The 144,179-nt window shown below is 45.1% G+C and overlaps 2 protein-coding genes and 1 long non-coding RNA gene across 3 annotated transcripts in view; 1 reads left to right on the forward strand and 2 right to left on the reverse strand.

The window, feature by feature from the left end:
• Positions 1 to 56,939: 56,939 nt before the first annotated feature.
• On the forward strand, positions 56,940 to 58,546 carry LOC101686773. Its single transcript, XR_001178065.1, has 3 exons — positions 56,940 to 56,972; positions 57,155 to 57,361; positions 58,222 to 58,546. It is a non-coding gene; the product is annotated as an uncharacterized LOC101686773 (long non-coding RNA).
• A 6,183-nt stretch (positions 58,547 to 64,729) lies between these two features.
• On the reverse strand, positions 64,730 to 117,313 carry NSG2 (neuronal vesicle trafficking associated 2). Its single transcript, XM_004737578.2, has 5 exons — positions 117,130 to 117,313; positions 116,069 to 116,219; positions 100,598 to 100,681; positions 68,654 to 68,764; positions 64,730 to 66,575 (listed from the first exon to the last, which is right to left on the reverse strand). The coding sequence occupies exons 2-5, from the start codon at positions 116,195 to 116,197 to the stop codon at positions 66,384 to 66,386; spliced, it is 516 nt and encodes a 171-aa protein (XP_004737635.1). The 5' UTR covers positions 116,198 to 116,219; positions 117,130 to 117,313; the 3' UTR covers positions 64,730 to 66,383.
• A 23,989-nt stretch (positions 117,314 to 141,302) lies between these two features.
• CUNH5orf47 (chromosome unknown C5orf47 homolog) overlaps positions 141,303 to 144,179 on the reverse strand; it is a 15,463-nt gene continuing 12,586 nt past the window's right edge. The window contains exon 5 of the mRNA XM_004737579.3: positions 141,303 to 142,289. The gene's annotated coding sequence lies outside the window, so the exon portion shown is untranslated. The remainder of the gene's footprint in view (positions 142,290 to 144,179) is intronic.

The raw sequence follows: 144,179 nt of genomic DNA on the forward strand, positions 1-144,179 counted from the left end.
GATGGGAACAGAGGTGTACAGAACACCCACAGGCAATCACACAGTCCCGGGCTGTGGGAAGGGCCCCTGAAAGCAAAGCAGATGCTGCTACTCATCAGAATGGAACTGGAGTTAGCAGGGAAAGCGGCCAGGCAGGAAGAACCCAAGAAGGAGAGAACCCTGACACAGGGTCTTGTCTGATCAAAAATGAATCTTCCGGCTCCTGGGGGAGCTGGTGGCCTCTCCCCATGGGCAGCCTGAGTGTGAAGACTTCCTAGGGCTTCTAGACAAAAAGGGGAGTCTCTCACTCGGCAGGCAGCAAGAGCTCTCTCGGCAGCCTGAGGTCCCTCAGGGAGACAGGCCTTCCATGACTCCTTGGAGGTGTGGAGGTCTGGCTAAGGGGTGTGTGTCTAATTGCCTCAGGCTGTGTGGGTGTGACGCCAGCAGGCCCTAGCATAGGAGTCCAGCCAGCGCACATTCTGAGATTTTCAGAGACAGGTGGTGATTAGAGTTCAAATAACCTTCCCCTCTCATAAAAACACACATTAAAGCAGGTCAAGCCCGGCCCCATTGCTATATTCGGACAGGTAGATCTGTCTCACTCCCTGAATTCAGCTACTGGAGAAGTCAGCTACTGGAGAAAGAAAGTACCATTTGCTCCAGGGCCGGGGGTGCTAGGCCCCAAAGCAAGGTGTTCCTGAATTCTTGTACCAAGAGGCCCGCCGTGGGAGAGCCCCAGCAATCTCAAAGAGAAAGCCAGGGGCAGGCGGAATCAGGAGAAGCCAGCGGAGGTGGCCAGCTCTGAAGGGCCTGGAGCCCCGAGGAAGATCCTGATCTTTATCTTAAGTTATTGGCTTGAATGAAGGGGTTTCGGGGGAAGGGATATCGTCTGGTGCCTGTTATAAAAAGATGTCTCTGCAGCTCTGGGAGGAAGGACCGGGCAGGGGCCTGTGGGAAGCAGAGTGTGGATGCTGGAGTAGGGTGCTGGGGGTGACGTGGAGGGAGCACGGGAGCAGGGAGGGGACGGCCTCCGGCAGGCGACAAGATTTGGCTCACTTCCTCTCCCAAGCAGGCAGCGGAGAGCCGCATGTTCTCACGGGATCTGAGTATCCAGGCAGATTCATCTGGATTGCTGAGAACAGGACTGAGAGTTTTGTTTGAACGGGGGCACAGACGAGATCAGCTGAGGACCACGAGTGGATTTTGAAATGCAAGCACCTCCAAGACGCGACGCGCAGGAAGCAGGCGCGGGGACCCCGAGAGAGGTCAAAGGTACGTGCACTTCACTCTGGTCATCGTAACCCTCAAAACAGGAAAGTGGAAGTAGGAATGAAATTTCGGTTTCCTAATCACAGTGTCCCCTTCCTTCCTCTCTTATGGGCACGACAGTCCCCCATTCATGCAGTTTGCTATGAACATCCCTTAACCGATCCCAGGACATCACAGCAGAACAGAGAACACATGTATCCAATTCTTGGCTTTTGAACTTCGAAGTAATAAATAAAATAATAAAAATAATAAATAATATATAGAATAAAGAGGAAAGGCCAGGGCCCATTTTCCCACTCCTGTAGTTCCTATGCCCGTAGGAGGGGAGGGCAGGTGACAAGCAAGGACCACAAGGGACACAGGTTTAGAGAGAGCCCAGGGCAGGAAGCCAACCCAGGGGTTGTCAGCAGAAGCTGGGTCAGCCTGGGAGACCACCCGCTTATACCCCCCTGGGGCTTGCTCTGCATGACAGACTGTCCAGTTTTCATAGCAGTGGACGCCATTGGTTGCCACCAGCAAGAAGCTGGATCTGCTGTCCATGCGACTGAAAAGGGCCCATCGCCTGCAGCCTTCACAGCACCCATGAGCATCTGAGCCAACCCCCATCCAGTGCATCTGGGAGACCCACCACCTCCACAACCTCCTGGGACCTCCATGAACACCAGCCCCTCCCACCCCAGACACAGGTCAAGCTGTGGAAGATGAGGGAGGGTGTGCTGGAGATCAAAAAGGCCCTCCATTGATGCACGGGAATGATCAGAAGCCTTCTCTTCACACACCAGCAACGGAACTGACTTCCAAACTGGTCCGGTTTGGGGGCTTTGGGGTTTTTTCATCATGAAGTCAAATTACATATATTGACCTGAGACCAGCTTTTCCCAGTTCATAATACATTTCAGAGCTATTTCCTCATCAGAACACAGAAGACGACTTTGTTCTTCTTAACAGCTGCAAAGTAATTCGTAACAGGGAAACACCACCATTTGTAAGCACCCTGTACAGCGTACATGGCATTGTTTCTGTTCCCCACTGTGACACAGCAATGAGCGAGCTTACGCCTTCATGCACGTGCGTGTGTGTGTGTGTGTGTGTGTGTGTGTATCTTTGAGGTTTTGGAGTGTGCAATTTCTGCATCAGATTTTGATAGCTTCTGGCCTTTTGCCTTATAGAAAGGCATCATTATTAGATCTGCTTGTTGCTGGTGATTTGACCAGGACTTGGAGGGAGAGACACTTGGCCATGATCCCTGACGGCTAGAGTGGAAGAGAGAGGACGGGAGTGCAGCTGTGCAGCTCCCAGCCCTGGCAAGCAGGTACACAGCAGCCTAGGCTGGGGGATCTCCCCTGCATCACACGGAGGGGGCTGTGATGAATTTGGAGGTACCAGGCATCTTATGGGCCCAGCTAGATGTGTCCCTGTCCCTACAGGCTCACCCAGTGCTGTCTCTGCCGTGGCTCCAGTGCCCACCACCAGCTTCCTGAGGGCAGCCCCCGCCCCAGAGGCAGGAACAGCCAGATCGAGCCATCCGCCTGGAGTCAAGGTTACCAAACAAAACTAACATGCCGCTTGGGCCTCCCTGACAAGCAGAAGCCTGAGACCATCTTTGTCCTCCAAGCCCCACTACAGATCTATCTGGGCTACGGACATACTGAGGGCAAAGTGACTTCTGCAGCGCTCAGCAAATTCTATGACCCAGCCCCAAAGAAGCCCCATCAGTGAGGTCTAATGAATGCCCTGTTCAGGGTTACTTGGAAGCCTCGGTTAGTAAAGAAAAAGCTAAGACAGATCTCGGGGTTCTATTCAATTTCTCCCTCTGAAGTTGGGAAAAGGACTCTTTCTTTCTCAGAATATATTATTTAAGGGCAGTATTTCAAGGGAGAGGGTCAGGGACCAAGAGGAGTTCAGTGCTAATTGGCAAGCGGTCTGAGTAATTTCATTAATCTCCCGTTTCCTCGGCAGGCCAGGCCTGTAGCCCATTCCCTGGACCGTTGGTTAATTCACTGTAGTCCACACAGACTTCCTTCCCGCCTCCTTATTTATCAAAGCCAGGAGCAAGAGCAAGTGTCTACTTGCCTTTCTTTCCTAGAACACGAACTCCTGACTGTTCTTGGATAGGAGGCACCCTGCCGCATTCCTCTCTGCCTTACACAAGGTCAAATACAAGTGGGTGTTCCCTACATGTCTGGTGCCTTGAGGCTGGCTTCATTCATCCGTTTGAGAACTATTCCGCAGTTGTGCTGTGCTCAGCTCTGCTTTGCGCTCAGATAAACCTGATTGGGGGGCAAACACATGCACGAACCACAACACTTGGTAGTACAAGCCAGAATTCTGGACTAAGAGTCAGAGATATGCGGGGTGCCTGGGTGGCTCAGTGGGTTAAAGCCTCTGCCTTCAGCTCAGGTCATGATCCGAGGGTCCTGGGATCGAGCCCCCATTGGGCTCTCTGCTCAGCGGGGAGCTTACTTCCCCCTCTCTCTCTGCCTATTTCTCTGCCTACTTGCAATCTCTGTCTGTCAAATAAATAAATAAAAATTTAAAAAAAAAAAGATACAGAGATATGGGTTCTGGCTTGACCAACGCCCTTTCTGGGTGTCAGCTTCTTCCGCTCCAATAGGAGGGGCCCTGGAGGGCCACCATGTCTCCACCACCAGCCAGCTTTGAGGAAGAACCAATAACCTTTATCGGAGAGCATAGCTCTTCAAAGAGACAGCTGTGTTGCTCCCTGAGTACCAGATGTTAGACAAAAGCCATCAGACCTGGGGAAAGTAATTGTCGATGCTGTTCACAGATGGGAGAGCAGATGTGGACCAATATTGTTGCAGAAGCCTGTTGCCATTGGTAGGCAAATTACAGAGGCTGAGGTCAAGGCAGGGTGGACTGGGGAAGGGTTGTGGCCTTGGACCCAGGTGGACCTGAAGCCTTGTCCTGCTCCTTCCTAGCTACTCTCCTACTCAGCAAGAATCTTCTGGCACCCTTAGGATAAGAGAAGACAGTTGGGATTCAGGTGGGGTTCAAGAACCCCAGGTTCACCAACTTTTGGTGAAGTGACAAAGACACTGCCCTCTTTAGGGAAGTGCCGCAAGGGTAGCCACTGTGACCCACAAGTTTTGGAATGTGGTTTATGATGCTTTGGGATTTGTTTTGGTTCTGTGCCTGCGTGTGTGTGTGTGTGTGTGTGTGTTATGTGTGTGTGTGTGTTATGTGTGTGTGTGTAAGGAAAACTAATTACTAGCATGCCAACTTGGGACCCTGCGGTTCCTCACACCCATTTGCTTCCCTGGTGGTGAATATTGTCCTGGGTGGGAGAAGGGAGTCTCTTGTCCTCTTTAGATTAATCCCACCTGAGGATATATTTGTTCTGGCTTCGGCTTTCCCTCAGGAATACATGGAGGACATTGCCCTCTGGGCAGGCAGGAAGCCTGTTGTCCAGGCTCACCCCGGGGCTGTTGCAAACTCAACAAGAAGTAAGAGGGGGGCGGGAGGAGCTGGGAGCCCCCCAGGCAGCTTCCGTCTCCACCAGTGACGCTGGGATGCATCCTAGCCACAGCGGTGTCTCGGGACAACCCGCATGCCAGCTGCCTCCAGCCCTCCCACCATGGTTCTAAAACTCCAGATTCATTCTGTCTGGAAACATGCACACCCCAGCTTGGTCTTACCAAGTGGATCCCTCCAGGTACCCACTGGAGGGAGCAGCTCCCGCTCGCCCACCACCTTCCCCCCATCCTGCGCTTGCGGATCTCTCAAAAATAATAGGGGCCCTCATGGATCTCTGTCGCTTAACCAAGAAAGATTATGTTACTTTAAATAACAGAGCAGCAGAGATAGAGATGAAGGAAGAGACGGCCGTGCCCCCAAGCAGGCTTTGGCCAACTAAGAGGGTCTCGCAGACCTCACCTTTACCTTGCCGTCATCACAGTGTCCTCCGGGGTCCTGGCCTCTAGGCTTGGAGGCCAGCTGGGAAGGGTCCCCATCAGTGCTCTGACAATGACCAAGGACATTCAGAGCTGCTGCTCAGGCTCCTGGGGCTGTCATAGGTCATCTGATTCCATGGTTTGGTTTCGGGGAAGTAGAAGACAACCACCCCGCCCAGTCCAAGCGGGTGATGGAATTGTCCCTCCGATCACTAGCCCATCACTGCAGTGGGGATGCTGGCTAGTCCGGGTCGGCCACTGCTGCTGCTCTGACATGGGGCTGGGAAGGCAAAGCATCAGGGTTCACAGAAAGACAGATGTTTGAAAAGAACCATATTGCTGTGATCTTGAACTTTTGGTGAAGCGACAAAGACACTATCCATTCTCCTTGTCATAAAAAGCCCACTTCTGGGGCACCTGCATGTCTCAGTCGTTGGGCGTCTGCCTTTGGCTCAGGTCCTGATCCCAGGGTCCTGGGATCAAGCTCCACAGGACTTGGTGGAGCCCACGGCATGGTGTACCTGGGGGCTTCAGGAAGCCAATGAGCTTCCCCACCCAGTCTTCAGGGTGCGTGAAGCTAAGATGGGTGGCATAAGAAAAACATTTCACGAACTTCAAGGCCCTGCTCACCGGGAGGCCTACTTCTCCCTCTGCCTCCTGCCCCTGCTTGTGTTCCCTCTCTCACTGTCTTTTTCTCTGTCAAATAAATCAATAGAAATCTTAAAAAAAAAAAAAAAAGCCAACTTCTAAGACAAAAGGCATGATTGGTACACTCGTTACTTATGGCTGCTGTAACAGATTACTATCGACATGGCTGCTTACAACTCAAATTTATTCTCTTCGCGTTCTGGAGGTCAGAAGTTCACAGTCAATGTCACCGGGCTAAAATCAAGGTGTTGGCTGGGCTGGCTTATCTAAAGGCTCTAGGGGAGAATCAGCTCTCTTCCCCTCAAGCTTCTGGAAACCACCCTCATTCCTCAGCTTGTGACCACACGGGCCCAGTCTGTTCCTGTCACCACATCTCCCTGTGTCTTCCTAGGAATTACACTGGGCCCACTGGGATGACTCCAGGTCACCTGGGGAGATGGAAGTGAGACCACCCCATTGTATATGGTGGGGCTCAGGACATGTTACCCCAAAATATGACACCTTGGAATACTGAATATCTTGAGCTGAAGGAGTTTGAGGAAACATCAGAAACAGGAAGGTCACTCTGATGCCCCCAACCTCCTGCCCTTCTTCCTTGAAACGGGTCATAAAACTCCCACGGGAAAGGTAGCTTCCCAGAACCAGGGAGGAGGAAGACATGCTTACCCCCAGATGGGGAACTTGGGGCTGAGAAATCTTAGCTCTTATCTTCCCAGTTCCTTCTTCACCATTCGTGCCTCTAGACCGAATCCCTTCACCTCGTCAACTGTTCAGTTGTTTTTGTGTCGAAAAGGCATAAAAGCTTCCTGTTTCTCGTCACTTCCTCAAGTCTTCATCCTCTCCTGAAGGCTCCCCCGTCCCTGGGCAAATTCAGCACAACTAGTCTGCGTTTCTCCTGCTGATCCCTCTTTACCATCGTACTTTTCAGGCCCAGCCGGGGACTCTGTGAGGGTCAAGGAGAAGGGTTCCCTCCCCTACGTGTTCTGAGAAGGTAGCATCACGCCAGGTCAAGCTGGTGGATGAAGGCCTGTCTGACAGCAGGGATCTGGGGCTCTGAGAGTGAATCATGGGCACACGGGACAGAGGCTTGGTGGAGCCCACGGCATGGTGTACCTGGGGGCTTCAGGAAGCCAATGAGCTTCCCCACCCAGTCTTCAGGGTGCGTGAAGCTAAGATGGGTGGCATAAGAAAAACATTTCACGAACTTCAAGGCCCTGTGCGAACATCGGACCTGAGGCGGCGGGGGCCTCTGCCGCCACCCATGGGTCCGCAGCTCCTCTTCTCTGCTCAGAGCCAACAGTCCTGATGTGACCTCAGAGAGTGTAGGAGGGACAGATGAAACAAAGCTGTGAAAAAAAATTCGTTAAATGCCAACACATAATGTCATGGTCACTCTCTCTGTTAAAAACCTCCTGGAGCTGCCCTCCCTCTACACGGAAGCTAAAATCTCTTCTGCAGGGGCCCCAGAACCCAGCTCTGGCCCACGCTACTCAACTGGGCCCATGTGATTCCTCCACTCTCCCCTCACCGGGGCCACAACTCCTTCCACCCCCAACCACACACTGACCTTCCCTCTATTCCTTGAACACCCCCGAACACATGCTGCCTGAGGATTCTGATCCTTGCTGTGTCCTCGGTGTGTGGGGCCCGGCTGCCCAATCCCCCAGGCCTGCTTTCTCCTTGTTGTCCCTCTTCAGAGGCCTCCTCTGTGGTCCCCGTTGCTCCCTACCACTTCGCACCCCCGCCACCCTCAGATTCTCTCTTCTTTACCTCATGTAACATTTATCATTGTCTGGAATTACTTTCTCCCAGGACTTACTTGTCTCCTGGTGGGATTAGAAGCTTCAGGAGGACAGGCAGCACGCCATGTTTGCTCACCCCTGCCTCCCTGGCGCTTGTATGACACATGTTTGAAAGAATAAAATCCCAAGGGAAGAGATGAATGAGTGTAACAATGCTTGCAGCCCTTACTGGACAAACCAAAATGGCTATTTGTTAGCCTGAGAGACTTTTTCTATCAAACAGTTAGTTTGGTTCTCCCTTCAGCTGGAACTAATGCCCAGGCATCCTGGAGGGGGAAAAAAATGAGAATATCGCTCGGGAATTTATGAAGAATTTCAGCACACATTATCTCATTCTTCTTTCCATGGTAACCCATGCGTGTTAGCTGGTGTTTCAACAGATGAGGAAACTGAGGCACAGAAAGGCTGTGTAACTTGCCTGAAGTCACACAGCTCAATCATGGTGGACCTAGGATCGTAGGAAAAACTGTGTTTGAAAATACCCTATACCAGGCCCCTCTCTAAAAACATTGGTATCTGTCTTTTGTTCTGCGGAAATTTCCTCACTAATGCACTCCTTTGGTCATTGTGGTTGTTACTGGCATTGTATTCTAGTAGCATCCACCCCTCCTTCCTTTGGTCACTGCCCTTGAATTTCTCTTGGGAAAACTCCCCAAGGTGAGCGTATGTCCTTTTCCTGGTCAGTTGAAGGCGCAGTGACTGAGTCAGCTTAGGTCCCTGACCCAAACCAGGCCAGCAAACACCAGTGCTGGGAATTTTCTGGAAGTTTTTCTTTTTCCAAAGGTATTGCTTTGGGGAAATATGAGTTTAAAGTTATGATGGCTATTTGAGAATGAGCCCAATACAATGAAGCAATTTCTCCTTTATTTTATATTAGTACCTGGATCAAGCCATGCCTGAAGATACAACTCTCTTGTTAAGGCCAGTCAGAGCTGGGCTTCTGATACTTACAACGGAAAAGAGTCCTGGTGAACATGAGATGTTTGAGTCATCACTATCGCATGCCCTAGGAACACACAGTATGAAGGTTTGCCATTTGGAGGCCAAGGAAATTCTCACAGAGGTGGGGACATTTGAGGTGGAACTCAAAGGGTAGGAATTCTTGGGCATATCTCTGGATGTTGGGACTAGTATACAGAGCCACACGCCATGGGATTCGGCAGGTCCAGTGTTGCTGGACTGCAGCATGAGAGTAGAGCATGAGGAAGGGCCGAAAGGGGCTCTGGAGCCCCTCACCAAGGCCTTTGAAGGCCATGCCAGGGTTTGAACTTTATTCTGTGGGCAGTAAGTTCTCATCTAAGAACATTCAAAAGGGAGGGCTGGGTCTCTGAATCTGCCAACCGTTCAGAAACCCCACTGGAGCAGGTGACCCCGGCCTTCTCCCTCCTGGAACCCTGTCAACCCTGTCATCCCCTCCACGGGCAGGTCCACCACCCCCAGGCCCACCACACTTCAGCAGCTGAATGGTACTGGTGTAATTAAGCCATGCTAGGCCTATTTCCAGAAGAGACCCAGCCGAGGCCAATGAAAACTGTGATTCTATTAGAGTCTCAGATTTCTTTAGACTCAGAAATTCTACTTTTCCTCACTTTCACCTCAGAAACAAAACCCAGTCCCCCCGGATTTAGGCTCTGCCTGAGGTGGGGTGTGGGGCTTTCAGGGACGATGATGAGATCATCTCTCTGGCAGCACCAGTGGGGCCTCCTCTCAGGGTACCTGAAGTCTCTAAATAGAGAGTGTGGGTGCCCCTACAGCTGCCCCCCTTTTGACAAAGGAAGCCTCTGGACAGGGAGTGGGCAGATGGGGAAGATGACCAGGCCACACTGCCCTCCAGGGGAAGAGGGTCTTCATTAGCCTTTTACTGGTGGGCACCCGGCTGAGGGGTTGAAGACACAGCACCCTGATCTGCCCTGGGGACAAAGGCCTGCTCTCACTGTGGCTTCTGTGGGTGGAGGAGGCTATCTGTAGTAAGAGCCCGAGGAGGCTGTCAAGATAACCCAGACTCTTTGAGCCTGGGAATTACCTGGGAAGCGTCCTGACGGAAGCCAGTAGTCGGGTGATAAAGCATCATTACCCTAGTCCCCCAAGCCTCCCCCACAGCCGCTCTCCTCTACCCCTGCTCCCACCCACATGGGTCCACTGCCCTTCCTGCAGCTTACTGCGCTGCACCTGCCCCAAGCCCGCCATGGATCTGGGATCCCATGCGGATCTGGGGGCCCATGTGGCTGCTGAGCCTGAGAAGAAAACGACCCACAATGCTGGGGCCGGGGGCAGCCCTGGGGGCTTGGAGATGGTGCAGGTGGGCTGAAGATGGAGAAGGTTCCAATCCAAACTGACAAAGCCAGTTGCCCTCGTGTTTGCTCAGCTTACCGTTCCCTCTGCTCCAAACCATTCCTGCCGCAGAAATGCATACGTTCCCTCCTCCTCCTCCTTCTCATTCCTCCTGCATCGCTTCCTCTTCCCTCCTCCTCTCTCAGATCATGACTCAGATGTTCCCTTCTCAGTAAACCACTCCCTGACCACCCTATTAAAAAATGCACACCACCCCCTCCCCACAAAGTGAACACCCCCTTCATTCCCCCCACCGCCCCCCTCCACACACACAGCATGCACACGCTCCCAAGAACTCCTTCCCTGCCCTGCCTGCTTTATTTGTCTTCCTAGCACTTACTGGCAATATAGAAACCCACTTGGATCATGTACATACATATGTTTCTCATGACAACCACTGTCCTTCATGAGTCACTCGTGGTATTCTGGTCCCTTCCCAGAGCCCCGTGTGCACAGCACGTGCCCTCTGATGGCCTCAGGAGAGAGCAGGCATCGCTGCAGGAACTGTCCATGGCAACGTCCCCAAGGATCTACAAGTCCACAGGGTCTCAGAGGTCGGGCCCCAGCCTAGTTGGAGTTTCTGCTCAAGGACTCCGGCGGCTGAGCTCAAGAATGTCACCTGGGGGGCACCTGGGTGGCTCAGTGGGTTAAGCCTCTGACTTCAGCTCAGGTCATGATCCCAGGGTCCTGGGATCGAGCCCCACATCGGGCTCTCTGCTCAGCAGGGAGCCTGCTTCCTTTCCCCTCTCTCTTCCTGCCTCTCTGCCTACTTCTGATCTCTGTCAAAAAAAAAAAAAAAAAAATCTAAGAAAAAAAAAAAAGAATGTCACCTGGGGTCTTATCAGAGGGCTGTGTCTATTCATAGAATCCATTTCCTGTGACAGTAGGTAGGACTGAGGTCCCCATTTGTTTGCTGGCTATTGCCTGGGAGCTGCTCTCTGCAACTAGGGGCTGTTCTCCGGTCCTGGTCACAACCCCTTGGCAGATGCACCCACCACAGGTACAGAGACATCCGCAAGCTCACTTATTAATGCTCTCTTCCTACCCCCGCGTTCCCCTAGAACAGAGATTCTGTGTGGGTGAGGATTTGTGTTGGTTTTGTTCGCTGCCACATCCCCCAGCACCTAAAAGATCACCTGATACACAGTAGTTGTTCAACACGTGTTGTTGGGATCAGTGGCCATGTTGCTGAAGGATGGGGACTCTAGAGGCAGATGGGGCTCAAATTCTAGCATTAGCATTGACTGGTTGCATGGTGGGGGCTTAGCCTCTCTGGGCTCAGCTCCCTCATCTATGAAACAGGGGTGGTTGGAATAATAATCCCTTCCCTCTAGAGTAGTTGAGAGGCTTCATGAGATCCTGCATGGGAGGCATGTGACAGGTGTGCGGCGCCATGAGCATGGGGTACTTTTACCTACTGGTGTCATGACTTACATCCGTCATGTTGAGTAACTGGCCATTTTCTTACAAGCTTTCCGCCTGTAGATAAAGAAAGTAGCATGTGAGAAAGGTCTAGTAGTTTCCTCAAGGTCACAGGCTGAGTAAGTGGCCAACAGAACTAGAACCCGGAACCATGTTCCTCTAGGACAGACACCAGGAAGTGGGGACAGGACATAGGGAGGAGTGTGGGAGGGACACGGAAGTGGGGAGGCTGTCATAAGAGACAGGAGAAGAGACGTGACCTCCTGTTCCACAGGCGCACTTCAGCCTATCCTGTGGGGCACACTCTTGGAAGGTGGGCTCTTCCCTCAGAGACCCAGTGGAAGAAAGACCATACCACCATGTTCTTGTACAATGGTCTACACATGTAACTAACTGCATATTGATTCTGCTTCCATCCACTGTGTGTATGTCTTCCTCTGTCTGCCCAGCATCCATGCCCTACTCCTCTGGTCCCAGGGTCCCGATTTTCTTTGTTAACCAGGGTTTGCCCCATCCTCAGCCCATGTTGATCTAGTGAGACTGATCACACTTCTCTGCTTCAACAGTGCACCTTGGGTCAAGGATAGGCATGTGACCCAGCCTGTGTAGTGAAAGACAGTGTCAGGGTAATTGGTCAGAAGTTTGGAAAAACAGGCTCCGTCAGGGTTGCTAAGCTAGTAGGATATAAGCAGGAGCTATGCAGGATCCCCATATGGAAAGAGTATAATTAGGAAACCAAAAAAGCTCAAACGGAAGAAAAACAATGGGGAAACATGAAGAGAAAGGACAAGTAAGAGAAAGAAAACAACTTGGTGACATCATTTGAGTCCCTGGATCCAGCTGTGCCTGAAGCTAACACTGTCTCTGTGCTTTTCATTTGCGTGAGTCAATACATTTCTTCTTTGCCACGTCAGTTGATAATTGAGTTGCTGTCACCTACCACCAAGAAACTTCTGGTTAATGTACCAACTCCCAACATGACTTAGCTATTAAGCAGTCTGTAATGTGGTCAGAGGTTTAAGAACACTTGAGAGAAGGAAACTACCAACTACTGAGGGCTTATCATGTCCCAAGGCTTTACCAAATCATTGAATCCTTCTCAAACCCTAGTAGCTAGAAGTTGTTACCCCAGCATTACTGACGGAAGAACTGTAGCTCGGGAAAATGATTTCCAGAGCCCAGTTGCAAATCAGAGGTTCAAATCCTGTTCCTTCCTCTTTCTAATGCAGGCTTCCAGGGAGTAGGGAGGAAGGTCCTTTAAAAGATGGGTCTTTACAGGCTGGTCAAGAAGAAAGAATATTGTCCTTTTAGGCCAAGAGTGGGTAGGAAAGGAGTTCTGAGCAGAGGGAACCACACAAGCCAAGATCAGAAGCAGGACCACTGAGAGTTGTTTAAGAAAACAGCATGGAATCTGAATGGACTGAAAGCTAGAGCTCACAGAGGGACCAGAAGGTCACCAGATGGCAGAGGAAGGCCTGGAGTATCCCCCTAAAGAACTTGGGCTGTAACCTCTGTTTTAGCGATTTCGTAAGAGCCTTATAAAGCCACCGGGTGGGGTGAGATAGGGTGTGGGTGCTCGTACATGGCCCTGGTGAGACATCAGGAGGCCTGGACCAGGAAGGGTAAGGAGGATACAGGCGAGGAGGCATATGGAGAAAAGATGTAAAGAAAACAATACCAATATATCCTAACAACAAATGGATTGGAAAGAGGAATCAGAGACACCTCAAGTTTGGGGTTATTTATGGGAAACACAGTGAGGTTTTTCAGACGTCAGGAAGTCAGGCAAGGTAAGATCAAGCAGCAAAGATGATGATTTCCTCCAGCTGTACTAAACGACTGGGAGGCAGACTGTCAGGTAAGCCGTGGGATGGGCAGGTAGTAAACAGCTGGACTGGGGAAGGAATATCACGGCCGTGGAGTCAGTCTTGGAAGGCCAATGACTTGAAAGCACACTCATGATCCCTGCGCCCTTCCACATTGCTGGCAGACTGAAGACCACATGGAGAAAGGAACCAGGGGGTACCCTGTTCTCAGGGCTGGGTAGCAGGAAAGGGCTCCTGCCCTCCCACTAATGAGCGTGTTTCCATTCCAGCCCTGCTGTGTGGGTCCCCAGCTGTATGATCTTGGACAAGTCACTTCCCCTCCGTGAGTCTCGGTTTCCTCCCCTGCAAAATGGGGATCAGAACCCCCACCTCCAACGGTGGCTGTAAAAAGAGATAAGCACAGAGTATAATCACAGCCCTTTGAAGACAGTTTCTCTTTCAGCATTGCTCCGGGCGAAAGAAGGGCTGTTTATTCAGGGACTGAAACTTACCTGCCGACTTGGTCTGGTCAGAACAACATTTTTATGGCCTCATTCCTCTTGCTGCCAGGACAGGAAAGGCATTTTATAGTGCAAGAACATTTTTGCTCAGTTCTTTTAAATCTTCCTTGCAAGGCTCTGCACAAAATCACTCAGACCATAAACAGAATTGAACAAAGAGCTGAGGCAATTTCCCCCGACACTGCGAGCCTCCCACTCACCTTTGCACAATGTTCACATTTCTCCAGCAGCCCATGGAGGACTGTTCCTGGAAGCCCGAGGGCCTGGATGATACAGCCCATGAGGATTGATACATATCTGGTAAAATAATAATAATAATAATAAAATTAAAAAATAAATCACCAGTTATCTGTACATGGTTTGGTCCTGACCAAATAGTTATTAGTGAATGTGGCTTTGACCTCCCAAGGAGCTGCTGTACTTGGCCAGCTATGCCCCTTTAATATGCCAATTTCAAAATACATTTCTTGTTGTTGCAATTTAAGCCCTAAAGCAAGGAGCACCAATTCCTATTTCCACAGGGACCAAATGGAGAAATAAATAGTGCTTGCTGGGTGTGGGACAATAGGGCACAGTGGGGCCTCGGGTCAATTACCCAGCTCAGGCTTCTCAAAGGATGCAGCTGCCCCTTGACCCCCACTCGCTCCTCTCCAATCACCCTGTATAAATGTGATTCTAGCACTGCCAGAGCATTCCAGTCTTCTAGAGAAACTGGAAATCAATATTTTCCCTTGACTGTGTGCTGCTGGGTAGGTACTGTGTTAAGTTAAATTAATGTTTATAACAGCCCTTTGAAGTAATTGCTATTATTTTAGGCCCATTTGATAGATAAAGAAATTGAGGCTTATAAGAGGTCAAGTCAGTCACCCACCAGGAAGCAGAGGGACCAGGATTCAAACCAAAGAGGTCTGATTCAACGGGACGCTCTCAGCCACCACATTTGACAGGTTCCCGGGACCCAAGCCCAAGGCAAAGGAGACCCCTGAAGAACAGAGGCAATGTGGCTTTGCTTTCCCCGGGTCTGTGTTTGAATCCGGGCTGTGTGACCTTCAGCAAGTCACTGTACTTCTCTGATGTTCCAGTTTCTCACTTAGGAAAAGAGAAAATAGTGGCAATGTTCTTTTTTTTTCTTTTTTTCTTTTTTGGTAGGATTTTGTTGAGTCTTTTTTTTAAATTAACATATAATGTATTATTTGTTTCAGGGGTACAGGCCTGTGAATCATCAGTCTTACACAGCTCATAGCAATCACCACAGCACAAACCCTCCCCAATATCCATCACCCAGCCACCCCATCCCTCCCACACCCCTCCACTCCAGCAATGCTCTTTCAGAAATTCAGCCAATCTGTGCACACATCGTCCAGTTCCTGGAACATACGCAGTGCTCAGAGAAACAGCAGCCCTTGTCACACATTATGAGAATGTGGCCATTTGGCTGGACATTGGAGGGTCCCCAAGGTCATCAGCATTGCCTGTGTGACTTAAATAAAGGCTTACCAGATAGGAAGGTCAGCCCCCAGATATTTCATTAATAGCTGTTCAGATCTTTTATAACGTTGGAAGACTATCAGACAGGTTCATCCTCTGCCAATGGGTGGTCCCTCAACCATGAAAGGACTTGCTTTCCTCCACACTTTGTGCTTGCACAGTGGAGAGCTGGTAAGGAGCTGGGTCTGTTAGATGTAAGAAATTGAAGGGAGAGGCTCATCTACCCTCAACCCAAATCCCTTGTCTTATCTGGGAATGCCTTAGCAAGGGAGATACCGAAAGTAAATTCCCAAAACACATTTTCTTTGCATCCTCTAGCTGTTTCCTTTTGGCTGCAGTCAGAGTTGGCAGAATTGCTTTGGGTTTCCAGCCAGAATCATAAAGAAGTTATCACACATGAGCATACACACATACGGTTTTAGTAGTTAGATCTTTTTAACCACTCAGCTTATAAATGCCCCCTCCTCTAACTTTGTACCCCCTGCTCCCTTCTTACCCACGAGTAAACTCTGAATCCAGCTGAGTTCAACAGACACTCATGGCACATCTGTCCAAACTCTGGCCTCTGGTTGGTACAGGGCATCTCAGGGACAGTTCTGAGTTCTTGCCTCAAGCCCCACCCTTGAGGAGTGCATGGGCTTGGGCAGATCAGATCTGGTCACTCCTCTGCTTAAGACCTACCAAGGTGTCATGGAGGCAACTGACTGTTCACCAAGTCAGTTTCCTCATCTCGCTGGTACATCATTGAACTACATTTCCCAGCCTCCTTTGCAATTAGCTATTACTATGTGCTAAATGTTGAACTGCATCCCATAAAAATTCATATGTTGAAGACTTGGGACTTAACCCCCAATACCTCAGAGTGTGACCTTATCTGGAAATAGGGTCATTGTAGATGGAGTCAGACTGAAGAAGGGTGAATCCCTAACTGAATAGGACAGGTGTCCTTACGGAAGGGGGAAATTTGGACACAGACACATATGCAGGGAGAACACCACAAGAAGATGAAGGCAGGTAGTGCTTCCATGAGGGAAAGCAATGCCAAAGATTGCCAGCAAACCACTGGAAGCTGGGAGACAGGAGACACGACCCACAGATCCCAGAACGTGGCCAGGAGCATGGAGCACATTCTACATCACAGCCCTGAGAAAGAGCCAACACACCAGCACCTTGGTCTTGGACTTCCAGGCTTCCGACAACGAGACAGTCCATTTCTGCTGCATAAGCCACCCAGTCTGTGGCACTGGGTCCTGGTGGCCCAGCAAACTGACCACATCACTGAGCTGGAGCCCATGAAACGTGAGGGCAAGCACTGTGTGCCCAGGCCAGCCCATGCCAAAAACACATCTGAAAGGGCCCCTCCCTGCTCTGTCCTTCTCCCGGAAGTGGTCACGCAGACGACTTGGAAGCCGCATGTTGGAAGGTGTCAGGGCCGCTGTCCACCTGGGTCTCTGTGTGACGACCACCACCCAGTGACTGGAACTGATGGAATAGAGAAACGAACTCTGATTTATTAAAGCCCCGAGATTTAGGGGTTTGTCTGACAGCCCTATTTAAAGCCGCCACTCTCACTTCCCTTTGGAGCACGAAGCACAATTTCGGCGATGCATCTAGTTTGCCAACGTGCCCATTTTCCACCTCTGCTACCAGATCCTCAGCTTCACGAGGGCAGAGGGTCTGCCTGCTAACTGCTCCCAGGCCAGGCACGGCCAGGCACGGCCCCCCTTTCGTTTTCCCGGACAGGATTCAGTCTGGCGGGAGAAAAGGGCAGGTCAGACACACAAGCGCTGCTTGCAATGATATAAAATGACCGGCGTGTGAACAGCTGTGGGGAGCAGTTTCTTTAGGGGAAAGGAGAAAGAAAAACTTCAGAGTGGATTCTATAGGAGAGAGTGGTGGGTGGTGGGGGGAGACATGTGTGGCTGGGGGTGGATGAGAGGCTCTGCAGGCTGAGGCATGGGGACCCCAAATGTTCTGCAGCGAAGCAAATGGTACAGTGGCCACCCGCTGGGAGCAGTTAATTCCGGGGGCGGGGGTGCAGCTGGACAAGCCTGTGGGAGCAGGACCAGGAAGGCTTGGATGAATTTTCACTTAATCCACCGACCTTCAAACCTCTCAGACCATACTCCAGAGAAGGAAAACACATCTCACATTACGATCCAGGACCGATCCATTCATGTCTGAATACAATAGAAATAACAGTCTCAATAAGTAATACTGGCCCTTATAATTTAAAAAAAAAAAAAGTCTTTTATTTCCTTTCCTGTCCCATACTACTTTAAAATGCTAATCTCTGATGCTAAAAGAATTTCATATTGACTATAGGGTTGTGACCCAGAATTTGAACATCTCTGCGGCCAGTGCCTGGTATTCCTTTAAGTGGGTTCAGAGCCAGGGAGGGGGCAGATGAGAGGCTGGAGGGGTGGGAAAAGGGGAGGGAAGGGCAGGGTGGCCAGTCCCCCAGCAGAGGGACAGCAGCCCAGGCCAGGGGGACTCTGCACAGGGCAGGGGTGTTAGCAGGCAGGATGAGGGATGGGACTCTGTGAGCAAATGCATGCCTGAGGGTGGGGAGGAACCCAAATACAGGAAACAGCTCTAGCTCTTTCTGAGGGGGAGGAACCCAAATACAGGAAGGAGCTCTAGCTCTTTCTGAGGGCTTGGCTGAGCACTGTGGCCTGACTCCCAAGCCAGGGTGGGGGCCGTTGGTTGGTTGATGCTTGGATGGCTTCTTTGGAGACAAGGGTCTACAAAGGGGCTGGGAGCCGGAGCCAGAGGTACAGGGAGAAGGGAGGGTCTCCAGGGGTTCTGGGCACGTTTGTGCCTCAAGAGTGGCCGGGAGGCTTCAGTGCCTACTGTCAGCATGAGTAGCAAACCGTCCACACAATACAGGGCTAGGTGTGGGGGCAGGTGTGCGTGTGGGAGTGTGTGAGAGAGTTGTGCATGAGCACCAGTAAGCATGTGCAAGAGCGCTGTGAGAGTTGCTGGTGCGCGTGCGTGAGAGTGTGTATGTATGAACATGTGAATGTGTGTGTGTGCACGTGCATGTATGAGCGTGTGCGAGTGAGCATGTATACATAGGTGTAGGACCCCCTCTGTATACTCAGGGGTCCTCCTGTGGCCATGGGGTATGAGTCACACCTCTGGTGGTGGTCTAACCTGGGGGTAGAGTCAGACAGAATCCTTAGTCAGATACTGACTGGCCCGTGCTCACATGTGACTTGAGCATGATGCTTCTCTCTGGGCCCCAGTTCCCACACCTGTGAAGTGGGTATAGAAATCCCATTCCAGAAAGGTGGCTTGGCAAGGCTTTTCGAGGTAAGGTGTGGCACAGGCTGGCATCCTTGAAGCAGATGGAGGAAGGTTCTGGTCTTTACCTCATTTCCACTGGGACCTCAATTTGCCTCTTTTCTAAACCCCTCTCACTGTGGAGGCTGCTGGTTTAACTGTTTGCTGTCTTGGTGCCTTTCCCCACTCTCACTGGCGGCTCCCTCTCTGTCCTGGAGACCGATGAATCCTTGAGTGGCAGACATCAGGACTCAGGGTTCACCTCTGCTTTCCTGAGCAAAGCTTCTTGAAGCCTTCTCATCTGCATCTGTGCGATGGGTGCAAGACTCAACCCTCCCTTTGCAGCGCTGTTTTGAAGAGCTGATGAATTACACATTTGGAAAGGTTTGCCAACTGTGAAAGCAGCTTGGGTGGTGACGAGATAATCAGAGATCATGGGGATGTTGGCACCTCAGAGAAGCCCCTGGCAAAGTCCCTGGGGAGAACTGGGAGCCCAGAACAACTCGGGTCTGCTCAGGGTGCTGGATGTGGGTGCAGGCTACTTGAGGCTGCAGAGAGATTTCCCTCCTTCCTGCTCCTCCCCCATCTCCTGGTTATATTTGGGGTTGGATGTGATTCAAAGGAAGGGGAACAGAGATCGCTCCAAAGAGGGCCCTGAGTCCTCCCCGACATCAGCTTGGACCCGATAGTACCCTCCTTTCCCTGGGGGGAGGCTGTGGAAAGACCTAGAACAGCATCTCCATCGCCCCCACCCCCAATCTTTGCAGCCAGCTCTGCTTCCTGAGCAACAAGGGGAATAAATCTGCAGCCTTCGAAGGGCTAGAATTCTCCGGTTCTGCTGGCACCCGGTTCCCATGGCAACCCAAAGCTCTCCTTTGCCACCCTCGGGAATGTCATTAGGGCTGTGATGGGGAGCAGGAAACAAAGGGAGACATGTCGATCTGTGCAGTGTCTGCTGGGAGCAGAAGCCTTGCATGTAGCAGGGGCTTTTTCCTCGTAAAGAAAATACACAAACCATTTCATTACATCAGACCAACTAAGGCATTTCTTTCCTAAGGGGGAAAAAAACAACAGAACTAATAAAATGCGCCTCAGAGCCCAGTCTGAGAACTGGAAAATACATGCTGATGTGTGAACCACGACAACGCTGAAAAAACAATAAGGATTTTACATTGAACCCTCCCAAACGCATCCTCGCAGAAGAGGAAACTGAGCTCAGGAATGGCCAACACCCCCTTAAGGGTAGGGGGGTGGGGGCGGAGGATGCAAGCCCGGCTCGCCAACACGCCCTCCTGGGAACCCATGATTATGGCATCAGTGCCTAATTTAGGAGCCAGGTGCCTGTGGAGGAAGGGGAGGGATGCTGGATGTCGTCTTGGCCCTCTACCCCCCAGGTGAGCTTGATACAAACCGGGATGTAGTCCAGATTCCAGACATCTCTGGAATCCATGTTGATGCCATCTTCCAACTGGACGCCTTGAGCTTTCTCTGCTTTATTCTCCGTAACTTCCATTTCTTCATCCCAAGCCCCTATTCATTGAGGCCACAGAATCTGTGCCATGTCCTCCCCAACTCTGCCTAGACGGCACAAGATGCAGTCCAACCCCCTTACCATCAGCCTCTGGGGCCCCCGCTACTGGGTTCACCGTAGACCTTCCAGTCTCCAGGACAGAGACGAGCCCATTGCTCCAGCCAGACTGAGCTCTGTGCAGCTAACCAAACTGTTCCTGTTCCTTTTGACCTCTTGTCCTTTTATTTAAGTTGATTCCTCGCCTGAACAGTAACCTTCTTCCCTAGAAGCCACGTAAACTCCTAGTTAAATACCCAATTTCAGCCCGTGCCACCTCCTTTGGGAGATCTTCCCTACTTTCTGATCTCCTCCACCTCCACGCTGATTTAGTCCAACTCTCCTCTCCGCCCTTAGAATATTTCGACTCCAAGCACTTTCTTCATTTACTGAGATTACCTACTTAGATCTCTACCCCCATCTCCACCCCCAACTGTGAACACTTGGAGCACAAGGACCACCACTGGTGCATGACTGTGATTTCAGCCTGCTGTAGATGCTGAGGAATTTTTAAATGGGCGACTGGCACTTTTCCATATACAAACACACAGATGGACAGTGGAAAAAGGAGAGCATGCAAATGTGAGTAAAACTTGTTTTAAGCTAAACCAACAAGAAGTGATGCTGGAATGAGCTGCTTTCTGATTTGAAAATCTCTTTGGAGTTGTGTGGGAATGTGATTTGCATGAGATAAACCAGTCTGATCTGACGCTGGACTCATGACCCGGCTCATGGCATATGGTTATCCAGGCAAGTTGGAGAATTAGCAGGATTAGTCCTATCTTGTTCAGCACCGTTAAGATCTCCGGCCAGTCCACTCACTTAGACGAAAATCTATGGCCGTAAATGCATTTATTAAGAACCACAAAGGTTGACAAGAAAAAGACTTAGCTTGCATCTAAAAAAAAAGCAGAAAAGAACAAAATAGCACTCTCTAACCTGAAGGAAAAAATTAAGAAAGATGACAGTAGAAATTAATAAAATAGAATGCAAACCAAACAAAATCCGTAGATTTGATCAGTACAACCTGATATGGTCTTTTGAAAGGACCAATATAATAGACAAATCTCCGACAACTCTTATCAAGAAAATCGGAGAGAAGATATTAAAAAATAACTTTGGAAATGAAAGAAGTCAAAGAACTATAGATAAGAGTGATAATAAAAATGCATTTAAGAATGCTAGGAACTAGTTCTCATCAATGAATGTAAGCATCTCCATGAAATGAATGACTTTTTAGGAAAATATGAATTATTAAAATTGATTCAAGAAGAGGTAGAGAACTTAAGTAGAGGGGCACCTGGGTGGCTCAGTGAGTTAAATGTCTGCCTTTGGCTCAGGTCATGATCCCAGGATTCTGGGCTGGAGCCCAGTGTTGTCAGGCTCCCTGCTCAGTGGAGAATCTTCTTCTCCCTCTGCCCCTCTCCTTGTTCATGCTCTCCCTCACTCCCTCTCTCACAAACAAATAAATAAAATATTTAAAAGAAGAAAAAGAAAACCTGAATAGATCAGCAAACAGAAGAAAAGTTTTAAGTAACTAAAGGCCTGTCCCTTAAAAAGAAAAACTCAAGCGGTTTATGATAAGTTCCACCAAATCTTCAAACAAACAAACAAACAAAAAGGCTATCTATGATATATAAACTGTTTCAGAGCATAGATTAAGTTGGAGATTATTTCTCCTTAGCCTCTGAGCGAATCCTGATATTAATATTAAAACAAGGAAATAGTAGGCCCTACTCACTCAGAAACATACATATAGATGTGCTGAATAAAATGTTAGCAAATAAAATCTAGTATATTAATATTAAAATTCCAAGGATATTTTACTATTCAGTATCTATTCAATGCTACAAAAATCTGTTTATATATTTTACCAGCTCAACAGATAAGGGAAGAAAATCATACAATTGTTTTAATAGATGCTACAAAAGCACAATAAAATTAAACACCTGTTTCTGCTGAAATAAAGTAATGATGTAATAGCTGATGTTTCACAAGCATCAAAACTCTAAACAAAGAAAATTGTCATTATTTGTAGGCAATATTATTATCTCCCTAGAGAATTAGCTAATAACAGAACTAACAAGAGACATCAATGAAGGGGCAGTAGATAGATATTACACAGCATTTTAAAAATTAACAATTTCCTTTACTACATAATAATCAACTTGAAAATGTAACTGAAGTTCCCATTCATAATAAGAAAAAACAAAAAAATACATACAACATCTAGGAATAGATTGATAAGAACCATGCAAAACCCACATAAAGAAATTTATTAAACCTAATGAAATGAATGTTAACAACAATGAAAAGTCCTATGTAATGAAGATTCACGCTGCAATCCTTGATAAAAGACAAATTACAAAGGTGTCAATTCTCTCCATATAACCTTCATATTTAATGTAATCCCAATCATAATTTCAGTGTGATGTTTAATGAAACTTGGTAAGTAGATTCTGACCTTGACAAAGAAAATGCATAAAGATTATAAGGAAACTTTTCAAAAAGAAGAATGATAAAGAACTTGCTCTACCATATATTAAAACATGCTATAAAGCTATAGTTATTAAAACAGTGTGTTTAGTGGCTCTGAAATAGACAATAAATAGAACAAAATGGAAAATATGAAAACCAAACTATATACACTTAAGAATTTTATTTCATGATAATACATGGACTACTCAGTAAACAGGGTGTCTTTCTCAGTAGGAAAAAGTGAAGATGATATTTAAAAATTTATGGAATGTAACCATTGAAAAATAATGAAAAAGATACTTGTGGACATGAACAATTTCCAGTGCCTATTGTAAAGTGAGACGAGGTAAGTCATGGAACAATAGGACCTACTGTAATTCTATTTCTGATTTAAGAGGCAGGTCATGTTGGAACGTAAAAGCACAGAAGAGTCTAGAACATGGATTCTTTCACAGCAGATACTTTGTGGGAAAGAACTGGAATGGGGAGGGGGTGTGAAAAAATATCCCATTTTGTTCTGTATTTTAGATTATTTTCATCTTTCATGCTGAAAATGTATTCATGCATTTCTTATTTTATGCATTCAATAATAAGTGTTCAGGAAAAAAAAATTCCATCATACACCACAGAAAAGACCCTGAATATCAGCAAAATAGATTTGGAAGCTCTCCCCCTGAGCCTGACTGCTGTCCCCAGGCACAGTCCAGACCTTCTGGAGACAGTTCAAGTCTCAGCCTGGCCTTCACGCAGAAGACCACCCCATTTCTGGGACTGTCTTTACTGCTTGGCTCCATTCTTCTGACATTCCTAAGCATTATTCCCCACTCCTAAGCTAGGCCCACCTCATCCAGCCCAACGGGGGAAATTCAGAGACTCCCAAACAAAGTGCGTGTCAAGTGGATGTCAAGGCCACTGAGCCTCAGACACGTTCCCCCGAGGAGAAGCAAGAAGCCATATGGCAACCTCTGAGCTTCCATTTACCGCGTGCTTCCCATTCCTTGACTTTTATGGCATCATGATTTTATAAACCAAACTCTGTTTCCCGCTGGAATGAGGAACTGCAGGGACTTCATGTTGTTCATGGTCTGTCCTCTCTCCAGCACCTAGAAGGGTTCCCGGCCTCGAAGGCACTCAATGAATACTCACTGGATGACTATTCCTGTTAAGATGCCCGTTGGGGACACTTCCCTCTGACTTGTGACCTCCCAGGGTCAGGGGCAGTCTCCCTTCTCCCTCCTGCAAGACAAGGCTCATTTCTTCTTCCAGAAGTTTTCAACAATTCTTGAGCCACCAAGATTGTAGGCCTGGGGCCATTTTTCTCCTCTGCGTCTTAGTTTCTGCTTCCCAAATAATGTAATTCCCAAATCTCCATGTCAAGGACAAGTCAGGACTTCCGCAGCTGGCACCATCCGTGGCTTCTGGGACAGCAATCATAGAATATGCATTTTTCAGCAAGTTTGATCTCATAAATTCTCCCCGTACACCCTGGCTGAAGATTCATCGGACTAAAGATTTTCTCTATCTCCTTGCCACCACCAAACTCAGGGAGAATTTCTAATTTTCCATGGAGTTCCTGCACTCAGTGGGTTTCTTCCCCAGGGTTTGGGCTCACCAAAAACATTGATTTTGATAAAGGTGCTAATGAGAAGTGCTTCAACCAACCTGAGCCGCTGTCGTTCTGGGTCATGGTTAACTGTCCCCTTTTGCACCAAAGTGGCAGTTCGGGACAAGGCACGGAGAATAGAGGACAGAATAAGGAAACTGAGGCACACAACCACACCCCCCCAGGCAAGGAGGCACTGATGACTGTAATTCTCAGAGGGATTTGCAAGAACCTGTATGCGTTTAACTTCACAGTTTAAAGAATAGGACTGTAATTTCATAAACCATAATCACGATCACAGCTAACATTTCTGAGCATTTGCCACATGCAGGGCACAGATGGGTTTTATCATTTTTAACCCTCCCCGTTCTGTTAATCCCTTTGCCCACTGTCCAGAATTGGAAACCGAGGTCAGCTCACTTGTCCAGATCACATGCTACATCCCTGGTTCCACTCTTCACACCCAAAGGACTTCGAGTGGAGGAGGGGTGTACAACCACACAAAGCTCTGTCACCTGAAGAAGAAAGAGTACCTGCCAGGGAGACCAGGACCCTGGCCCGTAGCCCAGTGTCACCCGCAGACACACTGGAATCAAATGCTTGCCTTTAGCACTGAGTGTATTCAGTGAAATCCAATCCAAAATTTTGCCTTAACTAAGACTTTTTGTGTTTTAGTTATAGTCACTAAAAGTTAAAAAAAAAAAAAAAACACATACACACACAAAACAAAAACCTAGTTGCAAAGCCACTGGCCCACGCTCCATGTACCCAGCCCCTGAAGGCATGTTTTCACATTTTGCATTTCCCCCAGTTCGGTTAAAATTGTTCTTTGTGAAAATTGGTAAAGCACTTTCCCTCAACCTAAGAAATCTACTTTTTCTTCCCCTTTGTATCTCCTTGAAAACAGGGTGGGTAATTATAAGAAGCTAATTATCAGCTCTTTCAAAAGAGTTGGGCCATTCAGGCTGTGTTTGTGGTGTTGGACTTAACTGCTTGAAAACTCTACTGCACAATATTATACTTACCATAGTCAATCATGTTACCCTCGAAGCACGAAGTGCGGACCTTTCTCTAGAAGAAGACAGAGCAAACCCTTTCTCAGTGTTAAATTAAGTAGCAGAAAAAGAGGCAGATAGCTTAGTGGTCTGAGTTACACAGATGATGGTTCCAGTCCTGATCCTGTCCCGATCAGCTCTGTGACCTTGGGCAAGTCACGTGACTTCTGAGTCTCAGTTTCCTCATCTGTAAAATGGGGATGAAATGGCTTCCTTCACACCATCCTGGAAGGTTAACAAAATAATGCATGTCAAACATCTCCTAGCGTGTGTGGCACAAGATACAACATTCACTCAATGGTAACATTATTTCTATCTCTCATCTTTGTGTTTGTATTAGGTCATTGAATTAAGAAGATAAACTCTGCATGCTCTGGGTACATTGTCAACTCCTCTCCATATGTTCTCTGCCAGTGTCTATCTAAGAAGGTCACTTCTTAGACCTGGAAGTCACTCCCCTTGCTTGGGAGAAGCAAGGATCCTAAAGCTGAAAGAGACATGGAAAGACCATCAGCCTGGGATCCCAGGATGCAGATTTCCATCTATAAAATTAGCTGGTCATCTCTACCTCACCACTTTGTCATGACTATTGATGAAAATATATGATGTGCCCTCCTCAGTGCCCAGCACACGGTAACTGTACCAGAAAGGAGTTTTCTTCCTTCTGGTACTCACTAAAGCCAGGCACTCTGTACTCGTAGGCAGGAAGCCAGGCAAGGATATGTGTTTCCACTGGATCACATAGAGAAACTGGCCTGCTTGTGGTCACTCAGCCAGATTAGGCTGGAATGTGAACCCGGTCTCTGAGTTCCACTCCTGTGATCTTTCCAATGTTCTGTTCACTCACTCATTAAAAGTCTACAGAGTGCCTCCCCCATGCCAAGCTGTGGGCTGGACTACTGCAATGGTCTAGGCTTGATATAAAGACAGCCTCACCAAGGCCAGTGCAAGAGAAAAGGGCAAGGGGGCAGCTTCTGTGCCTCCTCCTCTCTCTTCCCTGTTTATTCCTCCTCTCTTTTTCTTCTCTCCAGGGCTGCACCACCCACACAGCCAGCCATGTTCTGATGAAGTTAATAATCAGGGTGTCAGCTTTAAATACAAGTTAACTCAGGGGAGAGAACCTACTTGCCAAAAAAAAAAAAAAAAGCTTAACAAGAAGAAAATTCCATCTGAGCTAACCCATTACCACAGCCCATGTACCCAGTCTTTAGTACTGATTATATGCCATTCATTCACTCATTCATTCATTCATTCTTGAAACAAGTATTTACAAGAATCTACTAGGTGGTAACCTTCATCTGGGACAGAAGTGAGCAATTTTTTTTCTGTAAATGGCAAGATAGTGAATATCTAAGGCTTTGTGGATCAGACGGTTTCTGTAACAGCCACTCAGTGTGACTGTTGTAACACAGACAATATGGAAACACATGGGGTGACTGTGTTCCGGTCTGACTCTATTCACAGAAACAGGAGGCAGGCTGGGCTGTGCTCACTCCCGTTCCGCACTCTGGGACACAATGCAGAAGACCCAGGTGCCCCCACGGAGATCAGAATAGAGACGTGAAGACAGACAGTGGTGCACTGTGGTAACAGGGAGCATAAAGGAGGCAGACATGAGGATAAGCAGTAGTTTGCTATATGGAGCACCTACTGTGGGCAGGAAACCTTACCTAAGTTATTTATCTTCCAACAGCCCTGAGAAGGAGGTGTTACATAGGGTCACTTACAGAAAACAGGCTTCAGTGGGTGAGATGCCTTGCCCGGACCATATGACAGGGACCAGGCAAGGGGCCAAGAATTTAAGGCAGGCACATTTGACTCCAGTGTTCACACTCCTGGGTGCAGCCTTTCTGTAGAAGCTTGAAGGAGGGAAGAGTCTGTTGATTTGGGCAGGTCGTGGGAAGCTTAGCCAGAAGGATGATAACTTAACATCTTCAAGGACTTGTTTGATGTCCCCACACAGGAGGGCACAAGGGGTGGAGAGAGTAGACAGGATGTCCAATGATAAGGTTACCTACCATGGACCAGGCACTATTCAAAGAACAATATACCAGAAAGCAAAACAAAGTACCTGCCCTTGTAGAGCTGATATTCTTGCAGGGAGAGACATACAATAAACGAATAAAAATAAAATAGATCAGAGGGTGACAAGTGCTTGGTAGGCAAAGGAAAACTGGTATGGAGGCAGAAAGTAATCAGAGTGGGCCTGTAATCAGAGCTGATACTGGAGAGACACAATGAGAACGAGAAGTCTAATCTAGGTAATGAGAATAGCATGTGCAAATGTCCTGAGGTAGAAACATGCCTGAGTGCTTGAGTGGCCAAGAAGGGTCAGAGATGAGTCTGCCCTTCCACAGCCCAGAGAAACCACACTGCCTCCACCTCACAGACCCAAGAGCATGCTGGCTGAGATGGGCATAGCCAGAAATGGTGAGTGACCCCAACACTTCCCTGGCCACCCCTCCATTACCCATAGGGTGCTGAGAGGGAGCAGCCTCCATGGAAGCCCAAATCAGAGGAGAGGAAGATGAGTATGCCCTGCTTTCAGGACTGAAGACCACATTCGGGGTTCCCATTGAGAGAGGGGGGCCAGGAGCAGGACGTGTAATCTGCAAAGTTCTCTGTAGCCTTAGCAGAGCTGTCAGAAGAAGAAGTTAAGGAAGGAAAGGAGACATACACAAACACAACACACACACACACACACACACACCACACGTCAGAACACTCACTTCCTAGGAAATCCTAACTGGTAAAAGCTAAGTCAGCCAACACTTCCATAAATAAAACATCACATTTGTCTTTTGTGAATCCATTCTGACTTCACTCTTCCCCAGTACTGCAGGCAGATGTGTGTAGAGTAGAAACAACCCTCTGGGTTTGTTTATTCCTTTACTTTTGAAAAATGAGCAGACATAGGGGCGCTGAGTGGCTCAGTAGGTTAAGTGTTTGTTGATTTTGGCTCAGGTCATGATCTCAGGGTCATGGGATCCAACCCCACCTGGAACCCCACCTATAGCCCCTTGCTGGGCTCAAAGCTCAGAAGGGAGTCTGCTTGTCCTTTCCCTCTGCTTCTCCCCATGCCTCCCCCCCCCACTCTCTCTATCTCTAAAATAAATTTTTAAAAATCCTTTTAAAAATGAGCAGGAACAGTGATCAATTTTTTTTTTTTTATCCATCAAACATTTTGCTTTCAAAAAATATTTTCACTAAGGTCAGAAATGCACAAGTCAGGTGAAATTAATTTTTTTTTTATTTCTGTTTTTCACTCTGCAATGGCACATTGGTGAGTTTCCTGGGAATGAAATGTAGTAGTCTCTGGTTACATTTCCAGCCCACAGCATTGATTATGGTGAAGACTGCTTTCCTGAGGCGTGTGCTCTATTATGGTGGGTGGAGAGATGAGCAGAAGGCGGGGGAGTCAAAAGAGGGACACATTTTAAATCACTGACTTCAAGCTTGCTGCCAGTCTGTTTCTGGACAAATTCTTGTATATGTCACAGAAATCTGCAAGGAATTTTAAAGAGATAGAAAGTGATATATTCCTTTTGACAATATCTGGATGCCAGAAATAAGTTTCTGGACCTCGTCTCAAGCGGTGAGCCGGAAATATAGCATTATCCTTCAGGACTCTTAGCAAAAGGACTGTGTGCAAGAGCTTGTGTGTGGTAGGATTTGGTCTGTATTCAGAAAGAAGAATTTAATGCATTCGTTATCACAATTCTTCTCTCTAGGGGAAAAGCAGGCTGTAGGGATGCCAAAAACTAGATCTGTGTCTGCTTACAAACCTTTTCTCTTGTATATTTATCCAAAGAAAGGGATCATAAGGGAGACCTGAGCTTCTCAAATTTTCTCATTCCATTCCTTCCTACATGCAGATCCTTTTCCCTTCAATGCTCTTTCCCTCTATTTGCACGTAAAGAACTTAAGCTTTTCCTTTAAAATCCAGCTCAGAATTCTATTTGGAATATGGTGCCTTAACTCTTAGTGGACATCAGTCCTCGCAGAAATAGTAACTGTAGACTGTGGATGTAATACAGAAGGTATTCTGTGTGGAAGAGGTAGCTGCTCCGAAGATTCTGGAGGATGGTCAAAGCAGTCAGTTTGGGAGGGGACTCAACATGGAGCAGACCCACAGATGTCCTCATTATGGCCTCGCTACAACTCTAGGAGCCGAGTGCTATTCTGATCAACATCTCTGTGCACAGAGGAGACATCTAGGGCTCTGAGAGATATATCTGGCTTCCCACCAAGTGCCCCTTGTGGGTTTGGGGTGTCTGAGATTGTACCAATGCCCTCAGGATTGGCAATAGTCCAAGTCCATGCCCGGGAGCAAACTCATCTGTTCTCTCCAGGTTGACAGTGAATCTGAGCTTTCTCTGTGTGGCCTTGATAGGGGAAATAGTGGGAAGCAGGAGGGCAGTCCGTTCCCCCAAGGTCACTCACTGGGCAGTGGTGGAAGGGATTCAATCACACAGCTGGGCTCCCAGGCACCCCCTCCAGGGCAGGGAACCCCGTTGTGCACAACTCCAGCCCCAGGCTCTCTCCATGCCCACCCAATTCTCCTTGCCCTTGGTAGGACACAGTCAGCCATGACCCCCTCAACCCATCCACAGGCCTGGTGTGGTACATGCAATCCCACCCACTGTGCAGACCAGGAAACTGGGATGAGGGCATTCCCTCTCCCCACACATAGAACCTCATCCTGTGACTTCTCTGTCTATCTGGGACAGGGACTGGAGGGTTGGGTCATTGAGCTTGGTTCTAGAATTCCTGGAGCCTTCAGCCAGAAGCTCCTTTGGGTCAATGACCAGCTCCTCACCCACTCTTCCAGATGTCTCCTCCTTCATTATAGGATTTGAGTTCCCTTAGTGCCCAGGTTCTGGGTCGCACCACTTTGAAGAATGAAGACGTAGACCAGACGAAGAGTGGTGGGCAACAGAGCAAAGTTTATTCAGCAAGAATTCAAAGGTCCCAGAGAGGGAGGGGGATCCAAATGGGCTTCCCTCAGAGTTTCTAAGTTAGGGGTTTTTAGGAGATAGTTTGTGGAACTATCTTAACCAGTCAGGGTGTGCTGAGTCATGCCTATCAAGGCTCTGGTCACGTATCTGTCTACCTATTAGGTTCATGTCACGTGCTGATGGTCTTTTTCTGCTGACATCTGGGAGCTTAGGTCACTGACTGTACATCAGCAGCATCCCCTCCTGGAAGGAACTTTGGACGGAAAGATGGGGGCGTGGGGGAGCCATGCACGGGGCTGGGCTTTATCGGGAGGCAGAATGTATAGAATGTGGAGATGAAACAGATGCAGGATGCTAGAGAGAGGAGGCAGGAATACATTTTAGGTAAATTCCAGGGTGCATGACTCTGCCATTGGCTGTGATCAGGTTGAAAAGGGCAGCTGGGACATCATGGAGGGAAGGGACAATTAGAAGTCCCCGGAATGCGGGAGTCCTGCCATTATGCCTGCCGACAATCTCACAGCAGAGAGATCTCGACAAGTACTTGAAACCTTTGGAGACAGAGTCCCCCATCTTGTCCCAGCTATTACATATCAAGGACCCTTATTTAGGTGGTGGAAGCACCTGAAAAGAAATGGAAACAGGGCTTATGGGAGGCCTCATCAGCGTTCAGATTGCTGGGAAATCACCTGCATTTTTGATCCTGACTATGTCTAATGAGGGCCCAAGAGCGTGGAGAGATGAATATTTAAAACACAAGGGGACCTGGGTGAAGCAAACAGCCAGCAAACAGCCAGACCTCAAAGCCGGGGGTCTGGGTTCTGGTCCACTGCAACCTTTAATCATGGCCACAATCCTGGAGTCAACATCTCCAGGCCCGTCCCCTGGAGTGCCCCAGCCGGCCTGGAAGCTCTGCTCATTCCAAGATGGTTTTCTGTGACCCTCGTCCTGCTCTCAGCAGAGGTAGACATCTTTCTTCTTGCTCTTCATGTCCCGCTCATTCCTCAGTTACAGCAACTACCACGTTTAATGACGGTCACTCCCGTTCAGTGTCACAAAGGAGGGAGACACAGGAGATCAGATGGTTTGGGGCTCCCTTTCCTAACACTACTTCTCACACAACATGACCTTGGGCAAGTCCCCTTTCTTCTTTAGGTCTCCACCTCCAACTGCTGGGAGGTTTCAAACATGAGAAGAAAATGCCCATAAACTGCTCATCATCATGATTGGCACATGTGAACAGCACAATGAAGATTAGTCCCCCACCCCAAGAAGATGTTCTGCTCTATGAGGTCAAGGCTCTATCTTGGGCATCTCGAAGGATTTGGACTATGCCACCAGAATGAAGTATGTTCATGTTCTGACTCTGCCCTTGACAGACACGTGACCTTAAGGCAGACCATTTTACTACTCTGAGCCTCAGTTTCCTAATCTGTAAAAGGGTGGCTTTTGTTAGGAATAATGCAGATTATAAACATGAAGTGTCTGTTAGTGTCTGGCACTTTGTATTATAAAAGTCTCAAGTTGTTGAATTCGGCCCCCTAAATTGTTCTGATCAGTGAATCTGTGAGATCAGGAGCTGTTTCTTTCTTATTTACTAGCATATCCCCAGGACTGCCAAATACAGTTGTGTAAGTTGTGCACTGAGCTATTCCAGAGCATTCTTCATATAGATTTTGATGGGAACCATGCTCCTTGGAGTTGTACAATACATCATCCCTGCCAACATAGTTCCTGGCATTGTTCTAGGTGCTGTAACAACCAATTCCTGCTCTCCTAGAGCTTATATCATAGTAGGGAGGGGGAATATTAAAGACAATACATAAGTTTCCAATAAATAGGATGATGTAATAGTTCCCAGGAGAGTAAAGTCCTCATGGCTACAATGACAGGAGCTGAGGCATGAATGTCAGCTGTGTAAACACTGGATGGGGTGTTGCAGGAAGAACATAAAAGCAAGGGCCCTCGGGCAGGCATGAGTGTGCCAGGAAGCAGTTGGAAGGCAAGCCGTCATGAGCACGCAAGCCCAAATAAGGACAGCATGCTCTTCTAAGTGGTTCTTCTGGTTGCCATGGGAAGATTTCCATCAGTGACGGGACATGATTGGATTTGTGATCTCTAAAGGGGAGGGAAGCAAGCAGGGACCAAGAGGGAGGGAGATGCAGTCACTCTGGCTAAAGATAGGGGCCACCAGGACCAGGGAGCGGGTTTTGAAATCAGAAACAATGAATCCAGGCGAGAGGTACCTGGGACATGGAGGAAACAACAGACACAAATGGGCTGCATGTGGAAGAGAGAACGGAGACGGGCTCTAGTTCCTGGGGTTTAAGATGGAGAGCTACGCATGAGACAGGAAGGCTGGGAGTCTGCCATGCCCAGAAGGCTCCTGAGTGGAGGTGTCCAGTGTTCAACTTGGGTTCAGTACACTTGTCGGACGCGTGAACCGATGAACAACTGAGGCTCCAGGTTCTCTGTAAATGGAGCAAATAGGGCTCCTCGGGTAAAATTGAATGAGCTCTTGGAGATGGTGGGTAGAGGAAGTAGAGGAAGTTGCCTCTGAGGCTACCCTGAAGAGGCACGAAGGGTCCCTGTGATCTGACCTCTCCTCCCCTCCTCCTCCTGCCCCCCTACCTCCCACATAACCCTCTGACTGTCCCAGAGCCCACCCCACCCAAATGCACACACCAGGCTTCGCCAAGCTCCAAACATCTCCTACCCCACTTTGTGAGGAGAAATGCTGCAGCCCAGGGATGGGTGAGGACCCTTCTAAGTCAGGGAGGCCCTGCTGCATTCCTGGGCTGCAGGGTCAGAGGGCCTGAGGGTACAGAAGCAAAAACCGTGATACCAGGCCCCTCGATGTGTCATTGTGCCATGCACTTTGGTTGGGGTCACTCTGAGCATGCTGGGCTGGCGGTAGGGGGAGGTGGGAAGGGTTCTCGCGGTGGCCTGGGGAGGGCCAGCCCCCTGCAGGGCAAACCTGCACTCCGCCACATTTTCCTCCCATAATCCCTCACCCTGCCATTCTCCACACTCCTCTGCTCCCACCCTCAATTGGCCTTTTCATTCTCTGGCAGGTGCTGTCTCTGAATGAAGGTGTCTGCGCATACTATGGATATGTGGAAATGTCAGGGTTCTTATTTCTGCACCGTTTCCTTGCAAATGCTCTCCAGAGACCTGAAAATTCACAGCCGAGGTGTGGGATCCACTAGAGCTCGGATCCTGGCTCTGTTAATTATAAGCCTTGCTGTCTTGGGCAAATGTCTTCCTATCTCCGAGTCTCAGGTTCCTTGTCTGCAAAATGGGCTACTCGAGGTGTGAGTGCTGACCTAGGGATCTACCCAGCATGAAGTCTGCCCCCCAAACAGAGGCAGTTTAACGTGGAGGAAGTACTCCCAAGGTCAAGGTGGGGCATATCACCTGCTTTGAGGCAATAGAGCATGAAACTTAGAGAAAAGGCATGAAGAAAGAGGAAGGAGCAGGAAGCATGAGTTGGGGGGGGGGGAGGAGGCGCTGCCGCAGGAGGGCTGGGCCACACACAGCCATACCATTTAATTTAAGGAGTGTGCTGAGGGCACTGGGCAGCACGGGCGGGCCATAGCAGGAGCACGTGATCTGATTTCTGGTTGCTTTGCAGAGAATGAATTGATGTGGACTATGGATGAAGCAGGGATGGCTCAAACCAAATCAGGAGAGAAATAAAAGCCAAACCCCACTTCCTGTCTTGAGCCCTAGAATCAGAGAGATCCAGGTTCAAATTTCAGCCGCACCACTTGGCACCGGGGTAGACTCGGACATGCCACTTTCCTTCTCTAAGTTTTGGGTTTCTGGTCTGTAAAGTGGAAGTCGTTAGAACATGCATGTTGGGGCAATGCTAAAAATTCAATGAGCTAATTCACGGACAGAGGCCTACATAGAACAAACGCTCAATAAATGGGAAGTGCTACCATTGCAACCTTTTTGTCCCCTACCATGCACGTAAACACACGCTGCCCTAATGTACCCTTGGACTTGCAGAGAAGCCCCTCCCCATTTTTATAGCCAGCTCCAAATCAACCTTTGTCAGCAGCTCCAGGTTGAGGGGTAAGTGGCACAGAGGCCTCAGAGGATTTGGGCTGCAGCTCGGTTGCCTAGCAACAGCATCAGCATCTGCATCTTCGCAGAGCCAGACCACATGTCAGGCACCAGTCAAAACAAAGGCAGTGGGCAATGACTCAGAGCCAGTCCTGGGAACTGGGGGAAAAAGGGTCTTATTTCTGGCAAGGGCCAGGTACACACAGGATCCAGCTCTGGGCAGGGCCCAGCCCCCAGTTCTAGTTCCCTCCTTCTCTCCTATGAAGCCTATTCCCTCACAGTCCCCTGGGCCTTCCAGAACAGGGAGGTGACTCGGGGTTGAAGATGTGCCAACTGCCTGCCAGAACATTCCATGGCATGCTAAGTGTTCACAGTCTTCAGAGCAATGTTTGTCCTCAAGTTACACCTGAGGGTACAGAGGCCGGAGAAGACTAACATCCAAAGTTCATGTCTGTCTCATCAAGACTATGCCCTTTGACTAAGCCACAGAGGGCCTCCCAGCTCGTGCTCCCCTGCCCGCACCTCTTACAGAGCTCTAGAGCCAAAGGGCCAAGCACTCCTGGCCCCCTCACAGCTGAGCTATGGGCCCCTCCCCCAGGATGACCAGAGCTGGTCTCCTCACTCTCCCTTCCCCAGGTCCTGCTCTGCCTGGGCCTTCTTCTCAGGAATGCACCAACACTACCCCTGCGGTGTTGGTAAAGCAGCTGCCATCCTGGGCCATTCCCATCCCGCTAGATCTCAAGGCCAACAGTTCCCAAATCCCAGCAACTGCCCCCTTCCCCTCCTCTTCTCCCAGGACTTCTGTCCGCTTCAGGCATGGCCGTGGCCTCCTAGGCAGTATGCCCACACCCCAGCCTCACCTGCTCTCCTCCATGGGGTATCTTCCAAATGCCCAGTGAGACCTCGGCACGGGACTCCTGCCTTCGACCCCAATGGCTCCACCTGCCGCAACCCAAAGCCCAGACTCTTCCCAGGGCCTGCAAGGCTCCCCACAGTCCAGTCCCCAGGCCAATAGCTCATCACACACACACACACACACACACACACACACACACTCAGACAAACACAGACACACAGTACAGGCTCACCTTCAAAGACACAGGCACACGCACACACGCACATGCATGCTTTACCTCTTGACCGTGGGTGACCGGACTTCCCCTGGCTCCCTGGTGACAGACGAACAAAGCGTAGCTGGGAACCATCATGACGGGCAGCCCAGCAGTCTTCCAGGAAAAACAGGGCCCAGGTTCCACATCAGGGGCAGCTCTTCCTGATGCTGGACCCTCCAGTCACGCTCAGCTTAATCAATACCACTTACCCAGTGAGACCAGCCCCCCCATCTCACGTTAGTCCGGAGGGGGTGGCAGGGAAGAAGAAGGACCCCAGGCTTGTGGACCGGGATGACTTTGCCTTGAGGCCTACTGTCTTCAGGTATGGGCACACATTCTTTAATAGTCCCTCTGAAGGGGGAACCAAAGGCACCTCCCCTTGCACATGGGCTAGACTCAGGGATCTGCTCTAAGACACAGAAGAATAAAAATAAAGAGTAAATGATGAGGTGTGAATTCGGAGACCAGGGGGTAAGGTTGCTCCAGCTTGGCCATGTCCTCGGTCTTGGGTGACTCGTGCTGGAGAAAGACAGCTGCTGTGTCTTGAGCACACGCAAGTGTCCTGAGGAGAGTTCCCGTGAGGAGGCACCAAGGCCTCCTGCCACGCGAGTGAGCCACCCTGGAAGTGGGTCCTGGACACCCTTTGTCCTTCCAATGCCAGCAGCATCTGCCAGCAGCCTCCGGAGAGACCCAACCTGGAACCACCTAGCTCATCCCATCCGGGATCCCTACCCCAAAGGAACCGAGAGATAGCAGACCTCAAGTCAGGGCCAACGAGGGGCAATTTATCTCACAGCAGTGGGTAACTTATAAGGTATCCTAGAGTCGATATCTCACGCTCACGCTGCTTCCATTTCCTCAGCTTTAAGGTGGTTTAGTAAGAACCTGTGTCTAGTGTTGCTGGAAAGGTGAAATGAGTTAAAGATCAGGGAGTGTTTAACACAGTGCCTGGCACGCATTCAACATTTAGTAAGTATCAGCTATCATTATTATTATTATTATTATTATTACTACTTAAGATTACTTCTTTTTTTTTTCAAAGATTTTATTTATTTATTTGACAGAGAGAGAGCACAAGCAGAGGAAGTAGCAGGTAGAGGGAGAGGGAGAAGCAGGCTCCCCGCTGAGCAAGGCGCCCAATGCGGGGCTCGATCCCAGGACCCTGAGATCATGACCAGAGCCGAAGGCAGAGGCTTAACCCACTGAGCCACCAGGCGCCCTCTTATTGTTATTTCTTACAAAGTGTTTCCTTTTCACTTCCAAAAACTTGAAGTCAGACCAAAACATCCCAGGCTGTCCTCGTAGCCAGCTGAGGACACCTACCACAAGAAGCTAGACGCCGTGATCCCTGAAAGTCAGCACCTTGCTTGGTTAGGGAAGAATTCTAGCCGAGTGATTCCCATCCTTTTCCTTCAAAGCGATAGAGTCCAGAATGACAAGAATCACAAATAACAACCGGCAGCCCTCAGCAGGCGCCAAGCTCCTATTCCGCAGAGTGCCTCAACTGCTAAGATGGGGGCTAGCTTTCATCGATGTTCTGGCTCCCAGCAGAAGGTTCCAGTTGCCCCTTTGCTAGAGTGTGGCAAGGGGCAGGCTCACTTTTGGTTTGATCTCCAGAAATCAAGGGAGGGGCAGGGGGCACTTTATGCAATATATTCTTTACACTGCCTTAGGATGAAAAAACCAGCATCAGAGCAGTGACAGAAGAGGCCACCTGTCCCACCTCCTCTGTCTCCTTGCACAGGGACGCTCAACCTGTCTTTGCATACCTCTACAGATGGAGAGATTACCACCTCCCAACACAGCCTTTTCTGAAACCAGATTCTGGAATTACAGCCCTGGATTGGACATTCAGTGCTGCATATGACCCTGGAAAAGTTGCTTCCCTCCTGGGAGTTTCAGCTTCCTTTTCCATAAATAGGCTCATGATCTCACAGGTCTGCAGGGAGGTTCAAATAGGATATTGGCTACGGATGTAATTCTGAGAAGGCAAGCTGCATGCGGAAGGTGAGGGTTATTTTTGTCATAATTGCCATTATTATGAGGATATCACACTAATTCTTCCAGAGCTTTCTCTGAAGCTTAACCCATATTTACTCCCCTCTAGTGCCTATGCACGAGGTCTTCCCACCTGTGGGTTAGTCACAGTAGTTGTGGTGATAAAGAGAAGACTTTGTCAGCTTTATTAAGACTCCAAACCAAACCGAGGATTGTCATTCTGGAAAAATATTGAGCAAGGGTGCACTTAGAACCTATGACTCCCCATTAATGAACTTGCTGCTAGTCACAAGGTTGTGTCATCAAAAAGAGGGACATGCCTCCATCCTCCCTTCTCCTCCTCTGGTTTCTGTGAACAGTCATTCCAGTGCCTTCTATGGAGGATACAGAGAGACTTTACCAGCTCACCCAGCCCACCCCACTGCTCTATTCTGTCTCCTACCAATATATTCTTCCTTTTTCGCTTATCGCGATCAGACAATTTCTTACTCAGTTATTTGTTTACTCTCTGCACTTTCCTGCTAGAACAGGGACCTTGTCCGTGTCTTGGTCCCTACCCGGTTGCTGGCACCAACCAGGTGCCAGGGATATGAGATGTTGAATTCATGTCTGTTGAATGAATTTATAAATAAAGGGTGAACTAAGTACAGCTTCCTCACTCAAAGAACTTCTTCGTGGTAAAGAACAACAAACAAGTAGAAGGACAGTATCCATTCCTTGCAATAGGTGTCATGATAACAGATGAACAGGGACAAAGCAAGAGGAGCTCAGGAAGGCTTCCCTCGGGAGAAACTTGAAATGGGCCTTGAGGGATGCATAGGAGCTAGCCAGGTGGATGAAGAAGCCCTACGTACAAAGAAGCAGAGTGTTGAATGACATGACGCATTTTTGGTAGGACACCTCCTGGAGCACAGAGTTCCCAGGGTTCCACTGGGAGAGGGGAGGGGGGAGGCTTATCTGAAATCAGGTCAGAACCCACGTGTTTCATCGTGAGCATGGAAGGCAGCTCTCAGAACTAGGTAGGAGTGTGATGGGGTCAGATGGCAGAAGACCACTTCCAGAAAGAATTTGTCCAAGTTTTCCCATGTACAGCAAAGCCAGGAATCAAACACGGTTCTTTCTGACTTCAAAACTCAATTTCCTTACTTTATATCACCTACCTCCCTAAAGACGCAAGGGGGACGGGTGTTTAAAGGAGGGCAAGGGAAGAAAGGAGCAAGGGACAAAAACACCCTGCCTGCTATGGTGGGAATGTGTTTCCCCAAATTCATACGTTGAATTCCTAACCCCCCAAAGTGACGATATCAGGAAGTGAGGCTTTTTGCCCAAATCAAGCGAAGGGAGCCCTCAAAAATGAAATGAGCGCATTATAAAAGCGTGCTGTTTGTGGTACCATGAAAGATTTTAAATCCTTCCTCATTCCTGAGTTTAGGCACTGTTTTCCCTTTTGTGCACGCAAAATGAGGAGACACACACTTGGATCCGTTTTGCTCCCTCTCTTCCGGCACCAGTTGTTAGAAAAAGCTCTGGATTTAAAATGAGAATTTCAGAGCAGACAGTCCACACACTTACAAGAAAGGAAAAGCCCAGTAACTGAACACCCAGATGAGAGCTCCTGCTCTAGGTGCCTTCTGTGCGGGATTGCTGAATCGTGGCATGTAATCTCTTCATTTTACAGACGAGAGCTCTGAGAGTCAGAGGTGGACTCTTTCACACCAGCGTCACACTAGGAAGTGAAGATTGAGTATATCAGATCCACCATTTGAGTACACAGCACTATGTGGCAGAGCCTATGGCCATTTCTTCTCACATGGGTATTCAACAAATGTTCACAAAAATGCATGCATTGGTAGGTGGATGAGTGTGATCCTCAGTGATGTTCACTGTGACATCAACTTGCCTACCTGTGTTTGCATTCCAAGTGTAGTGTCTGGTCACCTAACGTTTATGCCATCAACATTTGTAGGGAAGACTGAGCCATCAGTCATGCCCTCCTGGTAGCCTCAGAGAGGCAGGGTCGTCTCCTGCTTGAGCTCTACAATAGACTCAGAAAGGAGTCTATTGTAGAGACCCAGCCCAGAAGGACACAACTGACCACCACAACTGGTGGTCAACGTTGTAAAGTGGGCTGGGTCGGCCCAGTGTGGAGAAGACAGGCCGGATGCTCACCAGAACCTTTTGTCTTGGGGAGACTCTATCTGCACTCAGGAAGGGTCATGTGTCCGGAAGAGGGAGCGATAGGGACAAAGATCTTGAGGCAGGAATTAGCAGGACGAGTGTCTGAGGTACAATAAGAAGGAAAGCGTGGCTTGAGTCTACCATGTAGAGATGACTTTTTTTTTTTTTTTACCTAACAAGTCTTTTGTGAGGGTCATCCAGAGGCAGAAAAGAGAGAAACCTCAGCCAGCAGCCTTCCATTTGCTTCCGGCCTGGGCCATAGGAGGATGGACTGGCTAAAAGGATGGGCAAGAACTTGAGCCTGATGGGAAGGGGAGGTTGAGGAGATGGAAGACAAATCTCAACCCAGGGGGAACTGAGAGGTTTTCAGCTGAAGTGACAGAAAACCCCGCTGGCTGTGGCTCCTGTACTAAGGACACTTATTTCTCTCTCAGGAGAGGAAATCAGGATGTCAGCGGCTCAGGGGTGGGGTATCGGCTCCACAACATGAGTGGGATCCCTCAATATCCCTTTGCAGCCTCAGGCATCATGGCCTCCCTTGACCATATTCACAGACAGAAGGCCGAGACAGTGGTGGCAGGGGACAGAGAGTTCACCCCCACATGCCTCCTTCTTGTTATGGAAAACATACTTTCTAGGAAGGCCCCTGGCAGATTGAACAGACTCAGATCCCTGGTCAGACGCAGGGCCCAGAGGGCGTCTAGCCTGTGGCACACCTGGATTAGTCTGCGCTGTACCCTCGCTTCCTCCAGTCGGGCCAATGGCTTGGCTGACTAAAGAAGAGCTTGCTTCACGCTGCCCAGGGATCTCCCTCAGAAGGAAGGGGAAGGGAAGGGGATCCCCGGCTGCTGATCCCCCACTGTGCTCAGAGAGCAGGTACACAGGGAGCAGAGCCATGTGTCTAAATGGTCATTTGGGGACGAGTTTGAGTTCTGGACTCCACCGACCTTCCCCCAGACAGGGAGACGCTGCCATCTCGCCCTGAGGAGAACTGGGACTGTGGGAGCAGGAATCCCCAGGGAAAGCCACGGCTGATGTACGAGTGATTGACTTCCAAAATAGGCTCTGGAGAACCAACAGGGAGGCCCTGCAGGAGGCTGGGTGCAGAGGTTATGGACTGAGATTTGGGACCGAGAAAGGAGGGACAACTAAGCCTCATCTGTCCCTGCCTGCACCCCAAGCACGGAGGTGGGGGAGCTGCCAGGAGGTGGGAGGTAAGGCGGAGGGCGGCCTTTAAAAGGCTCAAATGCGGGAAGGTCCTGAAGGTCCTGAGACCCGTATGTGAATTTTTCTGCCCTTGAAAAGACTATTGTGAAATCACGGCGTGCTTTTCTCAGACCAACCATTTTATTTATTTATCATTATTTTCATCAATTATGTATCATTACGACTCTATCTTTGAACTTGACAGAGTGTTGGTCTTCCTTCAGGAATAGGATACTCCCAAAAGCAAAGATCTGGAGGAGAATAAAGGAGCTTGCCTTCCTCCAGCCTGGATGGGCTCTCAATCCTCCAGTTTGAGAAGAAAGACCCAGAGGCCTGGGGGCGGGGCCCACCTAGGGCTACAGCAGCCTCCCCGCTGGACTCCTTCCCCTTTGCAGCCTCCCCTCCTGAGGGAATGGCATTAACAATCTACTTCCTTGCACAAAAGAGAAACACAACAGCCTCGTGGCCAAACACTGAAGTGTATTTTATCTGAGAACCAAGTGGATGAGCACGGTCCCTTCATAACGTGTGCTTAGATCCAAAAAACACTCCTCCTCTTGCTCTCCAGGGAGATAATCTTCGGACGCTGGAACTGACACCCACCTGCCCTGCCCTGCCGGGCTCCTTGTCCTCCCGTGCCTGGCTTCAGGTCCTGGTCCACTGTCTCCAGTCTCCGGGACGGAACCAGGTGCCTAAAGTAGAGAAAAGGAGCTTCCTTCTGGTTTGTAGTTTCCAGCTTTCAAAAACCTAAACCCCCAGAGGAAGGAAATCTCCCAGCACAGAAGAATTATTTAAGAGAAAATGCCAGGCCCTCTGAACAAGATCTCCCTTTCTTTGTAGCTGGTTTCTTCAGACTTGGGGGCATCTCCCCCCTGGAGGGAAGATCCTAGAGGAGAAACAAGAAACTTGGAATCCTAAAGAAAGGAGTTCTGATTTCTGTCTAGGCTGAATCCCCCCCGGAGGGTGGCAAAATCCCTAAGGGGTTTGTGGATCCCAGAGTGACGACACCCACCCACTGGCTTCCCACGGGGAGCCCCAGAGAGGTGAGAGAAGCCATACAACAGGATGCAGGCGTGTCCTGGAAACAAGGCTGTGCGCCTCACAGGGATGTGTGTGCAACCCGGAGTTGCAGAAGCAATGAAATGATCTCCAAGCATCGAAAGAAGCAAGACAGGGCCAGGGGCCCAGCAGATTTAGCCCAACGGAAACAAAGCAGACTTAACCATCTCCCCCCAACTCCCTTCTTCCCTCCCTCCCTCCCCGTCTGACTCTCTCTTACACACACACACACACACACCCATCAGAAAATCTTGGACTGATCCTTCAAAACTTAAGTACAGAAGGCATTGTCCCAAGAGTATTATTATTTCTAAGCCTCTTCTCACCATTGTCTCTCCCCAGACCCCACCACTGTCTCTCACCTGACCTGCTACAGTAGTCTCCTAACTTACTTCCACCCTTATTTACCCCACTATAGTTCAGGGTGATCTTCTAAAAACACAGTTTAGATGATGACAGTCTTCTGCTCAGAATCTTACAGCAGTTCTCAGCTCACTTGGTACAAAATGCCGATTCCCTCTATGACCTGCAAGGTCTTACCTGTCTTCTTCTTGAACCTCATCCCCCCCACCCCCGCACCCCGCCCAGGCGTCTCCTTCTAGCTGTTCTCTAGCACACTGAACTTACAGCCCACCTCAGGGCCTTTGCACATGAATGCAAATATTTCCAGCTGATGCAGGGTTTGCTCCTTTAAATCATTCTGGCTCAAACCTTACCTGAGTACCTGATCTGATAGTATGACTTCATCTATATCTTTCATGTCTCTGTCCCTGATACTTAGGACAGCACCTGACACTCCATGTATGATTGTTGGCTCATGATCACATGAATAAATTTCCCATGTCAACAGCTAACCAAGGGCCCGAGTGGAGTCCAGAGTCTTGATGGATGTTATTAAAGACCAGAAGAGCAGCTCCTTCATCTCTGAATAATAGTTGAGTCCTCCCGATTTTAGGTGCCATCCTAGGAAAAAATGGGGGAATATAGGTTGTGTCCACCATTCTAAAGAGAGAGCTAAAAATAAAATTAATAAAAATGATAATAAAGTGAAAAATTTTTGTACTAATTTTGTGGCCTGGGATTCACCATGGGCACTCTTTCCCTGCAACAGAAACCCCCAACTAGTTGGAGGTGGTCCATCACTGTCTTCAATGATGCTGGGCCAGCTTACCTGCTTCCTTCCTCTGTGGGCATTCTTAAATAGCCTTTCTTCCTTTCTCTGTGTTGCACCTGGGCTGGTGGGCACTCGGTTCCTAGCAATAATAACAATTAATTTTTATTGAGCATTTACAGTTCCAGAAACTGAGCTGAAGCCTTCATATGGTTGATCTCCTTAATCTTCCCAACCGTACTGGGAGGTTTGTTAAAAGTTTTGCTCCACCATTAGCCTCATGTTGCAGATGGTCTCTGACCTAGAGGCACTCCAAGGTCCATAGGGGGGACAAAGACATGAGTCAATAATTACCATATGGCACAAACTCAAACAGAGGCAAGCTCAGTGCTGTGGGAACACAGATGGAAAGCTGGCTTTTTCTCTTTAGGGTGGGGGTCCGTGAATTCTGATTCCTGTCGTTACCAGAGCCCTCTCAGATTCTGCCTTGTTGGGGTCTCCAGGCTGTAATTCCTCTCTCTGAGACACCCTGCCCTTGGCTCTTCACATGGCTGGCCCCTCCTCCTTCAGCTCCAGGCACCCTCCAATGTTTTCCCCCAAAGAAGGGCGCCCAACTCCCCGGCTAGAATGTAAGCTCCCTGAGGGTGGGAATCCTGTCTCTCTTGTTCAGCACTGTGTGCCCAAACCTGGAGGAGTGTTTGACCCAGCGGAGGTGCTCAGTAAATACTGATCGACCAAATTCCTCTCTGAGCATGTGAGTGAATGAATTATGAGAGGCTCAGTATGCTGGAAGGGAGGCGGGGAGAGAAAGAGCATTCAGACACATTCGCCATGACACTCGCAAAGCTGGAGAGGATTTGCCAGAACTCGTGGCAGGGGGAGCACAGAGATCATCAGAGATAGCCTCTGCCTCACTCTACTTAGAGAACCTCCTCTCCCAGTCCTTCTCCCCCAGGTCACCCCTCAGCAGAGTTCTTAGAACACACTAGATTCTCCTTGATGTCTAAGGAATGAGTGAATGACCAGACATTATCCCAGTGGAACAACCATGTCACTGAACGGAGCAGCGCTGCCTCCCGCTCACCTGCCGTCGTCCTCAGCAAGTAGCAACCAGTTCACTGTTTATCTCAAAGGCTCGTGTACTGGAGGTGTTCGTGTCAAGTAGACCTGGATTGGAAACTGACCACCACCACAGCCAAGCCACTGAGCCCCTGACTCTGAGCATGTGCGCCTGTCCTGAAAATGACAATGCCTGCAGGCTGGCTGCTGGGATTGCAAGGGGGGAGTGTACAAAGCCCTTTGCATAGTGGCCACTAGAGTATGGGCTCCATAAAGAACCAGTCATTGAATGAGTGAATTAATGGATGAATGAATAAACGACAAAATAAATAAGCATACTGGGTGAGATCTTAGAACTGCATAAATTTAGTGAATTTGAGACAGCAGGATGCAAGAGAGGCTACAAAGTCTCTTCTCCAAACATCTGGAGAATTCACACGTGAGCCCCGCTGGAGCCTTACTTACCCCTGAACCCATCCCAGAGGTGGTTTTGAGGGTGAGGGTCAGGGATGCTTGTGTGGCGGTCCCCACATAGGACCTGTGCTGTCCTGTCCCCACACCCAAGCAGGAATGACCAATACAGGCAGAGGGCTGCCCGCGGCACACAGAGATGGGGACCCTGTAGAGGGGGCTAGGGGCTTAAGGCAGGCCCCGGAGAGCTTGCTGGGCCTTTGCAGACACAGCTTAGTAGCTGCGAGGGAGGGCTCCAGAGCCCAACCGTCTGGGTTCAAAAGTCAACCCTGCTTCTTATTAATTAAGTGACCCTAGACAAGTCCCGTGCACTCTGCATGCCTGGGCTTCCGGGTCTGTAAACTAAAAATGGTAACAGCACCTGCCCCACTGGGTTATGGGGGTTCCAGAATCACTGCTTGGGAAACATGAGAGCAGTCCTTGGGCCACCATGAGTTCCCAAAAGATGTTGGCTGGAAGCGGAAATAAAAACATTCTAGCTTTACATATCTACTGCTTCCTTAGTGTCTGCTCTGTTCTGGGTTCTGGACATGGAGGGACTAGATATAAACAGGAGGGGACCCCAGCCCCCATAGGCCCCCAGTCTGGTGAGGGAGGCTGCCGTGTCAGCAGACGTGGGCTCCCAGTGACATCGTTGCTGTGATAGGAACATAACTGACAGGCTGACTCCCCACAACAAGGGTACCCGAGCCGACCCGGGACGCCTGAGCACCCTTCCTGGAGGACATGATGAACTCCAAGCGGAAAGGGCCACTGAGCCAGCAAGAGGGGAAGGCAAAAGGCTGTGTATGGCATGGCCCAGAGGGAGGTGAGCTGGGGACACCCAGGGCACAGGAGGATGAGAATCCCACGGGCAAGGGGGAGTATGACTCATGTCAGAGATTTGCAGGCACACACTCTCAGGGCCCAGGGCCCAGCACTGAAGACCCAGAAAGCAGACAGAAGCAGCTCCCGAGGGCATATATTCTACTAAGAGAGATGGAAACCTAGCATGGCAATAATCCAGTGATGGCAGTAACGCTGAGGGGGTACCAGGCACGCCCAGAGGCTGGAGGAAGCCCCGGCTAAGCATAGGAGATGTGTTCTGAAAGATTCAATGACTTTGACACAATGATTGCAGAGGACATAATGACAGCAGCAATGTTCCTTCTTCCCGCCTGCCACGAAGAAGCCAACCACCATGATGGGCTAGGAGGACCAGCCATCTGCTCGAATCTCCATTCTGCCACTGATCTGCTGTGAGACCTTCGGCCAAGCCTCTTAACCTCTCTGTGTCCTCAGTGGGTTGTTATGAGGATTGAACAAGTTAACACATTTAAAGAACTCTGAGCCAGGCCCAGCATATAAGTAAATGCTCTATGTGTTAGTCCACTAGACCCATCTGTTCGGTACATGGGTTAAGGGTATGAAGCTCCCCTGGGTCCCAGGCATTGTTCTAGTCCTTAGAGACATCACAGCAGCCTAAATAGACAAGATCCTTGCCTTCGCCCAGCTTCTCAGGTTGTGGGGCTCTCAGGATTAAAACCGGAGCTGTCCTGGGTGAACAGAGGCAGTCCGTCACCCTACTTCCGAGCTGTGTAGCCTCAGGAAAAGATTTCCCCTTTCTGAGTCTTGCCTAAAAAGCCTTTCCTGAGTCCACTGTCTGAGTCACCCCTTCCCGGACACACGCCCCCTTCCTATCCTTATTTTTATTTCTATCATACACGGACCACGAGCTCGCAGCGCATTTCCACGTTCGTGTGTTTGTACACTCGCCACTCTTGTCTGCCCACAGGGGAATGCAAGCTGCACGCCGCACACTTCCTTCACTTAGAAAGTGAGCCATCGCCCTGCACCCACCACCTTATGGATACGTGGTGAGTGTTCCAGGAAGGTCGTGACTGGGAAATTCTTTGTAAAGGACGGCACGCAGGTAAGTCGATTTTGGACACAGTGTCAGCACCCGGAAGGTTGGGGTACGGCAGAAAGGACTGGCCTTGCGTTGGGGAAAATCCCAGACACCTTTGTGTTGAATAAGCTCATCCTGTTCATGAGGAAACAGGAGACTCAGGGACTGCAGGGGGGAAGAGGACTGGCCCCCAGTCCCCCAGGAAGTGTTTTAGCAGGGAGCTCTGTGCCCTTCCCCTGCTTCTCATACAGCTGTCTCTCTGCTACCCGCCCTCTGTCTACTCTGCTAGCAAGACCCGTGTGGAGTCCAGGACATCACGCCGAGAGGAGTCCTCCTTGTTAGGGGCGGGGGGATGGAGATTTCTTGCAAATGGTCACGTTCATGTCCCCAGCCTTCAGCCCTAGCAGTTGCCAACTGCTACATGGATTGAGATTTTGGACAATGAACTTATGATCACTATCAGGAGTATGTCTGTCCTTCAGCCAACGCTGGCATCATATTATGAAGGCTCTAAAATATTGACATTCTTCATGATTTGGAGTCCACAGGGAATAAAAACACTTTGCATTAATCACAAATTCTGAGATTTGAACATGAACGCCAGCATTTCGGTTTACACTTCAACTGAAAATCTCCTCTTCAGCCCAGACCTGCCCAATTTCTAACCAAATGTTATTTGCTTTCTCCTTGAGTCCAGAAATGTGTTGTACCAACGTCACCCTAACCATTTTTTTAGAAGGCTAATTTAACATGGCAGCATGTGTGTTATTAGGCAGGGAATCTGCTCCACCGGGCTGCCCCAAAGTTTGCCCGCAGTAAAACACTTAGCCACTCGCCGTGGACCATTGTGTATTGACAACCAAAAGGGAATTCATCATTTCCATTCCAAACCTGGTCCTCCTCCTGGTTTCCCATCCTAGCCATGCCTGCACAGTATACTTACGTTTCCAGGAACAAAGAATTGTTCTAGACTCTTCCCTCGTCTTCACTGCCCACATCCGGTTTGTCCCCTGTCCCATCATTTCCACCTCCTTCCATATCTCCCCTAAATCATTTGCCATCCCTGCTGCTTTACTACTTAATTTAGTCCGAGTCTTCTCTTTTCTTCACCCAGACCATTATCATGCATGGTGTCACGGGGTCCTCTGTCCCAGCCCGGACCTGTACATGGCCTAATGTATACACCTCCCAGGCAGGTGGTCAGACATGGCTGATTGTCTTCTGTTTCTTCATTTTCCAGTTCTCGCTTTCTCTCTGATTCTTTATTCATATCACTCTTCTTGGCACCCAGCCTGATGTAGCTCATATCTGGCCTTAACTATCCATTGATTCTTATCAGCTAAGTAATGTTGCTTTGTAGGGAATGTGTTTGAACCTAAATAAATGGTATTATGCTGTTAAGGCCATTGGGTTTCCCTTGTCTCCCTCAGTTTTGTTGCATGGAGATCTTTCCATGCCGCTGTATATGCACCTGTACTGTGGTGTCTGGCTCCCAGAGCATATTCTACAGGTGCCTCGCCCCACTTTCTGCTTGTGCTTGCCCCTAATGGGCACCCCAGATCCTCACCTCCCCTTCCTCCCAGAGCTTAGCAAGGATGATCCTAGGACACATTCACTTGCAGACCTTGGAAAGAACTGATCTGAGCTGCACACCCAAGAATGTACTAACTGGGACATGGGACGCATGCGATCCTTAATTTTGCTACGTGCTGCAGATCCCTTTTCAGAACTCTGCCAACGTGCACTCTTGCTTCCAAATGCAAGCGTTCTGGTCTCCCCACATCCTCCCCAGCACGTGGAATTATTCACTGACTAATGCTCACTGCACTCCTACACATACCTTGATTGTCACAGTGTTGTTCTCACTTCCACTCCCCTCATTGCTAGTGCGATCGAGTCTTTCCTCACATATTGCTCAGCCAGTTGGGTTCCCCTTCTAGGAAGGAGATGTTCATCTTTGTCCTACATCTCCTGAGTCCTGTATTTTCTTTTTAATTGGGTTGTGGGAGTTCTTTACAGAGCACAGGTACAAAAATCTGTTGACATATGGGATGTCACAACCATCTTGACTCAGCCTGTCATTTGTCAAGTAACATTTCCGGTGGCACCCTTCGTTGAGAGCGAATGGCCTCCATTTTAATGCCAAACTCATCCATTTTGCTCTCTGGCTTGTCAGGACCCCGTTGAGCCTCCCTGCCCCCACTGCCCCAGCGGACTCTCCGTCCCAGCTGTGTAACTTCAGCCGAGACGGACATTGCCTTCAGCGTCGTCCTACCTTAGGGAATACAAGAGACTAGTGCCCAGATGGGCAGGAACCTGACCCCACGGCTCCACAGATGCCATTCCTAAGGTGCCATTCCTAAGGAAGGTGACAGTGGGACTGAGATCAAATGAATCAGTCTCTGCCTTTAGTGGTGGTCAAACTTGGGAGCTGTTGATGACCATTTTCTGGGGGTGATAAAGCTGGTCCGCAGGCAAAGGCCAACATGGAACAGACAAGAGGGGAGAAGCAGAGAGACGACAGAGCTGGAGGGAGTAAGGATTTCCCTTCCCATCCTCTGGCTCCTGAGGCTCAGCCTCTCCCCGGGGACAGCTCTGCAGCTTCCTGGCCTGTGTTCCCCAGCTGTCTTACAAAAAACAGAATTTAGGGACTCAAACAGTATCTTTATCTCAGCCTCACCCACCAACCCCTTCTATTACTGCTTACTTCATTCCTTCCATTCAGTCGGCCAGATATGTTTGCTTACAACTTTGCATATTCATGAGAAAACTATATATCGAGACTACTAACGGAAAATAAAAACCACTCACTATACCTTAAGGTAATGATGGAAAAAAATATATAATTAGAACAATACCAATGCTAGCTGAAGGCAGTGCACTGTAGGGCGTGTTCTACAGAGTAGACCCAAACTGGGACTTTCCTCTTCATGTAATCAGGATTTATAGAGATGTACAAAAAGAATAACCTTTTCTTGGTGTGATTCAAGGTTATGGAATGTCTCTTCTCCAATCTCTTAAAACACCTCCCAGTCCCAGTCATCTCTTTAAAAGCCGATGTTCTAACGAATCCTCTCTCTGTCCCCTGACAAGAGTCCCCTGACAAGATTTTTATTTTCTTTCTCCTTAATCTACGTCTGATTATCGGTTTCTGATCATTGCAACTGCGAACTGCAAATGTCATTAAAAAATAAGTGTCTTCGATTAAGGGATGACTGTTCCGATTTATCATTAAGAACCCAGCTTAAAGGAAACCAGCATCCATGCCTTCCTCCCATATTCTGTTGTCCAGAACTCAATCCTGTGAACCTCTCCTAGAAGCAAGGGGTTATGGGAAATGTGGTCCAGAGCTCAGCCTGCTTCCTTGCATCATGGAAGGAATGAGTGAATCTTGTGTGGACACTGTCTGCTGTACGTTGTCACCAGAAGCTGGCACAGGGCCAGACATGCTGCGGGAGCTCGGCTGAGGAAGGGAAAGAAGGAAGGAAAAAGGATAGAGGCATAGAACGTGCCCTATGCTTTCTTTGCCTTTAGGTGGGAAGAAAATTACTTTTCACCCTTAAGCCTCATTATTTTAAGTGAGCATGAACTACTTTTTTCCCCCAGACATACTCAGCATAATACAGAGAAAATCTTATGGTTTTATTAAGCAGTTTTGTTTTCATTCCCAGAATCTTTCTGGGAGGACCTCATCTACAGATTAATTCCTGAAAGGTCACCTGGAAAATACATTTCTATAAATTAAATCTTGTCTTCCCCGGGCCCTCATTACACAGTCAGTCAAGCTTCTCTGGGAGCGTATTTCTAAGCCATATTATCTTTAAGAACTCAGCTAAACATACAATATCACACACTGGGGTATGCGTGGGAGATGGGTCTCAAAACAAGCCACAGGATAAAACGCCCAGCTCTGAGAATCACCTGGAGGAGGAATGCGTTTCCTCAGGCTGCCGTAACAAAGCAGCACACAGTGGGGGGCTTACACAGCAGAGATGTATTGTCTTGTAGTTCAGGAGGCCAGAAGGCTGAGACCAAGATGTTTATGGGGCTCGTTCCATTTGTCAGCTCTGAGGAAGAACATATTCCATGGCTCTCTCCTGGCTTCTGGATGGTTTGCTGGTTACCTTTGACATTCCTTGACTTGTAGGTACACCCTTCTGAGCTCTACTTCATGTTCCCATGACACTCTCCCTGTGGACACGCCTGTCTCTGTGTTCAAATGTCCCCGTTCTATTGGGACACCAGTCCTATTGGATTTGACCCCCTCCTTAATGACCTCATTTTAACTTGATCATCCAGAAAGTCCCTATTTGCAAATAAAGTCACATTCTGAGATTCTAGGTGTTAGGAAGTCAACACGTGAACTCGTGGGGGACACAGTTCAACCCATAAGAGTCATTGTCTCAAAATCAGAACGTTCAAAACAGAAACAGCAAGGGGGGGTGCCTGGGTGGCTAAGTGTGTTAAATCCTCTGCCTTCAACTCAGGTCATGATCCCAGGGTCCTGGGATCGAGCCCCGCATTGGGCTCTCTGCTCAGCAGAAAGCCTGCTTCCCCCTCTCTCTGCCTGCCTCTCTGCTTACTTGTGATCTCTCTCTGTCAAATAAATAAATAAAATCTTAAAAAAAAAAAAGAGAGAGAGAGAGAGAAACAGCAGGGGGCACATAAGGCAGAGAGAAGTCAGTCAACCTCTGAGAGGTCCTCATGGCCCATAGCTGGAGCATAGGAAACACTTTGACGTATCCAGCTTTCTTTCCCAGAGCTTAAAATAGCTACTGACCTTGGAGGAGTGGGCTTGGTGAGATGATGGGAATGTGGCTTCCAGAGGCGGAGCCCTGGGCTGTAATCCAGGCTTACATCGAACCAACTGGATGATTTCATACGCGAGCCTCTGTGTTCTTGTCTATAACTTCAGGGGGTGCAGGCTTCATAAGATTGTTACGATGACTCAATGAGCAAAATGTCTGATAAGTAGCTCATAGCAGGCATTGCCCTAAGCCCTGGGTATAGAATAATGTTGAAGACAAGCCTACCTTAAAGGAGTTGTAGGGAACAGCCCTGCACCCAGCCCCTCGAGGTATCTAACTTTGCTCCATTTCCTTTCTCACATCTCTCTCCAGCCAGCCATCCCCACCAGCCCTTCATTAACCCATCTTATTTTGTATGCATTTCAAAAATACTCTTCCTCCTAAACAATTCAGTGTGCCTGTCATTAACCAGTGTTCAGTATCCATGTATAGTTTCTCTTTTTATTGTGAGGTAAACTTTCATATGGCAAAATGCACAAATCTTAAACATTACCTGCTAGTGGGTTTTGACAAATGATACCACGGTGAAGTGTAAGAACTGTCAAGACGCAGAATATGAACCTTCCATTACGTTCCTTCCCAGTCAATCTCCAGACCCACCCACCCTCACAAGCAGCCATTGTCCTCATTTCTAGCATTAGGGACAAGTCTGGGCTGTGGGGAAACTTTATATAAATATATGAGACAGTCTGTCCTCTTTGAGGCAAGCTACTTTTGTGAGACATAATGCTTCTGAGATTCCTCCTTGTTGCTGGATAGACCAGTGTTCCTTCCTTGGCTTTCTAGTACCGTTCCATCGTGTTCTTTTACCCATGGACGCATGCCTGGCTCTCCCCTGTGTTTCGGCTATGGTGAAAAATGCTGCTAGGAAGAATCTTACCTGAGTCTTTATGTGGATTTGTGCCTTCATATTTCTTAAGAGTGTCATTGCTGGCCATAGGGTAGGCTTATGTTTCGTCTCACTTGGAAAGTTCCAGAAATTTTCCTAAAGTAATTCTATCATTCTGTCTTTCCACCAACCATTTCCTAAGCTGCTAAAAAAGGAAGGTCACCCTGGTAGCCTCTGAGGAAGGGGACTAGAAGAAGAAAGAGCCCAGACCAGGCAGGTGACCGAAGGAGAGGAATTTGGAATGTTCTGGAACAAAATGACAGAGGCTGAACAAGTATCTCCCAGGTCACAAAACCTCTGTCTAAAAAAAAAAAAAAAATTATAATGCAGCATGATCTTCATCCTCCGTGTCTGTTCCGAATAAACCCAAATCATGACCAGGACACCCGACAGAGCTCAGAGAGAGAAAGCTCCATTCTTGCTTAAGACAGTAATTTCTTGGGGTGGGGGGGAGGCTAACAAATGTGGAATGTTTCAACATCCATGCCAGTGTATTCTTTTATTAACTCTGAAGATGTTTGACCTATTTAATATTGGGGCAGAACAGTCTGCCTGAGAGATGGAGGTCCTCCCCTGCGGTTTCTCCATCCCTCCCCTGGCCTACAGCGTGTGCAGGGAATGAAGTGAATTGGCCTCCTTATTAGCCACCCCTGGGAGTGCTGTCCAGAAAACTAGACCTGGAGTTGGGGTCTCCAGACCTCTCGATGAATCTGGAAACTTCTTCGCGAATTGTAATCAATCCCTTTTCCGAACTCCTTATACTATCTGGGAGTCTTCAAACTGCGGAAGCAGAGCCCTGGGGGTACACAGAGACGTGGGTGTGTTTTCTTTTATCAATTGCCAGATCTTCAGTTTGCAAGAGCCCGTGTTTCTAAAATGGGCCGTCTGCCAGCAGTCTAGGTTCTCTGCTCTCCCTTCCCCCGACATCTTCCCTTTTCCAAACACCATCCTGCACCTCGCAGAAGAAAGGCTTGCTTCCCCTCCAGCCTCCAGGCTAATTATGACTGTAGCGCTTTGCCCGCGTGGCCAGGCCCAAATAAAGGGAAAGATGTGAGAAGGAGCAGCTGCAGAGGAAGGGAGAGTCCCTTAGCAAAGCAAAGAACTTCAGTGACAAACACTGGAGCAAATTCCTTATAGGGCTTCCCCTTCTGACTTTATTCAACTGCCTATTAATCTGTCCATTTCCATTCATCTATGTCTATCTATCCAACTTAGAACTGGAGTTCAGAAGGGGGATGGTTGTGTCAAGGTCCATTTTTTGAACTAAGTAGTGAAGTCAGGTGCTTTCTGATAGTTTGATTTGGCCGCTAGTTTAAATAAATAGCCTTGCCATTTGAACAGGGTGGCAGACATTTTCAAAACTGAAATAGCTTAAATGTGCGGCTTCAAGGTTCCAAAGAAAATAGATTTAAAGCATATACTTAGCACACAATAAAGAGCAAACTGCCTCTCTTGCAACCATTTAAATTTGTGATTTACATATCAACTTAAAAATGTGCAAGGGAAAACAACACTTTTTAAATAATTATTGTCTTAAGGGGACCTGGAGTAAAATATTTTGAAGCCTTCTGCCTTGCGATGTCACTCTTCATCTGTCCGAGCTGCTTACTCAAGGCGCTTCTTCTAAATAAATACAGTGCCCTTCTTAGAAGGGAATCTGGCAAATTGACTTCTCCCTATCTCATTACAGTAGGCGGAAAAAAATAACAAAACTGTCTCTTTGCTTTTGGAAAAAGAAATTCATTTGCAAAAGTTTCCATCAGCCACAGCAAAGCTGTTTGCAGGTCGGGATGAAAGACAGACAGACCTATCACAGAGGGGCAGACTCACAAGGCACACCTCTGGGCCACACGCCTTTTCCAAGCCTTATTTAAAAGAGGTTTGCTTCCCAGAACTGCAGAAAGAAGGGGCTGCAGGCGGAAGCCCAAGCTAAAAGCAAATGCTGAGTCCCAAGCCCCTGGCCATCTTCCCTGGGAGGGCCCGCTGCCCACAGCCCCAACCCCACCCTTGGCCCCGCCCCCAGGCACCAGCTCCTGCCCTGGACAGGAGGAGAAGATGGGGCTGCCCTGGGGCTGGCTTGAGCAGGCCCCATCAGGCTCCCCCCCACACACACACCCCGCCTCTGCCCCCCTCCCACCCCCGGGGTTGCTGAGGAGGAAGCCTAAGAACAACTCATTAAAAGCGCCACTTCTCACACTAGAGAAAATGCAATCATGACTTTAAAAGATTTTCCTCTGTTTTCTTTCCAAACCCAATTAGATGCCAACTACCTTTGCTGATTTCAAGCCCAAATTGCCGATGCTATTTTATCTAACTGATGATTACAAAGGCGTTGGAGAGCTCACAGCAAATATGTGAGGGAAAGGGTTTGTTTCCAGCTCATCTAGTCCAAATGAAGTTTTGCTCCTATTTTTCCCTCCTCTGGGTTGGCTCTTGTGAGCATTCTCGCTGGCCTGATAATGGTTGTTATTATCTGGGGGCTGTGCTCCCTGTCACCACACTGAGAGTCCCCGGGCACCGGAGGCCATGGTGCAGGCCGGGTCCTCCCCTCTGCGAGGTCCCAGCAGCTCTCCTGGGGGCGTGGGCACTGCCCGAGCAGTTGCGGGGGTTCAGCAAGAATGCAGGACATCCTTGGGGAGCCGTACGTGTTGGGTGTCTTCACTCTCACCTAGAAGCTGGGGGTCTGCATTTTCAGTGGTCCCTGGCTCCCCCGTTCCCGGCAGAGACCTGGCACGAGCTTCAGTGGACTGAACACTGAATTGGATAGACTCACTCAAACCTGTGTTCATTTATTGTAACAACCGCAGGCTAACAGTTGTTGCAGGCTGCTTCTAGAAAGAACTCAGCCTCCGGGGTCTCTGTTAGTTTGCTGGGCTGCTGTTAACAAGTTCCACAGACCAAAGGACTGGAAATAACAGAAATGGGTGGCCGGTCTGAGGCCAAGGTGCTGTCAAAGCAGTCACTGCCCCATGGTCCCAGGGGGAGAATGTGCCCCGGGCCCTCCCTGGCTTCTGCTGGTTTGCTGGTAGTCTCCGGCGTACTTTGGTTTGTACAGGCTTCTCTCCAAACCTAGACCTTCAGAAGGTGTTTGCCCGTTGTCTGTGCCTCTGTATCTAAATTCCCCCTTTCTAGAAGGATCAGTCATACTCTGTTGAGCCCCACTTTGATGGCCTCATTTAAATTTGATTACCCCTAATACTCCTATTTCTCAACCAGATCATATTCTGAGGTTCTAGGGGCTAAGATTTCAGCCTATCTTTTTGGTGGAGACACGCTTCAAGCCACAACACAGTCTAAGAGACCATGAGATCATGACTCCATGAGTTTCTAAGTGTGGTCTTATGTTCTAGAGTCTTTAAGCAGAAGCGCGACCACTTGCAAGTTTTTCTGCAATTTAATGTAAAGGACTCTTCCTCCTGTACTTCTACCTCCATAGCATTACAGAGTTCCCTAAACGTTTGGATACTTTCTCAAATGACCTTCCCAGCAACCCCGTGATGTAGGGATTGGCACCGTCACTCCATGGATGAAGAAAGTAAGGCAAGGGATGGGGGGGCATGGCCTGGCAGAGCTCCCAAGGGCAGGGATCACTGCAGTGGGAATTCGCACCCAAGCCCAGGACTATCTGGTTGGATGCCATTGGTGTGCTGACAGCTCCCTCGTTTTCTCTTTCAAGGGCTCACTGGTCTGAATTGTGTCGGTTTTTTTTCTTTATTAATTAGTTGGACAATTTGCATAGAAGGGAATAAATTGCCAACATAGAGAGACACATCGTCCTCATCAAATGTGTTTGTTTAAAGCTGCGGGGTGGGGGGGAAGTTCAGCCCCCACACAGTCAGCAGATGCTTTCTGTCTGCAGGAGAGCAGGACTGGGGGGCCTCTAAGCCAGAGGGCAGGGAGCCATGAGGAGGCTGGAGGAGGCATGGGTGGGTGCCAACGACTCCACACAAGGGTGCCAAGGCCAGTGCCCAGGAGCTGAAGCAGCCGGGCAAGTTCAAACACTGCCCTTGACCTGTAGGAGCCTCCATTCTTCATCTATAAACTGAAATCACAATGATAATACCTGCCCCATACTCTGCTGAGTGAATAAAACACTTATGGAGTAAGGAATACACTGGAAAGATAGACGAGATGCAGTGGGAACACAGAGGAGGGGCTCTTGAGGAGAATGTCTGTCCCAAGGGGCTGCTGCAGAGTGAGCGCGGCTGGAGGTGGTGGGAAGGGCAGAAAGAGTGTAAACCTCACTCTGTCAACTCAGGAGGGCAAGATCTTTCTCTTTTTTCCTCCAAACTCAAAGCAATTCCTAATGTAAGGGCCTACTTAGCCAGAGAGAGCCATTTTGTTGTTTATGCAGTAGACTTGGATTGACCTTGCCCCTCCTCCCCACCAGGAACTTACTTAGAAACAAGTCTGGGAAACCAGTAAAATATGACTGACCAGCCCCTGATAACAGAGCTCATATACCAGGGTGTGTCAGGTCAGGGGGAGGTAACAGAGCCCAGAATACAAGGATGAGTCAAGCCAGGTGGAGACATCCAATCAGGAAAGCACCTCCCTAACCACCCAAGAATGTGGGCCCTGCCTATTGGGCGCCAATTCTGACCAGAGTGATAGGCTCGTTCAAATAGCTACTATAGGGTGAATTGTAATTCAGTTGGCCACCTGTGTGTGGCCAGGCTCAACCACATGGCCTTTACTCTATAAAAGTTAGTCTGTGAGGCTGGGAGGGGTCGCCTCTTTGCAAGAGACAGCCCTGGCGGGTCAGTTTGATTCTCGATGCTTGGTGCGAAATAAAGCTTTGCTTGACCTTTGCTTTGTATCAGTCTCGCTCCTTTGATCATGGACCCAACACTATCTGAGCCCCCATTCTGCTGGGCCAACAGAATAGGTAACCTCAGTCCTTTGAGGAATTTGGTTCTAGAACTTTAGGCATCTCTTAGAAACAAGTGTGCCTGTCTCTGGGGCCTCTTTCAGTCTGCTTCTGGGCTACTGATGGGCAGGTGCAGGCATTGGGAGCCCATCCACCTTCTTGGACACATGGACACGCCATTGCCAGTCCTCTCTGGGGACTCAGTGCCCCCTGGGTGGGAGACACCTTGGTGCTTAGTGGGGCTGAGGGACAGGCACGGCTCTCCTCTCCATGACTCACAAAACTGTCTATTTTATCTCCTACTCTCTTCAGCCCAGATGATCTTTTCTGGAAGAAGAAAAATCTTTCTCTGTGTTTCTTCAAGACACTTCATCTGTATGCTAGAACTACCTCCCTCTGAGGTATAGATTCTTAGAAACGAACCAAGAAGGTCAGGAAGGCACTTTCTGCTTCAGGCCCCACTACATCCCTTTCCCACACAACGAGCATCAAGACAATTACGTATTTCAACCAGCCATGGTGAGGAGGATGAGAAAAGGGAGCGGGAGTGCGGGGGTGGGGGGTGGGGGTGGGATGAAACCTTCATCTCCAAAACATTTTCCCAGCTCAAAGGGCATTTGAGGCTTTGGGTGCTGCGAAGGGCCAGGTTGGCGGGACTGAGTGTGGGGGGGAAGGGTGGGTTGTCCATGGAAGACATGAGGTGGTATAAGAAATCAGGTTTTAGGCTTCAAGGGGCTTCTGATGGCAAAGTAAAGAGGCTAGGTTTAATCTTGAGGGCCAGGAGAAGCCAGTGAGAGACTGCAGGCAGGAGCATGACAGGATCCATGCAAGCTCTTGAGAGGGACGGAGAGAGATTGGGAGGCCGTGCGTGAGAGAAGTGAGTGAGACACGAACACAGGTTCTGGCAGAGGAAGGGGCAGAATCGAGTCACACTTTGAAAGTGGAATGGGCAGAACTTAGGAGCTGACCAAATGCTGGTAGATTTGGTGGGGGCTTGAGGGTAGGTATCTAAAATGATCCCTACATTCCCAGTCTAGAAAGCTGAATAATTGATAAAGTCATCGTCCAATTTAAGGGACATGAAAAATGAGGCATATTTATGTAAAATATGATGAAGGTTTTGGGGGGCATGTTGAGCCTGAGAAGCAGGCAAGGGTCTTCAGTCCGAGAGGGTTAACAGGAAAAGATACATGCGTCACACATGGGTGTATGCTAGAACTACCACACACGTGGGTATGACTCTCAGAGGGAAGACCAGGATGGGGGATGGACATGTAGGAGTCATTGACATAGAGACGTGTTTCATCCATCAGTTTAACCAGGAGTCCATAGAAAAGGAACCTGATGATAAAAGTAGACCATGTACCTCTGTGATACAGGATTTGGGGGCACAGCAGTGGAGGATCCAACCCAGTTTGGAGAGAGAGAGGAAGATTTCACAGAACAAGTCATGTCTGCTTCCTGAAGCATGAACTAGAATGTGCCTGATGGGTAAGAAAGCTTGGAGGCTGGGGAGCTTTCTGTAGAGAGCTCACCTGAGGGATCATCGATCTGGTGTAATGAGTCCAGCCCAGAGTTAGGTCTAGTCACTATTGCAGTCACCCCCAAAGAAGTTAATGGTGTCCAGAGGGAAAATGAATTTCATTTGTGTATTGGTCTGGGCATTTCTTTCTGCCATAACAAATAAAACCTAAACTTTCGTTAACAGCACCATAAAAGTTGGTTTTCCTAGGGAACAACCCAACGTAAGCAGGTGATTGTCCTCCACATGGAGATTCAGGAATCCAGGCTCCTTCCATTACCCCAAGTTCTGGGAGTCCTCGGCTTCAAGACGTTGCAGAGTGGGGAGGAGTGGGTGGAAAGAGAGTAGAGAAGCCCCATCACCTTTTTGAAAGTGACAACCCAGAAGTGACACACATCCCTCCCACTTACATTTGAAGGGTGAAAACTAGTATGTAGTCAACTTGGATATGATGGGGGCTGGGAAAGAGGACCCCTCACCAGCCAAGGCCCTCCTGATGATAACTCTATGCTCTGGGAGGGGATCATGAGACGTTTTAGAGAGTGAGCAATGTTTGTCACCAACAAAGTCAAATCAAGATGTAGAGGGAGTATGGAGAACGGGTGTCAGGAGAGATGCCTTGGCTGCAGTGGGTCCCAGGACAGAGAGTGACACAAACGATTCACAGCTGGCCATGAATGTGGACAGGAGCAGCTAGGATGCTGGCCATTTCCCTAGCACCCAAGCACACTACTCCCATTTGTCTTTTAGGGTAGACCTCGTGGACTCACACCAGGGCACAGAGGAGGTAGGAGTGCTGAGGATACAATTAAAGAATAAAGAGAGCTATTTTGGTTAAAACTCTGTTGGGAGGCACAAGCCGTCCTGCAGTGGGCCCCTGATAATAGGGTAAAGTTCAAAGGGCAGAGAACACCGTCTTCCCTTATTCCACCAGAGCCTTCAGAAACACACCCACACCAGCTCTAGGGGATCTGCGGCCCTGCCCATCAGTGTCTGAGAACATCTAGGGCACCTGTGGAGCTCCGCAGAGCCCAGCAGTTTCACGTCTGTCCTCTAGCACACATGAGGCTCCATCTGGGCCGGGGATAAAGGTCTTCACAAGAAGCTGAATCCTCCATGAGTGGATGGAAGCATGTGTTTATAACATTGAAGGTATTGTTGTTTATAAGATCCCATTTTGACTCTCAGGGGTGAGGCCTTGGGAAAGTCAGTTTAAATATAACACAAGGCATTGACCTTCTAAAGTGCTAACCTTCAGAAAACAAAGGGTTCTGTCTGTGAGTCTTTGCAAATTAAGCACAAAGGAAAGGGATATACTCTAAAACACAAAGTAAATGATTTGAAAATTGTCTCTGGTGATGTTAGAAATTCTAAATGTCAAAAAAATGCATGTACCTGACATGACTTCACCTGTACTAGAGACAAATACGTTCAGTAAACATATGGTAGATAATGGAGTCATATTTTCCACTGTCAGAGACAGAAGTTACAAGCAAGCAAAGAAGGGATGCTAGCATGAAACTTTTGGTTTTGCACTGGAAACAGAGGTATCAAAATAAATTCGTGTCTGTTGGATTTTTATAGATGGACAGAAGATAAGTAGATGGTAGATAGATGACAGACAGACAGACAAAAAGAGACAGAGAGATATACATATGAGTACATATAAATTTATAGCTTCCTAACTATGCCCACTGAGAGGGTCTGGCAGTAATGACATCTTTCAGGAAATACACACACCTAACACCCAGATATTGGTTTCTAAATACCATTCCTCAAAAGGGAACCAGGACTCCTTGGAAGCATGGTTGATTCCAGGTCTGGTAAAGGGAATACAAGATCGGCCTGGGACATGCTATGGTGCCAGAAAATAAGGAAGTGCCCCCAATCCCACCCCAAAAGTGAAATGTGTAAAAGAACACAGGAGCTAACCCGAAAGCACTTCCAATGACAAAAGCTGAAACAATTTGAGCAACCAAATAAATATTATAGTATTTGATTATAAGTATAAATAAATATACTATTATATACTATATTAAGATGTAGTCCATACTAATATAAATGATTGAATCAGCAAATAAATGAGAAGGGACAACCCTTCTTTACTAAAGAACCCAATTATTAAGTGTAGAAGAAATGGGGAAAATAGAAAATGACTATTAGAACACTACCGTTAATAATTGCTACAGGCAAGATCTACTGATGAATGCTAAAATTAGTCTGTGCAAGTTTAAGGAGAAACAGGATATTTATGCATTTTCAAAGTATCTATCCCAAACTTTTACTAACTACCAAGGGAAAAATAGTAACATTGCAATGGAGAAAGGCTGGCAAACCAATACCACTTAACATGAAGATCATGGTTAACATCAGTGTTATGCCCCTTCTGACCTGAGGCTCTGAGAACAGCAGTCACATCTGGGCAATTCTTCCCGAAAAGCCATATTCTCAGTGTAACTGTGGAAAACATCTGACAAACCCACACCAAGGGACAATCTTCCAAACATCTGACCTGCTCTCTTCCTAAGTGTCAAGGTTGTGAAAGACAAGGAAAGACCAAGGAACTGCCACAAATTGAAGGAGACTAAGGAGACAACCAATGCAATGTGCCGTCCTGGAACAGATCCTGGAACAGAAAAAGAATTTCAGTAGAAAATTGGTGAAATCAGAATAAAGCCGGTAGTTCAGTCCTATTTAAAAAATACATGTAAGGAGTTGGATCAAAATGGCCTAAATGAATGTTATCATTTAAAAATGATATATTTGTAAAAAAAGAAAAATGATGTATCTGTGTGACTAAATTTACAAATGAAAACCTGTTGGAAGACATGAGGAGAATGGGGACATGTGGTCTGTGTTAGGGCACCTGTGGTGACGAGCTAAGGGATGCCTGGAACAAAAAGGGCGGGGCCCTTGGGCTTCCTAAGAGCAGGTGGTTGGTGACCACTTTCTGGGTTATGGGCACGTCACAGTACTGCCTTATTTTAAACCACAGCAGTCTTGTGAGGGGAGGGTTTTTGTTTTTGTTTTGTTTTTAAATAAATAATTCCAATTGACAAATGAGGAAACTGAGTCTGAGGAAGGGAGTTGTTCAAGATATGGTGGCTATAATTTGTTGAATACCACCCATAGGTAAATCTTTAAGTATTATTTCTTCGAATTCTGGCAAAAAAAAAAAAAAAAGGTAGGTACAATTATTGTCCCCATTTTAAATACGGAGAGGCTGAAGCTAGGAGGGAGAAATGGAGTTAGCTGAGGCCCCAGGTCCAGGAAGGACAGCACAGGGAGGCTGTGCCCCTCCCAGGGACTCTGTACCCCCCTCTGTCCCCCACACCCAGCCCAGCACTCACCTGGGGCGTCAAACTGAAATATAAACTACATCAATTCAGTCCACAGCCTCTGGACATCCTTCCCTTGGAAGGAGACAGAGAGGCAGAGACAGAGAAAGACAAAGACAGAGAGACGAGAGAGAGACAGAGAGTGTCCAGAGATGGCAAGACCGCCTTTGAGTACAACTTTGACTAATGAACTCTGGGTCTGGGTTCTCAGAAGCAGATCATCGCTGACGAAAGGACAGAATCCGATAAACCCCCCCGCTGTGCCAGATTTGAGGCTGATCTATGGGGAATGACATTGACGTTGCCATGGAAACCAGTCTTTTCCCCTCAATCGTTCAGGAGCACTATTTTTCTAAAGAGGCGGTGGTGTGTGCTTCTTGGAAAAATGATCAGGGATTTATTTTCTTCTTCTTCTTTCTCTTCCTCCACATGACTCCCCAGTCAGTTAGAACCCCATGTCGGGGTGAGGGGAGCAGAAGAAATTGATCAACAGCAGTTTCGGCAGGTAGTTTTTCGATTTTCCAAGAAGAATGTACATCTCTCTAAAGACCCCCGGGCCTGATTGACTGCTGGGATTGCCACCACGGCCTCTCCCCGAGGTGCAGCAATGGTCTCTTCAGGCCTCTGCCTCCCCTCCCCCCAGCCTGGCTGGGGAGCCGCAGGGCAGGCAGCAGCTGCATCCTGGGCGTGTCATCTCTGCATCCAGCTCTGGTTTGGAGGGGACCTCCCAGAGCCTGTGTGAGGAGCAGCCCTGGGCCTGTCTCCTCCACACTTCTGTCATGCTGGTCCCCTTACCTGGGAGTGCAGTCTGCTTTGTGGCATCTTCTCTCCACCCTCCTGAATTCCCTCCATCAAAAACACAAGCCGTCCTTCAAGGTCCAATTCTAAGGCTCGTTCCTTCATGGACCCGTGGCTCACAGCCACCCTGTCACGCCCTCCCCTCCACCTCTCCTGCACACTTTCTGTCTGTCTTCTCTCCCCGTCATCTGAAAGCCTCTCAAGAGAGCGGTCCCCCGTGTCGGTGAGTAGGTTAAAAAGCGTGCAAAAGCCAAAAGACTGAGCTTTTCCCATGAACCAAGGTGCTGTTTATGTCATGATTTCCCCCTGACTCTCCTTCAGCCAGCGGTGCCCCTGCAAAACCCCATTCCCCCAAAACCAGAGCAGTTTTCCCTGACCAAACCCTCTCTGGTTAAACTCTTCTAAGACTAATCACCCACTCCTTGGTCTTATGAGAAGAGTTAGTATCCTTTTTTTTTTTCTGCTGAGAAAGGTATGACCCCACCAAACATAGCATACGGCCTGGGGTTGCCCCTAAAAACAGAAGTATCTGTCACCCAACACCTAGTCCCCATCGTCTCCCTCCTTTCCAGTCACATACCCATAGCCTGTTCCTTCCACAGAAAAGATGGCTTTGGTTTATTTTTTGAGGCAATGGAGTGGCAAATCCATTTATGACAGAATGTTTGAACATGTGTTCATTAAGTCTTTAGTTGACTTTGTGTAATTGAAAAAAATAGTGGGTGTTTACACGTTGGCCATATGGATCAGCCTGCCTCCACGAGCGGGCTGCCCGCCCAGATCCCTGCCCTGGCTTCACCCTGCCCTGAAGAGAGGCTGAATTCCAGGGCTCTGTGGGTGCGGGTAAGATCGTCTCACACCAGCACTCAGCAGCGTGGGCTGCCCCAAAGGGCAGGAGTCCTGCTAGCTTCCTTCTTCCCACCAGGCGTGCATGAATGGCCCCAGTCCTCAGTGTAGCAATGAACTTGGAGCCTCAGCCTCCAGCTCTGCCCAGAGTCAATCCCAGCCTTTCCCTCAAACATCCTGTCATCTGGGTTTGAGAAGCGCTGTAAACGCAAACCATAAGCTACCAAGCAAAATGCAGGGGTAAGCGGTTACTGCTGAATGGCTCTGTGGTTAGAACACTAGTCCTAAAACCTGTGGGTCGGGAGCGTGGCTCAGCCACTTCCCAACCACGTGACCTTGGGCAGGCGGCCACACTGCTCCGTGCCTCCGTTCCTCCATGCCAAAGTGGGGGTGAGGATGACAGTGTGCCGACAGTGACGTTGATGATGAGGGTGCTTACGTCATGGAGCTGATGGAGGGTTATATGACCCATGTAGTACCTGGCACAGAGCAAGGGGTATTCACATGTTTGCTATTCTTTTTTGGGCCGGGTTGAGGAGGGGGGTGGTCACGGGGGATCCAAATCACAATCCCAAGATCAAGAGTTGCATGCTCTACCAACTGAGCCAGCTGGGCGTCCCGCATGTTTGCTATTCTTAATATTAACCATTGATACTGAGTTTTGGCTGAGAGTGAACTAGTTTGCTTTTATGGTAATAATGACTTGACTTTTGGGGGGAATGAACTATAACCATGACAAGGTGGCTCAGGGTCTTAGAGAAGAAGGCTGGGCGGGGGCGGGGCAAAGGAACTTCCAAAGGACCTTCCCAAAGGACCTGGGTCCAAATCCCAGCTCATCTGCTATGGCCCTAGGGCACCTTTCCATCCCTCTGGGCCTCAGTCTCCTTATCTGTGAAATGGGAGTCAATAATGACCCCCTACCATGGTTATAATAAACCTCAAAGCCTCTGGTGAAGAGGACCCCACTGATGACTCATCACCTTCCTCCTCAAGCTATTGGCTAACAGCCAATTTTGTCATACCGGTGGCATCCTCAGACTCTTCTTTTGCCAGCATCTGTGTCCATGTCCAACTCCATCTCCAGATGTAGGGTGGTGACTATGCCTTGTTCATCACTGAATGCTCCGTGCCCAGCACAGCCTGGCGCTCCATGGGTGCTCAGCAGATACTCAGGGGGACATGGCCTTGTGGCCAGGTGTATCATTTCTGGGACCACCTGCCTGAAGATGGAGGTCCCCCCACAGCCCACTTCCAGCCACAGCCTCACAAGACACTCTGCCCCCAGAGCCCACTCTCACCTCGGGGACAGATTTCTGACCCCGGCAGCTTCCCACCAAGCTCACTGAGCAAAAGGTGAGGAAGGTTGCAAAGGAAGGTCAAGAATTTCGGACACATCTATCTTTATTTGTTTCCTGTCAGAAAAGTTCAAGAATTACACCAAAAAATACTTAGCCTCTGCTACCTACTGACAAAAATACACCACAAAATTATAAAGCGCTCAGCGGTTTTGCTAGGGACAATTTGTTATTCCGCTTCGGATGACAAATGAATTTACAGGTGACTCGAGGTGATGGGGTGGGAGGAGGAAAGTCAGATGATGGCATTTGGCAAGATAGTTTGAGCTATGCTAGTCTTATTACCCAGCTGTTGTGTACAATGATTGCGGCAACATAGCAAGCCAGGAGAGAATGTCTGTTATCCGGGCTGTCGGGCTTCATGGGGAAACAGTACTACGTCTCAAATAACCAACTCTCCCAGCCAGTTCTGTCCATGCAAGCCTGGAGCCACATCTCGCGGGTGGGGTGGGGGGGCGCTCCCAGAAACCTTTGCCGAAGAACCATGTGGGAGTGACTGTTGGGGGGGAGGTGGCATCCCACCACAGCGAGAGGCCTGGTTCATGCCAGACGCGGCTCCCTAGTCAGCTTCTAGAACTAGATCGGGGACTTTGGGTGCTTGTTGGACGGCTGTCAGTCCAACAGGTGGGCAAAAGACGGTCACATTTTTCAGCTTCCTTTATGGGTGACTTGGCATTGTTGCAGATCCAGTCTTAAAGTCTCCCTAGCTGTTACCTGAGGTTCCCGGCTATGACCCTTATCACTACTCCTCCAATGGCTATTAGCACTTTGGGAAACACCAAGCAAACAAGACTTTTAAAATGTGGTGCCTGTGCTTCTAGCTTGGCCACATGCAATACGCCTGTCCCGTGCCTTGCTTTGTCCTGCGGCCTCTTCTTCCTTCTCCCCCATCCTACCCTGCTGTCTCTTAAACATAGGCAGTACCCGGTGTTGATCTAGCCACGCAAGAGAAAGACTGAGAAAGTCTGCCTGCTGCTCAGCTTTTGACTGCACCTGTTCCTCCCCAGGCCGCAGGGGCTGGCCCAAGCCCCAGCTCAGATACCCGTATGGTGATCTGGGCTGGCTTAGCAAAATGCACCCATGGTGGGTGCTCTTGACTTTAGGTTTTGTGAATCCCAGACCTAACAATGCCGAGATCAGCCCTCTTCTCCAACGAGGCCAGTCCAGACTGCCTGTCTTCCCCTCCTGCAGAGAGCCGAGGCTAACCACATAGCCCCAGCCTGCATCACTCACATTTCCTGTACCTTCCAAACCCCCCACGGAGGCTACAGCTTCTCAGCGAAGCAGCCCAGAGTCTGTGCTCTTCACGGCCCACCAACATCTTCCCAATGCAGCCAGTTTAGTCCTTCTTTGTTCATTTTGTTTCCTTTTCTGTTTTTAAATTTTCCTAACAAGTAATAAGCAGTGGCTTCGAAAATATCTTACATGGGAACAGTCAACACGAAACATGCCTTTGTACATAATCCTGACTTGGGGACGAATCAACAATACCAAAGGACGAAAAGAAATATCAATTCAGACAACTCCAGTGCACGATAATTTCGGTGAGATCCCCCCCACCCACCCCGGCCCCGCCCCCGCCCCCATATCCCAGGAGTACAGTGGTGTCTTGTAACTGGAGCTTGGCTTAGCCATCAGGGGACCCCCCCGCTGAGCCCCCCATTCTGGCTGGGGGTGGGCCTCTAATGGCCCTGGGTCTTGGGCGGCTTGGGCTCATGGATGACAGCAGCCGCCGACAGCCACGGCCCGATGGCCCGAGCGGTGCTCTGCTTGGCCACACTGTAGTGGCTGATGACCGTGTAGAAGCGGCTTCTGGAGTTGGGGTCCTGGGATGAGTAGTAAGCATCCAGGGAGGCCGGGATGCAGCGCTTGTGCTGAGGACGAGAGAGACAGAGTCAGGGGGAGCTCAGCGGACTGCTTCCAACCCACCCTGCCCCATGGCCACTCCGTCTAGGGGCTTCAGCCACAAGAGGCTCTGAACCAGAGGGTAGGGGATGTCACCTGGCCTGGGCCTGGCCCTCGGCGCTCTTTCCCCAACATCATCACCATCACCACCTCAAAGCTGCTGCCTGCTCGAAACCAGAAAAAATAAACCCGAGGCTAGACTGGTGGTTGCTAGAGGCGGGGGGTGTGGGGGTGAAGATGGTGGAAGTGGTTAAAAGGCACAGACTTCCAGAGGTAAAATAAATAAGCTCTGGGGATGTCATGGACAATGGTGACTGTAGTTAAGAACACTGTATTGTATATTTAAACATTGCTAAGAGAGTTGATCTTAAGAATTCTTATCATAAGAAAAAAATTTTTTTTTGTAACCATGTGGTGATGGATGTTACCTAGACTAGATTTAAACATATATGCAAATAATCAAATCATCACATTGATTCTTGAAACTAACATGTTATATGTCAATTATCCCTCCATTTACAAAAAAGAGAGAAAGAAACCTGAGGTTGATACTAATCCACGGTCCTCTGCTCAGTGAGTATGAGGCTGTAGAGGGCACTCCTAACCCCCCATCCCTCCCATCCCCCCAGACCTCTTGATCCAGCTTATTCATCTCCAGCTGCTTCTCTGGGTCATTGCTGCAGCCTCTGGCTGTTTTTGTTTTAGGGTTTTTTGTTGTTTTTTTTAATTTGTAACTCCTCAGATCAAAATCTTTGGTTCCCAACAAACATTGATAGAATTGTCTATATGCGTTATCCTACAACATACATCAAATGGTCACAAAATAACAAGAATATTATGACCGACAGATTGTTGAATCAACTTTCAGATTCCTCTTTCTATATCCTTAGAATATATTTTACTGTGGGTGAACTGTCAATGCACTCTGCTCATTTGGAATATTTATTTTCTTTGTACGTCGACATCCCCAAATTGATACAGAGCTAGGTTCTTTGTCAAGCTTGCTTTTAATTTTCAGGAATGACTTGTGGTTATTTACTTTTTGGATATGCCAGTCATTTACAGATACCAAGGACAAATGGCTAGCGAGAGGTCTCCAGAGAAGCCCTGCTCTTCTTCCCCATCTCCCCTACTCTTTTCCTTCCTCCGCCACCGAGTATCAATTTTCCTAGTTTTTTCATTGATCCTTCTAGAATTTTTCCTGAAAATAGAAACAAATATCCCTCCCCCTCCGAGCCCTTTCCTCACACAAAGGCAGCGGTTTTTTCCTCTTCATTATTAACCTGGAGGATAATCCAGGCCTGGTTCTAGAGACCTTCCTCACCCATTTTCACAGCTGCCCAGAAATCCCTTGTGTGAACACATCATCATCCATTCAGCTGTCCCCTCTTGAGAGTTGTTGCTTCTTTGAGAACCTCAGCTTTTAACTACCAGGAATGGAGTCTGAGGAAGCCACATACAGAACTGAAGGATGCGTGTTTCCAAGACACAACAGCCCCCATTTGACTCCCACACTTGACAATGTAATGTGCTGATTTGGAAAACTCTCTTATCCAAACGTTCTTCCCCTGTTTCCTCATATGCTAAACGGGGGCAATAAAACCTTTTTTTCAGAATGCGTGTACAGCTTGGTTGAGATAATGTTTATGAAAATATCTAGAAAAGGCTGTGACTTTTAATAGGTGCTCAGTAAATGAACTGGGAATCGGACATCAAACCAGGAAGACAGGTGCCAAGGCAGAGCTTTCTGGCTGGACCAGCCCCCCTCGGGTGGAAGCGAGCTCTCCCAGACTGCTGACCTCCAGCCTGAAGCGGGACCCCCTCCTACTCCAGACTGTGGAGAGCAACATCTGGGAAGAAGAACTTTACTGCCTACTGGAAAGAAACGAAATCCTTCATGAAACCGCTTGCCAGACACATACCACATTCTCAATAGTCCACAGGGAGGTTGCCCGAGTTTGGAGGCCAGTGAAAAGAAGACGTTGATAAACCCTCTAATTGAGGTTGGTGGTCACCTGGGGCCACTCACCTGCCAGAAGCCCCTTACCTTATAGACAAATCCCTCTGGGCAGCTGTGGTCATAGGTGAAGGCTTTGTAAACCACCAGGAACACGATGCAGGCGAGGAAAGCAAGGGCCAGGCTGACGAGAATGGTGACCTAGGAGGGAAACAACGCTGACAGTCATTCAGCCTCGGCCCTACCTGTCTTCAGCCCGGCACACAGGCAGCCTTCAAATCCTGGAGCTGGTGGGCCACACGGTGTGTCAGAAAGAGCAGCAGCAGCCTGCGGCCCGAAGACTGTCTCTGCCTCACTCTGTCACTTACTCATGGTATGACCTGGAACAAACCACCTGTACTCTTTGGGCCTCAGTTTCCCTCTTCTACTAGATTCTTTCTGAGCCTCCTTCTTGGCCCCAAGGTGTGATTTCCCCCCTCATTTACTTTTCCTGGTTTGCTTTTCACATTTTCTGTTAAGTGTGTTTGTGCTCAGGTGCACAGCCTGAAGCAGAGGGGTGAAGGAATGTGTTCGGGGGGCATCACTAATCCACCTGTCACTTCCGGTGCTCCTGCCCTCCATCACCACTGCCCTCCTCAGCACTACTGGAGTCCAACCTCAGATACACCTGCCCCTTTCACCTCCACTGGGACATGCAGTAGGCACCTTAGAAACATCAACTGAACTAATCCCCTGCTCCTCGCCGTCCCACATCTGTTCCGCCTACATTTTCCTCCAAGTCCACCTTTATAGTCACTCAGGCCAAACATCTTGGAGTCATCCTTTTTAAAAAAAAAAAAAAATTTTGTTTATTTGAGAGAGGGAGAGAGAGCGGGCTGGAGTAGGGGGAAAGGAAGACAGAGAGGGAGAAGCAGGCTCTCTGCTGAGCAAGGACCTGATGCAGAACTCGACCCCAGGACCCTGGGATCATGACCTGAGTGGAAGGTAGAGGCTTAACCTTCTGAGCGACCCAGGCACCCCTTGAAAGTCATCCTCAACTCTTTTTCCCATATTCTACATCCAGGTCTCCACAGAAGCTATGGCTTCTGTCTTTGAAAATATCCCAGAGTCTGATGGCTTCTGACCTCCTGGTTGTCTCCAGCCCGGCCGAGTCATCGGCACCTTTCACCTGCGGTCCCCAAGCAGCTTCTGACTAGCAACCTTCTTGCCCTCTATGATGCGGTGCCTGCAGCAACCAGGGAGGTCCTTTCAACATCTAAGTCAGGGCATGTCTCTTGCCTGCTCAGAAGCATCTAATGGTCCCCAAATTGCTCACAGTGAAAGCCCAGCTCCTAACCATTACCTGCGAGCAAACTTTAAAAAAATAATACAAGACTCAATAGACAGGATTCACCAGAAAGGAGTAGATGGTTAATTTCAAAGGCGTGTCCAGGCTTGCACCGGCCCCATCCCACTCCCCGTGTACTAAGAGGTAGGGTAATCCCCATAGCGTGGGGCACCTAGTGTTACATGCAGATTTTTTTTTCATGCTATTTTTGAAAAGCAGGTAGCTGTTTGAGACAGTTGGCCCAGAAACATGGCAGAATTCTCCTCGTGGAGAGGAGGTTTCTTTTGTTTCAGAAGAAAAATAAAATCAACCTTGGGTGTCCACATCCCATCTCCTTCCCACCCCAGGTTGTGGTTTATAAGGACCAGAAAACACGGAAGTTTATGTTGCTCCAAATGAACAGAGTCGTTTGCTGGCAGCTTTAAATACTGGGTGGGAGGCATTTGAAAAGGACAAGAAGAAGATGGAAATGGGTGGTGTCCATCCAAACGTGATGGGCAGACCCCCTCCATTAGAAATACCTTGTGCCATGGGTATGAAGTTTTAGGACAGGCTGCTATTATGATAGAAGAAAATATATATTTGGGTCTTGTTCCCAATTCCTGGCACAGAGCTCCTAAAACCCTTATAATTTCCTAAATAATAGGAGCACTAGAAGCATCTTTTGCTCTAATATTTGGGTTTTGTGCCCGGTTCTTGAAATAGCCCAGATCCATAAAGACGAAAGAAGCGTTTTTTATTATTCATAAGGAGCCCCTTCCAACCATACTTGAGTTTACGTTAATAATGTGACTTTTGGAAAGCCTCTAAGGAGGGGGGCCAGTCGCAGGGGCTGGGAGGCCAGTCATGGAATTAGAGGGTTGGAGCTTTCCACCCCACCCCCGCACCCACAGGGAGGGGAGAGATTGAGTTCAATCACTAATGGCCAGTGATTTCATCAATCATGCCTATGTAATCAAGCCTCCATAAAAATCTTAACTGAAGGGATTTAGAGAGTTTCCAGATTGGTGAACAAGAACATGTCCATATGCCAGGAGTGTGGCTTACCTCATTATGCTACACGGGGACAGAAGCCCCAGTGCCCAGGACCCGTCCACACTTCTCCCTGCGTATCCCCTCAGGGTGCTATTCATTTGTATCCTTTGTAATAAATCAGTAAGACTAGTAAAGCACTTTCCTGAGTTCTATGAGCTGTTCTAGCAAACTATTAAAACTGAGGGGGAGGGGCAGGAATCGCCAGTGACTGGCCAGTTGGTCAGGAGCACAGATGCAGCCGGGACTTGCGACTGGCATCTGAATTGGGGCAGCCTGTGGGACGGACCCCTTCCCTGTGAGGTGTGAGCTAGCTCCAGCAGCTAGTGTCAGGGGTGAGCTAAATTATAGAACATCTAGTCACCGTCCATTGAGAATTGGAGAATTACCTGATGCAGGGAAAACCTTGCACGTTTGATATCGTAAGTATTGTGGAAGGATGGAGAAAAAGCAGTTTTTCCTTTCAGATGGCGACACGCAAAATTCACATCTAAACTCCTGTCAGCACAGTGGGCTGTCCGCCCCCTTCATTTGCACACCAAATCCTCGGCTGCAGTCTGTTGCACACGCACCAGCCTCCTGCCCAAGATTGGGGTGCGGGTAGGGTGGGGTGAGACAGTGCAGAGACGGGACTGGAATCACCCAGGTAGGATGTGGAGAGAGTTGGAGATGTCAGTGGAGGCCGGAAGCTGGAGCAGGAAATGACCCACATATGCCTACACTCCCTTAGGAACTGAAGACAGTATTTGATTAGTACAGGGAAGGGGACCACCATAGCCCACAGGCTAATGTTAAAGACCTAGGAATACCAGTCAGTAGATGTTTGGAGTATAGATGTAAAGAATTGTAAATGCCCAGATTTCCCCATAACAAAGGGCAGAAACAATACAAATGTCCATGGACTAATAAATGAGTCAACACACTGTCCAGCCATATAATAGAATATTATTTATCTGTGAAAAGGAACGAAGTACTAGTAGATACTACAAAGGCCGATGGACCCTGCAAAAACGCTAAGTGGGAGACGCCAGACATAGAAGGCCACATATTCTATGACTCCATTTATAGAAACATCCAGAATAGGTCAGTTCTTAGAGAGAATGCAGAGTGGTAGTTGCCAGGGGCTGGGAGTAAGGGGAAAGAGAATAGAGTCTCCTTTTGGGGCAAGGGCAATGTTCTGGAACTAGGTAGAAGTGGTACTTGCACAATGTTGTGAATGCAATAAATGGCACTCAAGTTTTCACTTCAGTTAATTTGATATGTGAATATTATCTGCATTTTTTTAAAAATGCCCAGAACCCAGGTTGATACTTTCCATCAAAAGGACCTTGAAGTCCTGCTGGCATGCCCTCCCCAGAGCCGTGCGTAGGACCGAGACACAGACACACTTACAGGTGCAGCCGCAGACAAAGGATGGCTGCAGAACGCGCGTGCGCCAAGGAGAGAACAGAGACCCGCAGCCCCCAGTCTGCCACTACCGCCAGCCTCGTACAGGGTCCAGGGAAGCCCCCCAGAGAGCTCCCATTCTAATGTGATCGGACGAAGCAGAGACCCAGTCTCTGGCCTGACCCAGCATGGGCGTCCCCGGGAAAGCAGCGGTTGGTGAAGAGGAGGCGGCCCTGGGAGCCAGGGCAGGGCCCCGTACACCTGTCCATGGGACACATTCCCTTTAGGGAGCAGTGGAGGGGGGGGGTTTCCCTTCCTAACAGCTCTGAGTTAAGCCCTGTTGAGCCCCCACTGAGGAGGGGTAGGGTCTGATCCACCTCAGTGCTCCCAGAGCTTGATAGGTAAGCCCAGTAAATGCTTCTGGAACAAAGAAAGGGAGAGAGGGAGGGAAGGAGACAGGGAGGGAGGGAAGATTCTGTAGGATTCAATGCTGATGCCAAGATTGCTACTGCCCAGTGGATTCTCATTTACTGGGTCAGGGATGGTAGGTCCGGGGCCTGGGCAGTCTTATGAACTCTCTGGGTGATTGTAACATCCAACAAAAGACAAGGACCTCTACTCAAGGATGACTAGGCGTGAGTGGTTCTCAAGCTGGCTACACATTCTTAGAGTCACCTGGACAGCATTTTAAACAATCCTAGTGCTCTGGACCTGCCCCAGACCCACTACAGTAGAACCTCCAATGGTAGGGTACAAGCCCCAAGGTGGCTGTCATATGCCCACAGGGTTGAGAAGACTGTGACACATAGACGGTGGGCAGGGTGCCCTGTACCATTGGCAGAGACCAGAGTCCGATGCTGAGAAGGGTGCTGGGAGTGCAGCCACTGAGGGATTTTGCTGAGCCAAGCTAAAGAGACCAGGAACGAGGCTGAGCAGAGGCCATTTCAAGGGAAGGAGGCTTTGTCTCCCTGTCCTGAATCTTGATGACTTCTGCAGCTAGAGGCCAGTCATTCCCTAAGACCCCGTGGAGGTCAGAGAATACAGGGCTGTGAGTCAAGCCCAGGCCCTCCCTGGAGCCTCACGGCCTATAGGGTGAGGGGGAGCTGGACAGATGGATATGTGTACATGCTCACCAGGGATAACACCATGACTCAGGGCATCAGCTCAGGGGACTGCTGGGCCTAAGGTCAGTAGGGGACCACAGAAGGTCTCCTGGGGGAGGTAATGTTGGAAGTGACTTCGGGGAAGAAAACAGAATAGGGAAGGAAGAAGGTTCTGGGCAGAGAAGTCGTGTCTACCGTGGACAGGAAGCTGGGGCTGTTCTGGAAACATCATCTGGTTTGAGATGGCTGGCCCAGAGGGTATGAGTGAGGGAGAGAGAGGTCTGGGGAAATGGGCAGGTGGCAAGGAAAGACCAGGCTACAACTTGGATTTTATCTCCAGGGAAACAGGGAGCCCCTGAAGGTTTTAAGGAGGGAAGTGATGGGATACAAACTCTGTATTGAAGAGATGTCTTGGATGCAAGGTGGAGGCAGATTTGCAGGGGCATGGCTGGAGGGAGAGAGGCCAGTGGGGAGGCTGAGGCACCAGGGTGTGCCCCAAATGCAGAGGCTGGACATGGGGCCATGAGGGTGGAAGGGGTGCATGGTTTGAGAAGCGCCTAGGAGGTGAGCAGGGTGATGTGAGAGGGGAGGAGCAAGGAGCTGACCCTGGGGACGACGGGGGACTTTTGGGCTGGTCTGGATTCTAGTGCACAGCTTTGGTTGTTGGAAGGGTCCCCAGAGAGGACCCCAGCAAGAAGCTCCCACTTCCCCCAAAGAGCGCCTTACATGGGGAAGCTTGGCTGCACATCCATAATGACAGACTCAGTTTGCATAACCTCAGAGAGGTCCTACGACCCTCGGCTTCTCTTCCTGATGTAACAACATGGTCCTGTGCTAGGTTCGGGTTTCCTGAGAGGTGCAGTCCTCCCTGCTAGGGATGGTCCCCGCTCCCCGTCTCCTGGCGCCTCCTACCCCCCAACACGTTCATCCGCGCAACCACTCAGCACGGACTGATGGAGAGCCTATCACGAGCCAGATGCTGCCTGACAGTCGTCACCTCAGGACCTTATGGCAGAGACAGGGTCAGATGCAGAACAAGCACATCACCAAGAAATAATTCTAAACTAAGCCCCATGTGGGATCTGGAATGGCACATAGCAGGGATAGGGTGGTCCGGGGAGCCCCACATAAGAAGACTCTGGCCAAAGCCATCCAGGATGAGGCACCAGCCCAGAGACCCACTAAGGGAGTAGCTGGGTCCTAGGGGGTCTGGAAGGAGCAGGGGAGCTGAGACTGGGGACAAGGGGAGAGAATAGTGAGACAAGATGCCATAGGGCTTTGAGACCAAGGTCACCTTTGTCCTGCTCAGGAGAGCGACTTCCCACAACATCGATCCCATATTTCAGGTAATGTCCTGCTCAGCCTGGCCTGTCTCTGCCACCTCCAGCCATGCAGGCTGCCATTCCCTGGCTCGCATGGTCCCCTCCAGACACGCGCAGCCCACTGAGCCCTCCTGCACTCGTGCATCTCAACCTGGAATTCCCATGTGTCCTCCCTCATCACAGAGAATGGTCCTCAGCCTTCTGGTCCAGCCTGCTATGCCTTCCCTGCCCGGCCCTGTACCAGGACCTGCGCTGGCCACCTGAATGCATTCCTTCTGTTGTGGTGACCTCTTCATACCCCTGAACCCTCCCTTCCCCAGGGAGTGCCTTGGGCAGCGAGGGTTTCTCATCACCTACTCCATGCCCGGCACCATGACTGCCACAGAGGCGCATGTACTCCCAAAGCCCCAACCCCTCTGGAAGACTGCCATTTTTCTCAACATATGTTCCTCTTATGCCCCCTTTCCTCTTTCAGTGAACTCTTAGACATGCTTCAAAACCCAGCTCACAGCATGTTGCCTTCCCTGGCGAGGCTTCCCTTGCCTACTTGTGCTCTCATCACACTTTCTTTCCTCCACCACTTAGCACTTGGCCCCATACCAGGATTCTTCATCCTGTCATGTGTGTCATGGGACAGGGGCCGTATCTCGTTTGCCTCTGTGGTCCCAGCTTCTGCTACTGGGCTGGCACTGGGTAGAGGGGATGCTAATGCAAATTGCACACTCCCTGCTCCTCACCCTCTTTCTCCTCTTTGGCACAAAGCACTACCAGTAGCGAATTTTCAGGGCCCTTCGTAACGGTTTCACTGCCTTGCAGGTTGACTGGATAAAATCACTGCATAAAGTCATCGGAGAAGTTCGTCTGGCGCTGGAAGAATTATTAGTTGCCTCTGGAGTGAACTCCTGGTCTGTCTCCTGTGGCCATCAAAGATGAGAGCTTCTCTCTGATGGCTGGGAGGACTGGGCCCCGCCATTCTGGGCACTGCCCATGAAGTTCTGCGCAGCAGTGGTGACCCCATTCCAAAAGGGCACTCAGCCTGCGTCTGCCTCCGATGAGCTGTGTGACTTTGGGCAGGATGCTTCCCCTCTCTGAGCCCATTTCCTTATCTGTTAAATGGGGGCAAAACTCCCACCCTACAGGACTGCTGTGAGGATTCATTGAGATATTGTCTGCGAAAGTGCCCGGTGTTGTCCTGGTGCGTGGGCTCAGCCAAAAGTAGCCGTCATTTACTGACTGTTCCGGAACGTACAGAGTACTGTGTCCAGCACATTTTACGTATCATCTTTTTTAAATCTTTCATGGGAAACCTGCAAACCCAGTTATGACCCCCATTTTACAGCTATGCAAACAAAAGTGTAGAGACACCGAGTAGCCTGCCCAAGGCTTCCTGGTAATCGAGGCAGCAGAGCTTGAGGGAAACTTTGGAATATCTGATTCCAAAGTTCTCCACGCTGACCACTACCTTAAGCAGAATTTTGGTAAACATTTCCCTGTGCTGCTGCTGCCTTTGCTTGCAATAATGCAATGAAAAAAGACAATCTGTACTATTAACTTATTCAAGGGGGTATGTCACCTGGATGTGGAAATCCCAGGAGTTAGGAAGACAGAGGAGAAGAACAAAAGCTTCCCGCTGTCTGCCGAGCAGAGACACTGATCTAGGACCCTCATTATGGCAAGAAATGTGAATTTCATTCACATTCGTGTACTGCAGCCTCGCGGCATCACAGTGCCCAGGAAACCAGCCTTTTTATGAAGAATGCAAACCCTGGAAACCTCAAAGCAATCGAACCACTCGCATCGGGGAAATTAAACTTTGTGGGAAGATAAAAACAGAGCTACCCAACAGACATTCATCTTTTGTATGTGACAGCTGGAACCTCCAGAGACAGAATTAGGCCACCGGGTGCCTTGCTCCTGGCTCGGTCCCAAAGATCCTGACAATAGGGCTTGAGTGGCAAGTGCAAGGGGACGGCAAATTCTCCATAAACCCTGCCTCAATGACATCCTGCATTTGCTGGCCCTGGCCCTAGCACCAAGCATTTAATAGAGTAGAGCTTTCGAGCCAGAATGTCTAGAACGAAAACCCAGCTCCATCACTAACTTGCTATGTGACCTGGGTGAGCTGCTTGGCCTTTGGAATCCCTGACCTATCTCTAAAATGAGGGAGACACGGATGGCTACTAAGACAGAACGTGACAATGCATGAAGCCTTCAGGCTAGGCCCCGCCCATGGTAATGACCTTAGTTGGCACCTATGGAGCACATTCATGGGTCACATCACTTCATGTCCTTGAAATTCCGTGTGGAAGGTACTAACCATGTGCCCATTTTACAGATGGCCATGACTTGACATGTATGAAGGCCGAGTGATAATTTAAGCTCAGGTCTAACTCAGAAATACAGCTGCCTCACCATATGTTACCCTGCTGATAGATCTATAGCTGTGTTAGAGTTTATTTTTATCCAGAGTGCGCTGCACCATTATAATAAGAACAACATTGGAAATCCAAGAGGAAAACATCCATTACAATCCTGCCATCGTCTCGAGTCTGTTTTTACACACTTTCTATTTATTCTTATCCATGTGCATCCCCGCATAAATTCTGATTCCTTCCGCTTCTTCCCATTTTACCCATTCGTGGCCCATCCAGCTCTCTACGATCACAGAGGAAGTATCCCCACATACCAAGTCTGGCCCCTCTCAGCCCCGGACAGACCTCCACTTTACCATCTGCCAATGGCTCAGAGTCATTACACTGATGTACACAAAAATGTCACGAGGTGCAACTAAGATGAATAATGCAAAAGGCCAAAGTGCCACATAAACTTGAAAGTGCTGAACTATTACTGCTCATGGCCATCGCTGTTATTTTTATAATTGTGCATCCTCAGAGCTGAGTTTGGTCCAGCTGTTTCTGCAGCACGAGGACCATCGGCTATTAGACTGTGTTGCCATCTCCAGTGACCTGTGCTCCTGGACGGACAGCCCCTCAGGAGCAGCGCTGTCTAACTTTGGGCTTCCAAGGGCCTGAGGGTCCCACCAGTGATTCTTACTAATGACACAGAAAGGGGGATAATGGGGATAAACTTTTCTCTGGCTTCTCCTGCCTTCCCCTCCCCGTCCATCTCCCCATCATCTCTGCTGGCCTCCAAAGGGATATTCTTAAATTATTCCCCAGCACACTTCGTGGGAGCACCTGTAGGTCCCATCTCGGCCCATGGCAGGGCTGACCTCATGCCCAGACACAGTGTGACGATGATTTTGAGCATCAGGATCGTCTGAGGACACTGAGCTGATGTAGGGGCCCAGAACTTAGGGTCCTTCAGACTTCTCTGACACCCAGAAACCAGCATTTCCACATAAGTCCAACAAACTATAATTAGATCAAGGCAAAGACCAAAACTCTTTGCCTGGCCTCCAAGAGAAGAGAGCAAGGAGCTCACATCCTTGACTGACAGATACTCGGCACTTTACAAATATTAGCTGACTCAGTCCTATCCAGTATCCCAGAAAGTGGGTATGGCTGCTATTCCTGCTTTCTAGACAATGAACCTGAAGGTTGCAGGTAGGTACTGGGTAAGTTTCCAGAGTTTTCCAGCCCATCAGTAGTGAAGCAAGACCTAGAAGCCAGATCTGTTTGGATCCAAAACACATTGTCTTTCCTTAGCACTGTACTGTCTTCATCATCTGGCCTCTGCTCACCTGTCCCAGGAACCCTCTGCTGACCTTGCCCCAGAAACCCTCACTCACACACACAGACCCACACACACACACTCACACAGACCAACATACTGACACATGTAGACACACACACACAGACACACATGGAAACCTATGCACCAACACACAGACATACAAAGACACACACACACACACACACACACACACACACACACACACAGTCCCTTTCTCTCTCATTAGTTCCTGAAAGTTTTAGGCTTCCTGCTACTGACATGCCTTTCCACTGCCTTCCCCCTGGACATACAGGAAACTTTCCTAGACCTTTCCCTCAGGAGTGAGGCCACTCTGAAGCCTCCAGGTGCTGGGTTCTAGGCATGGTCACTTAGCACTCTGTGTTGTCACAACTTCTTGCCCCATCAGCCTACCCCACTAGACCAGGAACTTTCCAGGGGCAGGTGCCATGCCTCTGTGACCTGCCTTAGTTCTTGTCCTGGTCCTGCCACAGAGAACACAGGAGGGATCTGTGAAGGACTCACACCCATTTGCTTCAGCTACACCTGGAGCCGGCCCAAGCAGAGTAGGGCAGGTCTCGTCCAGCCAGGGGGTCCTCCATGCACCTCATAGCCACAGTCGGAGACACACAGCCATCTCCCGGCATCCCAGCCAACCCTTGTCTAGACTCAGCCTGCAGCCCCATCTCCATGGAGACGCTGGCCCTGCAGCCCAAATAGCAGTTCCATTAGCTACTTTCATTCCTCAATCCCCTTTCTTGGCAGAAGAGTCGATTTTAAAAGAGAGAAAGAGAGAAAGAGAGAATCGGGTCAGCAAAATTGGTTTGGTCAGCAAAATTGGTTTGGAACTCACCCTTCATGTTCCAATGCATGGCACCCCTAGGAATGCCGGTGGGGATTCAGAGGCAGATAAGCCACCCCATGTCTTCTTATAAACCTTGCAAGGGTGAGAAACCAGGCCTACCAATGCCACAGTGGCCCCATAGCAGAGGGTCCTGGGACAGGAAGCAGCTGTGTTTGGGGAAGGCGTCATTTCAGCTCCTCTCCTCAATTTGCTGCCTTTGTCCAGGAGAAGGAAGGAATCTGTACCCGCATCTTCTACCTCCTCTCCCCTCCCGCCCCACACAGACTCATAGACACACAGACAGGTGCGCCTCCCCACCTGGAGGAGTCTTGGGAAAGAGATGCCCAAAAAAGAGTCAAAGCCCCAAGTCTGAGACCTCTACCTCTGGAAGGTCTACTTGCAAGGCAGGCACTTGGCTGGTGCCTGGGAACTGGCTCATTCCAGAACCAGTAAGAGTAGGCTCACTGTGCCTATCCTACACAGAGAGCATGGGTGATGCTGACCACCTGACTTCCTTCTGGGAGTCTGGAATATTGGTACATGCAGGGGACGGGGTGCCTACATGACCAGCTTCCAGTAAGAACCCTGGGATTTGCCTGGTAGATGCCATTCACCAACGAGTCACAACTCGTTGCTGGAGGAGCTACATCCAGCGTGACTCCATGAGCAGAGGAGACTGGAAGTCTGTGCTTTACTGGGTCCTTTCTCCTTTGCTTACTGTGCCTTGTCTCCTTTTCACTGTAATTAAGCATAGTGCTGAGTACAGCTCTATACCGGGCCCTGGGATTCCTGCTTGTGAATCACCAGCCTGGGGATGGTCTCAGAGACTTCCAGTACAGCTCCCCTCACTGTCCCCTTTTCTGGTTCCCCTAAAGGAGAAACACTGTGGACCTCATTTCTCAGAGCTTGGCAGGAATGCCCATGCTTTACTATGGACCCCATGCCTTAAAGACAGGCACCAGGTTCCAGGCTCCTGCCTCTCCAGCTCAAGCCCCCGAATATTGCTTCTTTACTTCTTGCCTCGTGGATCAGGATGGGGTAAAGGTCTTCTTCTTCCTGACCAGGAGGAGCCTGTGCCATCTCTTTTTGAGTATATACCTCCTCTCCTTGTGGCCTCTTGACCCAGGTCATCACTGGGTGAGCCTGACCTTAGGATTTGACCTTGGGATTTGGGAACAAACACACTCTCTCCTATCTTCCAGCTTTCGTGTTCCTCCCTCTGGTGGTGGCGATTGTGCTTTGGATGGCCCTTTTCTCAAAACGCAGTACAAGCTCCCTCCTTGGGGTGAGGGTGCACAGGCCATGATGAGAAGCCAGAGACTGTCCGAGACCTCCCACCCATAGCCTCAAGCCCACTTTGCTCACAGAAGAAGCTGTCTCTCAGGATGTCGGCTCACTCCAGGGGTACTTTGCCTCCTTCCCTACAGACGTCCTTGGCAGGGAGCCTCAGAAGAAAAGAGTGGAAGGATTCTGGCACTGAAATATTTGTCTTCCCAGCTCTCGGTGAAGTACACATGTGGGTACGTAAGCTGACTCCACAGTCACATGGCCCAGTCAGGATGCTCCCCAGTTTCACATTTAGGTCACACCTAGGAGCTGAGTCCATCCTCGAGACCCAAATATTCCCAAGTCAGCCAAGGAGGTTTTAGTGTGGCCTCAGGAGGAACACTTTATCATCAGTCTATTCCGTCCTGATAAAGAGGGAGAAAGGCAGTGGTGGTCCCATTTAGATTTCCCAGGCCTCAGCTTTCTCATCTGGAAATTGGGATCATAATAACTACTTCGAAGCACCAGGGTGAGGATAAAATGAGATCACTGTGCAGAAATACTGAGCCCAACGCCTGGGCTCAAAATAAAGATGTGTCCAGGTTTAAAATCTGATTTCCTTTGACTGTCCCACAGTTCCATGCTTTGAATGATTTTTTTCCCCATGCCAAACAAACCGCATTCATTGAATATTAATGGATTCATTCTCCTATTTTAGATTCCTTGAACTCAAGGACATACCTGTGAATGAGAGATTTTCAGAATGACCAAAACAAAGACCCCTGATGTCTTCATGGGTCTGTTCGGCCTAATCAGAAGGAAAAGAATTGTTTGGGTTTTATGAACTATCCAGACAAGACTGAAGACAGCCATCACTAGTGTCCCCATCACTAGTAGTAGGCGCCACCCAGAGGCCCGTGCAGACTCAAAACAGACATCCCTCTCCACTTCCAGCTCCTCGCCCTGCTTTCTGCATGGCTTTGGGTAAGTTCTATGACATCTCTAAGCCTCAGGTTCTCTGCCTAAAGATGGGAGTGATTCCCTAGCTCCCAGGAGCACTTAAAGGTACCATGCGATCATACAGATCATCAGCCCAGCTTTGCTCTGGAGCAGTGCATGTTCAGTGGAGGGCAGAACAATTTCTGTCATAGTACCTCTGGGGTAGAAATGCTAACCCTGGTGGGGCAGGAGAGGTCTGGAGAATAAGCGCGTGTTTTGTTCACTCCCATGCTCTGTTTAATTCCTTCACTGGAGTCAGTTCCTGGAGAGGGAGTTGGCTGTGCTTCAGGGCCGTGCTTCCGCATCCAAGATGATTTCATTGGAAAGGTTTAAGATGGGCAGTAAGAGTATTTAAATACAGTTGGCTGTTTTGACTTTATTTCTTCTTGATAACTTTTTAAAATCAACCCTATATTGTAGGTCTTCTCAGTTTTCCTGTTTTATAAATGAGGAACGTAAGACCCGAAGACGGTAAGTCGCTTGCCTAGTTAAACTCAAATAATGAATTAAGAAGCAGAATTTGAACCAAGGTTGACCCCAGAGGCTTGTGTACCTTCCACTCACACTACTTCCTCTGGAGTGGCCGCTAGTAGAGTGGAAGACAAAGGTTCTCTCCATCCCTAAACCAAAAAGATGGAATTATTACATTGTTAGATCAGCTCCCTGTGGAAGCCCCCAAAAACCCATTAAAGAAGCCTATTCTCTAGGGCCCCAAATGAATCCCGCTCAGTAAATTGCCTTTTGAAAGAAAAAGGAAACCTCTGTGGCCCCAAACTTTATATGAACAATGATTTGACACTCTCTTTCGGAACCCAGGAAGGGGAATTCCCTCACAGAAGGAAGAATGTGCCCAAGTGTCGACCCAGCTCAAGCCAGGAATTCATTAATAACTGTGGGAGGCTTGAAAAAGAAAAAGCACAATTTAAATTGGAACATTCCAAAGCAGTAGCTTATTTCTCAATGTAATTTGCTGTTGGCATAATCCTCAGAAAGAAGAAATGAGGGTCTGGCGGCCCAGCTTCTGTGGGAGACAAATCTCTGGCCTCCCAAAGTATTTTGCGTTTCAGAAGTTCAAACCATGGTTTGTTTTGGACCAGAGTATGTTAAGACGGTGATGTTTTTATAGGATGGAGAGGCTGAGGCCCTACTTCACAAGGTTGTGTCTTTCTAAACTGATAAATACAAATGTAGAAGAGAGACATAAACAAATGCAACTTGATCTAAACGATGTATCCAGGGGCAGGGAGTCAACGTTTCCTAGTCTCCCACTAGGTGTGAGCACAGAACAGACAAGCAACATAAATGTGGGAAGAGGGCAAGGGCACTGGAGGGAGCACATCCCACCAGGGACAGCAGCTGCTCGGCCCCAGGAAAGTGGCATAGGACAGGAAGGAGGGCCTATCACAGCTGATCTTCTGCTTTTTCAAGAAAACACAGAGGTCCTGAACTTGAAGTGAAATTTCCCAGTGTTCAAATTGGGGGCAGCAGACACAAAACTGTTTTCTTTTATTACACCTTTTAAATGTGCCCTTATAAAATTAGTCTTTTAAATCTTATTTTACAGGAAATAAGGTTCCAAAAAGTCACTGGTTCAGGGTCAGATAGCAGCAAAGGTTGAAATCAGGGCTTGCTCCCAATTAGTCCTATGAAGGAAAAGACTGATTACTGCACAGGACAGGTGGGGGGGATTCAAGGGGTCCGGAGCATGTGTCCACAAAACCTCTCCAGAGAGGCCCAGCACCTTCTACCCCAGGGAAGGAAGGGAATTTGCAGGTGTGGATAAGAAGGACCTAACATTTATCAAGCCTCTGCTGTGAGCCAGGCACAGGGTTTTGCACCCGTTGCTTGATCGAGTCCACACAACTGTTTGATGAAGTTGTTATTGTCCCTGTCTTACTGAGGTCAAGCTAGGGCACTTCCCAGCGTCCCACAGCAAGGCTAGGTCAAGGCCTTCTAACATTTGCTCAGCACACCTGGGCCTTTTTCCTGCTTGGGCTGCTGAACAACGGGAGCCCTGGAGCTTTTCCTGCAACCTTGTCACTCGCCTGCATTTTGCAGTCAAATGCTCTACCACTGAGCTATACCCCCTCGCCTGCATTTTGTAAGTATGGTCCAGACAAGGAGACCCTCGCAAATCTTGCCAGGGCTCTTGGGCACCCGGGGAAGCTCAGTAAATTAAGATGTCACACAAACCTTGCTGCTTCCACAAGGAGTGATTGCAGCTACAAATCTGTCCCAACATGCAGGCAAATGGGCTTTGGGCGGATAGGACACGATGTTGATCTACTGCTGCCGTGATCATGATTTTAATTTATTATGAAGAAAACAAAAGGCTTCCAAAGGATCAGGGTGCAAGGGGCATAGCAATTCAGTTTTGGCTCTGCAGGGACTGGGATGCAGGGGTTTAAAAAGGGAGCAGTGGGAGGCAGGAGAAGGAGCCAGGCTCTCACACCAGACTGGCCTGGGATTTAGTCTCTGCTCCACCATTTTCTGGCTGTGTGACCTTAAGCAAGTAGTGCCACCTCTCTGAGCCTCTATCTCCTATCTGCAAAAATGGAAATTCATGACACTACCTACCAGACACATTGGAAGGACTCCCAAAGACACTGGATGTAAAGTGCCCAGCAATGTTGGATATCATTACTGTCATTATTACTGAAATACATTCCTTAAGCAGTCGCCTACAGAGCCAACTGCTTGACTTCCTGTCACTGAAATAGCCAACGCTTAGCTGAACCTCTTAATTTCATCAAAATGGTCTGGTGAGTCAGAGCCTTAATTAACTTTTGCACGGTGTTCTCGGAGTAGGAATCAGACCCTTGCATTTCGCCCACTCTCCCTGACACCAAATAATAGAAACGCATGTCCCTTAAAAATTGCTCTGACTCTACAAAGGCAAGCAAATCACCCAGCAGACACGCAAGGTTGAGTGCACAGCCAGCCTGCAGGGCTGCAGAAAGACCTCTCTATAGAACACTAAAGCAAGGGCTTGGAGCCTAAAGAAATTATCCTCCCACTGCTGAGTTCGCTAAGGAGATTGCAATCTGGGTCCCTGTTTGTGGCTTATCCAATGGCGACCCCGGCCCGACCCCTCCCAGCAGTCCTGGTTGGAGGAGTCGGGCATCGTGACCCAGAGTGAAGGGCCAGTGTCATTTCCTCAATGCAGTTCTTTGCCCGACCGCAGAAAACCAAAGTGTTGGGAGTGAGGTTTAGGTCAGGGCAGCTTCCTAGACACGGAAATCAAGCAGGGCAGAAGATATAGAGTGTGGGATGTTCACAGTGACAGGTTCCATGGCTAAGCAAACCGGTTGGATATTGGTCCTGTGCTGTCTGTTCCTCGAGGGTCTCCAGCCTCAAGGATTCATCTTGGCAGCCCTTGTACCGGGCCAGGGCTTCACTGCAGTAGGTGTTCAATAAAATCTGTGCCGAGTAAATAAAGGCACCTTACTAGTTTCATTCGTCTGATTTTTATTACACCCTCCCCATCTTTTTCCAGAAATGATTTAGGGCAATTTCTGAGTTACATGATTTAGTAATCACTACTATTCACTGAATGTTCCCAATGTGCCAAGTTCTGCTTTGAGGACATTATCTGGTTTCTCCAGATAATGTTGCGTCTTCACACAACAGTCCTCTGTGCTAGGGATTACGATGATTATCTGCATTTCACAGATGAGGAAAATAGTAATGAAGTAAGTGGAAGAAACAAAGATGGGCATAAATTGGAAGCAGGTGTTGTAACAGTGCCTGTACTCAGAGCAGGGGGCAAAAATGGGCTCACTGTTTACTAGAGCCTGACAAAAGAAAGGAACTGGATCTGTTAGAACATTCAGAGTCCAGACGATAGATAGGAAGGAAGGGGGGGAGGGAGGAAGGCAGGAGGGGGAAAGAAGGAAGGAAGGAGGGGAAGACGGAACGGAGAAAGACAAGAAAACTGACTGCTCCGAAGATACACAAATGGCTCCTATCTGACTTGTGTGGCCTTGGACAAGTCACCTCTCTCTCACCCTCTGTTTTGTCCTCTGTACAAAAGGAGTGATTACAGTGATGTCCCCATCACAGGGCAGTTAGGAAGGTCCAGGATATGATAAAGACAGCAAGCCCAGTGCCTGGAACCCAGAAGACACTCTGTCAATATTCACCCTCCTGTCTCTTCACTGACCTTTTCGCCCCATCCACTTATTGAAGGAGGTATCTTGGAGCGTAGGCGTTTAACTGTAAAATCATTGGCAAGGCTGCCCAGCCGGCTCATTATTACTTAAAAAGAAGAAAGGAGCTGTGCAAGGCATCTCGGGGCTTTTCAAGCAAGCCTGCATCTGAATTTCATGAGCAGTGGGTGGCTGAATGGTTTGGTGAGTTCCAGCCTGGGCCCTGCTTGAAATCCACGTTAAATGAAAGGTGCCTCCGACTCCCCATTATAGTGCTGTGCCCTGGAGGCTCAGGAAAGTCACGCATTTCCGTCATCTCCTGCATCCGAGAAATGCAATTGATTTTCCTGGCCTCATTTTCGTGTTTTAAAGAACTATTTCCCCAGGGCTCCTCTGAGAACTGAAACGGAGAAAACCTCATTCATATTTTACTATGTAACCCAAAGACTAATCACACACCTGACAACAGATACTGGCAGAACACCCAGTCCACAGCAGACCCAGGGCCAGGCACATGGGACGCAGAGATGACAGACACGTGGTCTCCACCCTCAGGAGAGCCCCTTAGAAGACAAGCTGTGATGAAGACCGCACCAGGCAAGAGGGTTCTTGAGCCAGCCTGGAAGGATGTGGGGAAAGGTGATGCGGGCAGAGAGAACAGCCAGTGCAGAGATATGGGGGTGTGGACGGTACGTGATGGTGAACAAGGAAGCTTGAAAGGTAAACAAGCTCAAGAAGGAGCCCAGTGTCAGACTAGAGTTTACTGGGAGAACCAGAGAGCTAACCTATGTTTACTCTCCAGTGTCTACTGATGTGGTTCCATTCAAGCACTAAATATTACTCTGGCATTTTGGATGGAAATTGAATTGGAGGTAGTAAAATTGGGAGGTAGGAAGACCAGTCAAGGACTCTAAAAATAATCTAGACCTGAACACATATTCCATGAGTACCTTCTTCATAGTCTAGTACTGAGCAGGGTATTTGGGGAAATACCAAAATAAGGAGATAAATTCAGGTTTACTGGGTGTCCATTGCATTTTGACACTACCAATGTTTTCCCATCCATGTATCACCAAACAAGTTTGGTATCTCCATTTTACAGGTTTGATTTAAAAAAAAAAAAAAAAAAAAAAAAAAAAAAAAAAGCTTAGCTCAGAGAAGTAAAGAGAGGTAACACCAGGAGCTCTACCTGTGGACAATCAGCATGGCCCTGCTCGGAAGACCCGAGTCAGAGACGGAAGACAGCACGCTCCAGCCCAAGAAGAGGAAAGACAATTTGCCGTGTGATGGAGTGAGCTGTTGCCAAAAATAATTCTTGTATGCCTAAAGGGGAAACTGTAAATACAGAGCCCTGAGCTCTATTAATATTCAATGATAAATGATGTTGCTTTAAAATCAAATAAATGCACAGAAATGGAGGTTTCAGTTGGATGCTGGGAATATTAGATCGTGCGCCAAGTCTGGTACCTCCATGAATCACCCACACCACCTACCCCAAGGCCTGGGTCATGGTGTCTATTCTGTAAATATTTATTGACTGAATGGGGCCACTTAGAGAAATATTGCTGAAGGGAATTACAATCAAGAGAATGACAATGAACGCATTTCAAAAGATAAGATAAGCTTTCAAGGCTTTAGAGAGGAAGCTGGGTACAAATGAAATTTGCTTATTCTTTCTTCACATATATACTGATAACTACCCACACCCTCCCAATAACACAAAGCCAGATGAATTTATGTGTTCATTCTTAGGGGAAAAAAAAAACTGAAAGAAACGGTATTTCTCTATTCCTTGAAATTTTCTAGAGCATGGAGAAAGAAAAAGGCATATACATTTTCTTTACAAAGGCACATAATAGTACCACACTGACAAAGACAGCATACACACAAAATTACTCACCACAAATTCACAAAATGACTAAAGCAAAATTTCCAAAGAATATATTATCAAATAGAATCCAGTAGTACACCATGACCAAAACATGGACATGTACGGATGGCTTTGTAGTTAAAAATCTACTCATATAATTTTTCATAATGCCAGGTCAAAGAAGACAAACCATATGACCCTCTCCATACATGCAGAAAAGACATTTAGGGAGAAAAAAAAAAAAACATCAAAATGTAAGTGACAAAGGCACACGTGGCACAGTTGGTTAAGTGTCTGACTCTTGGTTTCAGCTCAGGCCATGATCTCAGAGTTGTGAGACTGAGCCTCATATCAGGCTCTGCACTCAGTGGGGAGTCTGCTTAAGACTCTTTCTCCCTCTCTCTCTCTGTGCCTCCTCCATCTCTCTAAAATAAATTTTTTTTGAAGTGTAAATGGCCAAATGTTAGAAATAGCAGACTTGAAAGTATTGAGCCATGCAATTAGACGAGAAAATGACATTAGGAGTCTAAAAACAATCTTCAAAGAAGTAACACAAGAGAACTAAATATCATAAAGGGGAACAATATCAGCATTATTGACAGATGATATTGGCATATATATTGATATATGATATTGATATTGGCATAGATATTGATATTGGCATAGATATGCCAATATCATCTGTACAGAATCCAAAGGATTATATATGTACAGAACCCAAAGGATTATTTTTTCAAAAAATTATTAAAAACAGTAAGATACATTAGTAACTACGTAGTGACAAGTAAAGGTATAAAATTCAAAACCATTTTTGTTAAGTGTAAATAATGACCAGTTATAAAATATAATGGAAGAAAAGGTCCCTCTTACAAATATCAACAAAAAATAGGTAAATATTTTGGAATAAATTTAATAAGAACTATAAAGATGATTTTAAAGTTCAACTAGAACCTCTAAAAAAGACTTCAGCAGATGCAAAGTTAAATTTGTGTCTACATAGACTCTGTATTTTAAAGATGAAGCTTCTCCTCAAATTAATCTATAAATTTTTATAACCCAAATGAAAAAGTAGCATGAGTTTTTAGAACCTAAAAAATATATTTATCTGGAAAAGCACACATCCTAGAATGGGTAAGGGGTTTCTGAAAAGTCAAAGGATTAAGGAAAGAACAATTTACACAGATTATAAGATGTATTATAAAAGTTTGTAATTAAGAGGGGCCTGGGTGGCTCAGTTGGTTAAGCATCTGACTCTTGATTTCAACTCAGGTCTTGATCTCAGGGTTGTGAGTTCAAGCCCCACATGGAGCTCCATGCTGGGTGTGAAGCCTACTTAAAAATAATAAATAAATAATAATAAATAACAAAACCATGTAATTGCAACAATTTGGTATTGTCTCAATTTTTTACATCAAATAATTGTCAGATCAAAGGAAGAAGAGAGAACCCAGAAGTAAACTCAAATACAAATGGGAATGCACTATCTAAAAATGGGGGTATGTCAAGTCAGAGAGTGGAAGGATTAACTAATGAATGTGGAAAAAAATGGCAAACTGCCATTTACAAAGAAAGTTGGATTCCTACCTTACTCACAGTAATTTGCACTTACTTACAGTACAAATTTCAAATGGACCAAAATTTTAATATAGAAAATAAAATCATAAAAGTACTAGAAGAAAACATGAGTTTAGGGTGGGAGAAGGCCTTGATTTTTATAGAGTTAAATGTATCAATATTTTCATTTATGCCTTCTGGAGTTGGTGATTAATCTAAGTTAAAGCAAATGTAGGAAATCCCGCAGGCTTAAAAAAGAAGTTACACCATAAACAAAACCAAAAGGCAAAAGACAACTAAGAAAGCACCAAATAAATGAGAATGACTAAGTTCTTAGTTTTGGGAAGAGGCCACACAAATCTGTAGGAAGGAAAAGCAAGTGGTCCAACCAAATAGAGTAAGGAAGCAAAGGTCACACAGTCAACTGCTACACAGAAAGGGGCTCCATCTCACTGATAATGAAAGACATATACACTTAAACAAAGAAGAGGTGGCATTTTCTCTATATCCAATTGGTAAAGCTTTTAAAGACTGTTAAAACTAGCAATGTGGGGAAGAACACACTTGTAGCCATGATGGAGGAAGTATAGATTGGTCGGAAAAATTTTGGTAGATAATTTGGTCCAATCTATTAAAAATTGAAGATTCACAGGCTCTTTGGCAAAGCTTATAAGATAAAAATTCTCATAGCCTACAAATATACTTGTAAAATATATGAAAGATGGGTGGGAGTGTGTGTGTGCTCGTGTGTGTGTGTGTGTGTGTGTGTGTGTGTGTAGATACACAAGGAAGTTCACTGCAGCAGGGTTTTTAATGACAAACGACTGAAAGTTAGAACAATAAGAGACTGATTGAGTAAGATTATGAAAACCCTCATTCTACAGTCATTAACGAGAACACAAAAGATCTCAATGTACTGATGTAGAAGGATCTCTAAGCTATATTTTTAAGAGAAAAAAGCAAGGTACAGAAGAATATATATGAAATGGTCCCATCTGAGAAAACAAAAAGGATATCAAATGTATACATGCATATATAATTCTATATATGCTGACGTGTAAAAAATGTCTCTAGAAGGGAACATAAACTCTCCTGGGCCATCCAATGGAGCTTTCTGAAATTATGGAAACATACTGTAAATCTGAGCTATCCAATATGGTAGTCACTGGACTCCTGTGGCTGTTGAGCACTCAAAATGCAGCTTGTGTGACTGAGGAATTAAATTTTGAATTTTATTTCATTTTGATAAATTTAAATGAGTATAGCCACATCTGGCTAGAGGCTTCTAATTTGGACAGCATAGACATCGATGATGGGTTTTTGAGGTGAGAAGGATTACGAAAAGAGAGAAATGGAGACATTCCTCAGTTTATGCCTTTCTATACTGTGGGAATTTTGCACATGTAAATGTGTTACTCTTGCTTAAAAAGAAAACTTACTGACCACCCATGGTTTTCAAAACCCCATGATTAATAGCTCTAGGTGATGCAGAACTCAGCCAAGGGTGTCATCTGTCTCCAAGAGCCCAGGCTTTCACAGGGCCATGGAAAATCCCAAGTAAGGGAGTACCTGCACAAAGGAGGTCAAGTTGACAAACTCTGTCCAGTGAGGAAGATCCCAGAGGAAACGGTCAGTTCCACAACTGACAACAGGGAAGAGAGGACGGGCTACCAGGACTGGCTTCATCCAGGAGGTGATGTTTGAGCCAGATCAATGAGATGAACAGGTGTGCACTAGACCATGGGGGAGATAAAAGTATCCAGGGTGCAAGAAACAGCTAAACTGAAGAGTGGAGGAGATAGGGCAGAGTGTGCCCAGGATTCCATGAGTAATATGGGTTGGCAGGAGGAGTTTGGTTGCAGGAAGGAAGAGATGAGCAAAAGACAGTTTCTGAGGACCAGGTACAATGAACAAAGGGGTTCAGATTTCACCCTGAAGGCCAGTGGAACCCTCAAAATGATTTTAAGCACAAGTAAGGAGGGATCACAATGACTCTGAGAAGAGACACACACTAGCTGTGACTTGAAATGTCAAAATCAAAGGCTGAAGCTAGAAATGAGGGTGCATTTGAAATATATACAAAGAGTTATTTTTATTCTCTATAGAGAAATAACAATAAAGCTAATTATGGGTCCAAAATTGCACCTTGTCTGCCCATGAAACAATCATATTTGTTCTGCTTAGAGTTATGCAGTAACCAGGTAAAAGAAAATTCACATGACCACATTTTCCCCACCTCCCAAAGCCATCCCATTTTTCCTTAAGCTCCTGGGATCTTGTGAAGTCTTTGGTCTTTACCTTAACTAATTTTTCTAGTGCCTCAAATCTCCAGGAGATAGCTAGGATAAGAAACTGAATATTCAACAAATCTGACACATCTCAGTGAGGTGACAGGGGCATGATTCCTGTTTCTAGAACAAAAAACATGGTGGTAAGTCCTAGACCAGTGTTTCTCAGACTTGGCACCCACGACGTTTGGGGCAGGATAATTTTTCATTGTAGAGATCATCTAGGACATTACAGGATGTTTGGCAGCATCTCTGCCCTCTAACTACTAAATGTCAGTAGTACGCACACACACGCCACAGCTGTGATGACTATGAATGTCTCCATACATTGCCAAATGTCCCCTCATTGCAAAATCATCCCTGGTTGAGAACCACAGTAAGAAAATCAAAGACAGGAGAGCCCTTGTGGACAATCCCACCCGACTGCTTCATTTTACAGATGGGAAAACTGAGGTCCAGAGACTGAGATAGAAGCTAGATTTCCCAACATAAGTTAGAGATTTTTTGGAGACTAGAGATCTTTTTCTTAGCTTCAAGGAAATGTAGTTTAAAAAAGAAAATCGGAAGACTCTTCATTCAAGTCAGTTTCTCCTAGGTGTATATTCATTTATCTTTCCTCTCTCTATTCTCTCTTTCCATCCCTCTTTCTTTCTATCCCTCATATACATGATTCATCCTAGAGTGTTTTGTTTATGAATTTGGTTTTCTAACCATAAATGTTACCATAATTCTTATTATTACTGTAATTCCACTATTATTAGAACAACCACCCTTTCTAAGTCAGCATTTTTAATTTTTCATTTGTTCACAGTGAAGCCGTTAAGGGGAACATATCTAATTTATATCAGGGGACCCTGACAGGTACACCACAAACATAACCATTACAACAATCCTCCAAAGTGGACATTAGCATCCGCATTTTGCAAAAGAGGAAACTGAGGCTCATGGAGGTGAGGTGACTTGCCCAAGGTCCAACAGCCAGTGAGTTCTAGAATCAGATTCGAACTTGCATCTGTCAGATTGCATAACACGACTGAGTTCAAGTTGTGGAGAATCAGAGTGAGCTCACGATTAACATCCAAGTGAGAGTTGAATGTTCTCAGAGAACCAAATTCCCTCCCAATTTCTCGGATCACGGAGCTGAGGAGCTTGTCAGCATCTCCAGGAGGAAGCTAGGCCTCTATGGCAGTTGCTATGGCAACTGGTTTTCTTATAATTATAGAACAGGGTGGTGACACACAAGCTGCACATACAGTCACTTTGTTAGGACCTGTCTGCCTCTGACAGTTCCAGGAGCTTAAACATCATAAATTTTTTTTTAAAATCACATTTAATATAATCACGCATTGCAGCAGCGGAGGCCCAGAGAGCGAGAAAGTCAGGAGATCAACCCTCCCACTGTGTGATGGGACCACGAGACCAGCCACATGGCAATCAGTGAGGAAAATGGCATTTCTCCCTTGGGAAATTTTGCTTCTCCTTTTTTTTTCTTTTTTGGATCAATGCATTTCAGGGCTTGGCCAAATAGTGTATTCAAAGAAAAGAAAGAAGGAAAGAGCCAAAGCAAAATTAGCCTAATTCTTGGCAAATAGCAAGGAAAGGCAGCAAAATTTAGAATTCTAACAACCACTTTTCAGTTTAGTGTAATTTAGCCAATTCCCCAAATGTGCAGGGTTTCCCAATTTGGAAGATATCTTATGACAAAAGAGCACATACACACACTCACACATACACTCAAAAACATCCATAGTCACCCACACCACTCTGGGTCAGAAAAGCCTGATTCTGCCCCTTGTTGGCTGTGTGATCTGAGGTACCTTAACTAACCTCTCTGCTCCCCAGTTTTCTCCTCTGTATATCAAAAAAGGTGCCTCCTTCATGAGTTAAAGTAAAGATGAGATGGAAATTGAATAGCAAACTACCTGATACATACAGATGTTCAATAAGATGAAAGTTATTAATTAATTACAAATAATTGTAAATACTGCTTTACTTTCTCCAAACATCTTCCTCTTACTACCCCCACATGGGATTCAAGAAAACATTATGAAGCCCTGCTTTCAGTGTTACTGTCAACAACCCAACCAGGTTGCCGGAGAACTCTGCCAAGCAGAGACAGCTACAGGGACCATGGGTAATGCTGGGATCTTGAGACTCTCAGATGAGAAATGACTTGGGGAATTGAGGACTAGTTTCTGTAAGTGATAGTTGAGCTGGGTCATCAGAGAACATGGAATAGAGAAGAAGGAAGACTGTGCAGGCAAAGACCAGAAGGTGGGAAAAGGTATAGTGGCTTTATAGAAGTAAGAGAAGGCTGAAGTTCCGAGGATGTAGGAGGTCAGTGGCACAGGGACTGGAACTAGCAACAAGGACACCTTTCGACAAGCCTGCAATGCCATAGTAAGGACCTCATGGTGTTGCCTGTAGGAAGTGGGGAGGCAAGATCAACGATCCAATCTGATGTTGCTCACAGTGGGTGGAAGGGGTGGGATGGAGATGGAAGGTCAAAAGCTAGCACAGTGGAAAGGGTGAGTAAGGAGGGACAGGTGTGCCATGGCAATGTCAGTTGAGACGGAGGGCTCACGGAGATGGCATGAGGCAAGCTTCCCACTGATGCCTGATCTAGGTAGATGCATTCCATCCGGTCAGATGACCAACTCCCCGGAAATGTAACTACTGTGTAAGTATAAGAAGCAGCTACATTTACTGAGCTCTCATGGGACAGTGTTAGTTTCTGCTATTTCAGCCCTCATACCAGGCTTATAATGTAGATATCACTATCTCATTTTACAGCTGCTTTAGTTCACAAAAATCCCCAACCAATGTATTCCCCTTCTTCCATATTTCCTTTCCTATTGCTTCGGGGGTGGGGGTGAAAATTTGTCTATGTTTGCCCATTTCCATGGTGTAAATACTCCCACTATGTTTGGCTACAAGCTTGCAACGGCTTAACTACTGGCTTGTAGACTTTTGATAACTGGCCCCCAGAAGAGTGTGTAAGCCAGCTCCAGCTTCCGCTGAGAAGTCCCATAGGAAAGAAGAGTATTCACTAAACTCTAGCAACCTTCTTATATATCCAACATATTAACAAGTCACTTGCTTTATTGCAGCATTTACTCACCAGTGTCTGTTTGAATAAACAAGCATGAAAAGTCAGCAATTAAAAGCAGCTTCAGTTACTGGGCTGTGGAGTGGTCCTTGAGCCACCCAGTCACCCAGGCCTTCGCTGAAACTCTGAGTACATTCCTTCTGAGACAGCACCATGGGGGTTTTTGTTTAAAAAAAAAAAAGCCACATTTGCTTTTCAATGATCAGTTTATAACAATATATATATTTCTGGAAGTTACTCTAACAGTACCTCTATCAGGCCTAGAGAAAGCACCCAGACAAAAACATAGGCCAGCATCTTTATTCTGATTTTCAATAAAACCCTAGCCAGAAATGCAATAATAAACATCAAATATGAGAAGGACCTTTCTCCACCAAGTTCTCAGATGCAAATTTTTTCCTTCCATGCCAGATAATGACTCTGCTTTTAACCCAGCAGGCAACGTTTTTAATAACTCACCTAGAATGTTCCTCAGAATAAAAAATTAAAATAGGAGAGCAATAAAAACCAAGACAACAGATAATAAAGTAAAATGTCTTATCTCCATTTGCTGCTGTCAACAAAGATTAGAATCCCACCCAAGGAAAACAGCCCCTGGGGTTTTGATGAAACGCTGGCAGAAGCAAATGGCAAACGTATAAACGCGGTCTCACCTCCCTCAGAATGTGGCATCAAGAAGAAGACATTTATGAGAATGTGTCATCGTCAAGAAGCTTAGGAACAGAGATAAGGCACTGATTTTAAATAAAGATATTGAAAACGAGGCAGCCAGAGCTCCAGTGTTATTTAAATGCAGAGTTTCTCGGTCAGCCAGGGGGGTTTTTTTGTTTACTCATTCACCTGTTCGTTCAGTTATTAAAGTCATCTTTTGGTTCCTAAGGTTAGTCGGGCACTGGCTAGGCTCTTGGGGTGCAAAGACAAGAAAGACACCATCCCAGTCCCACATCAGTCGGTAGGTTGATGACGTCAATACTGTGTAGCCGGTGCTAGAATGGAGGCTCGTACAACAGGTGCAGGAAACCAAGGAGGAGGGACAGACCATGGGGCCAGCTGGCAAGACCGCAAAGGACAGGAGCCATTTGGGTTGGGTGTTGAGGGGTGAGTAGGGAATATGTGCAGTGGTGAAGACAGGAAAGGCATTCCAGCAGGAAGGGACAGCATGAACAAAACCAGGGAGTTAGACCGTGGACAGTGTCGTAAGGAAGTGCTTTGGGCAGTCAGAATACTTTGGGGAGAGGCAGGTGAGGGGGGGAGGTGCTGTGGAAGGGTTTTAAAGGTGGCAAAACCCTTATAGGATATGCGCTTTAGGAAGAATCCTCCTCTGCGGTGGTGAGAAGAATGGACTAGAGTCTGACAAAGGAGGCAGAGGGATCCAGGATGAGGCTGGACGATGAGAGGATGGGCGAACAGAGAAGAAGGTACAGGAATCGGAGTCTTTCAGGAGGGATAGGGGCCTGGAGTCTGCCAGCTGTCAGATGAGGCAACAGAGCCTGGCGAGGCTGGTTCTGGCACTGCCCCAAGTCTTTTCCCATGTTAGCTTGGGAGGGGATGCTAGTGGAGCAGAGGCCCGAGACAGAGAGCCAAGGCCCCATCCCTGGCCAGACAGAAGAGAAGGAGGAAAGGAGCAACTGGCAGGGAAGCTGGCTGGGTACCATCCCCAGAGAGCTGCTCATCGGTAGCCCCGTTCCCATTCCACTGCAAGCAGCCTTTCCAGACTCCTGACTTCCTGCGTAGGGTCTGGGAGCCCAGACCAGCCACACAGCCTCCTGGTGTGGAACTTGGGGGAAAGACCAGCCTCTCGGAGTCTATATCCCTCACCTGCAAGTGGGCAATGAGCCCCCCAGCCCTGTGTGCTGGGATCATTCAATGAGATAACATACATAAGGCAGCAATCACAGGTCAGGAGCAGAGCAGGAAGACAAAGAAATGAGTAGAGCACAGCAGATAGATAAACAGTGAAAAATTGCCTTATAATGAATGCACCAGCACCCCATGCAGACCAGCGTCCTGCACGGACCAGTGCCCTGCAGAGCGCCTTTCTTGGCAAAATCCGCTTTAGAGTAACATGCAGCTCCTAAGACAAGAAAGAAGGAGGAGCGCCTCTCTTCATGTTCCTGTCTTCTTAAGTAGCCTGGTGGACAGTTTCTCAAGTCTGTGACTTCTCACAAGAGCCTTCTTGGTTTTAGAAAAGACAAAAAATCCAGTCAGTTCTGTAGCCAGTCTTTCTCAATTCATCTCCCCCCGCCCCACCGTTCTCTCCTCTCGTTCTCTCTTGCAGGCTTGGAGCTGTTCTGTCCAGGTCGGCTCTGAAATGTGAGGTAATGAGTTTTTCCACCCCTGTGAGCTTCTTGGAATGGGGGACGGATACTTCTTTGCCCTCCCCAAGGTTCCCTCCGCCATGAACAAGGCAGACCGGCCACTATTTCGCAGCATCACACCTTCTAACGCTAACTGGGAATTCTCTGACTTCTAGCCCACGGGGTCTCCAGCACAGAGCTTCATCCTGAGCCCCAGCCATTTACATACAAGGGTGACCCAGCCACCATCCATGGCCCATATGCCCCAGGCACCTTGCACTCAATGCATGTCCCCAACCTAGGCCCCCAGTTCCTACTTCGGTGGACAGCATCCCCTTACCCAGCCAGCCAAGCCAAACACCGAGGAGTATTCTAACTGCGCCCCCCCTTTTCCCACCAGGAGCAAGTCCTATAAATTCTGTCTTCAAAACAGCCCACCTGGGCCCCCCAAGCCTTGTTGCAGCCAACACTTCACACCTTCAGATTATCCCCCAAAGCCACGCTCATCCCAACAGATAGATCCTCCACACAACCCAGAGGCAGCTCTCTTTAAGAAAGCAAAAAAAGGCTAATGAATGCTTACAGCTTTATGTAAACAAACGGATTTGCTCTGTTCCTCCCATTTCGTTCTGAGTGGCAGGGCCCCCTGCTCAGCCCTGACAGCCAGTTCTGACAAGGGACTGCTGCCCCCAAACACAACACCACACCCTTCCTTCTTGACCCCCAGGACAAATGGAGTCAAGCTGCATGGGGGGTTCAGCAGCCCCAGGCCTGAAGGCATCCCTCCTTTTCTCTTAATTGACTCACTTCTGTTCTGGTGAATGGGGAGTGACAGGCTACAGCAGGTGCACGGCTGAACAGAAAGGCTGATCTGGCTCCTCTCTGAGTGCTGGCCTGGCTACTTGCTGGCTAGAGAAGCAGATCACATCACTGCTCCGAGCCATGGCTCCCCTTTGAGAAATGGAGGATTACCATCAGTCTCTTTAAATGCCTACAAGGGTTTGTGGGCATTAGATATGATTAAATATGATTAAATATTTATATGATTTATTTCATAGAAATATAAATATACTTATTAAATATATTTTATATAATTAAATATATGTATAGTCATATAAATATAAATATTTATATAATTAAACAGCAACATCACCAAAAGTGGTCAAAGAAGAGAACACCGCTGCTGTAATACAGTCACATATGTTTTGTTTTTGTTTTGTTTTTAAGATTTTATTTATTTGTCAGAGAGACAGAGAGAGAGAGAAAGCACAAGCAGGGGGAGCAACAGGCAAAAGGAGAAGCAGATTCCCAGTTGAGCAAGGAGCCTGATGGGGGGACTCATCCCAGGACCCTGGGATCATGCCCTGAGCTGAAGGCAGACACTTAACCAACTGAGCCACCCAGGCGTCCCCAGATGGCATATGTTGATGCATTTCTGCCATGTCCTTTTTCCTCTGTTTACTTGTGGTTTTTTGCATAGTTCCAATCCTGGAAAACACACAATTTGAATCCCTGCTTTCTTCACTCAACTTTCCTTGTGAAGTATTTGCCCAAATTATTGTGTGTCTTCATAACCATCATTGCAAAGCAACTGATAAATAAGGAATAATTCCATCAGAAGCTTGAAACATGTTATTTGGTAAAAAACATAAATTTTTAAAAATAATTCTACCTTTTTTCTGATTATCAAAATCATGCATGCTCATATCTAATTTGGAAAGTACCAGAAAGTAAAAAGAAGATGAAAATATCGGAGAAGCCCATAATTCAGAGTAAAGGAAATACTTTCTGAGAGAAAGGAAACCTTGACAAACTGCGAAAATAGTCCATCATATGGCTGTGGTCTTATTTACAAATCATGAGGAAGTTGTTGAAAATGTAGCATTATTTCCAATACTTTGATTTTAGAAATAGCCCTGCAGGGACACCTGGATGGCTCAGTGGGTTAAGCCTCTGCCTTCGGCTCAAATCATGATCCCGGGGTCCTGGGATTGAGCCCCGCATCTGGCTCTCTGCTCAGCAGGGATCCTGCTTCCCCCTCTCTCTCTGCCTGCCTCTCTGCCTATTTGTGATCTCTCTTTGTCAAATAAATAATTAAAATCTTAAAAAAAAAAAAAAAACACAGCAGTAAACATTCCTGTACGTGAATCTGGGCGTATTTCTAATGGTCTCCGTTGCCAGGAGCACAGGTCAGCTTACTCTCTGGCCCAGTGCATATACTTTATGCACCAACGTGCCCCAGCTCTCCCGCTGAATCTCTGAGCTCATTCTTGCAGGTGTGCAGTTCAGGCTGGGTCCATATTCACAGGACCTATTCTGTGAGCCAGACACTGAAGTACAAAAATAAGGGCAGCCCCTGCCCTCAAAGCAGGCGTCAGCATCCAGGGAACTCCTACACTCCGAGGGATGCATAGAGAGGGGCCACACTCCCTCTCGGGCTCACACGGCCAACTGCTTAACCCAGATTTAGCAGGGAGACAGGGAGCGATGGGAAGAGACCAACATGTTTATCCACGTACGTACTCCGACCAAGAGCTGTTTTCACTTTCAAAGCCTCCAGTCACAGCTGACACTGAAGAGCTACTGTTCATTTGTACTTACCATGTACAGATCACAGTACCCTGCATGTCTTCTGCCCTTGACCCTCACAGTGACCCTACTATTACCTCCATCTGATACATGAGGTTTGTGGCTTTGTGGTGGCCGCTTGGCTGGTATAAGGTGGAAATAGGGCTCATACCCAGTCAGACTGCTCCAATATCGATCTAAGGAACCACTTGATCTAGTAAAATCATGGCTGATTTTGCCTCTTAAATATCTTTTAGGTCTTCCCGTGTCTCTCTGTCTGCTCAACATTCTTGTTTCAGCCACCATCTCTTTCTCTTGGGATAACTGCAATAGCCTAATAGCTCCCCAAATTCCCACTTGCCATCTACAGTCCATGGACCACATAAAAGCCAGCGCGCTTTATTTGAAACCCAATTAAATCATGTATCCTCTCTTCTTCAAGTCCTTCGGTGGCTTCCTTTATACTTCTAGCACAAAGCTCAAATTCCCCCATATAGTCTACACAGCCTAGAATTGTCTGCTGTCTGCCCACTTCTCCTGTCTCATATCTGGTACTCCCTACCCCCTTCTAAGAGCCTAACCTCACTGCACTTATACCTATTCAGAGTTGGGACCAGCTTCAGGGCCTTTGCACAAGCTGTGCTCTTCTCAGCTACCTAAGTGACTACTCCACTGTACTCCCCTGAAGTTTCTATCCTCATCCTTGCAGAGAATATCTCAGGACTCCTTCATGAGACTTATCACAATGATATATATTTATCAATCTTCCTAGTAACCCCTCCACCAAGAAACAAAAGGTCAACCATTTGGGTTTTTCCCACCAAGAAGCCAGCTTTTTTTTGCCCTTTGTCTTTTTTGTATTTTGTTATAAACATCCACTGACCAAAGTTTGAGGGTTTTTAAAAATAGATTTCCATCATATTTCCAGGAGATTGTGATGGAAATGTAGAGAGATGGGGACAGGGGGGGGAAGAAGGAAGGAAGCACATTTATCAATTTTCAAATTATACGAGCATTCCAGAGCAGAAGAGAACGTAAGTAGTCCTCATGAGGCGAGGTTTTGTTGTTTGATTAGACTTAGTGAGCCAGATAGTGTGACCTCAAGAAATCCTCCAGAAATAGTCTTATGTAATTTCCCACTTGCCAGTAGCACCTGCTCTACTAGCACAAGGAGTCTTGAGCTGGCTGAAGCCAGCCTTATCTTTACAATTTGTGTAAAGAAACTGACCGTAAATTCGGCGATTTTCGGCACCCGGAACTTCCCTTTGTTCTTCTGTTCAGGCTGATACTCTGTTCTTGTCTTCACAATCACCTGAAATGTTCAACCAGTGTTAGCACAAATGGAGACTTGAAACACTTCTTTTTTCTTTTCTTTTTCTCAGTAGCTAGAATTGTTACACATTCCATAAAGATCAGAAAGTAAAGAATCTCCTTCTCAAACACACAAGAAAGCAGAAAATTTGAATTACCCATACTTCCTATTCCAACACCATAGGAGACAATTCGGTTCACACCTTTCCAGATGTTTTTATATGCATATATATGCATCTATTAGATATATATGTGCTATTTATATAAACATATATTTCCTCTTCATGCAATAGATTCATACTTCATGAATTATAACCTACTTTAAACATACAATATACTAACATATTTTTATAGAGACAAATACACAATTGTATTTTGCTTTTTGATGTACCATAATATCTCGCTGTACGCATATGCTACAATGAAACCGAAGAGCCTCTGTTGTTGAACATTTATAGAGTTTTTACACAGTTTGGGTTACGTAAACAAGTTATGATGGACATCTTGTAGATCATCTTCATACATACACTTAATTCCAATTTAACTTAGGGACTTGTACAGAGGAAAACACCAAGGTCTTGGAATCTCCTGTATCGTCTTGTTTTTCTAAGGTCTGCATATTTTGCAGAGGTGGTTAATATCTTATCAAGATATGCTGTCAACCTGCCAAGACATTTATGGAATTCCATCCCACTGTGTAGGCAAAGTGGAAGAGACAAGAATCTGACAGACAATCAATAACCATGGCCAGTGCCACAGTGTCAGGGGCAACACAGAAGCTATCTGAGACTCAAGGTCTCACCTGTAAAATATGGGCAATAATCATAATCATCATCTCTATTTAACAAGGTTGTTTTGAGTGTTAAGTGAGATGATAATGGGTAATATTTTGGAATTATTTATTATGTGCTAGAACTAGATCAAGCATTTCATATGCCTTTATCTATATACCACTACCATTTCCATTCTTCTGACAAGGAAACTGAAGCTCAGAGATACTAAGTCATTTGTCCAAGGTCACCCAGATAAAAGGAAGCTGTCTTCTAACTATGATCATCCTTACTTCTCATTGGAGCTTAAATTAACTGAATCTTCACTGAAAATTCCCACCACATTTTCCTGGAGACAGCAGTCAAGTGGACTGACTCAAGCAAAAAATTCTGCTATAAAGAATGTTCTTTAAGTCTATGAGGCGTGCCATTGAAATGTAACCCGAAAAGGAAAGGATGTGGGAAAGTACTGCTATTACTGAGCATTCCAGTGTGGCACTTACATATGCTGGTTAAGGGGCTCAGGGACCAGCCCATCTAACACTTCTCTTCCTCCCCATCATCTAGAACCCCAAATTTGCAGATGTCATTTCTGCTCTTGTGTCCTGCCCCTCTTTGTAATCTTCTCCTCCAAACAATGGAACTGAGCCCTGGCTCCTTCAAATAGGAACGTAGGGCAGCCAAATAAGGGTGAGGGTCTTTTGGGAGGTGGAGTGGGTTGTTAGTTATTTTTATTTTCTTTCTACCTCCTGTTCTGAGAAATAGGAAAACAGAAGCTTCCTTGGCACAGGTAATAAAAATAATTCTCATGCCTTGCAAATTTGCCGTACGGCAGGTACTGAACATTTGATATGCACATCTCACTTAATTCTATGCTGTGGGTCAGGCACTGATTCTGTCGGTACTGTAGGAAGGTGTAAGCTCTGTGCTGGGTTTCAACACTAGCTCCACTACTAAGCCTTCTGTGTCTTTGTTTTCTCATCTATAAAGTGGGGCAATAACCATCAATACCTCATTGGGTTGTTGTAAGGTTTAAATGAGTTAATAGAAGCACTCAAACCATTCATTCAATAACAAATGTTTGTTTTCACACTGCTTCTGAGTGCTGCTCAATATTCTTTTAGGGATGTTCAAAGCAAGTGTGGAATGGAGCCTGGCCTGTATTAGTCAGCCTGCAGGTCCTCCCTATCCAGCCCATCAAGAGCAACAAAAGGGCTTCTCAAGAACAATGCTGTTCAGTCATCCTCCTGACCTCCTTGTCTGGGGAGTGGGGGGAAGTGGGGAGTGATAGAGGAATAGAAGCTCACTGAGTGACGGGCGCCTGGGTGGCTCAGTCAGTTAAGCATCTGCCTTCAGCTCAGGTCATGATCTCAGGGTCCTGGGATCAAGTTCCACATCAGGCTCCATGCTTGGTAGGAAACCTGCTTCTCTCTCTCTCTCTCTCCCTCACTTGTGCTCTCTTTCACTCTTTCTCTCTCTCTCTCTCTCAATAAATAAATAAAATATTAAAAAAAAAAAAAAAAAAACCTCCATCATAACAGACGGGAGAGAGATTCTCCTACTGGCCTTGAAGAAATAAGCTGACTTGTTACAAGAAGACCATGCAGCTGGAAGGCAGACTCGAGATGCTGACAGTGACCACAGCTGACAGCCAGCTCACTCAAGAAGATGGGGACTTCAGTCCCCCAACCATAAGTAACTGAACACTGCCAACAACCTCAGCAGACTTGGAAGAGGACCCTGAGGGCCAGACCAGAAGGCAGCCTGGTCAATACCTTGACTTCAGACCAGTGATACCACAAGCAGAGGATACAGCTACCCTGTGCCTGGACTTCTGACCTGCAAAAACTGCAAGCCAATATATTCGTGTTGTTTTAAGCCATCACATTTTTGGAAATTTTTTGTACAATGATAGAAAACTGATATGCTTTCCCACACTGCCAAGTCCATCTCAACTATTGACCATCTCTTGGGTTGATCCCTTTGGGGCTAGATCCTTAGCCATCAGATCTCAGGCATGATATCTCACAGCAAATGTTAAGAAGCATTTGCTTCTTAGTCCTTCCCTCTGCCCCTCAGTTTCTATAAAGATTTTTTCCAAAGTTTCTCAAAAAGTTCAAAACCATTTTCATCATCTCACATAAATGTAAAAGACCCTATGCACAGACAATTATTTTGAGACACGTGACAGAACTTTAAATATATAACCGTCAGAATGAGACACTGAATAATCATTATAGGCAATACCATTCTAAATATCATATTAAACATTTTGTGGTTGGTTCCCTAGCATCCATTTAGATCAAAAGTCCCCAGATATTCCTTTTGGGAACTCACCACTGCCACTTTGTGTAGCAACCATGTGGTTGTGGGGGGTATAATGCCTCCTTTCATGATAGGAATGGTCCCTAATTAGGTTAAGCCAATCAGGACCTACTATCTTTTTTTTTTTTTTTAGATTTTATTTATTTATTTGAGAGAGAGAGTGAGAGAGAACATGAATGAGGAGAAGGTCAGAGGGAGAAGCAGACTCCCCATGGAGCCGGAAGCCCGATGCGGGACTCAATCCCGGGACTCCAGGATCATGACCTGAGCCAAAGGCAGTCGTCCAACCAACTGAGCCACCCAGGCGTCCCGTGGACCTACTATCTTTTTGATAATAAAATTTGATTGGCTCAAAATTTGGACCAATGAGATACCAGGTAATGTTGACCAGGGTAAAGAAGCTTCCTTGCTCCTTATGGGTGTTTTTCAAAGAACATGCTCTTACTCTGACTGGTGTGGTGAGGACTTCAGTTCCAAAACTTCTGTAGAGATTGTTGTCACAATAAGGAGTCAAGATGAAGACAAAGGTAGCATATGAAAAAGGGCAGGGCCAAGAGAAACCTAGAGAGATTGAGATGGGCCTTGATGATGCACTGCCCTCTGGATCACACCTCTCTTGAAGTTCACATTGAACTCGCAGTTACAGGGGACTATATATACCCTTTGGGCCTTAATCCAATTTGGATTAGGTTTTCTGTTACTTGAGGTAAAAAGTTCTATCTAATAAAAATGTGTTCCAAGAAAAATGAATGGAAAAGCTATTAGAATTTAGTAAGATGGCCAAATACTAAATAAGCATAACAAAAGCAGTAGATGTTTTTTGGCATGAGAAAAAATAATGTCCACCAAATAAAATGTTCATGGCCACTCTTTTCATAACATCCCTGAGTTGAGAACAATCCAAATATCCATTAATAGGAGAATATATAAATTGTGGTTTATTCATAAAAATATGTATTCATAAAAATATGGCATGCCACACATATGGGTGAATCTTACAGACATTACTTTGAACAAAATCTGACATGAAATTTCTTTGTATATTATATGATTTCATTTATATCAAATTCAAAATATGTATAGAATAATTTATATATTACTTTATGTTACTTATATATAATATTTAAAATGAATAAATAATGTGTAACATTTATAATTTTATATATATATATATATATATATATATATATATATATATATATATATGTATCTCATTTACCATTTGCAGTAATGGGCAATGGGCAATGGGCAGCCACTGAGTTTAGGCAGAGTTGGGAGTCATAGCTCTCCTTCGAATCCACCTTCTGCTTTGCCCTGAACCCCTATGACAGGCTGCTTGTGCTCTGAGTGACTTTCTAATGAAAATAGTTCTTTTGCTTTGAGCCCCATTCCTCAAACCACCAAGTTCAAACACAGGCCACAGGTCAGGTGGGTACCTGACCCATGCTGGTCCCCAGTCTTCTCTTCTCTTTAGGTAAGCCACATTTCTCCCAAAAGCAACCCAGGTCGAAACTTAATATTTTAACTTCTCCCCTAAGGAGAAGTTAGAACCCCATCGCCACATCAAAAGCAGGTCTTTGACCATTTGCCCAGAACAAGTTGACAATCCTCTGGTCTCTTCTTTGAGCTCTCAGCAGCAGGCCTGTTTGCTCCCTATCCCTTGAAATGCTCTTCTCCCTTGCATCCATGGCTGTATTTTTCTTGGTTCTCTTCCTGTTCACTGACCAGCTCTCCTCAGTTTCCCTTTCAAGATCCTCCCCTTCTTCTTGACTTCTCAATGTTAGAATTTCTCAGGGTGAGGTCATGGGCACACTTCCCTCCTACATACTCTCTGAATGTTCACACTTGTATTACTTCCAAGTCCATCTTTATCCTTAGAACTTAATTCAGACTTCATCCAGCACTGAGATTACCCTAATGGACATTTGCCCTTGGACCAACCCTCCTAAATAAACCATGTCCACAGCAAAGTCCTTGTGATCCTAGATCCACCAGCCCCTCAACATTTCTTCCCCAAGTCATCCCCACAAAATAGCAGCATCACCCATGCCAGTGCTTATGTCAAATAAAATTACAGGAATTCTCCCATGACTCCTCCCTTTCCGTCACCCTCCAAATCCATTTCAGTACCAGCTCTGCTTCTCAAAAACTTCTCTCAAATCAACCCATCTATCCAGTCACACAGCCACCACCCTAGTCCAGAGTGTTGTCCTCTCTCCCTGAGTGGTTTCTCTGGCCAGCTTCTTGTTTCCATTCTTGCCTCCCCAAATTTAGGGAAAAGGGTTTTCTAGACCAAGGGAACAGCATATACCAGCATACGTTCAGAAGACACTCAGGAGGCTGACATGTGGAAGAGCCACAGGGAGTGGTTTTGAGTGGCCAGAGCCCAGGGCAGGTGGAGTGAGGGGTAAACAGAGGCTCCGAATGCCACACCAAGCATCTTGAGCATTAACCTGAAAGCAGTGAAAATCCAAAGAAGGATTATAAACCAGAGAGTGGCTTTCCAGATGCCTATTATAGGTAATGGAGAAGCCTCTGGCCACAGTAGGATACACTGGAAAGATGTAGAGAACAGGAGAAACACAATCCTCCAGAGTTACTGGAATCGACCAGCGACTGGGCGTGTCACAAAATTTGGTGTTCTGTTCCGATGGAGGGGAGCCAGAAACATTTCCCTTCTATAAAAGAAGATATGGCAATAATTGCTTTTTTTTTTTTTTTAGCTCTGTGAAAGGGAAAGCATAAAAAATGTTAGCCAATCATTAATTGTACCTTGGAGGAATCAGCTTACATAAGCAAAGAAAGAGAGAAGAGAAAATACATTTGCAAAGAAAGGCTCTATTCTCTGCAGCTGAAAAAAAAGTGGGGAAAAATGAAGCCCTGAGCTCTTGATTAATGACAGAAGGGTTGGGGGGAGTGGAGAGAGAAGAGGAAAAATCCTTTCTACTCTTTTTATCATTTAAAGTGGGGTTTTACAAATATTTGGAAAAATGAACCTCCAGATTCTCAAATACCATTGCGGATTTGGGAAAGAGATAAATTTGTTTTCATATTTATCTATCGGTCCCCATTGTCCTGTCAGCGGCTGAGATGAAGAACATAATTTAACATAATTGGCATTGTGAAAATGGGATGAATTATTCATCCCAAAAGGACCCCTCGTCTGGATATAGTCCCCCTTCCCTGGCAAGGCCAGATAATACATGGTGGTTCAGATGGCGCAAAGTACAGATCATAAAAATTTAAAATACTACTTCCCAGGATTATCAATAATAAAGAGGTTCCCACATGGAGAGGCCCTGGGATTGGCAAGAACAATAAATAAAAGTGCAGAAGTGCTGACAAGGAGCAAGATTGTATTTTTATGAGCTGGACTTGCGCAGGCCAAAAATAGATCTAAGCTGTACCATGCGGCTCATCCCTGCTGCGAAGGGAGAAGTTCAGAGCAGGACAGTGAATCTGATGAGCACCTACTATGTACCAGGCACTGTTCTAAGGGCCCTACTGAGAGTATACTGTTACTTCTCATAACTCTCCTCACAACCTTCTCTCTGATCTTCATGTTTCTCCTTTAAAATCATTATGATTCCCATTTTTCAAATGAGACAACTTAGCCTCAGAGAATTCAATCCCTTGCCGATGGCCAAATGACTGCGAAGTAGCTCAACTGATGGTTCAAAGTCAAGATTACCCTGCTCTTTCTTATCATTGTTTTAAAATGGGTACCCAGGAAAGCTTGGGTGGCTCAATCGGGTAAGCATCTGACTCTTGATTTCCATTCAGGTCATGATCTGAGGGTCCTGGGATCCAGTCCTGAGTTGGGCTCTGTCTCAGCAGGGAGTCTTCCTGAGATTCTCTCCCTCTGCCCCTCCTCTCTCTCTCTCTCTGTCCCCCCAAATAAAAAATTTAAAATAAAATAGGCACCCACTACCATTGTGCCAAAAGCTTTACATCCTATATCATAGGAAACCCTCTCAATCACTCTGAATTAGGAATGATTATCCCCATTCTACAGATGGGGAACCTGAGCTTGGAGAGCAGAAAAGACCTCATAACCTCACAAGGCCACTAAGAAACAAAGCCAAATCTTGAATTGAAGCTTCTGGTTCAGATCCAAGTGCCACCCACTAGGAACGTCACCATTCAAGAATCACCACACTCAAACTCTGATCTTGTGGCACTTGGTACATAAGAGGGAATCCATACATCCTGTTGAATGAATAAATCCTATCTGTAAAGAGACAAGGTGAAATTGACCAGATGGGGCTTGAATACTTAGTTGAGAAATTCTCCCGTTTCCCCTGCTCACCACTCATCCCATGCTCCATCTTTTTGGGTTTGAGTCTCTTTCTTTGGGCCCTCAAAGCTTGGCAAGGGCCCAGAACACAGGGCTCAGAAGACGTTAGTGGTAGAGTTGTCCAACCCGATCAACCCTCAGATGAGGAAAACGGAGCCTAGAGAGGGGAAGGAATTTGCTACAGGTCACAGAGCAAGCCTGGATCAGAAGCAAGACTCTAGTAAGGGCCTGCTCACTCCCAGTCTGGGGCTCTTTCCACAGGATCAGGTTTCTTTTCCTTGCTGGACTTTTATTTTTTCAGAGGCAGAAGAGAAGGTGGGCCGATATGGCCTCAAATGCACCAGTCAGTCCACTATGTCCATGACTGTCCGATCCGATGGCAGGGTATAGCACCCGGGGAGATGAGGGACTCTCCATATGGTCCTCTCTAGGGTTGGGGGTATGGGGCGGGCTCCAGCTCCTGCCGTGAAAGGAATCTAGCCACCGGGGCTGGCATCTTTAGAGTAGAGATCTGCAGATCTGTCTCTGGGCCTGTCCTCTGTGGTCCAAAGGCTCAGCCCACTACACTGCTCAGCACTCCTCGAGGCCTAGGGCCAGCACTGTGCTCTGCAAAGTGGGACAAACTGCTGACAATGGTAACAAGCAACAACAGTAATAACAACAGCCTTGCTCTGGCATCTACTTTGTGCTGGACACTGGGGTGAGCAACTCGACATGTATTTTCTCATTTCACCCATAAAACAGTTCTTACAGGAAGAGATTATTGTTTTCATTTTAGCAGCGAGGAAACAGAGGAACAGGGGGCTTAATAAACCTTCCCAGGGTCACACAGCAAGTAGGTGGTAGAGTTCGTGTTCAAATTCAAAGTGCACTGCTATAATGCCTTCCTCTATGTGCAAGGATACCAGTTTGCTCCGTGTGTGAGTGTGAGCAAGTCCCTTCCGTGCTCCAAGCCTGTCTCACCATCTGTGAGAATGGGGAGGGGGATGGTTTTTTTAAAGTAGAAAATTTGATACATGCTCATGATAAAAATAAAGTATGAAAAATATGGAATGGAAGTCTTCAAACAGTGCACCCTCCAACCTCTATCCCTACTCCCTCAACGTTTAATGGTTTCTTGTATGTCTGTCCAAAATTGTTTTATGAATGATAAGAACAAAACATACACACAGATGTGTTTCCACAAATGGGATGACTCCGTGCCATGTTCTTTAGAGCTGTTTTAACGGAGCTGTTGTGTCTGTGGCTCCTCCCACATTAGCACAAGCAGGAACGCTTCGTTCTCCTAGCAACCACTTAGTATTCCACACCCATGTGCTAGGGTTCATCTAACCGGCCCAGTCGCATGGAACATTCCAGTTGTTCACAGGTTTTCTTTTTTATTCATAAGCCTTTGCATACTTGAAAGAATATACCCATAAGATAACTTCCCAATCGAATGGTACATATAGTTTAAATTTTATAAACAATGTCAAAACACCCTCTGCAAAACATTGCACCAAATTATATAACCAACAACAGTGTATTAGATCTGCTCTGCCTCAGTGCTGGCAACACTGGGCGTTATCAAATGTTGTGGAGTCGGGGTTTTTTGTTTCATTTTTTGGTTTTCAGGGTGGGCTTTTTTGTTTGCCAATCTAATAGGTAAAAAGTTATGTTTTGTTTAAAATTATATTTCTAAAATTAGAAAGAATTTTAAATATGCTTCGTGGTCATTTTTATACCTATTCGTTGGAATTGCCTGGTTGGAACCTTTGCTCCAGTTCATGGTGGTTTATAATCTGTCTCTTGACAGTGTCTGAAGAGTGGAACAAGGGGGCTCTGTGAACCTCAAATGTGCAGAGACAAGCATTTTTGCTGCTCCCTAGGGAATGGCTGATGATTCTCTGATCCTGTGCTTCAGGGAGAAAAAGAACCCCCTGATAAAGCCACCAGAGAAGCCAAGAAGACACACAGGACAGACTCAGTGACAGGAGAGGCATCTCCTTTGGCCACATATGTCCAGGTCCACATTGCTGGATCCCATGTGCCATCACCTTGGAAACCCCATTTATAGCATGTTTCATTTTTACAGTCATCTTTTGAAAACATGAACTTTAGGACATATATTCTGGATATCCAGTGAAAGATAAAAAATTATATCAATAAAGTACCATTTGTGGGGCTTCTGGGTTGCTCAGTGGGTTAAAGCCTCTGCCTTCAGCTTAGGTCATGACCCCAGGGTCCTGGGATTAAGCCCCACATCGCTCTCTCTGCTCAGCATGGAGCCTGCTTCCTCCTCTCTCTCTGCATGCTGCTCTGCCTACTTGTGATCTCTGTCTGTCAAATAAATAAATAAAATCTTTTTTTTTAAAAAAAAGCACCATTTGTGTGCCATTAGACAATTTTCATGCTTTTTCCTCACAATAACCCTAGTATGTAGATATTACACTCATTTTACAGTTGTAAAAAAAAAAAAAAAAAAAAAACAAAAACCAGAGATGCTAAGTGACTTGCCTAAAGCCACACAGTAAGAAAATAGCTTAGCTGACATCTGAACCTGGGCCTCAAGGATGGCAAAGCTCATGTATCTTACCATGCAAAATACAGAGTGTATCAAACCTCATTACTGGATCTCCAAATAACTGCATTTTTTTCCTCCCACAAGCTGGTGGGCCAACCTCATCCGGGACATGCAAAGACTTAGGAATCAGTAGATTACTAAGGTTGCTGGCTTGTCGAATACATGATTCGTCTGGGGGTTGCCCAGGTGGGGCTGTGTCCGTTTGCGGCTTGCTTTCTGCAGACCTGCCACCCATAAGTTGGCATCTCCCAGCACACCTGTGTGTAGATCTGGGATGCACCGTTTTCTTTTTGGCGTCCTAAGACAGCATTTCACCTCTCTGCATTAGTCTCTGCATCCATAAAATGGCAATAATGGTTGCAACCTCACAGGTGGGTTGTGGGGACATCCGGGTTAAATGTGCTCACTTAGACACACCAAAGGCAACGGGGCCCCATGGGCATGTCCCAGAATTTGGTATCTGCTGACTGATGTTTCAGCTTCTCAAGAGCTTGCATTCATGGTTTGAAAGAGTCGCCCAACTGCTTAGGTTCAAGTCTCTTCCTGCATCTGTCAAGTGGAGAAACCAAGCCTGCTTTAGGCTAGGTAAGGGATGGAGGGTCTCGCTCAGTCAGTACTTCCCACTGCTCATTGCATTCCAGGATGCACAATGAGGCCGAGCAGGGCCCTCAAGCCTAGTGGGCAATTCTCCTCAGTGCCAACCGGACACCAAATCAGCCTAAATGCACCACCTCCTCATTCCCACTGCCATTACCCTAGCTTCCCCCACCCTCCTTCATGAACATGGCAGTGGCCTTCCAGCTGACCTCCTGCCTTCCACTCTTTTCTCTCATGGTCGCATGCTACAAGGAACCAGTCACCTCTGTCTTAGGGAAACTACACTGGTGCTGTGAGGGGGCTACCTTAGGAAGAATGAGGAAGAGGAGACCCAGCGTGAGTCCCTCATCCCTAGGGTGGCCCACAGCAGCCAGAAGAATCTTCCTTAAATACAAATCTGATCCCATTACTCTCCTGCTTTAAACCCCTCCAAAAAAAAAAAAAAATACACTTAGCCCCCCTGAACTGCTGCTCACCTCCCCTCCCCTCCCAAATCTCTCCCCCTCACTCAGTGTGCCCAGCCCTGCCTATTCCTCCAACTCCCCCAATGCCTGGCCACATACTATACACTCGGCCCTTACTCCTTTGACCACCCAACCTCCAGGTGTCAGGCAAGGCTCCTTCCTCAGGACGACATCGCTGATCAGCCTCCATCACAGTTAGGTCTCTCGAGTCCTATCCTCTCTCACATCACCACTCTGTAATCTTTCCCTAATAGCCCTTCTTTTAGCTTGTGTCTCTGTGCGTCTGTTTGTATGATGGCTTGTTTGGAGTCCCTCTTCCCCACTGGACTGGCCCATGAAAGCAGTGGCGAGGCCTGGCTTTTTATGCCTGGGTATCCATAGCCTGGCACAGTGCCTGGCACATAGAAGATGCCTCACAAGTTGTGCCGGATGAGTGAGTGAGTGAGAGGGTAAATAGATACCTTCCATGGGGATAAGTAAAACCATAGCTATAATTATGGGTAGCTACTGAAGGCGCCCAGGAGAGCTGCCTTCTCAGCTGGGTTTAGGAAGATGAGTACTGACTTAACAGACAGGCAAGAGGTGAAAAGGCCATTCTGGGTATAGGGAATGGCATGTGCAAGGAGGAAGAAGCATGAACCAGGTGTAAGAAACTCTAAGGCAGGGTTTCTCAACCTTGGCATTGTGCAGTGTGGAGGATTTGATCAGAGTGCTAGACAAGGTGGGAAGCTAGCCCATCTCTCTCCTGACACAGGCAGCAATCCTTCCGGTACTAGGCAGGGCGGAAGCATTGGAGGCTAGGATGTTCTCTCTGGAGGGTCACACCCAACCCCCACCAGCTGGCCCAGGAAGACTAAGGAGGAACATGGCCATGGATGAGGGATGTTAAGCTGAAGGAAGCACTCTTGGAGATGGGAGGCTTCTTGTCATTGAGGGCAGCACAGTGCAGAGAGAAAATTAGGGTTTCAGGTGCACTTGGGCAAGCCACTCTATTGATGTGAGCCTCAATTTCTCCACCAGTGAAATGGGAGCACAAAAATCCCCCTCATAGGACCATTGAGAAGATTAAGTGAAGCAACAGATATGAATGCCTTGTGTGGTCCACTCCAAGCCCAGCGCAAGGGCTTCAGACATGCTCATTTCTCCATTTGGCCTCCAAAAGCTTCCCCCCCAACCCTGAAACTCACAGACTCTATACTAAAGTGCATTTAGTGTGCAAATCCAAAGATTATTACCAGTATCACACACCAAGCACACTCTGTATTTTACATTTTCAAAAAAAACTTCACATGATTTAATAGTGGGGTCAAATATGCTTCTTTCTAATGAACATTTCGGCTTCAAACATTTACCATCTGACTGGAACCTAACCAAAGAGTGTGTCAGGACTCACAAACCCTTCCATACAGTCCTGTGACCTGCGTCCCAATATTATCATCCCCACTTCACAACGAGGAGGCTGAGGCCGTATAGGAAACTTGCTTCAAGTCATCAGCCAAGGTAAAATAGTAAGAGGGGGGCCGAGATGGGCGCCCTCCCAGAGAGGTAGCTTCAGAGTCTGTGTTGTTAGCTAAACATTTGGAGGACCCGTTTGGCTTCTTGAGTACAATTCACTTCTAACACATCTGTTCTAATGTCAGGGGAAAACTTGTCTACTCTTGTAAATATTAGAAAATCAAAATACTAGCACAGAAAACTGCTACTACCGTTTCCCACTCAGAGAAGAGTAGACAGAGGCCTGAGGGAGGAAAAACAAGTTACACGAGTCACACTGTGGGCTGGCAACTGAATTTGAGCTAAAGCCCAAGTCTGTGGACGCCCAGGCCAGCTGGCTTCCTTGTTCCTGCTGAAGTGGAAGTCTCTGGAACAATACTGCCTGGGTTCTGGGTTCTCTAGACATCGCCAGAATGCTTACTATATGCTTTGGGAAGTTACCATTCCATTTCTGACTTTTGTCATCTTTAAAAATTGGATTAAAATAGCAACTTCTTTATTGATTCCTATTAACTATTGACAGGGTGAAAGAAAAGTGTGTGTGTGTGTGTGTGTGTGTGTGTGTGTGTACACATGCGCACGCTTTGGGGGTACATGCACGCGTGTACATTTGTCTTAGAACAGAATCTAGTATTTAGGAAGCACTTGAAAATGGTCATTATTATTCTTTTATGCTTATTTTTGTGCCAGGCACTTTACATATGAGCCTGTATCTAACTTTGTTCTGACCATTATGAGGTAAGGATGATCCCCCCTTCACAAAGGAGGAAATGGAGGTGCCTGGTAGGAAGACTTGGTCATGAACATCAGAAAGAGCCTGTAATGTGCCCCTGTGAGGATGTGCCACTGTAGGGAATTGCATCTTTTGGGATGCATTGCTTCCCCTTGCCATGCATGCAGGTCCCCCGTTTGTTTGTCTTTCAGGTTTTGGGACACACTTTTTGTTCATCTGGACTAAGAACCCCATGGTTATTGTGTCTTTTCCTCTCTAAAGAAGAGAAGGAAGCCCTTGAAGGCAAAAAGGTGGGATGGGAGAATGAAGAGAGACAGAGGCCATGGTATGAGGATGACTTGCCTTGTGTCTAGGGATGGTGAGAAGGGTGATCTCACCACAATCCCTTTTCCTTGCATCCATTTTAGGGACATGCAGATCTTCCAGGTGGTAGCAGTTGGCAGAAGGGTGAAGAATCTTCCTAAAGCCTCACAAGACTTCAAGAAAATATCCCCTTGTTCCTTTCCAATTTCCTTTATATCTGGGTTCAAATTCTAGCATTGCCCCTTACTCCTTCTGTCAGCTGGAGTAACTAACCAAATTTCTCTGATCCTTCACCTTTTCACCTATAAATTGGAGTGCATGATCCCTGACTCCATAGGGAAATGTGCACCTAGGGCAGCAGTTCTCAACTTTGGCTGTAGGCATGAGTCACCTGGGGGAAATTAATTAATACTGATGCCTGGTCCTCGCCCCCAGAGCTTCTCATATAATTTTTCTGGGGTGCAGCTTAGATATCAAGATTTTCAAAGCCTCCCCCAGGTGATTTCTAATATGCAGCCTCAAACTGAGGCTCTGCTACCATGTAGCAGATACCTAATTAATATTGTTCTTTCACATTTCTTTAGTGTTAAGTGTCTGTTCACATTTTATTTTTAAAAGCCCTATCAGTCTCACAGGATGGCTCAAGGATTCTTTATTTCTGCCACCCCCATGCACATTCTCATATTGACAGCCTCTGCACTTTCAAAACAGATGACTCAACCCCCAGCCAATCAGCCAGTCCCTTTATCTAGCTTTGGCTCCTCTTCTGTTCATTGGATAGATCCAATTGGTTAAGACACACAATGCCCTCCTGGAGATGCCAATGAGAAAATCAAACAGATGGAATGATCCATTGTTTGCTCTTCAGCCAGGGAACTCCATCATTTACCTCCAAATCTATCTCTTACAGTGTGCAAAAGCTCACATATAAAACCCCAAGTTCTTTCAACTGGATCTTAAACAATAATGTTTCTCCCAGCTCTGCCCATGGGATAACTTTTGTATCAGTGCCCACCTTTGTATCAGTGCCCACCTCCATTCTTCATGGACTACTCCCATGTCAGGAGATGTGCCATCAGCCACTCATTCATTGCCAGCCACGCCTCCCCAAAGACGTTCTACACTAGTCATGCTATTTCTCAAAAGCTCTCCATGCTATGCATATGTCTTAAATGTCTTTTCCTCCTATGGTCTATCTGGAAGCTTTTTACTCACCTTTACAAGCCAAATTCAAATGTTCTCTTCTGCAGTTTACCTAACCTGTCCTTCTAGTCCCCTCCTACCCCTAGAGAATTTAATTGTTTCCACCCCTGTGCTCTCATAACCTGTGAAATTCTCAGGTATAGCATTTATCCTGATGCATTATATTAAGCATTGCACTAGATAGGGATTTTGTAATTTGCCTTTTCATAACCAACTTGTAGCACAGGGATAGGGCTTAGCAGGTGCAGACTAAATGCTTGTTGGACTGTATCCAATTCTCTGTCCTCAAATCTATACCAGTGAATTTTTGAAATACCTCCCCCTGATAATCAAGACAATGTTCTCTGTCACCATCCACAAGCTTGTTAATATTCATATGCTATGATAAAACTTCAAAAAAGAAAGATTAATTTTCTTGCCCACATATATATATGTGAACAAAAAAATGAGTAAACACCACAAACCTGAAATAACACAAGAAATGTCATGTGTCTGAAAGGAATGAATACATTTTACAAGAAAGGGGACATATTTGGCTGAGGGAATGAAAGGGTTTGGAGAGGTGGAATTTTTTGCTGCTTTATTTCCTGAGATGGGGGGAACATGAGGGACTGATGGGGAGAAGAGCAACTGCTTTACCTTTTCCGGAGCAGGCAGCTGTAAGTGGTTAACCTCCAAGGGAGTGATGAGAGGGACGGTCTGGAAGCCATCCTCAACTGAAGGCGGCTTCGTTCCCTTCTCACTGGGGTTACTGTTCAGCTTCACCATCCTTATGCCTTTCTTCCCAGACCTAAGGAAAACAGTGGGGTTCTAGTTATAGTGGGAGGTGAAGCAGGGAAAGAGAGGGCTGGCTGACGACAGAGAAAACAGCAGTGTCCTAAACAGGTCCACTCGGCTTTCAGTGTAGAGATCATTCATCTATCTATCTTCTGCTAGATTTCATGACATGATTCTCATTATCCAGAAAAACTTCTCTAATCATCAAAATATCCCACCTGCCCATGAGGTTCAACAGCCCCCAAATTCAGGAAAACTCAAGGAAATCCCAGACTTATACAAACAATATGCAAGCTTTAAAAAAAAAATCCAAGACACTAGAACTAATACAGTCATATAATCTCAGTGAAAAGCTTACTCTTACTCCAAAATTAAATCCTATTATTCTGGGTCACCCTGCAGTATGATAAATTTCACCTTACCACCACACCTTACCACTTTGCTTTTTTATTATGTTGGCTTTTCTTCAGCAATCTCCCTACACCACAATAAATACATTCAGTGTCTCCATGTGTACTGTACCATTTCACATGATACATAGGTTGTACAGGAGATACAAGTTCCTAAAACAAAAAAAGGCTGGCTTGAACATGCTCCTGTTATTCAGCCATGGAATGCCTCCATTTCCTCAATAGCAAAGGGCCATTTTTTTTTTTTTTTTTTGCTTCCATGGAAAGTTAGCAACCCCCGTATTGCAAGATTGCCAACTAAATAAACAAATCACATTTATTTCTCTCAAGCTTCCTTGGAAGTCAAACGGTGCTCCCACCCCGCCCCTAGAAAACCAGACCACTGAATTTCTCTTGTCAATCTTGCTGGTGGAAAATTATTAGACAAAATAGGATTGTTGTGGAGATGAAAGGGATGGTAAAGGGTCGGAGGATATTGAGGAGTGGTTATAACAAAAACAAATGCCTACTTACTGTGATGCACTCTTGGGGGGTCAGAGCAGATTCAAGCCAATTTGAAGAGGAGGAGGACGGCCAGGAGTCCTCCCTCCTCAGCCCGAGCTTGTGGTGCTGAAAGGACAGCGCCTTGCCTGTGTCTGGATTGGGAGTTTCTGAGAGCGAGGCGCAAGCGAGAGGGGAAGAGCTCCTGGCAGCTGCCTGCCTGCTCCCTCGCTCGCGCCCCCTCCCACCTGGGAACGGGCTCCCACACCATCTGTCATCTGGCACCACCTGCTGTTTCTCATGCATGGCCACAACCAGGGCATGGCACAAAATTGGTTTCAAGAAAGTGGGAGGGATTCTGGACATTATAATAATAATAACCATATAGTAAGTAACCCTTGAGCCTTTAGAAAAACAGAATAGTAGAAGTAAAAACCCTTGAGCTCTTAGAAAAACAGAAGAATGGTCCGTATACCTATGCCTCCATTAGAAAGGGAATACCCACTTTTTTATCAATATGGACAGGACTGGAAGAGATTATGCTGAGTGAAATAAGTCTAGCAGAGAAAATCAATTATCACATGGTTTCACTTCTTTGTGGCGCATAAGGAATACCATGGAGGAAAATATAATGGGAGTTGGGGGGGAAATTGGAGGGGGAGATGAAACCCAAAATAGTTCAGGGGTGGGAGGTTGAACTGTGCTATTGACCTGTAAACAGTGAATCTTGGGACAGAAGTTTAAAAAAAAAAAAAAATCTCCCAGAGCAATATAATGAAACCCAAAATAGTTCAGGACCTGAACTGTGCTCTGACCTGTAGTAAGGAGAGAAGGGAAACTTACATTTATTGTTTCCCATGCAGTGGGCACTTTTCCAGGATCTTTCAGAGTATTTCCCTCATTCGCAAAATGCGATGGGGTTAGTGTGAGGTGGGAATGTGATAACAACAGGAAAGCCCCTCAGAGCCAGGCACATGGCAAGCACTGCTTGTCAGAAGCTACTATTCTCACAATGCTACTCTAAGTAATCACACAGGTCAGCTAAGGTCGCACAACTGGTAGAGTACCAGGAGCTGGAACTTGAGCCCTGATCCAAGGCCACTGATGTTTGCATGCGACCTACAACTTCGTATAGCTTCCAGGCTGTGTCTGGAATCAGGAAAGGCGAAGTCCTAGTATTATATTAGCTCTATGAAGTTCTGGCTGTGGAGATCTTGGACATTTTGTATTCCCTCTGCAAGCCTCCATTCCTTTATCTATGTTGTGGGAATAATAATATCTCCTTTGCAGGGTGATTGTGAATAAGATGAGACGTGCTCAAGGAAACCTCCTCTAGTTCAGGGACAAGGTTCTGAATGACTGAATTACTTCATCTCTGGGGATTGCTCTTACAGTCTTAGGATCCTCTGAGATTAAGACTATTGTCACGGATTTCTCCTTGCTGTGGTTCAGATCATGGTTGGTCACTTACCCCAGCTGCAGTGGTGTTTATGATGCACGTCATGAGGTTCAGTGGTCTTGGCATTAGTAATAGCATCCCCTTTCACTTTCAAAAATATCCTGCTTCCCATGATAAATGGTTTGGTCACTTTAATTAGTGCTCACATGATAAGCATACACTCTACTACCTACAAGGCCAAGAGAAAACATGCATGTCATCTGTATTGTTCAGTAATGAAATGGATATGTGTGTTCATCTATGCATGTGTGTGTACAAAGAGAGACGTTTCTAAGACAGGAAGGTCTGTAGCATATCAGAGCTTCACAGGGTACTATTAATAGAAGTAGGCATATATATGAGAGGAAGTCACTCTAATATTGGTTTCTCACTTTCTCCTTTCCAAAGACCAGGATGATTTTCAGGTGCAAGCATCCTGTGGGGACAACACAATGTAGATATCCACATGGAGCCACTTGTGAACATTTGTGTCTGATCTGATTATTGCTGTCTCCAAAGGGGGAAAAAAACCCTTTAACACAGCTTATGATTGTTTCACAAGCAGGAATCACACCTTTAATAACTCCAAGCCAGAGGTCCTAACAGTTTAGTAAAAGGTCCAAGAGTAGCGCCTGTGTCATAGCAATGTGAAATCCAGGCTTCCTGGTATGTGATGCCAGGAGAGAGGCTGCAAGAAGAAACAGGGGTCCAGAGTGATGTGGGAAAGCCCCTTACGGGAGAATGATATTGAGGGGTGCTTAATATAATAGACTCTCATTCTCCTGTTGAGTTCTGGGAGATATGCTTGACAGTTGAAAACAAAATAGGACATTTTTAGGAGGTTCTCTATGTGTGTAGATGTGATATATAGGATAATGGCAACACGAAGAGGAGAGGATAAAGGGACCACTACAGTGGTAACGTTTCTATACTCTAAATGGTAAAGCATTGATTCCCACTAAACAGTGAAAAGTTAGCTATGTCTATTTTAATCCCCATAATAACCAAGAATATACAAAGAAAAGGTCAAAACTGCAACAAAGAAATATAAATGGAATACTAAGAAAAAAACAAATAACCCAAAAAAGATAGGGGAAAAAAATAAAGAGAACAACAAAAACAAAGGAAACAAAAAGCAGAAAACATAATGAAATCAGAGGCTCAAAGCCAACCATAGCATTATCATCCCAAGTTCATAGTTTGCATTAGAGCTCACTCTTGGTGTACATTCTATGAATTTGGACAAAGGTATAATGGCATGTATCCACTATTAGGCTATCATACAGAATAGTCTTACTGCTCTAAAAATCTTGAGTGCGCCACCTCTTTATCCCTCCCTCTCTTCCTTAATCCTTAACAACTACTGGTCTTTTTACTGTCTCCATAGTTCTGCCTTTCCAGAATGTCACATAGTTGGAATTACATGGTAAAATGCCTTTCAGATTGCCATTTACATAGTAAAATGCATTTACAGGTCTTCCATCTCTTTTCATGGTCTGCTAGATCATCCTTTTATTTTTTTTTAGCACTGAGGAAGTTTCCATTGTCTGGGTGTACCACAGTTTATCCACTCACCTACTAAAGGACATTGTGGTTGCCTCCACATTTTGGCAATTATGAATGTAGATGCTGTAAACATTTGTGTGCAGGTTTTTGTGGACATAAGTTTTTTTCTCCTTTAGGTAAAAACCAAGGAGTGTAATTCCTGGATCATATGATAAGAGTATGTTTAGTTTTGTATGACACTGCCAAACCATCTTCCAAAGTGTCTGTACCATTGTGCATTCCCAAGAGCAATAAGAATTCCAGTTATTCCATATCCTTGCCAACATTTGGTGATTTCAAGACTCTTGAATTTGGCTATTTTAATAGGTATGGAGTAGCTTCCCATTGTTGTTTAATTTACATCTCCATGTTAACATATGATGTGGAATATCTCATGTGCTTTTTGCCATCTATCTATCCTCTTTAGTTAAGTGTCTATTAAGATCTTGGCTCATTTTTAAGATTATTTTCTTATTGTTGAGTTTTAAGAATTCTTGTGTATTTTGGATAACAGTCCCTCATCAAACATGCTTTTTGCAAATATTTTCTTCCAGTCTGTGACTAACCTTTTCATCCTCTTGACAATATCTTCTGCAGAGCAGAATTTTTTAATGTTGAATAAATTCAACCTATCAATTATTTCTTCCCTAGTTCATACCTTTGATGTTGTATCTAAAACACCACCACCAAATCCAAAGTTATCTGGATTTTCTCCTATGCTATCTTCCAGGGATTTTATAGTTTTACAATTTACATTTAAGTCTGTGATCCATGTTGAGTTAATCTATGTGAAATGTGTAAGTTCTGCACCTAATTTTTTTAACAACTGGACATCCAATTGTTCCAGCACCATTTGAGAAAGGACTGTATTTTGTCCATTATATTGCCTTTGCTCTTTATCAGAGATTGGTTGACTATACATTTTTAAATCTATTTCTAGGCTCTCTATTTTGTTCTATTGGTCTATTTGTCCTTTCTTTCTCCAGTAACACACTATCTTGATTACTAAAGAGTTATATAGGTCTTGAAGCTAGATAGTGTCAATCTTCCAACTTTGTCCTTCTTTTTCAGTATCATTGGCTCTTCTGGATCTTTCCTTCTCTGTATAAACTTAAGTGTTAGTTTTTTGATATCCATAAAATAACTCGCTAGTTTTTACTGAGATTGCATTGATCCTATAGCTCAACAGAAAATCTGGCATCTTGGGAAAAACTGCACACTTATAATATTGAGTCTTCCTATCCATGAACATGAAATATCTCTCCATTTATCTAGATCTTCTTCAATTTCATTTATAACATTTTTGTTTTCCCCATATATTTGATGTATTTTTTTTTAGCTTATACCTTTGCATTTTGTTTTTTGGTTATATTGTAAATGGTATTGTGTTTTTAATTTCAAATTCTACTTGTTAATTGCTGGTGTGTAGGAAAGCAATTGACTTTTGTATATTGACCTTGTATCCTGTAACTTTGCTACAACTGTGTAGTAGTTCCAGGAGTTTGGTTGTTGATTCTTTCAGATTTTCTATAGAAACTATCATGTCATCTATGAACAAAGACGGTTTTATTTCTTCCTTCCCAATCTGTATACTTTTTATTTCCTTTTCATGTCTTACTGCATTTTATAGGACTTCCAGTATGATGCTGAAACATAATAATAAGATATCTTTGCCTTGTTCTTGATCTTAGTGGGCAAATTTCAGTTTGTTGCCATTAATTATGATGTTAGCTTTAGGGGTTTTTTGGACAGTGTTCTTTATCAAGGTAAGAAGTTGCTCTTTTACTGGAAGTTGTTATAAATGGGTGTCAGATGCTTTTTCTGCACCTATTGAAATGAACATGCAATTTTTCTTCTGTAGCCTATTGATGTGATGGGTTACATTAAGTGACTTCCAAATGTTGAACCAGTCTTGCATACCTGGGGCTAAATGGTTGTGTATATAATTGGTTGTGTATATAATTATTTTTATACAAAACTGGATTCAATTTGCTAATATTTTGTTGAGGATTTTTACATCTATATTCATGATATTAGTCTATAGTTTTCTTCTTTTATAATCTCTTTGCCTGATTTTTGTATTAGGGTAATTCTGGGCTTACAGAATCAGTTAAGACATATACCCTCTGCTTCAATTTTCTGAAAAATATAGATAATTGGTATGATTTCTTCCTTTAATGTTTGGCAGAAATCAGCAATGAATCCATCTGGGCCTTGTGCTTCCTGCTTTGAGAGGTTATTAGTTATCAATTCCATTTCTTTAAGAGATATAGATTTATTCAGATTGTCTATTTCCTCTTCCATGAATTTTGGCCACAGTGCGTCTTTTATGGAATAGGTCCATTCTATCTACATTGTTAAATGTGTAGGCATAAAACTGTCCATAGTACTCCTTTATTAATCTTTTAATGTATATGGAATTGTAGTGATGTCTCTTCTTTCATTTTGATATTAGTAATTTGTGTCCTTTCTCTTCTTTTCAGTTAGCCTGGTCAGAAGCTTCTTTATTTTATTACTCTCTTTAAGAATCAGCTTCTGGTTTTATTGATTTCCTTTCATTTTATTTCTTCAGGTATGTACTGGCCCTGTTTGTTTGTTTGTTTGTTTTCTCTTCTTATTTTCTGGGATGCTAATTACATGTGTGTAAGACCTTTTCGCAACATCCCTTACAGCCTTTTCTGTATTGTCCATCTGTTTTCCCTTTTCCTCTTCATGCTTTAATCCAGATATTTTCTATTTGAACTATCTTTCAATTCCCTAATCTGCTCATCGAATTTTTGTGTTTTTTTTAAACTTGTACAATTTACTGCTAAATTATCTATTGACTTAGTTAATTTTTGTTATTTAGAGATCATCTTTATAGTTCTTCTTATAGATTTTAGGTCTTGGTGATATTTGCATTTTTCACCTGCTTCTTTAATGATACTATTTGCAAATATTTAATAATTCTAGTATCCAGAGCACATATGGATCTGGGGTCTATTACCCTTTTTGTCTCAGTTGGTTGACTCTAACATACCTGTTAATTTTTTATTGATTATTTTGTACTGTGTATGAAAAAAAATTATAGAGGCTCTAGATTCCATTATCTTCCTAAAAATAAATTTAATTTTATTCAGACAGGTAGTTAAATAGGGAGAAATTCACTTTTGTCCAATTAGGGATTGAGGTAATTAGAGGCCAGATTTCAATTCTTATAAGATCTGGTGTATTTTTGGTTTGAACTGTCCCTTGGTGTGGGAGGTGGGGAGGCTCTCAAATGAAAACCTAGGGTATCAGTCAGGATCCTTCCACCATGGCAGACACTGAAACTCCAATTGTTGTTTCTCTGGGATACCATGAGACTTCAAAGGTTCAATTTAGATTCTTTAGGTTCTTCATATCCATTTTCTATTGGGGTCATCACCTTTAAGTACATATTAAAAATCAGAAAACATCTGGAGGGAAAATGTGGTAGAAAAGATTGGGCTCGGGTGCCTGGGTGGCTCAGTGGGTTAAAGCCTCTGCCTTTGGCTCAGGTCATGATCCTGGGGTCCTGGGATTGAGCCCCGCATTGGGTTCTCTGCTCAGCAGGGAACCTGCTTCCCTCTCTCTCTCTCTCTCTGCCAGCCTCTCTGCTACTTGTGATCTCTCTCTGTCAAATAAATAAATAAAATCTTTAAAAAATTAAAAAAAAATAAAAGTTTGGGCTCTCTTCCTAGCAGTTCCCTTTTACCTAGGATTTTGTCCCTTCCAGTTCTGAGTATTTTGGTAGCAAAGAACTCCAAAGTTTGTTTCCCCAACTCCAACAGACCAATGAAAGCTCTAGGCCATTGCTTTCTGCTAAGCTTCTAAACATGTCATTAAGAATTGGCAGTGTGGGGGCACCTGGGTGGCTCAGTGGATTGAAGCCTCTGCCTTCGGCTCGGGTCATGATCCCAGGATCCTGGGATCGAGCCCCACATCGGGCTCTCTGCTCATCGGGGAGCCTGCTTCCCCTCCTCTCTCTCTGCTTGCTTCTCTGCTTGCTTGTACTCTAGCTCTCTGTCAAATAAATAAATAAATAATCTAAAAAAAAAAAAAAAAAGAATTGGCAGTGTGAAGGGAAAAAACAGTGAGAATTTGGCATTTGCCCCAATCCATTACTAATTTCTCTCTAGAACCTTAGCTCTCCAAGTCCTTGCTTCACTGGTCCCTCCCCTCAAACAGCAGTTTTGTTAGTTTTATTTTTAATTAACAGAATTTATTTTTTAAAGCGGTTTCAGGTTTACAGAAAAATTGATTGGAAATTGCAAGTTCCCATATACCCTCGCCACCCCCCATCCTGCGCAAATACACAAACATTAGTATTAAACATTTGTTACAATTTATAAGCCACTAATGATACATTATTATTAACTAAAATCCATAGTTTACATTAGAGTATACTTTGTATTGTACACTCTGTGAGTTTTGGCAAATGTATAATGTATCCACCATTACATGTATAGAATACATTCAACATTACAGTATCATACAGAAGAGTTTCACAGTCCTAAAAATCCCTTGGGCTCTACCTATTTGTCCCTCCCTTCTTCCCTCGAAACCCTGGCAACCACTGGTTATAAATTTGCCTTTTTCAGAATGTCATATAGTTGGAATCATACATTATGTTGCCTTTTCAGATAGGCTCCTTTCACTTAGCAGTATGCACTTGAGTGTCCTCCATGTCTTCTCATGACTTAATAGCACATTAGTTTTTAACACTAAATAGTATTCCATTGTTTGGATAAACCACAATTTATTTATCCATTCATCCAGTGAAAGACATCTTGATTGCTTTCAAGTTTTAGCAATTATGAATAAGGCCACTTTAAACATGTGTGTGCAGGTTTTTATGTAAACATGTTTTCAACTCATTTGGGTAAATACCAAGGAAAGGAAATGCTAGATCATATGAAAAGAGTATGGTCAGCTTTGTGAAACACTGCCAAGTTCTTCCAAAGTGTTTGTATTATTTTGCAACTCCAGTAGCAATGAATGAGAGTTCCTGTTGCTCCAGAACTTCACTAGCATTTACTGTTGTCAGTGTTTTGGATTTTAACCAGCTCAAAACTGTATAGTAGTAACTCATTGTTTCAAATAGCTGTATTCTACTTTAGCCAAAATTTTAATTGTTCTCAGTTTAGAAGTACTGCTAAAGCAAGCTTCTCCAACATATGAAACAAGAATTTGAGACTTGCCCTCTCAGATCCTAGGGTCAAAATTTTCAGAGAAGAGCACTGATGGGCCCTAGTAGACTCCAGTGCCCACTTCTTTCCAACAGTGAAAAAGATGATAATCAATTCAAACCATGTGGTCAAAGTGGACTAAAGCACTTCCTGGAAGAAAGGAAGGGAGCATTTCCAAAAAGTGAGAAAGAAAGTTGATCACTCAAAACAACAGCTATCTAAATACTATAATAATATGCTTAAGAGGCTTTTTATTTTTGTTTTGTTTTTTAAGATTATTTATTTATTTGATAGAGATCACAAGGCTGGCAGAGAGGGGGGCGGGAAGCAGGCTCCCCGCTGAGCAGAGAGCCAGATACAGGGCTCCATCCCAGGATCCTGGGATCATGACCTGAGCCAAAGGCAGAGGCTTTAACCCACTGACCCTCACATGCTGAAGAGTTTAAACTTTATCAGCTTCACCCTTAACCTGCTAATATACCCTTAAGACAGTGTATTGGAATTTTCCTGAATGAAACAAAGAAATAATCATTCTTTTGAACATTATCTGACAATTCTAGATGGCTTGCACCATAAGTTACTTATAAAAATATTTTTAAAACATCCATGTTTTTAGCATAATGTCATATGCATTTTTTCACTTGTGAATGTTTTAATTGGTATTTATTGTTCTATGAGTTTGTAACCATTTTCCTTAATAATCGTGTGTATACTATGGAAATTAAGGACAGTCTTTAGAGCCAAACTGTCTGGGGTCAACATTTTTGGTCTCAGGTAAGTTACTTAATTTTCTATGGATACTACTACTACTTGCTGCATAAGGTCATTATAAGAAGTTAATATATGTAAGGAGCTTAGAACAACACCTGTAAGTCCAAAATAATATTTATTCATATTTTCCAATTATTAGATACACATTTTTTGGACCCTATGTTAATCAGTTCTGTTTTTATTTTCCTAATTTACACTTTAAAAAGTTTTCCTTTTCCTGATTTCCTTAAATTTATTTCCTTTTTGTCTTTTGAACTTCTGGAACAAATATCTAGTTAATTGATTTGCTTTCCTCCTGTTTGAAAATGGGAAATCAACATTATTATTTTAATTTATCTCTGATTACTGCAGGTCTTTCATTATTAATCTTCAAATATCTTATAACTGAAGATTTGTTTCACTGACTGGAGTCATTTAGTAAAATAGTTTTGTTTTATTTTAATTTCTACATGCTTTTCATCATTATTAATTTGTATCTTTGGAGACCAGTTTCTAGTTTTATTTTGTGTAGTCTAGGAGTATTTTCTGTACATTTTCTATTTTGCAGAATGTATTAAATTTGCTTTGTGGCCTAGCATATGATTTATTTGTTAAATTTTCATAAGGAAGTAAGTGATTTTCTATTCAAATACATATGATTTTTATACATAACTATTAAGTCAAATCTGTTATATAAGATACTTAAATCTTCTGTACCCTAACTGATTTGTCACTTGCTTGATCTGATAAGAAATGAAAGGCAGGGTACTTGGGTGGCTTAGTCAGTAGGGCATCTGACTCTTGGTTTCAGCTCACATCATGATCTCAGGGTTATGGGATCAAGCCCTGTGTGGGTCTCTGCACTCAGCAGGAAGTCTGCTTTAGATTTCTCTCCTTTCCCCTTCCCCCTCATTCGCTCTCTCTCTAAAATAAATAAATCTTTTAAAAAATGAAATTAAAGGTGTTACTATTTTCTATTGCGTTGTGATGTTTCTCCTTGCATGAAAGCTATGTTGTTTGACATATACTTTCACAATGTCACATCTTCTTGTGAATTTTGCTTTTATGGATATAAAATGAGCTTTGAGTCCTTTTTAGTGCTTTGTGATTTGAATTCCTCTATCTAAAATACAAATGCAAACTCTTTTTTCTATGATTGTATTTGCTCTTTCCAGCCTTTTATAATTAGACTTTATTTTTTACATAGGCCATTATAAGTAACCTTTTTAATGTGGGAATTTAAGTCCTTAAAATTAGCTCTTATGATGATATGTATGGTCTTATACTTGTTATAATGTTTATTTTTCTTTGTGACTTCCTTCATTATTTTTTACACAAATTTTCCTCCAATAATTTGAAAGGCACATACAGTGTTTTAAAATTATGTCTTCAGTTATTTTTTAATATGTCCAAAACATATTTGAGTCAACTTTCATCTCCCAGCTTCAAGAATAAAACAAAATCTTTCAAATATCCTTCCATGTAAAAGGAGATAATTAGCACACATTTTTTTCACATCACGTCACATTTTTTCTCCTCCTCCTGCCTCTTACTTCTCTCATATTTATCAGATATTAAACCCAAGTCTTTACCTTCACTGATGCACATTTTCCCATTTTACTTCCATTTCCTGAAACACTCTTGTCAGGATTCATAGTGGGAGAAAAGTTAGAATACAGTGTGAATCTTTTCCCAAAGGGCTCAATAATACTTTATCTGAAAATAATTACTTTACATACATAAGTTTCAAAGGATGTGTGATGTTTCTGTGATAGGTTTTCATTGCATCCTAGCATTTAATGTTTTGTTTTGTTTTGTTTCCATGTATAAGATATACCTCCAATGAAAGAGATGATGAAAGCACTTTAAATGTCAAATTATAAATCTTCTTAAGTTGTCAGTTTAAGAACGTTATTCAAAATTTAATGGTGTGATAGGAATGTAAGCTTTTTAGAAATCTGTTCTAAGAATCTCCCAGAGGCCAGCATAAAAGGAAGCTATGCTCATATTATTGCTAGAGCTCTATATTTAAATTTCAAACAACAGCAGTCCGAAAGCTATGAAAAGCATGAGATTCTCTTTCTTCTTAAAAAGGGAAGAGGGCATTGCCTACTTTTGATTTGAAGGAAAAACGGACAATAGAGAGGCCAAAAGGCAAACAATAGAAAGGCTAGTCCACATCTCTCCTCAGATTGGCTAGAAACAGATGAAGAAGACTTTCTTTAAAAAGCAGGCAAGCTCTGGGGGTAAAAATTGACATCAGCTTAATTCAAACAGGATGACTTATGAAGAATCCTTCCAATTAAGGCTGAGGATCCACTTAGAAATAAGTCGATAAGAACAAAGCCTTTTTTTTTTTTTTTAAGTTTTAAATTGTGCCTAGAAGCATATGTCTTTAAAATGAATTCCAGGGGATTTTTTCCTGTTAAATGATCCATTCATCTGTCTTTTCCAACAAAAGTTTTCCCAGTCTTTTTTTTTTTTTTTTTTTTTTTTTTTTTTTTTTTTTTTTTTTTGTAAAATGAGTCACAACTGAGTGGATTCTGAGAACTTTGAATGCAGGAAACTTATTAGGGAATGCTCAGGATGAAGAGAGGGAGGGAAGCAGGATTGACCAGAGGGAGAACTTGAACTGTGATACGATCTCAACAAAGCCCTCAGACAATCTCACAAGTACCTGTGAAGCCAGGATGAACTTTCTTAGTTGTTTTGAATTCAATTGCAGGTGGACACCCTTCTCCAAGAGAGAAGGAACTTGGGCAAGGGGGCTCTTCAGCCAAGGGCAATTCCTGGAGAGGGCTAATAGCTAAGGCTGTCACCCAACACGCAAGGGGCAAAAGACCTTCAGTCCTGTAGGGGGACATAACTGGACAGCACAGCACCCACCACAGGCTTTATCAGCGTGAGGCTGTCCTCATGCTCCCTCTCTTGACAGTCACACCTGTGACTTTAAATACTGTTCCTATACTGGTAACTCCTAAATTTATGTCCCAAGCACAGAGATTTGTTCTGGACTCCACACCCATATATATAACTGTTCCCTGGACATATCCATTCCAATGGATGGGCACTTGAATCTGAGCATGTCCAAAACTGAACTCCTGATCTCTCATCTCAAATAGTCACCTCCTCTGGCTTTGCCTCTTGGTGAATTGTGCCATTATCTACCCATTATCCAACGAGAAAACTGACAGGAATTCTTGACATCTTATTCCTCACTCCTATATCTAATCACCAAGTCCCGATTATTCTCCCTCCCACATTTCTCTCACATCAGCCCACCCCTCTCTCTCCATGACTCCTGAGTCCACTCAGTCACCCCATCTAACAATTCTCCTTACAACTGTGTTTTCCTCCCCACCAAGCTATTCTTTATACAGTAGTCCGAGCAATTTCTGTAAAACAGAAAGTCTAGTAATGTTATTTCCTTGCTTACAATTCCTTAGAAGGTTTCCTCTCTTCTTCTTCTTCACCCCGCCTCCTTCTTTTTCAAGATAAAGACCAAAATCTCAAACTCAGTCTGAAAGGCTCTTTATAGTTTGTCCCCTGCCTATTCCACAAATTTCACCTCCTGCCACCCTTCCCCTTACAGCTATGCTCCAGCTTCCCCGACCTCTCAAACACACTCCTTCCCAAGCCAGCGACTTTTCACATGTTTCCTTTGTGACTCCCTCTTCAGGGAGTGCTCTTTCCTAGTCCTATAATAATTTCTTATTATTCTTCAGAGTCACTTTAATATTACCATCTCAGAGAAGTCTCCCCTGAAACCCCAGACTATATTTTACTCCCCCTTGTACTTCCTGAAAAATAGGACTCTGTTTTCCTATGTTGAAATACCTATCAGTCTTAAAAATTATATGATTATTTGTGTAATCATGGTTTAATGAGAGTAGGGATTTAGTTCTCCCAACCTAAACATCAACAACAAGGAGGTAGATGGGTAAATTTTAGTTCACATCATATAATGAAATCTTATGCAGTCGTTAAAATAATGTCATATAATTTTAGGTAACATGGGAAGTGTTTATTATGTTGAATAAAGAGAGGAAATCAAAATTGAAGAGACATTATGATTTTGACTATGTGAAAATATAAAGACTGAATACCAACTAGAAAGAGAAACAACCAGGGCATCAGTTAAGTATCTGACTCTCTTGATTTCACCTCAGGTCATGATCTCAGGGTTGTGAGATCAAGCCCCATGTGGAATTCTGTGCTGGGCACAGAGCCTGCTTAAGATTCTCTTTCAGGACACCTGGGTAGCTCAGTTGGTTAAGCATCTGACTTCAGCTTGGGTTGTGATCTCACGGTCCTGAGATCAAGCCCTGCATCAGAGTCCCCAGTGGGCAGGGTGTCTGCTTGTCCCTCTCCTGTTGCCCCTCCCCCTGCTTGTGCTCACTCTCTCTCTGAAATAAATAAAATCTTAAAAAAAAATTGTCTCTCTCCCTCTCCTTTTGCCCCTCCCTCCTCTTTCTCTAAAACGAAAAATAAAAAAAAGAAAGAATAATTGCAAAATGTGACAGAGGTGCTAATATTTCTACAATGGGGATCATATTACAATATATGAATGTATCCAATTAGCATGTTGTATACCTTAAATTTACACAACGTTGTATGTCAAATTATATTTCAAGAAAAAAGATTGAAAGACATAAAAATGTTTATAGGGTTTTTCTGCAGGATTTTTGGCTGATTTTCATTCTCTTCCTAACTCTCCCTTCTTTGTTCGTCTCCCCCAAAACATTACTTATTTTTAAATCAATAAGGAAAAATGAATACTCTTCTGCTAAAGAAAAAAATCTACTGAGTCTAAAAAAAAAAGGCTTAAAAAAAGTAATTTATAAGAGATAAGTAAGTTAACATGGTGAAATCAGATAGTTGAGTATAAGTTCACTAGATGTTACGAACACCTTTGGAAAATTCTTTTTATTCCTCTCTGACACACCAGAAAGGATTAACAGGTTGTAAACATCTATTGTTATTTGTCTTCCAACCTTATTGAAATATAATTAATAAGCATTATAAATATTTAAGGTGTACACTGTGTTAATATGGGTATACACCGTGAAATAATCATCACAATCAAACTAAAAGACCCATCACCTCATATAGTTACCACTTTTTTCTATGTGTGGTGAAGACATATAAGATCTATTTTCAGGGCACCTGGGTAGATCAGTCAGTTAAGCATCTGTCTTTGGCTCAGGTCATGATCCCAGAGTCCTGGGGTTGAGCTCCTCTGCAGGGAGCCTGCTTTCTCCTCTTACTCTGCCTCTCTCCTCCACTTGTGCTCTCTTCTCTCTCTCTCTCTCAAATGAATAAATAAAATCTTCAAAAAAAAATCTACCCTCACCAAATTTCAAATATATGGTATGGTATTATTAACTACAGTCAGCACACTGTATATTAGATTTCCAAAACACATTTATTTTGCATAACTGCAAACTGCATCATTTTGCAAACTTTGTATCCTTTGAACAGCATCTCTCCATTTCCCCCACTCCCCTGCCCCTGGACAGCATCATTCTACTCTCTGCTTCCATGAGTTCAACTCCTATAGATTTCACATATAAATGAGATCAGGTATATTTGTTTTTTTGGGCCCGGCTTAATAACTTAGCATAATGTCCTCTAGGTTTAATCATGTTGCTATAAATAACAGGATTTCCTTCTTTTTTTAAGATTTTTTATTTATTTGACAGAGAGAGATCATAAGTAGGCAGAGAGAGTAGGGGAAGCAGGCTCCCCACTGAGCAGAAAGTCCGATGTGGGCCTTGATCCCAGGACCCTGGGATCATGACCTGAGCTGAAGGCAGAGGCTTTAACCCACTGAGCCACCCAGGCACCCCAGGATTTCCTTCTTAAGACTGAATAATATTCCATGTATGTGTATGCATATATACAGCTGACCGTTGGACAATTCAGGGATTAGGGGCACTGATCTCCCACACAGTCAAAAATCTATGTATAACTTTGACTCCCCCAAAACTTAATTACTGTACTAACAGTCTACTATTGACCAGAAGGCTTACGGGTAACATAAATAGTTAATTAACATATATTTTTATGCTATATGTATTATATACTGTATTCTCACAATAAAGAAATGTTAGAGAATGTTAGAGAAAATTTCAGGAAAATCATAAGAAAAAGAAAATAAACTTATAGTACTATCCTGTACCTCCCTCCTTCTTTGGCCTTAGGACATTGACCTCTGCAGAATGTTCTTACAGTTTTTTTAATGTATCTGCATGTCTGACTTCCTTACTTCAGGTTTGTAATTATATATTACCTTCTACGTGAGACCTTCACTTCACCTCCCTACTTAAGACTGCATCCCTTGATACACCTTCATCTCCTTTATTTTTCTCCATTGTATTTTTTAGCATTGATTTATTTTATTATCTGTTTTACCCCAAGGACAGATATTTTTGCATGTTTTGTTCACTTCTGTTCCTCCAGAGCCTGGAACAGAATCTGGAACATAGGTACTCAATAACTATTACATAAATAGAGTGAATGAATGAATGTCCCACTAAAATCTGACTCAGAAAGGCAGAAGACTTCTGACTAGATGTCACTGCACCTCCACAACCTCTGCCCTGGGCTGTTACATAATTGAAGACTCCCACCTTCAGGCAGGAGTGGGTAGTACACATTTGTTAACTGCACTACCTTTTGTTCAGATAATTCCAGTTTTCATCTGGTCTCTGTCTCTTGACATCCAGAAGATCCCATTTCAGGGTGATTGTTTAAAACAAAAACAAAAAATTGCATAAAATATTGGGACTAATAGTCACCCAAAAAAATATTGGGACTAATAGTCACCCAAAGTCAATTAGGTTATTTCAGGTTGTTTGAAAAATATATCTGAACTTCACAAGATTCCTGAAATAATAAGGTCCAATGAGGACACATTAGGGTCACAGAAAGGCCAACATGACAACTGACATTTAAATGGAGTCATTTGAGATTCTACTGGAGCACTTTCACAAATATAAAAAACCTCCCCATACTCAGATTCTTAGAAAGTATAGAATAAGGTAAATGATATTTCTGAGGCAGCACCGGGTCCTTCAATTTGATAATTGGTTGATTAATTGGATTTTATTCTGTAACTTTTCTAGGAATATAAAGTATTTTTATATACACAATCAGGTTTCTGAAAGCATAGAAACCAGAGAACTCACTTAGGATTATTATAATTTATCATCAATAAAATTAAGCAGATTGAGCAAGTGGCCAATGTATTTATAAAAAGGCAAAATAAAAAAATCTAGGCTCAAAATGTGTTATTCCCAGAAATGTGGATATTTTTCCCACTTTACTTAACTTTTTAAAAGGTACAGAATAAAACAAACCACAATGAAAGTCAACAATATACATGAATATTAGCAATGTGTTAAAAAGTAATATCAATATAATATTAAAAGTCCAAAAAAGATTATATGCAGCATGTCCTCATTAGAAAATTAAATAATTAGATTTATAATACAAGTTTTAGGGGATATGATTATAATAAAACTATAAAAAGGAAAGTAGTCCTAGGATCATAGACACAGGAACAGTAAGATGGTTATCTTGAATAGGAAAGATAGGGAGGATGGGTTGAAGGTATTGAACAATGTGATTAGATATAACTAAATTTCAAGATACTGTTGTGGGGGTATGTTCACAGTTGCTTATTGTATTATTTAAAATAACTAAAAGCAGACCATGCACTGATCAATGAGAATGTCATGAATCAAAGATTAGTCATTAATGAAATGTATATCCTTGAAATCCATAAATTTGATAGGGGACAGACATGGTGATCAAAATTTCATGATGGCATAAAATTAAATATAGTCAAGAAATAGTCAATGGCCCAAATTTCTGGATTCAGCTTAGTATGTACTAGAAAGAGCATCACTCCCATCTCAACCACCACAACAACAAAACAAAAGCTGAATATCTATAAAAATCACAATTTTTCTTTAACCCATCAGAGTGCTGAGGTTACAGTGCAACCAACTTACCTGAAAGCTAAGGAAAGACAGGCATGTGAGCACTTGCTTACCTGGGATAGATGCCAGACACTGCACAAGTTGCTAAGAATAATTAAAATTTAAATGGATTGCTAAAAGCTGAATTTGAGGCAGTATGAAAGTATGGAATCCCCAGGAACAACAGACATGAGAATTTTCACCCACTCACAGGTACTCGCCACATGTTTTACCATGTGCTCACAAGAAAGAGTGTGGAAAGAGCAAAAAGCTAGAGAAAGCCTCCTTCATGGTGTAGAACTTGGATAGGAAAATAACAGCACTACAGAAAAGGCACAAACTTCTGTTCATGTCTCTTTTCCCTATCTCTAGTAGGAAAGGTTGACGACATGCATAACCAAATGAGAAATTTCATCAGAAAAATTAAACATTTAGAAAAAAATCAAATGAAAATATTAGGAACAACAAGAACAAAAAAGTTAGAATACGAAAATGTTAATGCTAGTAAACAGAGATGAAGAATATCCTCTGAAGGCTCATCAGCAGACTTGAAACAATGGTGGAAAGAATTAATGAACTTGAAGATATATCAACAAAAATTGCCCAAACTGAAACAAAAGATACAGAAGAATGCAAAAAATAGAACATTCATAAGCTGTAGGACAATATGAAACATCTAATAAATGTGTAACTGGAATACTAAAAGGAGAAGAAAGAAAACATGAAATGGAAGAAATATTTGAACAGATAATGGCAATTTTTTCAAAAGTAATAAAATACACCAAACCAAATATCCAAAAAGTTCAAAAGACACCAGGAATAAAAACAAAAACAAACCAACTGAAACAACTTAGGTCAGATTCAAACTGCTGAAGAACAAAAAGAGGGAAACTCTTAAAGGCATCCAGAGACAAAAGAAACTTCACATACAAAGAAGTATGTCAGAAATAACAACAGACTTCTCATCAGAAACTATGCAAGCCAGAAGACAATGGAGTGTCGTCCTTAACATTCTTTTTTTTTTTTTTTTTTTTTTTTTTTTTTTTTTTTTTTTTTTGTCCTTAACATTCTTAAAAAGAAAAAGTGCTATGCAGGGAAAAGACTCTCCAAAAATAAAGACAAAATAAAGATTTTTTTTTTTCAGAGATACAAAATAAGAGTAATCATTACCAGCAGACACATGCTAAAGGAAGTTCTCCAATCAGGATGATAGCAGATAAAAACTTGAGTCTACACAAATAAATGATCAATGGATATGGCATAAATTAAGGTAAATATAGAATTCATTTTAAAATTATTTTTAATTGTTCTAAAAGATTATTTGAAGGCAGACCAAATTAATTTAAGATGTATACTGAAAACATGAAAGAGACCACTATTTTTTTTAAATTTTTATTTAAATTCTAGTAGTTAGTTAACATACAGTGCAATATTCATTTTGGGACTACGATTCAAAACAACACCCAGCACTGATCACAAGTTCCCTCCTTACTACCTATCACCCAATCTAGGCCATCTTCCACCTTTCTTCCTCCATCTACCCTCAGTTTATTCTCTATTGTTGAGTCTCTTATGGTTCGTTTCCCTCTCTCTCTCTTTCTACCCCCATTTGTTCATCTGTTTGATTTCTTAAATTCCAAATATAACTGAAATCATATATTATTTGTCTCTCTCTGACTTACTCATTTCACTTAGTATGATATACTCTAGCTCTATCCATGTCATTGCAAATGGCAAGATTTCATTCTTTTTGATGGCTGAGTTATATTCCTGTGTGTGTGTGTGTTATCTATTCATCAGTTGATGGATATTTTCATCTCTTTCCATAGTTTGATTATTATGAATGGTTATATACATTGGGGTGTGTGTACCCCTTCAAGTCTGTATTTTGGTATTCTTTGGGTAAATACCTCATAATGTAATTACTGGATCATAGAGTATTTCTATTTTTAACTTTTTGAGGGACTTCCATATTGTTTTTCAGAGTGGCTACATCAGTATGCATTTCCACCAGTAGTGCAAGAGGGTTTCCCTTTTTCCATATTCTTGCCAACACGTGTTGTTTCTCATATTGCTAATTTTAATCATTCTGACAGGTGTGAGGTGGTTTCAATATGTATTTCCCTGATGATGAATGACATTGAGCATCTCTTCATGTGTCTATTAGCTATCTGGCTATCTTCTTTGGGAAAATGTCTATTTATGTCTTCTGCTCATTTCTTAACTGGATTATTTTTGTGTGTGTTTGTGTTGAGTTTGATAAGTCTTTAGATTTTAGATACTAACTCTTTATCAAATATGTCATTTGCAATTCCATTCAGTAGGCTACCTTTTAGTTTTGTCAACTGTTTCCTTTGCTGTGCAAAAGCTTTTTATCTTGAAGTCCCAATAGCTCATTTTTGCCTTTGTTTCCCTTGCCTTTGGAGATGTAATCTAGACAGAAGTTGCTGTGGTCAAGGTTGAAGAGATTGCTGTTTGTGTTTTCCTCTGGGATTTTGATGGATTCCTTTCTCATATTAGGTCTTTCATCTACTTTGAATTTACTTTTGTGTATGGGATAAGAAAGTGGTCCAGGTTCATTCTTCTGCATGTGGCTGTCCAGTTTTCAACACCATTTGTTAAACAGACTGTCTTTTCTCTGTGGCACAGTCTTTTTTGCTTTGTTGAAGATTAGTTAACCATATAGTTATGGGTCCATTTCTGGGTTTTCTCTTCTGTTCCACTGATCTATGTGTCCACTGCTCTATGTGTTTGTGCCCATACCATACTGTCTTGATGACTGTAGCTTTGCAATATAGCTTGAAATCCAGAATTGTGATGCCTCCAGTTTTGCTTTGCTTTTTCAGGATTGCTTTGGCTATCTGGGATCTTTTGTGATTCCATACAAAATTTAGGATTGTTTGTCCTAGTGAAAAACTGTTAGTATTTTGATAGAGATTGTATTAAATGTGTAGATTGCTTTGGGTAGTATGGACATTTTAACCACTAAATTCTTTTAAAGAGGTAATACAAAATAAGCTATGGTAGGCAGACTTCTAAGACAAGCCCCTAATGATCTCCTCTTCTGTAATCACTTCTTCATGTAATTGCTTCCCCTTGAATAATCATGGGAGGAAACTAATGACATGTTTCAAACAAATTTCTCAAAATATAATTTTATAAAAGTAATGTAATATCACTTGTGTGATTTGTTTATAAAAGACCGTAACTTCCACATTGCTACAGACTCTATTTTGGAGAAGCCCAAATGGCAAGAAACAGAGGGTGGACATAAGCCAACAGCTAGCAAGAAACTTAATGTTGTCCATAACCAATAAATAAACTTGAAAGTAGATCTTTCTCCAGTTGAGACTTCATACTAGACAAGAGATACTAAGCTGATACTTGGAACACTTGGAAAAGACCAGGAAGCAGAGGATTCAGTTCAGTTGTGTCTATATTTGACTTGTAGAAATTGTGATAATAAATGTATGTGGTTTTAAATTACTAAGATTTGGTATGCAGCAGTAGATAAATAATACTTAAGCTAAGAGTTTAGATTAAAAGGAGTAATAAAAAATACCCAATCCAAAAGAAAACAGAAAAAAAGAACCAAAAGAGACAGAATCAACATAATATAGATATCTAGGTGTCAGAATTTAATCCAACTGTATCAATAACTGCATATACTGTAAATAATCTAACCATACCAATTAAAAAACAAAACTTACCAAATTGGATTTTTAAAATGATAGGCTTTCTACAATAAATGGACCTTGAATATAAACACAGACATATTAAAAGTAATAGGATGGAAAAGGATACACCATGCAGTGCTAATCAAATGGATGACAATACCTATGTTAACATCAAAGTAGACCTCAGAACAAGGAATATTACCAAGAATACAGAAAGACATTATGTAATGATAAAGTTGCCAATTTGACCTTTATCATAGGTCACAACAATGATTTATGTCTATATGTGTATGCACCTAATAACACTGCATGAAAATATCATTACCTTGATACTAAAACCAAACAAAAATTACAATAAAACTATAAACCAATATCCTTCATAAATATAAAATATGAATATAAAAAATCCTCAACAGAATAACAAATCAATTCTGATCATACATATATATGATCAGAATATATTTTACACACACACACACACACACACACACACACACACACAGTCACAACCAAGCAGGGTTTACTTCAGGAATGCAAGGCTTACTTAAAGTTTTATAATCAATCAATATCATTCACCTTATTATAGCTTCATGCACTTCTTTCAAGCCTCATCCACGCCTTAAAACCTAGAACCCACTAATTTGTTCTTTATTTCTATAATTTTTCCATTTCAAGAATGCTACATAAATGGAATACAGTATTTTGTGATTGGCTTTTTTCATTCAGCACAATTCTCTGGAGATTCATTTAGGTTTTTGTGTGTATCAGTAGTTTGCTTCTTTTTATTGCTGAGTAGTATGCAATGGTTTCGTGACCATGGTTTAATTATTCATCCACTGAAAGACACCTGAGTTGTTTTCAATTTTTGGCTATTACGAATAAAGATGAGGGATGCCTCTGTAGCTCAGTCGTTAAGCGTCTGCCTTCTGCTCAGGTCATGATCCCAGGGTCCTGGGATCGAGTCCTGATTTGGGCTCCCTGCTCTGGGGGAGCCTGCTTCTCCCTCTCCCACTCCCCCTGTCAAATAAATAAAATAAAATCTTTTTTTTAAGATATTTTAAGTATTTATGTACCTTATTTGATGAAATAAAACTTACCCACTTTGAACTCTTTCCTTAATTCTAGATCATTAAGAATTTCTCCTATATTTTCTTCTAAACGTTTCTTGGTTTTATACTTTGCATTTACATGCATGATCCATTTTGAGTTATTCTTTTATATAAGGTATGAGGTTTAGATAGAGGTTCATGTTTTTCACATGGATATCCAGTTGTTTCAGCACTGTTTAATGAAATGACTACTTGTCTTCATAGAACTGTCTGTAAATTTCCTTTGTAAAGTTTGAATTGAGACTTATGTTTCTAGGAAAATAAAATAGATATACTTTTCCCTATTCCTCCCACTAAGTATTAAAAACTAAAAACCTTGGATATTATATATAAAACAAACAGAATACAAATATGTAAAGAAGAAGAAAAATCAGCTAAGGACCTCAAGGCCCAAATAACAAAACAGTGGTAAGTTTCTGGAGTTTTACTTTGTTTTTTGGTCTCAAATATATATCCTGGACTTGCAGCAGACTGGAAATGCCAATGGGCACAAACAAAAAAGTCCCAATAAACACCTGCTCCATCTGGAAAAGGATAGCCTAGAAAGACAGAAAATTTTACTAACTTCTCTTCACCAGCCAAACACCACAGAAAAAAACTGGATCCTAAACAACACTCATAGCAGCAAAGGCTGAGTGGGGAACCCAGACTTCCAACTTTCCCCCAAATCAAAGTGCCCCCATAACCCAATGAGATTATGTGAGAAAAGGCCAAATAGGGAGCCAGAATTCTCCACCCTATTGGCAAGTAATGAGCCGTATCTTTCTTCCCCCACTCCCTGACCACCCCTACCATTACTGACTCAAGTGTCAATGGAGATCACATGAGAAGCAGGACGGCAGGAAAAAGAAAACAGAGAAATGAAGAAAAATTAGAAAACATAAAATGAAATGGAAGAGTTAAACCCTTATATATCAATATCAAATATAATGAATGATACAGACAAATTGAAAGTGAGAGGGTGGAAAAAATATATTAAAACAAAGCAGAAATAGTTATATAAAGATCCTATCAAGTAGACTTAAGAGCAAAGAAAATTACCAGAGACAAAGAGGAACACTATATAATTATAAGGGGTCAATCTACCAAGAACACATAGCAAAACTAAATATGTGTGTACCAAATAATATACAAGATATGTGAAGATAAAGCTGATAGAACTTAAAGAACAGACAAATTTACAATTAAATTTTAAAAAAAAACAAAAGTGCAACATATCAAAATCCGTGGGGTAGTTAAAACAGTGCTGAGAGGAAAAATTATGGCACTAAATGCATACATAAGAAGAGAGGAAAAGTCTCAAATCAATAATCTAAGTCTCCAGTTTAAGAATCAAGAAATCAATCAATAAATAAACAAGCAAACACAAAGCAGGCATAAGGAAAAAAATAATAACTGAAATTTAAAAACTGAAAACAGAAAGACAATCAAGTTCCTGGGTAGCCAATGATGACAGGTAGCTAACATCAACTGGTTATTATTCTTAGTTGTTCAGTGTCTCTTCTCATGAGTATTAGCATGTGAAACAAAAATCTTCACACTTTGTCCCTCCCCGTATGTCCATCCATATACCTCTAATCTATACCTTACCTTCTTGTCTCCAATATTCATCTTTCTTACCAAGCTCTAGATAAAATGGCCAGGCCACTGAAATTCCCAAAGATTTTCACCTTGAGACACTCCCCCTATACTACAAAGTGGATGACTAGGTGTGTGGCTTGGCTTGCAACACCACACGTGTCCCTTTCCAATGTCTTTCAGGGCCACTCTGGAACATGGTCATAGTATTGCCACCATCTCTATTGCTTTGTATGCACAATTGAGCCAATCCATTCATAAACCAAAGCTCGGACTTTTCCTCCTCTTTCATCCGATTATATGGGACTTCTCATATTGGCCATAGGTGCAAGCAAGGGGAGGCGAGCTAGTATAGCAGATGTGGGTAACCTGAGGATTGGACTATCACCTCACATAGCCTACTTGTGTTCTCTGGTCCTACTTAGGAACCTCTTGCTGGGAAGGTTTCCTTCCCAGATGTACTATTTTCACTTTATGGCAGTCTGCTGCTGGTTATTTTGTTGTTTGTTTGCCTCATGGCCAAGTAAATTTCTCTCCACCAGAGCCCCAAAACATGTCAAAACTGTCTCTCTAACAGCATTTAATTTTATGTTGTGAACAGCATAGCCTTGATTTGTAATTCCATTATGGGGTCTGTGGTTGGCTTTCTTTATATAAGCTTCATACTACATCTGTTCCTCTTAATGGTATCTCCAACACCATAGGGTCTTCCCAATTCATATGACTCAAGCAGCAGGACTTATACCCCAGGATGAACCTACTGCAGAGCCCTTTCCTGCACTGCATCCCACTCAAAGTTGGCAACGTTCTGTGTCACCTAACATAAGGACCTGGCCAATATTTCTAGGTGAGGAATCTATTGCCTCTAGAACCAAAGAGATCTACTATACATGTGCTTCAATTTTTGTGGTAAAAGAATTCATATGCATGTGAGGTTTCTTTTTGTTTTGTTTTATTTGCCTTTTTCATGGGCAAACCTCTTTTTGACTTCTCTTCCTAAGTTTTCAGTTCTACTTAAGCCTTTAATACAATTTACGGAGAGAGACTGCATCAACAAAAAGCAGAAAAAAATGGTCTAGGCAATAGTTGACTACTACTTAATACTGAGTAGAAAATAATGGGGCTCCACTAAGAAACATTTCTAAATTATTTTCAAAATATTAAATCTCTCATTTATTGACTGAAAAAAAAATAATGTGTCTAATAATTAGGGGCTTGGAAAGGAAAAGAATGTTTCCTCTGATCTTTGCCTCCAAATTTTCCTAAAATACTCCATATTACAATTGAGAATTTGCACAAATTTTCTATTTTCCTTAGGATGAAAAGATGGTTTAAATAACCATTAGTTTTAACACCCAAAATAATCATCACTATGTAAATTGTAGATTTTTATGATAAAACAACTGAGAAATTTAGAAAAAGGAAGCCAAAAACAATTTAAATGGAATCCAAGTTTAATTTAAATCATTTACATCTAAATGAAGAATGAATAAAGTGGTGGTTGCAGACTCATTAATAAAAGGGAAAAGTTGGCAACTGTAAATGCCTGCAATTATACTACTATTTAAATTTAAATTTATAGTAAAATTTAAATTTAATGTATAAAATTAATTTTAAAAGATATGGAATAAGTATTAATTCACACTTGAATAAGATCTGCGTAACACTTGTGTGCATATGATAATAATATTTAACAAAAATTTGTATTAACTTGCAAGGAAATACATAATTTACTTATAATGAAGGTAATTTTTCTATTCAATTATGAATTTATAATGAAGGTAGTTTTTCTATTCAACTATGAAAGTCCCAATTCCAACAAAACATGCCAAAATTAACATATAATTATGATTCAATTTAAAGTTCCATCTTTAAACTCTTCACAGTCTTCTTAGGTAAACAGATCCAAAGATAGGTTAATCCTAAATAAAAGATGACAAAATTGAATCTCATTAAGATAAAATGTCATGGTCAATAGTCACTGAAATATTTTAACATTTCTAAGACTACTAAGCAACAATTAGCCACATCCTGTATTTACTGTTTTGATAAATTTTACTTTCTCTAGTTGACCATAAAAAGCTTCTAATGCACTCAGTATATAACTCGTAATTTTCTTCTCCATTCCAGCTCCTGCCAAAAACCTTGATGACTTCAATAGCTCCATTTACAGAAACTGTCACAAAAATACTGTATCATAGTCCTCTATCTCCAGGTCACTTCAAGCCACTCACACATGGGTTATTGTTTTGGACAATGTCATCCGTTGGCACTTTTGCTTAACTTCTAGGTGCAGACTCTTAAATTGTTCCTAGCTGAAGTATTTCTATACTCCCACTTTTTGTATCCCTACACTCTCACTGAACAAGGACTTTGCAACCCTTTAAACTGCCAAGCCCCTTCTTCTGTAAGCTTTGTTTGTATCCCTATCATGACTTCTGATTAAGCTCCTACAATCACTCTTTGAAACTAAGAATTCCTTTTTATCTTAGACATCACCAACATTGCGTTCTCAATCCTCTACTCCCCCAGCATTCTCACATTGAGGTTTCCATGCACATCTATTGCCACAACTACCTATGACCTTCACGCAACATAGATTGTACAATAGCTCCAAAAGGGCACTTCCAGCTGTGCACCTGGAATTTTCACCTGAATATATCACTACAGCTAGAATTCAACACACCAAAATAAAATTCAGTAGCTTCACAAAACCTGTTCTTCTCCTGACTTCCTTCTTTCTTATCTACTCATTTGCAGAACTTGGGATCCTCTCTCTTATCCCCCACAGCAAATCCTTTGTCTCCTCTCCACCCACTCTGCTACTCCCATTTAAGTGCATTTCACTTTCACTTGGACCTTATCAGAATTCCCAGTTTTTTCACTTCCTGTCTTGCCTCCATTCTAAACCTTTCTACAAAATAACATCAGATTCTTTCTAAAATGCAGATATAATCAATCCACTGCTTTAAAATGTTCCATACTGATGATGTACAAGGTATTTGCAAGGTATTTGCATAATCTTTTATTATGTTTCTATAAAATACTTATTAATTACAAAGGAAAAATAAATTTTCTGAATTTGATTGTTGTGTGGTTATATAAAAGATACCTTTGTCCTTAGGATATAGACACTAAAGTATTAAGGGATTTACATATATATATATATATATATATATATATATATTTTTTTTTTTTTAAAGATAAAGAGCTTGCAGGGAGGGGCAAAGGGAGAGGGAGGGAGGGAAGAAATTTCAAGCAGACTCCATGCTCAGCATAAATACAGACACAGGGCTTGATCTCACCACCCTGAGACCATGACCTAAGCCAAAATTAAACCTCAGATGCTTTACTAAGCTGCCTAGGCACTCCTTAAGGAGTAATATTTTATACACACACATATATATACACACAGAGAAAGACAGTGTATTTTTTCTTAGAAAGTGTCTAAGAATGAAAAAGCAAATGTGACAAGATGTTAAAAATCAGTGGAACTAGGTAAAGGGTGTGCTGGAGTTCTTTGTATTATTCTTGCAACTTTTCCGCTCATTTGTAATCATTTAGAATAAAGGGTTAAGAAGATGTTTCATGTTTTTTTTATTGCCTATTTAATGGAATACAAATATTACTTACATGAGACCCTCTGAAATACAGTCTCAGTATACTTTTATACCTTTCTTCACAATGAATACCATAAACAAGTCTTGATCAAACTACATTCCTGAACATTTTCTTAGACTCCATGAACTTGCTCATGGCCATATCTAAAATATACACCCCCTCCCCCACATTCCCATGTAGAAAATTCTGAT

Source organism: Mustela putorius, unplaced genomic scaffold (genome assembly GCF_011764305.1).
Source record: "Mustela putorius furo isolate JIRA1106 unplaced genomic scaffold, ASM1176430v1.1 tig00000145_pilon_pilon_pilon, whole genome shotgun sequence".
Lineage (NCBI taxonomy): Eukaryota > Metazoa > Chordata > Mammalia > Carnivora > Mustelidae > Mustela > Mustela putorius.

Coding starts and splice junctions, on each gene's coding strand:
- NSG2 (XM_004737578.2), bottom strand. CDS start 116,197: ATGGTGAAGCTGAACAGTAACCCCAGTGAGAAGGGAACGAAGCCGCCT. Junction 100,682..116,068: donor AGCTGCCTGCTCCGGAAAAG/GTAAAGCAGTTG, acceptor TGAACATTTCAG/GTGATTGTGAAGACAAGAAC. Junction 66,576..68,653: donor CAGAGGGATTTGTCTATAAG/GTAAGGGGCTTC, acceptor TCTCGTCCTCAG/CACAAGCGCTGCATCCCGGC.